Below are 143810 nucleotides of genomic sequence, written 5' to 3'. Positions count from 1 at the left end.
CTTCAGACCAGAGGTTAGCAAACTACAGCCCCCAGGCCAAATCCAACCTGTGGTTTGTTTTTTATGGCTATTGAGCTAAGAACAGCTTTTACAGACAAACAGTTGCTATCAATTTGAGGAAAGGGAGTTCTACCTGGGCAGGAAGTATCTATCTCCTTCACTGCTGTGACCTAAGCCTGGTTTATAGTAGGTGAGCAACAAATATTAGCTGAATGGATGAAAGAACTCATATACTTTTTTTTCTTTTTGTGGCCACGCTGCGCAGCTTGCAGGATCTTAGCTCCCTGACCAGTAATTGAACCTGGGCCCCTGCAGTGGAAGCGCCTAGTCCTAACCACTGGACTGCCAGGGAATTCCCACTTTTATGTGAAAAAAATTCAGGTGAACAGAATATCTCAGAGGCTGCCTGTAGTGCAGAACTTAATAAATTATAAGTTTAGGCCCAGACTGTACAGTTAGACCCAAGACTCTGGTTACTTCTGAGGAGGGAAGCAGACAGGGGTGGGAAGGAGATTTTTCTCCAAACCGTTTCTGAAGGGTATGAATGTTTTATTTCAGATGCATGTGTCACCATTTCAAATAAAATACTTTTTCATGAAAAAAAACCCAACCACAAAACCCAGGCAAATACTTCCTGCCTGCCGCTGAGACCCAGTTTCTTCATCTAGTAAATAGGAGTAAATAAGTAGGGTGACCAACCATCCTGGCTTGTCCAGGACTGAGGGAGTCCTGGGATGGTCCCAGGCAGCTGGGAAGAGGGGGTCTCCCGGGGTAAAAGGCAGTTGTCCAAGGCCTTGAGGGTGGTGGGTGGATGTGTGGGTGCTGAGTGGCACCCTGAAGCTAGACCTCTCCACACCTGCTGGGCCGGCATCCCACCTGGAGGTCCACTGATGTTCTAGACCTGACGCAGGTCCCTGGATCTCACTAAGGTGCAGAGCGCATCTTGCCTGGCTAATCGTGCGTCTGCCACCGGGGCTGACATCCGTTATCTATCTCGTGCGCACTAATTTGCCTTGGCAGCCTCACCCCGCCCCTAGTACTGCACTGATATCGCCCTGTTATCTCCACTTCCTGGCAGAAGGCTGAGCCTGTTTCCAGGTAAGGCCCCAGGGCCTCCTCTGTCCCCACCTGTGCCCACCTTTCGCACCTGGAGACCTTTGTGCATCTCTGGACCACTGAGTGTGGCAGATATTGCCAAGGAGGGGAAAGTGAGAACAAACTATTTCCTTAGGTCAAAGCTATCTTAAGTCTCGGACTCAAAATAAAATCCAAACCCTGCTCTTGGCTCACAAGATGCTACCTAAGCTGGGGCTCAGCTCCTCCTCTGTCCCCGCTGTTCACCTGCTCCAGCCTCAGTGACCTTCCTGCTTCCTCTTCATACAGGTTCTTTCCCATAGCAGGGCCGTTGCCCTTGCCGTGCCCTCTGCCCACAACGGCCTTCCCCAGATCTTCCCAGAGCTGTTCTCAGTTCATACATCACCTCCCAGATGCTAATGTCATCTCTCTTTCCCACTGCCGCCACATTGGTCCATGACCTCCACAGCAAGCCCTGAGTGGTAGGCAAGACTATCAGCCTCTTTTTATAGATAAGGAAACTGAGGCTCAGAGAGGTGACATGTAACAGGCTCAAGTCACAGCGAGCAAGCAATGGAATGTCCCTGGCCTAGTAGGCTAGGATACTGTAATAAATCAGCAAGACACAAACAAGCCCCTATGCTCGAGGAGCTCACAGGTGAGGAAGAGTGGTAGCAGGCAATTCGCCAACCCTGAGGGACCCAGGTGAGTCAGAGGAGTGAGACTCCAGGCTGAGGTCACAAGGATGGGCAGGTGAGAAAGGGAAGTGAGAAGACATTCCAGGCGGCAGTGACCGCTGACAACCATGATTAAGAAGCCCAGGGGCAGACGAGTGTTCCAGGATGAGAAATTAGTTCAGATGGCAGAGGCTCTGGGGCCGAGAGAGCCCCAGGCCCCTTGAGCCCACCTCCCCCATGAGGCTCCAGCCACAACAGACCACACCAGGCATGCTCCGGTCTCAGCGACTTGGCATGTGGTGTTCCCATTCTGTAGAATATCTTCCCCACAGATGGCCCTTGCAGTTTTTGAGATTGCCAGTCTTTTTTAAAATTAGAAATGTTCAACTGGAGTTTAGAAAACTATGGTTTGTTTTTAATATTTTTAGTTAACACATTAACACTTTTAAGACATATACACGCACATTACTGCAAAGCACAAAGGTGGGGTCCCGCCTAGCCCTACCACCTGTGGTTGTGTGACCCTGGATAGGTCCCTTCCCTTGAACTACAACTACTACGTAGATTGGGACCTAGAACCTGGATAAGCCAGCCCAGAAGCCCTCCTCGCAGGCACGTGTACACAGACACACACACACAGGCACACACAGACACAGACACACACACACACACTCTCACCCTCTATCTTGATCTCACCTGGCTGTTCTCACTGATCTTGGAGATAGGGTTGCCAAATAAAATACAGATACCCTATTAAACTAGAATTTCATATAAACAACAAATAAGCTTTTAGTATCAGACTGCAAGGAACAGGATTCTTTACCTGAAATTCAAAATTAACTGGATCTCTTGTATTTTTATTTGCTAAGTCTGGCAGCCCTACTTGGAGACTGGCTCCGACCAGCACTTAGAACACAATCTATATAACGAGTCCCCTGCTGCTGATGGGCAATGAGGTTGCTTCTCATCTTCTGCTTACCGCGAACAATAGTCCCATGATAATCCTTGCACGAAGGACAGTGACCTCATCTACAATCGTATCTGGAGGGTGTGTTCCTAAAAGTCGCTTTGTCATTCTCTGCCTGAATTCCTGTGGCCAGGCTGTCAGGGCCTCCATGCCTCAGACCAGCTCCCTCTCAGTCTCCCGGGACAGCAGCAACCCTTCTCTATCCCAGTCTCTCCCTGCACCTTGTTCTTTCTCCTTGTCTCTCTCCATCTCTGTCTCTTTCCCTCTCTGTCTCTCTGGGAGTCTCTTTCTGACTCTCTCTCTCTCTCTCTCTCTCTCACTGTCTCACCTTGGGCATGTCTCTCTCTGTCTCCCTGGACTCTGCCTGCCTCTGTCTCTCTCAGTCTTTCTCCCTATTTCTGCCTCTCTCAACCTGTCTCCATTTGACCCGGCAGCTCTGTATATAAAATGCTTAGATGAGCAGGCAAGACATATTTGGAAGGATGCTCACTCTAGCACAGTCCATAACAGTTGTGAAAATTAATAAAGGGAAACCTCACTAAAATGGAGTTGGGAGGCCAGAAGGGGAAGCTCTCATGCATATGCCACTAGAAGCCAATACAAATCCCAACAGGGGATGTACCTTGCATCTCCGGCAGGAAGTGACACTATTTTACTAGTACTAGCAGGAGGAAGAAAGATTTTCTCCTTGCTTGACAATAGCTCGGCCATTGAGAGACTTTCACAATGCAGCCAATGACAAGGCACTATACTCTGAACTCCCAGTTTCCTCCAATGGACTTTTTGTTTATAACAGCCCCTCCCAACTTCCCCTTCTCCTCTATAAAAGAGTTTCCTCTCCTTTGTTCTACCAGACCCGCACGTGGTTTGCCATAGCTGCATGCCCTGAGTTGCAATTCTTTGCTGCTCCTGGATAAACTCATTTTGTTGCTAAAATAACTGGCTGTATTATTGTTTTAGGTTGACACAGTCAAACTGCAAACAACCTAAATACCCACTGATAAATAAAGTATGGTCCATCCTCACCAGAAGCATCATGCAGTCATTAAAAATGACACCACAATGACAGGAAGGATGTTGAGAGATATATTACGGAGTGAAAAATGCAGGTTATAGACCAGAAGCAAAGCATTTGCCCATTTTAAGTTTCAATCAAAAATATGGTGATCCAAGGACATGTAAGTATTTCATCGAAGAAATGATCCCTGGCTGTCTGGGGTGGGATGAGGAGTGGTTTCCACTTTCTTTTTCAGATTTTTCTGCTTTACCTGTCTTCTGTTATTTTTTAAAACAATAAGCGTTATCATTTTTAAGGTTGTGCATATTTGCTTTATCGTTTTATTTATGTATTTATACACAGGCATGTATTATTTTCTTCTGAACCGTTTGAGAGTAATTTGATATGCTCTTCTATGCACATCTCCTAAGAATAAGGACATTTCTCTATGTGACTGTGGTGTAATTATCAAAATCAGGAAATCTAACACTGATAAAATACTATTACTTGTTCCACAATCCATATTCAAATGTCAGCAACTGGCCCATTAACATCCTTTAGGGCAACCCCTATCCCATCAAGAATCCAACCCGGGATCATGCAGGGATCATGCAGCATTGCAGTCGGTTGCTTGCCTCTTTAGTCTTCTTTAATCTGACCTTGACATTTTTCAAGAGTTTCGAAAAATGTCCCTCAGTTTGGATGACTTGCCTGATGTTTCCTTATAATTAGACTCAGGTTAAACGTTTTTCTGCCAGGAACCTCGGAAGTGCTGCGTCCTCGAGTGCATCCCATCATGTCACCCACGGTTTGTCCCATTATCGGGGATACTAAGTCTGATCCCTTGGTAAAGAAGGTGTCTGCTAGGTTTCTCCACTACAAAGTTACTAATTTTCCCTTTGTAAATAATTTGTGGGGTCATCGTGTGAGACCAAACAGACAGTCTAGATGATTTTTATAAGCAGAAGAGTTATCCCTAAAGTCTTGTAAGAACTGAGCTTGTCCGTCTGGTTCTAACCATCAACTGAGCGGCTGTCCCACCCCAGCTGCAAAAGACGTGTTGTAACACTAGCCTGTGTACAGAATAGAATTTCCTATGCTAGCCTAAGGATGCGTTTTACCTGAGGCTCTTTTTAAAAGATACAGATTCCCAGGCCCCACCCACATCTGCCAATCAGAATCTCTAAGAGAAGAGCCTGAGAACCTATTTTGGAGCAACTGCCTCCCAGGTAATTCATGTCTTCAGGGCAAGTTTGGGAAACACTTCACTTAATAGTAGTACTTAGTCATCAAACATTTACAGCTGCTAGCTGCTTGGGTGAGGCTGAGCACTGCTGGGTGGTCTCAAGAATGGAGAAAAACAGTAGTGGCACAGGGAGCTCACATTTATTAAGCACTTATTTTGTGCCAGGCCCCGTTCTAAGGCTTGATGTGGACTGTTTCACTAGATTTCCCACAACTCTGTGAGGAAGACACGTTTATTAACCCCATGTTACGGATGAGGAAACCAAGGCACAAAGAGATTAGAGTAAGTTGTTCAAGGAAATTCCCTGGCGGTCCAGTGGTTAGGGCTCTGCGCTTTCACTGCCCAGGGCCCGAGTCTGACCCCCTGGTCGGGGGACTAAGATCCCACAAGCTGCACGGCACGGCCAAACCAAAAAAAAATTGTCCAAGGTCACACAACTAGTAGTGTAGATGCTGGGGACTATGCAGTGTGCCTAAGACCATGCGTCTATTCACACCTCTATGCTGTACCACCGAGTTGTTCCTGTTCCGCTCGGGAAAATTACTCACCCTTTCCCTCCTCCACTCCATCATGTGTGTAATGGCGGGGCTGGTTAAGAGGATTTGATCAGACTGACTTTTCTGGAGTATCCTGAATGCCTGGTTTTGGTCACCTTTCAGGAGAGAGGGTTAAATAAAAATTATTTGAGGGCAGGCGCTGTGTCAGGAACCCAGGATGAGAATGGTTATCTATTGTCGTTATTCCCGTACTCATTAACGCCCAGCTGAGCCTCATATGGGACATTCAGCAGATACTGCGGAAGGCCAGGGGATATTGAGAGAGGGAAAAAGGCAAGAGAGCGTCCAGGGATCACGTCGAGGGCCTGGGCAGGTCAGGGCCCCACCAGGCAGCAGCCATCTTACCTGCCCCCAGTCTCGCCCCCTCTGCCCGGCAAGTCCTGGCTCCTGCGCTTCCGGTTTGAGGGCCCGCCTCCCCGCGCTGGACAGCGGGGCCAGCTTCTTTCAGGATCTTTTTGCCACCGTACCGGCCCCTAATTCTGGGCTGGAAGAGTCGCCACGGAAAGGAAGTATCATTGTAAAAGGGCTCCCTTTAGTTCCATTTCAATTCTAGGAATATTTACTGAGTATACTCGGGGTCAAGTATGGAGGAGAGTGGTGCATGAGACAGGTATGGTCCTTGCCCTCAAGAGCTTGTTAGTGTGCGAGGCAGCCATTAAAACAAGTAACTGCACAAATGATTTAATGACAAGGTGTGAGCTGCCTGGCATATAGCAGATGTTCAGGACATTTATTCGGCTAATATACATTGACTAGGGTTTCCAGACAATGGATAAAAATACAGGACACCCAGTTAAATATGAATTTCAAACAAACAACAAATAATTTTTTAGTATGAATATTCCTGGTGTTCACTTCCTAACTTGGGCAAATTACACTCCCATGCAATATTATAGGAAAGGGAGAAGGCACAGGTAGAGAAGGGATAAAAGGTCTAGATGCTTCTGTAAGCCTTTGGACTTCTGGCTTCTAGTTTCTTTATAAAGTAGGAGGTATTTACTGTTTATGAAATAGTTCTAGTTTCTTTATAAAGTAGGAGGTATTTACTATTTATGAAATAGCTACCATTTATTAATCCCCTACCACGAGGACTTAACAGCCTGTAATTATACATTTGATTAGTGTATAAATCCCCAGTGGCTAGCACAATCCTGGCTCATAATGGGTGCTGAGTAAACACCATATATATGCCTGAATATAAGGAAATCAAAAAAGTTTTTTGGCCAAATTGAATGTGAGAGCTTTTAGCACTGAAGATGAAATACTTCTAATGCCTACTTATTTTTAATTATACTATATTTAAAACAAGTGTAGAAATATAGTCTAGTCATACATTTTAAGAAATAGTTTGATCCACATCCATCTTTGACATCAGGGTAACTGACAATATCAGAGTAACTTTTAGAGTTATTGAAGTGCCCCAGGCACATCCTAGTCCTATTTGAGTTGCTTGAGGGCTGGCACTTCCTGTATCTTGTGCATGATGCTAGAACTTGAAGTCTTATCCCAAGGCCTAGGTACCCATTCCTAAAACATCTGATTCCCCCACAGCTGCTCCTCTTGGAGTCTTCCCTTCAATTCAGAAAGATGACTCCACCCCCCAGTCATTCAAGTCCCAAACCTTGGTGTCATTCTCTCATGGCAACTCCTCTCTTGCTTTCACACCTTACCCTCAAAAAATATCTGACGGAATCAGACTTCAGCACCCCTATGGCTACAGGGCCCCAAGCAGCCGCTGTCTCCTGCCCGGAACTGCCAACAGCAGCCTCCCTGGTCTCTGCTTCCCCTCTTTCCCCGCTGTTGTCCCTTCTCCACATGTAGGAGATAGATCCTATTAAAACCTATTTAAATCGGGAGGGCGAAGTATTTTCCAGACATCCTACAGCCAGCGGCAGAGTGCAGAACAGAAACACGCCCATGACCTCAGATGTTCACGTGTGGAACCCTCTGCTATGATGTTTCAGGGCTGCCGCTAAGGCACCTGAAGTCGTTTCATGGAACACAGCCACTTCTTGCCTCATGGGACCTCCCAACATGGGGGGCGAGGGGGGGATTCGGCGGGGAAGGGGGTTCGTTCTCCAGACAACACAGGCCCGGTGAAGCCAGCCGGCGAAGTGTCAGAGCCGAGATCAGACCCAGATGGGACTCACTCATGACAGACAAGAACTTCCCCTTAAAAAGAGCAACAATCTTCTGGGAGCCCCCCAGACCCAGACTTCAGCAAATGGTGGTTAATGAAAACAGGCATTACAGCTTACCAGTTGGATAAATTATGAAATTTATTTATATTTCACCTTTTAAAAGCCAGAACATAACAAATGTCACTTTCTGGAAAGTCGTCTTATTAGAAATACGTGAAGTGCACTTAATACAAGGAACTCAGTTTCTTGGTGTCACCAGTGAGACCACCATCATCAGGTCCCGCAAATGAAGGTTTTGTCAAATTTCCCTCTAAACTTAGACTGAGATGAACTTCTTCCAGAAATTACAGTGAAGAATCTGGCCATAACATCGGGGCCCTCCCAAGCAACAGCACATTAGAAGAAGTTACTTTGCCCCCAGAGGGCCCGTCTTTGCTGGGCCCTGGGCACGTGCAGCTCTCGCTGGCAGGGAGCGCGAGGCCCACAGCTCAGTGCACGGGCCCAGAGCCCCTTGTCATCTGAAACCTCAGCCACTGACCAGAAACAATGTCCATATTCAGACAAGAGATCTAACAAGGAAAAATGAACCTAGACCCAGATGCCTTCTGGTGGATCAGAAGCTCTGCTCCTACAGATTAGACAGCCCTTAGTCTCGTATTTATTAATATTCGTGAAACAGTCGAACTTCAGGCTTCCGAAGGTATTAGCAAAGCAAGTTTCCAGTGGACAGCTTCCATTACCAACTGCTCCCAGGAAGTGTGCTGTGCCTTCTGAACAGCGTGTCTTGTCAGAGACAGCAGCGGCAATACCAGATCTCCCCAACCCCTCCGCTTTAGAAGGCAGGTCTTCACACACCGACTTACGTGTTGAAACCAGTTTTATAAGGAAACCATTCGTGATAGAAAAGCAACACACAGTTTAATCTAAATTACCAAATAAAAGAACTAGTATCCACTGGAGCCCCCAAACTTCTTATTCATTTGAGGACTCCTTTTTGTGCTTCAAGGACAGGAACATAAGCAGGCTCCTCAGTAGAGAAGCAAACATAACCAAGTCACCGGAAAATACTTCATTAGTTTGAAAATCAGAACCAAAAAGCTATGGCCCTCCCACCTCACTTAGCTGACCCTCCTCCCCACTTATGGATAAATGGAGTTTAACTTTCCTAAGCCAGGAACACTTACTTTCACTAAAAATATGTGGTTACACCTTTATCCTAAAAAGGCACCATGCAGGCATTTAAGATTGAACCAGTTAATCCTAAGGGTGTGCAGGAATGGTAGGAAAATATCACTAAGCAAAACTTCCAGCACCAGACCATGTTAAGTCCAGAACATTCACGCCAACAGGACGTGTGAAATGTTTCCCATGAGGTAACTCCAGCTTCTGGCAGCTGCTGCCAAGGACCAACTGACAGGAACTTGCACAGCACAGAAGGAGCTCCATCACTGATCAGATGCATTATTGCCAGAGCTCACACACCCCGGAGACAAGGAGAGGAGACGCTTGTCTCATCTGCGCTATTCATGACTCAGAAAAGGTCCTGGCTGGCTCAGAGGACCTGAGAGGTCAACATCGAACATGAGGCTCAAATGTGAAACAAGGACAGGTGGAGAAGCTGGGTTCCCTTCCAAAAAGGAGGCAGAAGCTGCAGGACGTGGCTGAGGAGCAAGACCAGACATGTGACAAGCAGGGTAAACAGTAGGGGAAAAGACCAAAGGAAAGGAGGGCTCTGATCTGGGGACCTGTTCCCCGTCGGAAGTGACCCTGTCCTAATACCACGGCTCACTTCCAGGTCTGCTGTACATTTAGGTGGAGGAGTCACACGTTTCCCGTGGAACATGTAATGGAAGCTCTGGAACACGAGCCCCAGCAGAGCCTGCTCACTGGTCGATGATGGAGCGCTGCAGCACCTGGTTCATCATGTCCTCCTCATCCACGTCGTAATCCTACGGGCAAAAAAGACGCTCGGCCTCAGCCAACTGTGCGCAGCTGCAAGAGCTCCCTTTCAGCTGGAGAAGCAGGGCATGTGAGCGGTGGCTCTGGAGGGGCCAGCTCCACAGTCCGCGATGCCGGCTGCATGACTCCGGGAAAGTGCTTGATCTCTCTGTGCCTTGGCTGCCTCATCCTGACGATGACCATGATGACGGCTCCCTCAGACGGAAGGGTGGGGACCAGAGAGCACCTGAGTGAAGCCTGGCACAGACCAAGCATTCAGACCTGGAGCGTTCTGAAGTAAAAGCAGCCTTTTTGATTCAATGAGGCAAAGCTATCTATTTGGGAATTGCAGCTGGCGTTGCTGGCTGCATTACCTGAGTCACACACCGCCCAGCTTGCAATTCCTTAGCAGAATCACTTCCATTACTTGCCTGGTTCCCGTGGGCACCTGAGCTTAAGCATCCTAAACCAGGTTCCATAACAGGTAGAAACCACACACTGAAGTGGACAAAAGTTTTGGAAAACATAAAATAAAAGCAAGCTTACTATATCTCAGTCTAGATGACTGGCCAGTTCATCTCCTTAAATACCACACAGCTGTCATTCCAGGAAGCCCATCACATCAGTGACAAAACTCACCAAGGGGGCCCACAGTTCTCCAGGTAAGAGAAGGGAGGGAGCTGTGCCACCCCCCGGGGGAAGGAGTTAAGAGCACAGGCTCCAGACTCACCACGAAAGTGTCGTAAGAAAACTGGTGCCGGCGCTGGATGTGCTCTATGAAGTTGGCGCTGCGGTAGTTAGGGTCTCCCCAGGGCATCGAGGCACATATCGGGCAAACCTTTCAATAAAGAAGCATGGTATCAGGTGCTGGATGTCTGAGCTGACATTAGCCCTCTGTGGCCTGTGTCCGGCCACCTTTCTTCCAGGACAGCTTTCCTGACCACCAGTCCAGGGCCTGGTCACATCTTCAAGTGCACATTCACATCCCAGAAGACACTGTCAGTCTCCCACTCGACTCAAAAGGCTTAGGCCATGATACCACCCATTTCTGATCCCCTGCTGAGGTGAGAACACTGTGTCAGCCTAGAAGGAGCCTAGACTACGACCTTCGAACCCAGCACACAAAATGATCTAAAAGCACAAAGAAAACCAAGGAAATGACAGATGAGCGACATCCCAAGGAAGTAAAACACAGCCTTAAGTGCTATTTTTATAAAGTAAATGCTCAGATGAGGGGGCTCAGGCTAAAGAGCCTTCATACAAGAGGTTGATTTGGGCTTTGAAGAGCGGGAGGTATTTGGAAAGACAAAGAGTACATGGCAACAAGCCAATCAGTCTGGCTAGAATGGAAAATTCACCGCGAGGGGCAGAAAGGAGTTGGAGGGGGGGATAAGCAGGCATAAGTGGTCTGGCTTGCCAACGGAAACCCACCATCTACAAGGAAGATATGTGACAAAGGGGGCTGACATAAGATAAATATGAAATGGTGAAGGAGCTAGGCAGGCGGCTGGCGCTGTGGAGGAGAGCATGATCAGAACCAGAGTCTGGGGAGGAGGAGGCTTCCAAAGGGGAGGGCTGAAACACTGACATTTAAGGAGTTCTGCAGAAGGAGAGGGGCAGAACAGAGGACCAAGGGCTGAAGGACGTGAGGCTTCAACAGAGACAAAATAATCAGAGGGATTTCAAGAAGCCAAAGGAGGGGGAAAAAAAGGACAAAAAATTAGGCTGCAGTACCAGATACCACAGAGTAGTTTAGCAATATCTATCAAAATTATGAGTGTACTTAACCTTTGACCAAATTAATCCATATCTAAGACTTTATTACTATTCTTTTTTTGTTAGGAAGTGGGATTCACTGATGGGCCTCAGTGAGGAAGGGACAGGGCCAAGGTCTCATGAGTGTCTCTGTCCAGGAGCCACGATTAGTGATGTATTTGACCCCAGAGCTATCTGGGATGAGCCACTTCTCAGCCACCATGTCTTCAGATTCATCCGCATTAAACTTAGTAAATCCCCACTCCTTGGAGATGCAGATTTCCTGGTGGCCAGGGCGCCTGAACTTGGCCCTGCACAGGGCCTCAATCACATGCTCCTCGTTCTGCAGCTTGGTGTGGATGGGCATGATGACTTCGCCAAGGGAAGACTCTGGCTACTGTGCCCAAGGGCCTTCCCAAGGCACCCTGTATACCTGTCTGGAGCCTAGACTGGGGACGGCCTGAGGCCAGACACGGATGTCCACTGGAAAGGGCTGTCTCCAAGGTCCCTTAGGGCAACCCGTACAGGCAACAGGCTGCATACACTACCAAGGAGGCTGCTCTCTGCAGCCATTGCACACCGGGCCCCCATGGAGAAAAGAGCACGGTCGGCTTAACTGGCTGCAGGCTAAGACTTTATTTTTCAGACATACGTAAATACAGGCAAAGGTATGTTAAAATCTATGACAGCCTTTACAAATGTACTATGAAAAACTTCAGAACTATAGGAAAGTAGATAATAGTTTGATAAACCATCCCTTATCCCCAACACCTAGATTTAAGTTTGGCATACTTACTTCAGCAAAAAATGAAGCATTTAAAAATAGGACACAACAATTCACCCTTAACTGTTTCAGAACAGTCCTAAAAATATGTGTTTCCCTTTACAAGTACAGTACTATTTATAACCTCACCCAACGATCAATTTTTTTTAGTAGCATTTAATATCCAGTCTTTAATCAAATTTTCTGATACCGTCTGGAAGTAACCTTGACGTTTATCAATAAGGGACCAGTTAAATCATGGTACAGACAAGTAATGGAAAACTGAGAAGCTCATTAAAAAAGAATCAGATCTACATGTACTGATGTGGACAGATGTCAACAACACTGGTTACAGTGTGTAGAAATGCGCTGTCACTTGCATCCAAAGGGGGACAAAAAAGGAGAACGCACATGAATCATACATTTGAAAGCTAGAAATGTCACTGGATGACATAACTGTATTTTCCACACACACAGTTGAGCACTACTCAGAGGCCAATGAGCACCCGACAGAGGTGTCTCTGATGCTGTTAAGAGAGAACTGGTTTAGGAGCCAGGACACTGGGTTCCAGTACTGGTTCTGCACTAACCAGCTTCACAATGTGGGCAATCCACTTAGCGTGGGTGGTACGCTGGTTTCTTATTCACTTCCAGAAATGAGTGCAGGGGAGACAGTGGTAGGAAATGAATTTGAGTAGCTCTATCATTTGATTTAACATCCGTTTTAGTTTTCATAATTACTAAAATAGTTGAGCTTATCTGGCTAACTTTAAAATGGAAAATGGGTAGTGGGAGCAGGTGGTGGTGTTTGTGTGTCTGTGTCTAAGCTCATTTGCTCTTGCAATTAGTAATTAGTTATTAAGAACCATAACTGAAACATCTTGAAGCAGCAGCTGAAAACCTGGCTTTGGGGTGTTTTTCATAGAACATATCATGCTTAGTGCAGACAAAGAATGTGTACTGAGCAGCTATTCTGGAATCATAGGGAAAGAAAGTGTCTGGCCTCAGGCCGTCCTCAGTCTAGGCTCCAGACAGGTATACAGGGTGCCTTGGGAAGGCCCTCGGGCACAGTAGCCAGAGTCTTCCCTTGGCGAAGTCATCATGCCCATCCACACCAAGCTGCAGAACGAGGAGCATGTGATTGAGGCCCTGTGCAGGGCCAAGTTCAGGCGCCCTGGCCGCCAGGAAATCTGCATCTCCAAGGAGTGGGGATTTACTAAGTTTAATGCAGATGAATCTGAAGACATGGCGGCTGAGAAGTGGCTCATCCCAGATGGCTCTGGGGTGTGATGACCATTCCAGATTGGCATCTGCCTCAGAAACCTCAACACTCATCTATGTAATAAAGATACAGATCTCAGAAGGATGGGTATTAGTATCAAATGATGAGGCTGTTTATTTCTGAGAGAAAATAATCAGTTCTTTGTGACTGATCTCATGCAAGGTCGGCAGGCATGGTGTGGTGTTCTACTTTTACACTGAGTTTACTTCTATTATACAAAAATGACAAGTGGTAATATAATGCATTTCTCACATCCGAACATAAACTAAACTGCAAGAATATAAAAAATACTTGAATAACTGATGATACAGAGGGAACCAGGAGTCTAGGGGAAGGGGCCACAGTCCACTTCTTATTACAAGGAACTGACTACATACAAAGAAACAAATTTTAAAAATTGCAGCGAGGTGAGAGAAAACAAGGACTTAAGAAGACCAGCTGGGTCCATGGAGAATGTGATGCCAGCAGTGGACGCTGGACTCTAAAGGTATAAAGGAGAATACGGAAGAGACAGCAGCAGCTGACAAACCAAAGCCTGAAGGAAAAGAGAAACTGCAGGCTATATAGAGAAAACAGTGGATCAAATATTCCTCCCACCAATTAGACAGGGAAGATTGGGCATGTCTGAAGGAAAGCAAGTGTTAGGAGCGGGTAGAGAGAAAAGCTGAAGGTGACAGGAGAGACATGGTGGGGAGAGGAAGCCTCAGGGGCAGGGCAAGGCCCTAGTCTCAGTCCTCTGCCTGGATCTGAGGATGTGGGCAGAGAAGAGGCAGACTTGCAAAGGAGCATTTTCCTCAGCACGAGGGAATGATAAGGACACAGAAGGGGGGGTGCACACTCAAGTGTTCACAGGAACCTGGCGGGAAAGGCAAACAAGCAAAGCAGGATGTCTGTGAGCCATCCCATCTAGAGGGGCCAGCACTACTCAGAGCCAGGCAACTCTTGCCGGAACTTCTCATTTCTCAAATGTGGAGTATCAAGATTGAGAAATCTGCTAATTTTTAAAGTTTGGGGAAATGAAAATGGGTATGGGTCAGACACGCTGCCAGTCTGTGACCTCAGAGATAGATCAGAGAGCTCCTGAGACAGAACAAACAGAGAAGAAAGGAACACACACCTGGTACTTGGAACTTAGTGAAAAGAAGGACTCACCATTATCTGTGGAAAAGATGGGGATAGTTCATGCCAGGAACTTAATGAAAAGAGAGTGCCCAGAACAGCCACCAGACAGTGTGTATGTGTGCCTAGCGGCAATAGGGCCTGGCTGAAAACAGGGTGCTCGCTGGGCCAAGCCAGCCCAGTTCCCTAGTTTGGGGAGTTGGGAAAAGCAGAGAGAGAGGGGGTTCATCTGTGGAATCTGTCACAGCACAACATTAAGAGTCCAGGGAGCCCAGTGTAAAAAGTAGCTGTACTGACCAGAATTTGGACTTGGCAAGGAGTTCAATAGAGAAGATTCAAGGTATTCTCAAACAGACCAGCTGAATCTTAAGATTTAAGACAGAAAAACACCGAGTGCCATCAGGCCTAATTCTACTAGCAAAAACTCATGCAAATTCTCAAGTCTGTACACCATCTTTTACAGCAGTGGAGCTGAAGATCTGCTCATAAAACTAGCTACATAGTTCAACAGAAGCAGCGTGAGATAAATTGGAAAACAAAACTATAGAGAAAGTTGTATTAAGACCTAGTCTGTCAATCACATTAAGAGGGAAGGGTAACACTGCTGAGATGGACCAAATTCAAACTTTTTTTTTTTAAAGAAAACTACATGTCAGCCTTGATATATAAATTAAATATCAAAGGACTGATAAGCACTTTCCTAATAATTTCATCTACATTCTCTTTCCCCACAACTATGAAGAAGCTACTCAAATGGCAGCTTTATGCAGACACCAGGGGATCCAAGTTAACATTACCAACAATGGGAACAACAAACATCACACGACCCGCCTGATGTATACCCGGAAGATGTAGCATCCCTGCTCGTGATCATGAAGAAACAGACAAACCCAAATTGAAGGACATTCTACAAAACAACTGGCCTGTCCTCTTTAAAAATGTCAAGGTCATGAAAGACAAAGAAAAACTGAGGACTAAAGAGACATGACACCTAAATATAACACACAGATCCAGGATTTTGGGGCCAGGGGAGATTGCTATTAAGGACACTACAATTGTTAAAATTTAAACATGAATCCCAAAGTAGGTATTAGATTGTATCAATGTTACAATTCCTGAATGTGAAAATCAAACTCACAAAAAAATGTGGTTTTCCAAGAAGACATTTACTTCTTCTTAGGAGATATGTGCTGAAGTATTTAGGGACAAAGGGTCATGATATCTGTAACTTACTCTCAAATGGTTAGCATAAAATATGTATATAGAGTATAGTTAAGCAAATATGGTAAAATCTTATTAATCTGTGACTCTAGGTAAAGGGTACATAGAGTTCATTTAACTAACCCTGTAATTTTTCTGTTAAGTTTGACTTTTTTTCCTCATAAAAATTCAAAAAACAACAAAAACCCACATAACAAAACAAAAAACTCAAAGAGTTACTCTTACCACAGATTTGGTGTCCGTGCTATGCAACAACCTGCAGTGTTCTACAAGTCCTTCTTGATCAAAATTCTTCTCGGGACAGTAAGGACAAGGGAAAGTATAACGGTTTGGGACATTTCTGGAAGATGAAAGGCAGGAAAAAAGAAGAAACCTCTCTGTGAGTAACTTTCCACATAATTTCAATCACTGTTCCCTCCCAAAAGGAGCAAAGTTCACTCAATGTGTCATGACAGAGGTTCTGATGATCACTTATGCATCAGGTCAAATGACTGAAAATAACAGATCAGCTAATATTTGAAGCGAACATGAGAGTCCTTCTCCACACCCATCCCTAAACAAAACCTTACATCAGCTTTAGCCAGCATAACAATTATACCGCCACTTTCCAAAACTCATGAAGAAAGACGTCCACCTAAGAGAGTGACAGAGTCATTTACCTTGGCTGAAGGGACACATCCTTGGTGGTGGCCTTCACACCTTCCATGATGTAATTCTGGTATTTGGAACAGGTAGCCACATGTGCACGGATCTTGGATAGGAAGAACTTAAGTAGGAAGAATCAGAGCCCACAAGTTAGTCAGGAACTTGTACCCAGTCCAACACAGTCCCAAAGTGAAGGCAAGATGAAAACTAGACCTATATCGCCCTGGAAAACAATCTCACCAGACTTCTGGCTATGCTGATGGGACTGAAACTCTGACTGTTGCAGGGTTTCTGTTAATACCAAGGCTGATGTTTTACGTGACCAAACGAGGCTATCTGCCTCCACTCTAAAATCACTCGCAGAGAGGTCTGCTTTATTCATGATATGCTCTCTGCTCACAGAGGCACTCCAAACCCAGTGAAGTTTTTAAAGTTTTCCACACTAGCACTTAAACTAATCTCCTTACGCAAGCCAAGAACCACATTCCATTATAAGTGCGGCAAAGAAAAGTGATGATTTACGTAAAAGGGATAAAGGCTAGTAATCCTAGTTAAACAATTATATCCTATCACCAGATTGTGATAAATGATCTTACAAAAAAAACCCAGAATCTGAATTCTATTTCTCTAATAAAATCTAGTCTTTGCAAGATGGAAAGAGAAAAGAAAACCCACAGAAGAGTGCTTCATCGCAGGTGATCTAAAAAGAAAGAAAAAGTGTAAGGAATGAAGAAAGAGGAGGTAAAGGGAAGATAAACATTTCTGGAGATATAATACAATACAATCACTAATCTTTAAAATGAAGAAAATCAAAAGCATACAGAAATTTTAAAAAACTCATCATGCATACATAAAGAAAGATGAAGGTAACAGGAAACTTTATTTCAGTATCTTGAGTTTCTAAATCAAAAGAAACTACAAGGAAAAATATGTTTCAGTATTTGAGCTCTGGCTTACCATGATACTTCTTTCTGTCTTACCTCCAGCTAAAGAACTTGACCTCAAGCTGTCTATCAAAGAGCTCCCAATTAAAAGGGACGGGAAAGAGCCCTACTCAGAACTGCAGCCACTGTGTACCCCTAGTGCTAAATCACTCTGAAAGGAAAGAAATGGTAAGGTATATCCATTTTATGGCTATCCATATTAAGGTGTTAAAGTAATGAAACTAAAATGCGAGGATGTCAAATAAGTCATTAAGTAAAAAAAAGTTTTCAAAAGTGAAAAGAACTTGTAGAAATATATATTATAGTATGATCCTATTTTGTAGAAATCTCACACTTGTGTTTGTCAATGGGCAGAAAAATATCTTGCAGCCTTCTAAATTGAAGCATTTTTAAAGAGGTCATCTCTGGAGTGGGGAACAAGCCTACATTAGTTTATATTTTTGTGTTGTCTGGAATTAATAAAATCATAATGATTTAAAAACCAATAATGCTGTGTATATCTCTTTGAAAATAAAATGTTGTAACCTGTGCAGTTACAACAGATGTTAAGATAAATATTCTTGACTCTAATATGGTCACACAAAAGAGTATGGATGCATTTCAAATGTTAGATATTGCTATTATAATCAAATGACTTCATATGACTTCAAATGACCTTTGCACTACAATTCCTCCTTGCCAAGTGCTAAAAAGTTGAACAAGTTTTATATCTTTAGTAATATACATTATAAAATTTCCCCTCAGGACTTCCCTGGTGTTCCAGTGGTTAAGACTCCGTGCTTCCACTGCAGGGGGCGCGGGTTCCATCCCCGGGGTTGGGAAACTAAGATCCTGCATGCCAGGTGTTATGGCCCAAAAAAAAAAAAAAAAAAAAAAAAAAATTTTCCCCTCAAACTCATTGCAGCAGGTAACTTTGAGTCACTGACTTTATTTTATATTTTAAAAAATTAAGAAATATCATTCATTATATTCTAATTAAAACTGTGTATGCTGCTTTGGGAAAATGGGTCTTTTGCAGGAAAAAACTGGGACAACTGATTTCTATGGCTTTCAAAGCTAAACTATGTAATATACTAAACCAATTCTTAAAGGAAAAAAACCCCCACCACAACCAATTAAGGTTACCAAAATGCAAACAGCACAGCCACTGCCACAGATAACCAGCATGCACACGTGCTGTTAGTCACTTAGTCACGCTCTAACTTCAGAAACGACGTGGCAACAGATCTACATTTTACCCATCTTATAGAAAGACACTGACTCTTCCGTTTTACTTCCACATACATTTTTACGGCAGCCATGGCAAGAAGTCTCTGTGCTCTCAATCTGCCGCTCGAGCTCCACGGCTCGGACGCCAGGTGCCAGAGTGCTGCGACACACCCCACAGACAGGCTTCTTCGGCTTCAGACATTCCTGCAGGCATGCAGAGCAAAAGCTAGAACAAGACATACAGAGAACCTGCGTCATGCATCGTGGAGACAAGACAACAAAAATGGATAAACTTTTAAAATGACATCAATGAATAAAAAACAACTTGCTCCCTGCTCTTGATTCAAATACTGAGTCCTTCTGGGCAAGAAAAAGCGGGGGAGGGTGTTCCTTGCAACGAACACACAGGTCCAGCAACAGAAATAAATGCAAACTCGCATGACATGGCAGAAGGTGCTACGGCACAGTCTTCAGACCTTAGCCCCTGCCGCTGAGGGATCTTGGCGGGATCTCCTGAATTTCAGTTTCTCCTCTGTGAAGTGGAGATTGTAGTACCTACTTCTAGGATTGCTGGGAGGATGGATTATGCATAGCAGACTCTTACTACAGTGTCTAGCACATATGAAATGCACCACAAACAGACGCGGCTATCATTAGAGGTGAATGCAAAGCACTATGGAAACACAAAGTCAAGAGCAACAGTTGTGACCCAAGAAGGACAGAGCTGGTAAAACTTCAGAGGCAGCATCCACGAAAGAGCCTTAAAAGAAAGAGTTCAGTGGTACAGGAGGGGAAGAATATTCCAGGCCCTTAGACTTTTATTTCCTCAGATGCATCGTGAGTGTTTAACACCTTTCCTCATAAGCAGTAGGGAGCCAGGTGTTTAAAACAAGGTAGCAACCAGACCAAATTCAAGTTTTAGAAAAATAACTCTGGCGTTATCATGGACAATAGAGTTGCCGGTTTAAAAAATTTTTTAGATGAGGAAAGGCAGAAAAGACTTGATGTAGAAGCCAAACAGATGGCCAAAGGCAAGAAACCATGAGGCAATAAAGAATTCAGGAAATGATTCAGGGGTAGAATCAGTAGGACTTGGTAATTTACTGAATTTGGAAAAGAAAAGAAGTCAAAGATGACCAACTTTCTGTCTGAAGCCTAGACAGGCGGTGATACTCAGATATGGTACAGAGAAGGAAGGAATAATAAAGCATGAAAATACCCTGGCTACATACTCAACCTGACAGACAAGATAACAAAATCTGCCAGGAAGAACTCAGGACATATAATCAAAGGTAATCTGTGCATCTGACCATTTTTTACTGTCTCTAAAAATTTCTTCCTTTTTGTTATTTAGCTAGATGTTAAATGCTGCTAGACAAAATTCTAAACCAGGATGGGAGAAAGTGAGGGGGTCTAATGATTCACAACCGAGGGCACAGTGGTGAACTAAACAAAATCCCTGTCATCATGATGCTTATATTCCAGAGTAGGGGAAAACACAAGTGTTAACTCCAGATAGTGATTAAATCTATGAAGGAAATAAAACAAGGCAAAGAGATCAGCTGCGGGGGAAGGGGGTCATAGAAAGCTTCTTTAAAGGGGTAACAGTTGAGCTGAGACCTAAAATTATGAGGAGAGCCGCAAAGACGTGGATGAAAAGAGTTCCACAGAGACGACACCAAGTGCAAAGCGGGAACCAAAAGGTAGAAAGGAAGGTCTCTGAGGCCATGACGTGGTAGACCATGGGGAGAGGATAAGCGATGAGGTTAAAGAGGCAGATGGGGGCTTATGGCCATCACTTGTTTTTACCTCTTCTCAAAGGCAGATCAATAGAGTACCCAAGAGAGCACAGAAGATCCCAGAGAGCATAATGAAATCAAACCCAGCTTGTAGATAAAAGCGGCTCAAAGCCTCCCTTCAAGCATACACCAAGATTCAGCTCAGAGATCAATATTCACAAGCCACTCTGTGCCCGAGTCATACCCGATGAACAAGCCTGCTTTTAAATGGCCCCTGTACCTTGGACTGGCTTTTAGTTTCCATTTCCTATTTATGGGCCTTTTTCTAGTTCAGCCTTCTAGATGCTCCACTTCCTGTTATAAGGCTACTTAGAAAATCCTTCTCTTGGGCACCTAGCCACCTGCCATTCTCCAGCTGTATTCCACTAAGTTGGAGGGGGATGTAAAATTCAAGGCTTGAAATAAAGTTTTATAAAGATCAATGCCCCACGCAGCCGGAGCTGCAGTGCTGCTCACTTCCAAGCACAAAAGTTAGCAAAAATCAACCAGGCAGAGCAAAAAGCACTTGGCTGGAGCTAAGGGAGACTTGGCTACCCTCACAGAGGTGTAGCCATCTGTCTTTAATCAGCATTGAGCTGATGAACACACGGAGCTAGTATGGTGAGTACAGAAAAGAGCCAAGGTTTGAATCCCAGTACTGCCCCCTGACCTCTGACCTAGGAAAGGTCCATCTGGCTCAAGGAAAACTCAAATTTTGCTTCTCTTCAGGTGGCAAATTGTGCTGGGTCAATCCTCTTTATAAATGTTAATTGTAAATGAAATCCACTGAATTAATCCAAAATTGGGTAAACATAATAATGAGGACTGATCCAAGGAAAAGAGGACTCAACCAGAAAGCTACCCAGGCTCCACTTCAACTTTCACAAAGTTTGCTTCCACCACTAATTTCTTAGTTCATTCGTTCCTTACTTGATCACTCCCCGTCCCCACCCCAGGTTTGATCTCTATAATACCTTCCCACTGCACAATGAGTTTTGACAAAAGTTTGAGCATTATTAGTACTTATTTATTATCAATTCACTGGACTGTGAACTCCGAGGGCAGAATCACCTTGTTTCCTACTGTGCCCCCAAATCTGGCACACAGTGAGCACACAAATATTTTAGCCAGCTGAACATAAGATTGGAAGATGGTTGCTCAGACACTACGCTGGGCACTTGGGACAGAAAGAGGCACAAAACAGACATGATCACTACCCTCGTGATCCCTAAGTTTTGCTCTGTGCAAGGATGGAGAAAGAAGCCCCAGGAAACAAGCAGGGAGGTAATTTAAATGGGGATGGTGACAAGGGAGGTAACTTAAACTGGGACTTGAAGTCTGGAAAGGATCTGGGATAGAGACAGGGGAGGTGCAAATGGGGCAAGAAGAGTTCCAGGCTAATTGAACTGCAAACAGGAACAGCCTGAAGCTAGAAAGAGCTTGGTGCACTTGAAGAAGCAAAAAGCAGTCAGTGTGCCTCAAGAGCCCTTGCCAGGTGCCAACTGTTCTCTGAACTGGCAAACAGACACCTGCAGTCCATCTGGGGAGAGTAGACAATGGTGAACCTGCCCTAAGTGAGCCTCAGTGCCCTCACCTGCAAGATGGCCTCCAACCTTCTTCCCCTGCTGTAGTGCTGCAGAAATAAGAATGCCCATGAGGTCCAGTAGGTGCCTATTGTGCCTACTGACCAACAGAGGGGTCCTAAGACCAATAGCAAGATGATGCCCGTGACGAGCACTGGGGAAGGCCACAGAGGAAACTCCAACTCCCAGTAGCAAGAGGAAGGTAGCCACATTCTCTACAGTTCTTTCAACTTAAGCGTCTGATGTGTGTCTGATGGAGCAAGGCTTAGATTCAAACCCAGCCAACCTCAAAGCACCTACCCCAGAGCCTATACTGGACATTTTCACACACATCTCCTTCAGTCGTCATAAGCAGTCTATTAGCAATATGGAGGCTTTATAATTTCAAATACAATGAAACAAACCTCGTACCCAAGTAGGAATGCTAACAATCCCTATCTGCCAACTCCCCACCTCTTTCACAGTGAAGGGCAGACTGGTCAGATCTACATCAAGACTTCCCTTTTGTTCTTTTGGTCTAGTCCGGCGTTTCCCCAACTGTAGTGAACATTAGCATTACTTGGCACAGCTAGACACATGACGCCATACACAGTGTACTTCAGGGGCCACGTACAGACTATTTAAGGGAAACTGACTCCCCAAGAGCCGACTTTAGACCCTACCAAACCCCCAGCAGGGTGCGACTCCACCATCGCGCGTGGGAAGGAGCCTGGTAGGCTGCCTGTAACACAACAGGCACTCAACAGAAGAGCGGGATACTTGGGAGTAAGCAGGGCGGAAGAGAAGACTACCCCGCCAACTTCCACGGGCCTCCAGGAACTCCATGTCCTCCCGCTCCCTCCTCGAGACCCTCCCTGCCAAGGCCTAGCTCCTCGGCTCCATTTTCCTCCCAGTCAGGCGCCCCCACGACCGGCCCCTGACCCTCCACTTACACGTGTCCACAGGGCACCTGCACCGGCTTCTCGTACACCTCTAGGCACACGGGACATGTGAAGCGGCCCAGGGGGTCGGCCTCCGCCGCCGGCCCTGCCAGCTGCGAACCACCATCACGGTCCGGCAGTTGCGCCGCCATCTTGCCGCCGCTGAGCGCAGAGCAACGGCGGCCGAGAAGCAGGAGCGCGCGGGGGAGGGGCTAGGGCGGGGCTAGGGCGGGGCTTATGAAACGGGCGACGGGCTGGGGGCGTGACTCACGGAACGTGCGTCGGGCTGGGGGCGTGACTTATGGAACACGCGTCGGGCTGGGGGCGGGGCTAGTGGGTGGGCAGCACTTCCTGGCCTCTCTGACGGGAGGGAGGGAGGGAAATCTGGAAAATGTGGAGCCAGATCCAGAGACTGGCTTTGTGGAACAGGCTTTGTGCTCCAGCCACTGCTTCCCAAATTTAAATCGTTATTACTATTACTTAAAATTTACTTATGCACTATTACTGAATCTTTCTCTTCAATCGAGTTGTTCTTTTTTTAAACTTCAGCAAACAAATTTTAAAGGGAGATCTGTTATCACTCCCAAGCTACAAATAGAAAATCAGTACCACATTTCTACAGGACACTGGAAAAATACAATGGAAACAATACAATCTTATAAATTCATGCTGGATACTGTTGCCGCTGAAAAGGGAGATTAAGCATGAGTAGAGAGGTGCTGAAGACAGACTACCACCACACTGAGACTTCCTAGTGAAAGCAGAAGTAATCTCTATCTCCCTTAGAGTCAAACTATTTAAAATTGTGTCCACATGCCTCCTGGCCATGGGGTCCAGCTCCAGCTCTGTATAAGATGGGGAGCCTCGGGTTTGAAGAGAGAGACTAAACCTCAGTCCTGAAAGGAGCAGGCCTAAAACCCAGATGTTTTGAATCTCAACTTTCTCCACTTTTCACTGCACCAAATTGGCTCTTGTATATAGCCCACTTAACAAAAGCTACATCTTTTTAAAAGGCAGGTTCTGCTAACAAGTCTGTTTTCTTAACCAGGAAAGTCAATGATCAATTAAACTCCACCCCGAAAGGCCACAAAGCCCTCACAGTAAGGAGTCTGCACAAGACAAATAAACCACGTTTGCTAAGCCAGATTAATTGAATGCAAATTTGCGCCTCATTTGTCCCATTCTCAGTCCTCTGGGTTGATTTTGCTTGACCTGCTGGCAGCAGGAGGATTATTTTTAGCTTGCCATGTGGGCATCTTTTCACAAACGAATAACCTGGCAGGTAGGCAGCAACCCTAGAGGGCCAATGCTTATGTTTTACCATTTCTTTTTCTTGTTCCTATGCCAGGCACCTGTGCATCTGACCTCTTCCCAGCCAAAAGTGCCCTTTCTCCTCTCCAGGGATGGGGGTGCTTTAGTGGGGGCAGAGGTGTGTTGTGGGTATTTATAAGCCTTTGTGTTGGCTTTGTAGCTGCCACCAGACCCTGTGCTGAGAGCGGGGAGGACGATGAGGGCAGGGGAGTCCCAGACCCGGGCTTCAAATCAACTGAGTGCCTCCAGTTTGGGCTCTTGAAATGAACTTTCCATGAGCTCGTACACTTAGTCACAGAGACAGGAGGACAGGATTGAAATAATACTATATTAATAGTGAACTCTTTGTGTGCTTATTATTCTAAGCACTTTCCATGAATGAATCCTCAGAGCAAGCTGTGACTTAGATTCTACCACTCACATTTTACAACTATGCAAATCGAATCACAGAGAGATTAAATTACCTTTTAACACAGATGGAAAACTGGAGTGAGGATTTGAACACATGCAGTCTGGCTTTGGTACCTGTGCATTTAAGAGTGCCAGTCGTTCTCAAACTCTTACGTGCATCAGAGTCACCTGGAGGGCTTCTGAAAACAAGATTTGCTGGGGCAGATCCCCAGAGTTCCTGATTCGGCAGGTCAGTAAATCTAGGGTGTGGCCTGAGGATTTGCATTTCTAACATTTTTTCCAGGTGATGCAGCCACTGCTGGACAGGACTGTACTTTGAGAACCACTAACCTACATTATACGCCCCCACACCCCACCCCCGGCCCCCAACCCCAGCCCCGGTCAATGCTGAGACTAGACTAAATGTGCAGTATCCCTTCCTGTTTTTTCTGGGCATTCTCCGTGAAAATGTCCCCACTCTCCCTTTCTTAGCTTGCAAATGTATTGCCAGCCCTCCCTCATTCCCCACAATCACACTGGCTGTTTTTCAAAAACAATCAACCTAATAATGTGTGTCAAATGAATGGATCTTTCTCCTCCCATTTTCCCTTAACGTTCTTGAGGAAAATGTTTCCCACAATCATCTCTTCCTCTTTAGTTTTTGGCAGCCTCTCTCAGATGGCCTACATCATCTAAGACCCTCTTGGGGTTCTGATGAGAGCCTGGAGTGGGGAAGGGGTCCTGCTCAAAGGCTTCGCAAACTTGATTTCTACTGCCAAGGGAGACTCATTCATTCAGGCAACAAAGAGTCCCTGTGGGCCTACTGTGTGCTGGGCCCTCCAGTGCCGGGGATATGGTGTGAGGGAGAAAGACATGGTCTCTAATAGGCAGTGAGGTAGGCGGGTGGCGATAGATGGTTTAAAAAATTATTCAACTAAATAGTGATCCTAAGGAAAATCAATGGGAAATCTGCTCCTGTAATCTTTTGTTATGCCATGATCCAGTCCCACCATGCCCACACTTCTTGCCCACACTTCTTGCCCACAGAAACTGTGACATAATGTGTGTTGCTTAAGCTGCTAAGCTTGTGGTCTTTTGTTATACAGCAACGAATAACTAATACAACCTCTTCGTGGGCGATTTGCCTATAATTATCCAATTTACAAGAGCACACATCTTTTGATTTATCTTTTCTATTTTTAGGACTTTCTCCCACAGACTCACATCATCCAGTACTGTGGCTATTTACATTTAAAAATTTAAATTAAAAAACAAAATTAAAAATTCAATTCTTCAGGCTCACTAGTCATATTTTTAGAGCTCAATAGCCCACATAGCTAGTGGTTATATACTGGACACAGCAGATAGAGGACATTTCCGTCATCACAGAAAGTTCTGTGGACGGTGCTGCTATAGACCAACTCACACTGGCATGTAGGAAAGATACATACACACAAATGTCCAGGACAGCATTGGTCATAATAGCAAAGTGATTAATACAACAGATATCATTACTGGTATGTTAACTCCATGAGGAAAGGGATTTTTGCCCATTTTGTTTACTACTGTATATTCAGCTTCTAAAACAGTACCTAGAGCATGGTAGGTAACTCCATAAGTGTTCGTTAAATGAATATACAGCTGATAAGGAATGATGTTTGAAATATAGTTTTGATTAAAATAACACCAGGATGCTGAGTAATGCAAATAATATGTGTATATGTTTGTGTACGATGAACAGATGTCTCTGGGAGGTAGGGTGACCAACTATCCCAATTTGCCTGGGGCTGAGGGGTTTCCCAGGATGTGAGGCTTTCAGTGCTAAAGCTGGGAAAGTCCCAGGCAGAGCAGGATGAGTTGATTACCCTACTGGAAGGATTCCAGAGAATCTAGTACAAGTGGCTATTATCAGGAAGTGAAACTGAGGGCCTGGGGCCTAGGTTCTGGGCCTGGAGCAAGACTTATTTGTCATTCTCTTCCCTATTGTATTGTCTAAACTTTTCTCTCAAGTTCATGCGTTACTTTTTGTTTTGTTTTGTTTTTGTTTTTGTTTTGCGGTACGCGGGCCTCTCACTGTGTGGCCTCTCCCGTTGCGGAGCACAGGCTCAGGACACACAGGCTCAGCGGCCATGGCTCACAGGCCCAGCCGCTCCGCGGCATGTGGGATCTTCCCGGACCGGGGCACAGAACCCGTGTCCCCTGCATCGGCAGGCGGACTCTCAACCACTGCGCCACTAGGGAAACCCTAAAATAAAACCTTAAAAAAAAAAAAAAAGATTACCAAACTGGTAAGAGAGCCAGGAGGAATTCCCATCGGAACCACTAGGGGGCGTAGGAGTATCTCACAGGCTCACCTGGCCTGGCTCAACTAGGTGATCATGGCTTCCCTTGTTCTTTACAGTTCCTTAAATGTTTACTGCCCCTACCTGTATGGCTTACTGTACTTAGCATGGAAGTAAAAACCAAAAAGAAAAAAAAAAAAAAAAGACTGGGGAAAAAAAGGACATAGTCTCGGATTGCAAGGAGTTTTATCATGAGTGACACTGGCATGTAAATGTCTATTTAGGGACTTCCCTGGTAGCACGGTGGTTAAGAATCCACCTGCCAATGCAGGGGACACGGGTTCGAGCCTTGGTCTGGGAAGATCCCACATGCTGCGGAGCAACTAAGCCCGCGTGCCACAACTACTGAAGCCTGTGCGCCTAGAACCTGTGCTCTGCAACAAAAGAAACCACTGCAATGAGAATCCCGCGCACCACAACGAAGAGTAGCCCCCGCTCGCTGCAACTAGAGAAAGCCCGTGCACAGCAACGAAGACCCAATGCAGCCAAAAACAAATAAATAATAAACAAATGTCTATTTAACCAATAACTTCTAGGTGTCAGGTATCCTGATAGGTGTTGGAATTATGGCAGAGAATGATTTGGATATAAACAGGAAAGACACGGGGGATGACCACCTAAAAAGGCTGCTTCCAGAAAATTGCAGTTCATCAGTCACTCCACCAGCTGATTGCTTTTGCACAGCATTTTACAATTTGTATTATATCAAGGGTCAGCAAGATCTGGTAAGAACTAAAACTGAAAAATGGATATTATGGTTGCTCCTGGTAATGTCTAATCTACTTTCTGTCCTTTGGTTGTTTTTTTTTTTTTTGGCTGCGTTGGGTCTTCGCTGCTGTGCGCTGGCTTTCTCTAATTGCGGCGAGCAGGGGCTACTCTTCATTGTGGTGCACAGGCTTATTGCGGTGGCCTCTCTTGTTGCGGAGCATGGGCTATAGGCGCACGGGCTTCAGTAATTGCAGCACATGGGCTCTGTAGTTGCGGCATGCAGACTCTAGAGCATGGGCTCAGTAGCTGTGGTGCATGGGCTTTGTTGCTCTGCAGCATGTGGGATCTTCCCAGACCAGGGATTGAACCCACGTCCCCTGCAATGTCAGGCAGACTCTCAACCACTGTGCCACCAGGGAAGTCCCTGTCTCTTTGAATTTGCCTACAATAGGCATTTCATGTAAGTGCAATCACATGATATTTGTCCTTCTGTGACTGGCTTCTTTCACTTAGCATAATGTTTTCAAGGTTAATCCATGGTGTAGCGTGCGTCTAAACTTCATTCCTTTTTATGGCTGAATAATATTCCATTGTATGGATATACCATATTTTGTATATCCACTCATCTGTTGATGGACACTTGGGTTGTTTTCACCTTTTGGCTATTGTGAATAATACTGCTATGAATATTAGTGTACAATATTCTGCTCAAGTCCATGTTTTCAATTATTTTGGGTATATACCTAGGACTAGAATTGCTAGGTCACATGGTAATTCTTTTTAACTTTTCAAGAACTACCAAACTGTTTTCCACAGCAGCTGCACCATTTTTCATTCCAACCAGCAAGGTACAAGTTTTCCAGTTTCTCCACATCCTTGCCAACGCTTGTTATTTTTCTTTTCTTTTTTTTTTAATTATAGCCATCCTAGTAGGTGTGAAGTTGTATCTCATTGTGGTTTTGATTTGCATTCCCTAATGGCTAATGATGTTGAGTGTCTTTTCATGTGCTTATTAGCCATTTGTCTGTATTCTTTGGAGAAATATCTATTCCAAATATCTATTCCAGTCTTTTGTCCATTTTTAAATTGGGTTGTCTTTTTTTTTTGTCCACGCCCTGCATCATGTGGGATCTTAGTTCCCCAACCAGGGATCAAACCTGTGCCCCCTGCAGTGGAAGCTCGGAGTCTTAACCACTGGACCACCAGGGAAGTCCCTAAATTGAATTGTCTTTTTGTTGTTGAATTGTAGGAGTTCTTTATTTTTTGGGGAGTTCTTTATATATTTTGGATATTATAAATTCTACTCTTCTGAACAGCATAAATGCAAGGTGACCAGGATTGAGCAGAATGACATCAAGCACAACCACGTTGCCCAAACATCTGAGGCCTACTGTACACCCCAGCCTAGCAAGCCCCACGAGTCTGAGTCAAAAATAATCCTAGCTAGCTTGTGTTGAACTATCACTCCACACTGGCACCTGTATTAGCTCATCCAATCCTTGGGGGTAGTTAGTTCTATTAACCCCATTTTGCTGATAAGGAAACTGAGGCCCAGTGAGGTAACTAGCTTGTCCAAAGTCACATATAGTTGGAAATTGGCAGAACTGGGATCTGAACTCAGGCCTTTTGGCTTCTTTTCACAAGTCCCATTATTCTTTTGGCACTTCCTTACTTTCCGGCTCAATAAGATGTGCCAGCCCCACATTGTAATTTCCCTGCCCCAGCTCTGACAATCAGTTGTTTCTCCAAGGCTTGGTTCATTTTAGTGGAGAATGGTATTTAGAAAGCAAGATATGGGTGGTCAGTGCTTATTGCTACAGTGGTGTCATTTCTTTCTTTCTTTCTTTCCTTTTTTTTTTTTTTTTTGCCATATCGCATGGCTTGTGGGATCTTAGCTCCCCAACCAGGGATGGAACCTGTGCCCCTGCAGTGGGACCAGGGAGTCCTAATCACTGGACCGCCAGGGAATTCCCCCCCCCCGCCTTTTTTTTTTCTAACAGTGGTGTCATTTCTCATAGGCTCACTCAGTAGACAGAACTAGGAAGTATATCTACATATAGTGTTTATAATTGCAAAATTTCACTTAAAAATTCAGAAACCTGAATATCTGATCATGATCAGCTGGGAAATTGGCAACAATCAGCTGGAGGATGGTAGGGGTTCAATAATTTTCGTTTTCTCACTGAAGTATTTATTGAATGCCTACTGTGAGCCAGGTACTATGTTGTATTACATTACTACTAATTTCTGGTACTATATAGTATGAGATGATAGTACTCTAGTACTAGTTACGCCTACCTTATATGCTTGCAGGCAGTTGAGTTTCAATTTCCAGTCCTTACTTTTTATTGCTTTCTTCCCTCCAGCTGGAAGGAAAGCTGGACATGCTTACATGTTCAAGTCACTCAAAGCCCAGTGCAAATGCCACCTCCTCCTTAAGGCTGTCCCCAGTTTGCCATCTCAGATGTCACTTCTCCATTCTCTAAGCTCTCTATTCCTCTCATAACATTCGCCACCTTCTATCCTGAATCACTGGTTTTTAGTTCATCCTACTCCTAATTTATTAATATTCTCTCATTTTAAAAATAGTTATTTATTTTATTTATTTGGCTGTGCCAGGTCTTAGTTGTGGCAGGCGAGCTCCTTAGTTGTGGCATGCAAACTCTTAGTTGTGGCATGCATGTGGGATCTAGTTCCCTGACCAGGGATTGAACCCGGGCCCCCTGCATTGGGAGTGTGGAGTCTTAACCACTGTGCCAGCAGGGAAGTCCCTTAATATTCTCTTTCTGATAAGGAGGCTGTATGCTCCTTGAGGGCAAGGGCTGTATCTGTCTCTGTCCCTTAAATCGAACATCAATCCTGGCACATTGTAGGTATTCAATGAAAATTTCAGTTGGAAACAAATGCTCTCTAATGGGTGTGCTACTAGTAGTAGTGTAGTATGGCAGGTAGTAGTAATATAATTGTGAGCAAAACAGGTATACTAGTTTTGTCCTCACAGAGCTAACTGACTTCTAGGGGAGAAAGATATTAATAAAAATCATATAATATGTATTTGTAGAGTGATATAAAAAACATGATCTGTATTTGCATTATTGTCCACAGTTGGCTTCATACATACGCATACATAAATACGCACCCTTAGAAAATATATAGTATCAGTTGATGTTTTGTTTTCCATTTCAGGGTATGTCTCTCTTTTTTCCTTCCAAAATATGTCTTGCAGAGTTATGTAGGTTTACATTATCCTTTTTAAGTGATACATAGTAGTCATTAGTATGGCTACACCATTCCCTTGATGGACATTTAGAATGTTTCTGGGTTTTGTTTTTGCATTACAAACAATGATGCAACAGGTCTCCTTGTGCACTTATGCTTTTTCTCTGGTAGATTACAATAAATCAAATTGATGGGTCATAGGCTTGCTTTTATTTATATATTTATTTATTTATTTTGCGGTACGCGGGCCTCTCACTGTTGTGGCCTCTCCCGTTGCGGGACACAGGCTCCGGACGCGCAGGCTCAGCGGCCATGGCTCACGGGCCCAGCTGCTCCACGGCATGTGGGATCTTCCCGGACCGGGGCACGAACCCGCGTCCCCTGCATCGGCAGGCGGACTCTCAACCACTGCACCACCAGGGAAGCCCCATTGCTTTTTTTTTTTTTCATTTTTTGCTCTACACGTCTGTGTCATTAGAATTCATGCATTACTTTTGTGATTTAAAAAAAAAAACACTAAAAAATAGAAAGAAGTAGGTAGATGGTTCATGTTGTTGGCTTTTAGAAAGTAGAGGTGCCTAATCATTGTTACATGACTGTTACATAATCTGCTAATCATTATGTAATAAAATCTGAAAAGGATGCTCCCGTGATTCCATGTCACCAAGCAGAGAACTCGCAGACCTCCAGCCCTGTCTAAAAGATGAGAAACATGGCTCCCTTCAGAGACTTTGGTATTTTTCTGATACAAAATGTCACCGAGAATCAATGGCCAGGGTTTCCTACTGGTAAAGCCTTCTTAAAAATCTGTTTTCTTTTTTGCTGTCACAGAACCACAGAGCTGGAAGGGACTTATTAGCAGCCTCATGCAGTCTTATAACAGTTTCCAAAGGACAGTTTTGAGTTGTTGCAAAGGCAGAGGATTTGGGTAGGACAGTTCTTCTCAGCTGGAATTCCTGTAAACACCATCACCTTACAGGTGATTAAGAGAGAAGCTTAAACATGAGCTGATAATAGCTGAAGTATACGAAGACCTTAAGTGATGCTCAGACAGCAACAACTAAATACAGTAATTATTGCTGTTTGAATAGCTGGTTGCTGGTTCTCCAAATGCTCTCCCATGTATTATGTCATTGACTCCTGAGACAAGACCCACTGACTTTAGCTGGGGACCCCAAGGCTGAGAGAGAATCCTGCAATCAAGCAACATCTGTTGGGCACCTTCTGATCATGTGCAGAGCTCACAGGAAACACAGATAAATAAGAAGCTCCAGGTCTGGTGGGGGGTGTCAGGTTTAAGCATATATATATATATATATATATACATATATATATATATATGTATATATATATGTATATATATATACATACATATATATATGTATATATACTTATTTATAGTAAGAGCTGAGAAAAAATATTGAAAGACAGTGTTATGGGGTGGGAAACAAGAGGAAGGTGGGTCTTTGCCTGGAGAAATCAGAGAAAGCTTCAGAAAGGATGTGCGGACTGAGCTGGGGCTGGAAGCCAAGAAAACAAGGAAGGGAAGAGGCGAAAGGAAGAACATTCAAACCCAGGAAACAGCATATAGAGGCATAGAGGCTAGAGGGGAGGAAGAGTATGGTAGGTACAGACAGCCAAGACCATGTTGGAGAAAGAGAACTTGGCATGGAGTGGGCTCTGAGTCTGGGGTAAGTTAGAGAGATAGAATGAGTGGTTCAATGGTAAATATGTTCAACAAAGTCTTGAGTATGTGCTAGGCACTTTGCAAGCACTAGGGATTCAGTGAGTGGTGAACCACAATAGCAGAGTTCACGGTCAATGTGGTGGGTGGGAGGCAAATCTATGAAGTGAAGTGACAAGCCACCAGAATCTATGCCAGTGTAGTTTACATTGCAGGTGTCTGGTGAGGTCACAAAGCAAGGAGGCAATATTTGGTTTGGTCTTCCCCAACCCTGGTTTCCATTCAAGGAAGTTGAGGGCTGAGAGAAGTCATTTCCTTTAACTTAACCAGATTCTATTATTTTATTTATTTATTTATTTCTGGCCCCACGGCAGGGCTTGCGGGATCTTAGTTCCCCCACCAGGGATTGAACCCTTGCCGACGGCAGTGAAAGCGCCGAGTCCTAACCACTAGGCCGCCAGGGAATTCCCAACTTAACCAGATTTTAAAAACAAAGTGTATTTAGATTATTACTATATGCCCACTACTGTAATAAGCTGTTTCCATACTCACTTCATTCTCACATGAATCTCAGGAGGCGGTATATTATTATTGCATCTTACAGGTGAAAAAGCTGAGGCTCAGAGAAGTTAAGTAACTAGCCTAAGGTCCTGCAGCTGGTAAGTTGCAAAGGCAAAGCTGGAACCCTCACTAAACAGCCTGTAACATCAACAGTTCTCTCAAGTCTGGATTCAGGCTCACGTGATACTGGGCACTTCACTTGCTCTTTTTAAGTCTCTGGTATTTCCACCTGTAAAATGGGGGTGAGGGATCCAATTGTCAGCTTCTGGTCAGGCGCGATCGGGAGCCCAGCTCGCAGATCATCTCGACAAGGGGAGGAGGAGGCCGCGGGTCGCTCAGTCTGAGATCGCAGCTCCGAGCTACCATCTCCAGACTACAGACCGGTTCCCATGACAACCCGGCCAGCCGCCATCCTGTGACCGAGGGCGTGCGTCACTTCCGGCATGTTTATTTCCGGGTCACAGCCCCAGCAGAGGCAGTGGGCCTTTAGGCCTCAAAGCGGGATTCCGCGGCCTCTCTGCTCACTCTTCTGCCTCCCGCTTCTTCCTCCACCGCCAGCGAGCAACGGCCTCACCCCAGCCCAGGGCGTAGCCGCGGCCGGGCCTCCCTTTGGACCCGCCTCCGAGAGACGTCACTTCCTGGTTGAGTGTTTCCGGGTTGCCGTGGCCCCGGGCTACTGGTCTCTGTCCCCTGCAGCCGGCCGGAGCTGCGAGAGCCCAGCCGGGCCTGGCTCCGGCGGCGGCCGAGGCTCCTTCTTGCTCCCCTCGGCCGGGGCGTCCTCGGTGGCAGTGCCGGGGTGAGTGCGGGGCGGCCGTGGGCGGAAAAGGCCTCTGGGGCTTTCCCCGGCGGAGGGGGCCCCCCGGTTAGGCGGGGCTCTGCCGGCCTGGGAGCGGGGTCCCTTCGCGGCCTGCGGGGGCGACGGGCGGGCCCGTCTTTTCGGCGCTCCGGGGGCCCATTTAATTCTCAGGATCCCCACTCCCCCAGGATGGCTAAGGGCAGCTCAGGAGGAATACCCCCTCTACAGCGACTAACACGGCAGGAGGACACCCCGATTCCACCGTCAGGCAGTTACCGCGCAGTGGTCCCCAGCTCACGCTCTGGCGGCATACTGGGGTTTGTACTCACTGTGTGACCTTGGGCAAGTCACTTCGTCTCTGAGCCTCAGTTGCCTGATCGGTTAAATGTGGAGTGAACCTGCCTACTAGGGCCGTGGTGGGGATGAAGTAAGATGCATGCGAAGCACAGTCTCAGGCATACAGCAGGCGTCCAGTAAATGATAGCTGCTGTTAATTAATTCACAGACCCGTGGGGAGAGCCCGAGTTTGGGACTAGGGTGTTTTTCACAACTGATGTCGCACTCAGAGGTTGTTGGAATTATCAGGCTGGGAATAGCAGTCGCCAGCTTCTGTCCCCTGCAGGGAGGGGAACCTCCTTGCTTCAGAGCCCCTCTGCGAGTCGCAGCTGCCACTGGGGAAGCCCAATTTCAGCATCGCTGAGATTATTTTCAGAGGTTTGGAAACCCTTTCTCTGAATCTCTCTGGAACTGGGTTGGGGTGTGGGGACCCTCTGGCGCTTCACAGCCAGTGGAAGGTTGCCTAGGATGTGTCTCAGGGGCCTCGGGCTGGGGATGAATGCAGAGGATTGGGGTGCGGAGGTGGAGGGGGTTGTTCTGCGCTCCCCTTGCTGCTGTTTGGAGGCCAGGGAAACTCTGAGCCTCTTGAAGCTAGACCAGGGATACATAAACCTGTGGACTGGGGCGATGCCGGGCCCAAAATAGCTTCTGTCTGTGCAGGGAGGGGGCGCCTTCAAATGCTGCTTGGAGAATGTTTCTGCTTGAATGGGCCAGCTGAGGTAAAGCCAAGCTCATGCTTTGCTATCCAGAATCATTTCAATTCCGTTTAGTGAGGTTTTAAAGAGATATAGCTTTCCTTTGAGATGTTTAAAAAATAATAATTAAAATCCACCACTTCCCTGACTGCAATATCTCTCTCTTCATTGCTTGGGGACCCGGATTATGGGTGCAGGAAGTGCTGACCAGGCCTGTTGGCTCTGGGCACCCGTCTGATTCTGTTAGGGACGTTCACGGTGCCATTTTTTTTTTTCTTTCCGCCCCACTGGCACGTCTTGGCGTTCCAATCCTTGGGTTGCTTGGAGAAATTAATGGCTTCTGTCACCGGGCTGTCTTGGTCTCCTGTAACCACGCTGTTTTTGCAGAGAGCGTGTTTTTTGTTGTTTTTGCAGAGTGCTAGGAATAAATTGCTGGCTCTATGCTCAGAAGAGACACCAGCTACAATGCAGCCTGTATTCTCAGGAATGAATTCAGGAGGGATGATGTCAGCTGCTCTACCACTGGCCCGGCTCTGGTCGCCTCTCCTCTTGGCCCTTGAGCTTACGTCATAAATAGATTTGTGGCTCTTCCAGCCCGTGTGAGAAGATGTGAATTTTGCTACTACAGGAATTTTTAGAACTCAACTCTGCTGGCCCTGCCATAGGGCGTTCTGACTTAGTTGAGCCCTTTCAAGAAGAGCTGTCCAGCAGCAGGACAGCTTTGCCTAAAAGCAGCACAGCTCAGAGCTTGAGGCAGGGTTTTGGCCTCAGACCTAGGTTCAGATCTCAGAGCCACTTCTTCCTAGCCTTGTGACTTAGGGCAAGCGACTTGGCCCCTCTGAGCCTCAGTTTTTTCTTTTTTAACCCTGGGGTTGTTGTGTGGATTTCGTTGATTTTCACAGAGCACTTAGCAAAGGGCCCTATGTACTAATCCCTTGGTGAATGGTACTAATGGTAACAATAAATGAGTGAGATAAATGAGAAAAAGCACAGGCTGCAGGGCCGGTCAACCCAAGTTCAGATTTCAGCTCTGACCCATTCAAGCTGTGTTGGGCAGGTTGTTTAATGGCTGAGCCTTGGTCTGTTTCCTCGTAGAATTGTGAGGATTAAACTGGGTGATGCAGTTAAAGTGGAAAGCCCAATGCTTAGCACATAGTAGGACTTCAATAATTGTTAGTTTCCTTCTCTCCTTGCCTTAATTATCTTTTAGCATTCATTTTCTTTCACCTGTTTCCTCACCTACCTAGGTTGGTTCAAGATTTTTCTTAGATGGGTTTCCTATCCTTGACTTTGGGACTTTGAATACCAACTGGGCTATTTGGATCCCTTTTCCTTGTTTATCTGCCAGCCATAAACAAGGGTGTGGACTGTGGTGTGATTACAGAGCAGCAGACGCTGAGCTTGAGGGCAGCTGACTTTGTTTAAAAAAAAAAATCAGTCTCTATTGGCTGAAGGCTGACTTCCTTGGAGAAAAATCACAGCAGTGTTTAGGAGACTTGATGTCCCTGTTTAAATTGTTCTCAGGTGTACTAAAAAACAGTCCCTGGGGCCAGAGGCTGGATGAAAGCTTCTTTTGGATAAATAAAAAATGGTATATGTATATGGGTTTTTTTTAGCAAGGACAGTGATGTCTTCTCTCAGGTTGTAATACAATTTTATTTTTTAAGAGAACATACATACTTTGATACTGGGCAGTAAGCCCTTTCAAGTAGAATTCAGGGCAGAGCTTTTTCTTCTCAGCTTCTGTTCCCTACTGTCCCCTACCCACCCCACATTCCCCCCACTGCACCCAGCCTAGGGCCCGGCACAGGGTAGGTGCTGCGTGCTTGTAGAGCTCGGGAATCATGGGGTGGTGGGAGGTCCACAGGTTTCATGTCATAAGGCCAGTGGAATCTGGGGTCCACCTTTTCCTAACACTGAGCTATAGACAGCACGTCATGTCATGGAGCCTCGGTTTCTTCTCGCTCTTGCTGGTCTCCCAGAATTCTGGGGAGAGCTAAATGAGAAAGTGAAGCATCATTTCGCCTGTTTTATCAAACACCTACTGTGTGCCAGGAGCTGTGTTAGGCACCATGGTGAGCCAAACAGACACCATCCTTGCCTTCGTGGAGCTTGCTGGGTATTGGCGGGAGACAGAGAGGAAGCTAGTAAATGAATAAAGTTGGTAATTTCAAATGGTGATTACCCCAGAGTAACGCAATAACGAGGGACAGGGCAAGTGGGATTTACTGAGCTGAGGTTGTCAGGGAGAGCCTCGGAGGGATGACATTTGAGCTGAGACCTGAATGATGAGAGTGAGCCAGCGACGGGAGGAATCAAAGGAAGAACATGCAGAAGGAACAACCTGTGCAGAGCCCTGAGGTAGGGACTTCCCTGGTAGTGGAGAATCCACCTGCCAATGCAGGGGACATGGGTTCGAGCCCTGGTCTGGGAAGACCCCACATGCCGTGGAGCAACTAAGCCCGTGTGCCACAACTACTGAGTTTGCTCTCTAGGGCCCACGAGCCACAACTACTGAAGCCTGCATGCCTAGAGCCCGAGCTCTGCAACGAGAGAAGCCACCGCGATGAGAAACCCGCGCAACGCAACGAAGAGTAGCCCCCGCTCGCTGCAACTAGAGGAAGCTCGCGCGCAGAAACGAAGACCCAACAACGAAGATCCAATGCAGCCAAAAACACATAAATGAATTAAAAACAAAACAAAACAAAAAGGTTACCTGGCCTTTTAAAAAAAAAAAAAGGTCTTGAGGTAGAAATGGGCTTGATGTGTTTGAGGAGCAGACAGAAGGGTCTTTGTGGGTGGACCTTAAGAGGGAAGGGAAAGACTGCTCTGAGGACCACAGAGACGTTGGTCAGGAGGTAGAATTTGATCCCAAATGGATTTGTTTGCCTTGTGTGCTCCTCAGGCCTATTTGTTCTATTTGTTCCTGAAGCCTTGGGCTTCCTTGGCAGGGCAGTGGGTGGGAGAAGGTGACCTCTCTGTGTCCCTAATTCTCCTGCATGTCTTACCCCTCACCCCACAGTTAAGACCCCTGGGTGTCTCCCCAAAACTGTGGAGAAGCCAGAGGAGTGGCTCATTGAGACATGGGTGATTTTATTGACTTCCTGATAGTTGCCAGGCTCGTAGGCCCTTAGAACTTCTGAGCTGAACTCAGATCTGCTAAAGGACTCCACAGGTCCGTCCCATCCCACCATGGCTTCTTTTTGGTCCCTCAACATTTCCCACAGCCTGCAGGACCCCACCCTTCACTCAGGCAGCAGGTGTTTATGAAGCATGTAACCTGCTCTGGCACTGTGACCCTTACTGAGTCATTTGGTCGCAATCCCTGCACCCATGAGCTTGTGGTCAGGAAAGGTAGGACGGGCGAGTGGGAAAATGCATGTCCACCCCCCAGTCGGAGATATTTGCATCACTCTGATCTTACAAGCATCCTTGAGGATGCTTGGAGGGTCTAGCACCTTCAGACACCAGAAATGTCTGCTTGTGTGTATCAAGGGCTTACTTTGAGCTGGCATTCTGAAGAGCTTTCTATAATGATTGCATATAATCCTTCCACCAACTCTGGACTATAAGTGCTATTATTAACCCCCTTTTTCAGATGAGAAAACTGAGGCCCAGGTTGAGTAGTTTGCCCAAGTAACCTAGAAAAGCAGATCCAGGGTTCACACCCAGGTGGTCCAGCTTTGCAATCTGTTTGTAACCCTGATGCTGTGTTGCCTCCCCTGGCCTGGCAGGTCCCTTCATGAATCCAGATTTGCTCCCAGCATCGTAACACCAAGAATTCTGATGGATCTGTACATGTTCTACTAACAGGTGGCCAAGGAGACAGCAAGAGTGTATAAATCCTGTGTCTCCCAGCTCAGAATGTCCTTTCCTCTCCCAACAGCGGACTGTAAAAGTCGGATATGGAATTCCCTGGCGGTCCATGGTTAGGATTCCACGCTTCCACTGCAGGGGGCATGGGTTTGATCCCTGGTCTGAGAATTAAGATCCCACATGTGGCGTGGCCCAAAAAAACAAACAAAAAAACCAAAGATGGATAAAGGCACTCTCCAGGACTCAGCAGCCAAAGTGGTCTTTTTTTTTTTTCTTCTTCTCGCAGTACGTGGGCCTCTCACTGCTGTGGCCTCTCCCGTTGCGGAGCACAGGCTCCGGACGCGCAGGCTCAGCGGCCATGGCTCACGGGCCCAGCCGCTCTGCGGCAAGTGGGATCTTCCCAGACCGGGGCACGAACCGGTGTCCCCTGCATCGGCAGGCAGACTCTCAACCACTGCGCCACCAGGGAAGCCCCAAAGTGGTCTTTTTTTAAAAAATTGCAGATATGATCGTGTCCCTCTTCCCCTTGCTTTGAACTGTTCAGGGGCTTCACTTGGCTCTTTGAATAAAATGTACAACTCTTTGAGACCTTGGGGATCAGGATCCTGCTTCTGCCAGCAGCTTCATCTCCTGTGACTCCCCTCCTCTCTCTGCTTCAGCCACACTAGCCTTCTTTGTGTTCACATGCCAGGCTCCTTCCCGCCTCAGGAAAGCGGAGTGTGGTGGTTAAGGGGACAGACTTGGGAGCCAGCCTGCCTGGCCTCTGATCTCAGCTCTGCTTCTTAATAGTCCTGTAACTTTGGGCAAGTTTCTTGATGTCTTCATGTCTCAGTTTTCACATTTGTAAAATGGGGATAACAGCAGTGCCTATCTCCTCGAGTTGTTTAAGAAGACGGAATGAGTTACTCCATGTAGGCACCTGGCAGGTAGTAAGTGCTGATAGTGTTAGCTCAGGGCCTTCCTCCCTGCCGACGCTTCATCCTTTGGGTCTAACCGTCACTTTCTCAGGGGCTTTTTAACCATCCCCCATCCCCATGAAACCAGGTTAGGTGCCCCAATCATATTTTTCATTTGTGAGCTCAGCAAAGTCAAGGACCTTATCTGTCTTGTTTCCACTACAACATGGTGTACCTATTCACTAAATGTGTTGAGGGCCAGGGGTTGGTGGTGCCCGGTGTAGCTAAGGACAGCTGTTTTTTGTTTGGCCTCAGCTGCTACAAGCTGGGACGTGGACCATTTCAAGGAATGATGTGCTGCTTATTCTTCCTGTTGCAGAGCACTCTGCTGGTCCAGGCAGGCGACATGTCAATTCTTTTAGCAATGTCCCTGCCTCTAACTCAGAAGCCATGGAGGAAATAAGGTAGCCCCTGTCCCTGGATCGGATCGGATGGGGAAGCCCAGTTCAATGGATGCAAAATATAAGGATGACTTATTTCGGAAGTACGTGCAGTTCCATGAAGGCAAAGTGGACACCACCCCCAGCAAGCAGCGGCCTGGCAGTGATGAGTCCCTGCGGGTGGCAGCCTCGACCCTGCTCAGCCTGCACAAGGTGGATCCCTTTTATCGATTCCGGCTGATCCAGTTCTATGAGGTGGTGGAGAGCTCTCTGCGCTCACTGAGCTCCTCCAGTCTGCGGGCTCTGCACTGTGCCTTCAGTGTGCTCGAAACGGTGGGTGTCAACCTTTTTCTCTACCCGTGGAAGAAGGAATTCAGAAGCATCAAGGTAAGGTCTAGGGACGGGCTCTCCACACTGGTCTCCCTTCTCCCTTCTTGCCCCTTCCAGTCCATCTTGAGAGGGTCTGTGCCCATCTAATCACATCCTTCCTCTGCTCGCGGGCCCCCCCAGGTTCCCCACTGCCTTTGAGATAACAACCAGAACTGCTCCTATGGCTCCCCACCTGGCCCCTCTGCCTGGTGTCATCTCTTAACTGGCTGCCCACCCCTGGCAGCTCACATCTGAAACTGAGGTTGGAAAGGTGGGCAGTACCCGGTTGTGCAGGGCCTTGGAGCCCAGGGCAGAGGGCTGGAATTTATTCTAAGTGGCAGCTCACATCTGAAACTGAGGTTGGAAAGGTGGGCAGTACCCGGTTGTGCAGGGCCTTGGAGCCCAGGGCAGAGGGCTGGAATTTATTCTAAGTGGGCAGGGAAGCAGGCAGTGCCAGGATCAGGTTTACATTGGAAAAGAATCCTGGTTGCTGTACGGGAGAGAGATTGTAGAGGGGCAAGAGTCGGCCGGGGAGACCGTTAGGAGGCTGCTGCAGGTGTCCGCGCAAGCGGAGGAAAGCAGAGAGCAGGGAGGAGGATGAACTCGAGACAGAATTCTGAATCATTCCAAAGGCAGTGATGGCTCAGGAGAGTTTCCACCAAGTCAGGCTAAGCCTAACGTATGCTTCAAACCTTTGTAGAAATGCCAGAAAGGAATATTCTCATTGCTCATGGGTGTTGTGCCTGCTCTTCCTCAAGGAGCAGAGCCGCTGCACCCCACATAGAGAGCTAGTGGCTTTGTTCCCTACGCTGGAAAAAGGAGCGCTGCGTCATTTCCCTCAGACCCGTGCGCCGAGCTGTTGGGAAGCATTAGCCTCTGCCTTCCGCAGTGAGACACTGCCGTGGAGATCACTCCCCCTTCCTCTCCCTGCGTGTTCCGGTTCAGACTTGATGGGATACGCTCTGATGCAGTCTCCGTTCGTTGTGTGCCTCAGAGAGAAACACCCACCTCTCTTTTTCTACCCCCCTTCCTTCCCCTAGACCTACACGGGCCCCTTTGTCTATTACGTCAAGTCCACATTACTGGAAGAGGACATCCGAGCCATCCTGAATTACATGGGCTACGTGCCCGAGTTGGGGACTGCGTACAAGCTCAAAGAGCTGGTGGAGACCCTCCAAGTGAAGATGGTCTCCTTTGAACTCTTTCTGGCCAAGGTGGAGTGTGAACAGATGCTGGAAATCCACTCCCAAGTCAAGGACAAAGGCTACTCTGAGCTGGACGTGGTGAGCGAGCGCAAGAGCAGTGCGGAGGACGTGCGAGGCTGCTCAGATGCCCTGCGGCGGCGGGCCGAGGGCCGGGAGCACCTGACAACTTCCATGGCCCGCGTGGTGCTCCAGAAGTCGGCCAGCGAGCGGGCAGCCAAGGACTACTACAAGCCCCGTGTGACCAAGCCCTCAAGGTCGGTGGACACCTATGACAATTACTGGGAGAGCCGGAAGCCGCCCCTGAAGACCTCGTTGAGCCTGCGGAAGGAGCCTGTGGCAGCAGACTTGGGGGACGACCTCAAGGACGAGATCATCCGCCCGTCCCCCTCGCTCCTGACCATGTCCAGCTCCCCCCACGGCAGCGCGGATGACCTGCCATCCCCCTCCCCCAACAACGGCCTTGGCTTGCTGCGCGGCACGTACTTCTCCGCTCAGGAGGATGTGGATCTGTACACAGACTCGGAGCCCAGGGCCACGTACCGGAGGCAGGATGCCCTGCGGCCAGATGTCTGGCTGGTCAGAAATGACGCCCACTCCATCTACCACAAGCGCTCGCCCCCCGCCAAAGAGTCCGCCCTCTCCAAGTGCCAAAACTGCGGTCTGTCCTGCAGCTCCTCCCTCTGCCAGCGCTGCGACAGCCTGCTCGCCTGCTCCCCGGCCTCCAAGCCCGGCGGCTTCCCCAGCAAGGCCTCCGCCCACGACAGCCTGGCCCACGGGTCATCTCTGCGGGAGAAGTATGCAGGCCAGACGCAGGGCCTCGACCGGCCGCCGCACCTCCACTCGAAATCCAAGCCCTCCTCTGCAGCCACCTCCCGCTGTGGCTTCTGTGACCGCCCAGGGGCTGCCAACACCTGCACCCAATGTTCGAAAGCCTCCTGCGACGCCTGCCTCAGCACCTACCATTACGACCCCTGCTGCAAAAAGAGCGAGCTGCACAAGTTCATGCCCAACAACCAGCTGAACTACAAGTCCGCCCAGTTCTCCCATCTCGTGTACAGATAGACTCGACCTTGCGCCTCCCTGCTACAAGGGCTACACCACTGACCTTTCTGGTTTCATGGGGAAGAAACGTTAACACGTTGATCTCAGAAGCAGAGGCCTGCACTTGACCACGTGGTTGTGGGGGGGGGATTGTGTGGCCTGCTGCCCCACGTGGGAGTTCCCGTATCGACTCAGATATGTCAGCTGATGGCTGCTTTGCCACCTGGCAAGAGAGACGGGTGGCACTTGCATTCAGATTCATTTTTGCTATCACTCCCTGTTCCATTCTTTTGTTTTTGTCTCTCAAAGAGGATTTCTATCTCTGGGACTCTTGCCATGCCGACTGCTCCCACGGCAAAGCCAACTTGGACTGGGAAGGGCCCTCCAGGTCCCCTCCGAACGCCCACCTGGAGTGGTGAGCTAGAGGCCTGTTGGCTTGTGAAATGAGCCCTCCTGCCACACCGGGCCTCATCCACTGGCTCATCCCTCCACCACCCTTTCCCAAACACGAGGATCCCCGGCGGCAGCCCCCCACCCAACTTCACTGCCTCTCCACGTATCGAAGGTGACCCGAGTCCAGGGTTCGCTTAATGTCATCCTGTTGCCTCCACAGCTCAGTTCAGCCTTGGGGTTTGTGAAGTTGGCTCTAGCTCTCTGAAGGGTGGACCTTCCACACTGGGACTGACTTTTCCCCCCTTCCTGTTGTTTGCACATGCCTCTCTTACTCTACTGTAAATAGATATTTTTGAGATTTATTTTTAAATAAATATTCAACTTGCTGTGTGTTTCAAAGTGGTTAAAACATTAATAATGTAGCTATTTATAAAAATGCCCCGGGTTCTTTAGTCTTCCAAGGGAGGGGCTCGTGCCCTTCCATCTTGTATCCTCCACTTGCCACAGCCCGAGGGTAGAGTGGAGATTGTAGGGGCAGAGGAGGAACAGAGACAATGTCCCCTGAGTTGGTGGAGAGCCACTGTCTTCCCTACAATAAATTTCTAACACCTACCTCCAGTGTGCACTTAGGGGGTTAGTCCGGGCCGAGAGGTCTGTGCGCCTGCAGACTGTGACAACCTAGTGACCATTCAGGAACCTCACCCTGTGGATCTCCGGCCTGGTCTTTGCCGCTTGCTGAGTGTGAACCTTGCACTCCAAACTTCTTGAGTCTCAATTCAGAAGGAAAATCGTTTGGGATTCCCACCACCCCTGTATCTCAGTCCTCTTCTCTTCACCTGTTTCCAGGATTCCTCTGCAACATTTGTGACCTTTTTGCACTAAAAGTGGGCAGGAGCCGGCGTGTGCCCATCAGACAGATGTGTCCTGAGGTTCTTAGCCGAGCCTCAGCGCTCCTAAACCCGAAGGCCTCTTAAACTCCTCATGTGAATTGCTGACCCTGGATTTCCTTTTGGGGTGCAGAGCAGGAGTGGGGCAAGAATTTGAAAATAAAACTGCTTCCTTGTGAACTAACAGTATATTTTAGCCATAAGTATTTGTGATGTACAGAACGTTGTAGGAATTTACATGCAGTGGGTCTTCTGATAGAAGGAGGTATTCAGCTCTTGAGCAGATTTAAATCTGGCTGAATCCTGAGGCCACTGAATTTGCTGATGTTCTTCCAACTCAGTTGCGTGATTTTAAGGTTTTCAAAATCTTCTATGGCTCTTTTTCTATATATCTAGTAGATCACGTGTAGATATTCAATGTGTATATAAAGCTGAATTTCAACCAACTTTATTACTAAGACCCACCCATTCTGGGGCATTCATCTCTGATGTTCTTCCTTTTCACGTTTCAGAAGTGTCCGTGCCAGTCCCAGTCCTGAGTTTTCTAGTTTTCCATTTCCAGACTGCTCTAGCACTACGCTAACTCTTTTAATCAACCGTGATGCCACGTAACTTACACAGCAGACGAAAGTAGGAATAACTAACTTGTCCTGGAAGAGAAAGGCCAGTGTGTGTATCATCACGGAAATACTGTGTTCGTGGACTGGAATAGGAAATGCTGTGACCATGCTCCTCGTTGTGTATCTTATTGTATGAGGTTGCTGTGACTGAGATAATACACGCTAACTTAACAAAGCAGATGTTTTGCATTTGATTTCTACCAAGAGTTGAAATGTTGAGAGATGATTTAAAAAAATAAATAAAGTGTCTTCCATTGTTAAATGAAGTGTTTGGGGTTTTATGTCCCTCCTCCCTGCTGCTTTGAAGTTTGGGTTGCTTGGTGTTTTTTGTTTTCAAATTTAACTTCAAGAATATTTATTTATTTATTTATTTATGCTCTTCGTTGCTGTGCATGGGCTTTCTTTAGTTGCGGTGAGTGAGGGCTACTCTTCGTTGCAGCGCGCAGGCTTCTTGTTGCGGTGGCTTTTTTTGTTGCAGAGCGCGGGCTCTAGAGCGCAGGCTCAGTAGTTGTGGCACACGGGCCTAGCTGCTCCGTGGCATGTGGGGTCTTCCTGGACCAAGGCTTGAACCCGTGTGCCCTGCATTCTTAACCAGGCAGGTGGATTCTTAACCACTGCGCCACCAGGGAAGTCCGGTTGCTTGGGTTTTTTGGTGTTTTTTTGTTTTTGTTTTTTTTGCTCAAGCCATGTTTAGTTCTTTAGTGACAGGACTCACATTTTTTCCTCCATTAAACTGACAAATAATAACAGCCAGCATTTGAGTGCTTATACTGTGAGCCAGGCATTTTATACGCTGAGACTTTACGTTCGTGATCTCATATAATTGTCTCAATCCTCCTAGAAGATAACGTAAATCCTGTTCTGATCCCCATCTTACCAACGAGGAAACCAAGGTGTTCAGAGTTCAGCCGTGTTTCCTAGGAGTGAGACTGCAGACTCCAGGAGAAGTGATTGTTGGTGGTGACCTGACAGGAATTAAATAACATTGAAGGGCGTTGTGAAAAAAATTAATCCCGTTTAAAATTTTTTTGATCCATTTAAATGCCCTAAGGAGGATTCTGGTCAGTGTAATGCGAGTTTGTCTTTAACAAAGAGAAAGCAGGAGTCAGGCTGAGAACCTGTGGCAGAATTTTAGGTTTTCAGTTACCTTCTATTTAGGGCAGGCCATAAAGGGGGATTACTTTAAAAATCAATTTAAGGTGTTTTTAAAAATGAAGTTTCCTGAAACTAATATAACATTGTAAATCAACTCTACTTCAATAAAAATAAATAAAAAATAAATCATGGTTGACTTAAAAGCAAAATGTATTGCAAAAATCTTAAGAGTGGTATGAGCGCAGCTGTGGTTTGGGACATCCTGTCTTTATGCACTGGTGGGTGTCTGTGCCACCATGCTGACCACTCTGCAGGGTTGGACCCCACAAAGCCACTCAGCTGACTGAACGGTTTTCTCCATCTCATTCACTGGCTGAGCAAATATCCAGGCCTTGGACCAGACCAAGGCCCAGGTACTGGGTTTGGTTTTAGTGACAGCATAGGAAATGGCACTGCCATCCTGGCTACCAGGAACAGCAGCTTCCTAGAGATGAACACCCAGCCTGGGAGAGCAAAGGAAGCCAGACGCTCACTCCTGTATCTAAAGCGGAGCAGAGACTCTGAGCAGATTGCTTAATTTGTATATGTAAATGACAAGCATATTTAAACATCCTCAGGCCCACCAGTTGTACAAGATTAACATTAGCCTTGCTGCCAGCTCTGTACCCCACACGACATTGCCAATTGGACCCCAGTCTCTGCTCACCCTTTCTCCCTTGGTAATAGAAGCCTTAAATTTTAGACATCTAGCCATCCAGAATAAAGACTGCCTTTCCCAGCCTCTCCTGCAGCTAGGCATGGTCATACAGTTATGTCTGGTCCCTAGGATGGAAAGATAACTGTGCGTGGCTTCTGAGACATGTCCTTCAAAGAAAGAAGCTTGTTCTTCCCACCCTGGCTGCGCTGGCTGGAATGGAGCAGCCATGTGAGACTCTGAGGCAGAGGCCAAGTGAAGGGGGCTGCAGTGAGTAGCTGGAAGAGGCTGGGTCCCTGATGCTTAGGAAGCCACCATCATACCTGGCCTGCCCCACCTACCTTCAGAGTTTTATATGTGAGAAGTAAACTTCTGTCTTGCTTAAACCACATTTTTTCCATTTGCTCATCTTGGAAAGCTTTTTATTTACAAAAGAAGTGAGACTACTCTAATGATGCCTCATGTAGCAGGACTTCAACAGCTCAACGGTTAACAACTTCTGGCCAATCTGACTTTTTTCTGTGCCTGTCCATCCACTTTCCCCACTCCTAAGTTTCTTAGAAGCAAATTCCAGACATCTGTTTCACTTGTGAACATTTCAGTACCTGTATCTAAAAGACAAGGACTTTTAAAACAATACCATGATCACATCTAAATTTTTATGTTTCTTAATTGTAACAAATACCCAGTCACTGTTTGCAGGTCCAGTTGTCTTATAAGTGCATACTTTTAAAACTGTGTGTTTGCTTTGGGGCCCAAATAAGGTCTCACGTTGTTGCAATGGATAGATCTTTAAATCACATTTATCCTAAAGGCTGTCCCTATAGAAGGGCATTTTCCTCTTTCTCTTCTTTTCCCTTGAAATGTATTTGTTGAAGAAATCGGATAGTTTGTCTTTTAGTTTGCCAGAGTCTACATTTTGCTGATTGCATCCCCTGCTGTTGTTTATCACGTTCCTCTGTTCTCTCAACCTCCTGAAAATTGGCAGCTGGCTCTTCTTTTTTTTACAGTTTCTTACTGTTTGTTTGAACATGTTGTACAAAAGTAGAAAAATAAACATTTCTTCTGCAGCTCCATAAATAAAGCGTTAGAGGAAATAAGGCAGGGTTGGGGTTTAGTGCATAAGTAAGGTCTGGGTCCAGGTTTTCAGATATGCAGGTCTCCACTGGCAACAATTCTCAGGTCCCTTATGAGGAGGCGGAAGAGGTTGAATGTGACAGAGGCCTTGAGACATCCTTGGGACTCCTCCTTTGTGGCCTCCTGGAGCCGGCACAGCCAGTGGTGGAGGCAGCCCGGGGCTGGGATTCTGCTGTGGGCCGAGCCGGGATGCAAGCCTGAAGCTCGGAGTGGATGTGGCGCAGCGTGTGCAGCGGCTGGTCCAGGATGACCCCCGAGGACGAGTCTGCCACAGCACCCAGGACCTTCAGCGTCCGGTCTAACTCTGCCTCCAAGGCCACAGGGTGCTCCCACACCTGCCGCTGCCTCAGGTCCCGGGTCCTGGGGAAGCGGTGAGAGCTGCAGCTCCAGTTCTTCAGTGAGAGCGACTCTTCTAAGGCATCCTTGGCTTTCTTGAAGCCCTCCAGCTCCCTTGGCAACAGAGATTGGAACCGGCCCATATGGCAGCCCTTCCCGGTTGTGGTGGGCTTGGACGTGGGGACTGGGCCTGCTCTGGCCAAGTCCAGCATCACAGTCACCAACACCAGGACCCAAGCTGCAGCCATGGCTAAATCCCAACTGCTTGTTTGGCCCCATGGCTCTGCTTTTAGCCAGGTTCACTGGGCAATCCCAGCTGATGTGTGTAAAGTGAAAAGGCACATGGAAATAGGAATCTCCACTTTGATGGCAAAGGCACGAGTGGGGGGATCCGGTCGCCGAACCAGGTGAGCCCGGACCTGTGCCAGGAAGGAAAGAGATACTGAAATTCAGTCACAGGAGAGAACTTTGCTTCTGAGAAGTCCCTGTGCCTGGAGAATCTCAAGGTTAGGACTCCCAGGGGCAGCCTTTAGCTCGCTGACTTTGGGGAGCCTCCGAATGAGGCTGAGGCAGGTGGAGGGATGGGAAAGTGGCTCGAGGACTCTCACAGTGGGGTACGGACCTGGCGGGTGTGGGTGAGGCTGCCTGAGTGGCCGAGAAGGGGCATCCCTTGAATGTGCAGAAGTTTTAAAGTTTGCTGTGGTCCCCTTTTCTACTTTTGCTTTTGTTACCTATGCTTTTGGTGTTATATCCAAGAAATTGTTGCCAAATCCAACGTCATGAAACTTCTCTCTGTTTTCTTCTAGGAGCTTTTTAGTTTTAGGTCTTACATTTGAACCTTTAATCCGTTTTCAGTTTTGTGTATGGTGTAAGGTAAGGGTCTAACTTCGTTCTTTTGCATTTGGATATCCAGTTTTCCCAGTACCATTTGAGGAGACTGACCTTTCCCCATTGAGTGATCTTGGCATCCCTGTTGAAGATCTTTTGACTACATACATGAGGGTTTATTTCTGGCCTCTCTATTCTGTTCCATTGGACCATATGTCTATCTTTATGCCAGTACCACACTATTTTGATTACTGTAGCTTTGTATGTAATGTGTTTTTATTTTTATTTATTTATTTATTTATTTATTTATTTATTTATTTATGGCTGTGTTGGGTCTTCGTTTCTGTGCGAGGGCTTTCTCTAGTTGTGGCGAGCGGGGGCCCCTCTTCATCGCAGTGCGCAGGCCTCTCACTGTCGCGGCCTCTCTTGTTGCGGAGCACAGGCTCCAGACGCGCAGGCTCAGTAGTTGTGGCTCACGGGCCTAGTTGTTCTGCGGCATGTGGGATCTTCCCAGACCAGGGCTCGAACCCCTGTCCCCTGCATTGGCAGGCAGATTCTCAACCGTTGCGCCACCAGGGAAGCCCTGTATGTAATGTGTTTTGAAATCAGGAAGTGTGAGGCATCCAACGTCGTTCTTCTTTTTCAAGATTGTTCTGGCTATTTGGGGTCCCTTGAGATCCCATATAAATTTTAGGATATTTTCCCCATCTGTGCAAATATGCCATTGGGATTTTGATAGGGATTACATTGAGTCAGTAGATTGCTTTGGGTAGTGTGGACATTTTAATGATATTCAGTCTTCTAACTCATGAGTAGAGGATGTCTTTCCATTAATTTGTCTCTTCTTTAATTTCTTTCAGCATTATTTTGTAGTTTTTGGTGTACAAGTCCTTCACCTCCTTGGTTAAGTTTACTCCTAAATATTTTATTCTTTTTGATGCTATTGTAAGTGGAATTGTTTTTGTAATTTTCTCTTCAGATTGTTCAGTATTCGTGTATAGAAATGCAACTGATTTTTGTGTGTTGATTTTGTATCCTGCAGCTTGGCTGAATTCATTTCTTAGTTCTAACAGGTGTGTGTATGTGTGTAATCTTTAGGGTTTTCTACATAAGATCATGTCATCTGAGAACAGATATAATTTCACTTCTTTCCAGTTTGGATGCTATTGATTGATTGATTGATTTATGCTTAATTGCTCTGGCTAAGACTACCAGTACTATGTTTAATAGAAGAGGCAAGAGTGGGCATCGTGGCCTCTTCTAAAGGAAAAACTCCGTCTTTCATCACTGAGTATGAAGTTAGCTGTGGGGTTTGTGTTTTCATATGTGGTTTTTATTATGTTGAGATAGTTTCCTTCTATTCCTAGTTTGTTGAGTGTTTTTTATCATGAAAGTATGTTGAATTTTGTCAAATGCGTTTCATGCATTAATTGAGATGATCTTGTAGTCTTTGTTCTTCATCCCGTTAATGTGCTCTATCACATGGTAGTTGACTTTTGAGGCTTGCTCAGATGTGGGTATGATTTTTTTTGTTGTAAGAATACTTCATAGATGTTATTTTCTTTCATCAGGAGGCACATGATGTCGAGTTCTCTCCCTTTGGGATATTCATAGCTGTTAAGGCTGTTACTCAGGACTTAGATCCATTATTTCATCAGAGCATGCAAAATGGAGATATTCCAATTCTAGTCTTGTTTGGCAACTGGAATACTTCTATAAAAAGAAACTTTTCTGTGGTGGTGTGACTCTGTACCTGGGACAAAACTGCATGGAGCTAAACACACACACACACACACACACACACACACACACAGGACAGCACATAAAACTGGTGTAATCTGAACAAGGTCTATGCCAATGTCAGTTTCCTGGTTGTGATACTGCTTTATAGTTGTGCAAGATGTTACCCCTGGGAGAAACATGGGTACATGAGACCTTTCTGTACTATTTTTGCAACTTCCTATAAATCTATGAATTAAAAAAAAAGTTAAAGACAAAGAAACTTCCCTCATCTACTATTTGACTACCAGTGATATAGTTTAAGAAAAGCAGGATAGGGACTTCCCTGGTGGTCTGGTGGTTAAGACTCCATGCTTCCACTGCAGGAGGCACAGGTCCAATCCTTGATCGGGGAACTAAGATCCCGCATGCTGCATGGCCAAAAAAAAGGTGGGATAGATGCGTACCTCTTTGCCTTTATTTATTTATTTATTTATGGCTGTGCTGGGTCTTCGCTGCTGCGCGCACGGGCTTTCTCTAGTTGTGGTGAGCAGGGTCTACTCTTCGCTGCAGTGCGTGGGCTTCTCGTTGTGGTGGCTTCTCTTGTTGTAGAGCACAGGCTCTAGGCACACGGGCTCAGTAGTTGTGGCTCGCAGGCTGTAGAGTGCAGGCTCAGTAGTTGCGGCGCACGGGCTTATTTGCTCTGCAGCATGTTGGATCTTCCCGGACCAGGGCTCGAACCCGTGTCCCCTGCGTTGGCAGGCGCATTCTTAACCACTGTGCCACCAGGGAAGCCCTCTTTGCCTTTATTTTTACTTAGAATAATGAATTGATGCCTTAGAATTCCCCAGCAGTGACTGAGTTTTTAAAAGTATATTATTATGAACTCATTGATCTCCATATATTTTAAGTATTTCAATCCATTATGTGATTACTGTTATTGATGCTCAAATTCCTGTCTTTGTTCAGTCAGAACCTCTTCAAGCTGGCTCCTGAGTCCTGACCTGACCCTGAAACCTCTGATTGCTTCCTCTCTGTTTGGTATGACAAGGGGCTCCATGCTCATCTTTGTACATTTCCTGCCCAACTCCTGGGCTCAGATGTTTCTCCAAAGAGCCCTGGGTCCTTTTGCTGTGAAATGACATTTGGATACCAAAGTCCGAGAGCTAAGGGTGCTCACTGCCTCTGGGTTGGTCATTGTTTCCAGGTCTTTTCAGTGAGCAGAGCTAGCAACAGGTTTATATCTCTAAAAACACAAAGTACGTTGTAAGTTCATACTTAAATTAAAATTCAGGACCACAGGATTTTTGCTCAACCTCATTTCTCTTTTATTCCCATGCTGAGGATCCTGGTTCTCAAGGGGTCCAGGGAAGCCACTACTAGTTTTGATTTTGTCACCATAGCTAGACCTGATCCTGAAAGGAGGGAGTCACCTGGGACAACCCTTGGAGAGCATCTCAGTTACTCACCACAGAGCAGGGAGAAGGACTAAGGCTCAGAGAGTGTGAGGAGCCTTTGCAAGTTTGCACATATGATTAACTCCTGGTTGCCCATGGCTCTGTTAGGAAATGAAATATCAGGGATACAAGTGAAGCCAGGGTAGGTGTCATGTGGTTCAAATGCAGTTCCTCGCCTTCCTTCCCCTACCCCAGAGGAGCCCTGGATCCTGGGGTTGACTTTTCCAGCCTTTCTTCACACTCTGCTACACTTGGCTGCATCCCTAAGCACTACTGTTTCACAGCATCATCTTGCCTGGTTTTATATGTACTTATTCATCTGCAGCTTTCTTTCTCCCCTCCTTTCAGTATTTTGAGATTTATCCATGTTGATATGTTATTCTAGTTTCATTCATTCATCCATCCATCCGTTCTTGCTGCTGTATACTGTTCCTTATATTACTGCGCCACTGTTTAATCCATTCTCCTAGTGGGAAACAGCTCGTTTCCAATAATTTGCTATTACACATATTCTTGTAGGTGTCTCCTGAGTATGCATGACTGTGTAAGAATTTCTATAGGGCGGCGTGGGCAAACTTTTTCTGTAAATGGTGATAGTGAATATTTTTGGCTTCGGGAGACAAGAGGCAAATATATATATATATATTTATATTTATATATTATTATATAGATAATATACAACAAAGAAAACAAATTTCCACGAATTTTTTATTAAAACATTCAAAACTTTATGGACATTAAACTTTGAATTTCATATAATTTTCACGTCGTGAAATACTGTTCTTTTCAATTTTTTTTTTCAACCATTTGAACACGTTAAAATCCCAGGCTCAGCTCGCTGGTGGTACAGAACAGGAGACAGGCTGGGCTTGGGCCTCAGGCAGTGTTTGCCTCTCCTTGCTCTCTAGGGCTTAAAGAGAGGAGAGGACTCGCTGGATTGAAGGGTGCCAGGCGTCTTTAACTTTACTAGGCACTGCCAGGTGCTCTTCAAAGTGAATTCTATCAATTTAGACCCTCACCAGAGCATGATGAGACTTCCTATTTCCCTAGTGCTTTTTTTTCTTCACTTTAAAAAACTCTTTTTAAAATTTATTTTTAAATTCTTAAAAATTTTATTGAAATATAGTTGATTTACAATGTTGTGTTAGTTTGAGGTGTCCAGCAAAGTGATTCAGTTGTGTGTGTGTATATATATATTTATTTATTTATTTTTAGACTCTTTTCCATTATAGGTGTACTGAAGATATTGAGTATAGTTCTGTGTGCTATACAGTAGGTTTTTGTTGCTTATCTATTTTATATATAGTAGCGTGTATATTTTACTCCCAAACTCCTAATTTATCACCCCCTTTTCCCTTTTTGGTAACCATAAGTTTGTTTTCTGTCTGTGAGTCTATTTGTTTTGTAAATAAGTTCATTTGTATCATCCCTAGCCCTCTTGAAATCACATCAGATCTCTCCATTTAATGCATTGCTCCTCTAGTAATAGTTTCATTTATAATCACATTTTGAAAAGTGAAGATAGCACACTGTATGTTCCTTATTATTGAATGAAAGTTCTTTTTGAATTTTATTTACTTTTTATACAGCGGGTTCTTATTAGTTATCCATTTTACACATATTAGTATATATATGTCAATCCCAATCTCCCAATTCATCCCACCACCATGAGCCCCCTGCCACTTTCCCCCCTTGGTGTCCATACGTTTGTTCTCTACATCTGTGTTTCTATTTCTGCCTTGCAAACCAGTTCATCTGTACCATTTTTCTGGATTCCACATATCTGTGTTAATATACGATGTTTGTTTTTCTGACTTACTTCACTCTATATGACAGTCTCTAGATCCATCCACGTCTCTACAAATGACCCAGTTTCATTCCTTTTTATGGCCGATATTCCATTGTATATATGTACCACATCTTCTTTATCCATTCGTCTGTCGATGGGCATTTAGGTTGCTTCCATGATTTGGCTATTGTAAATAGCGCTGCAGTGAACATTGGGGTGCATGTGTCTTTTTGAATTATGGCTTTCTTTCGGTATATGCCCAGTAGTGGGATTGCTGGGTCATATGGTAATTCTATTTTTAGTTTTTTAAGGAATCTCCATACTGTTCTCCATAATGGCTGTATCAATTTACATTCCCACCAACAGTGCAAGAGGGTGCCCTTTTCTCCACACCCTCTCCAGCATCTGTTGTTTGTAGATTTTCTGATGATGCCCATTCTAACAGGTGTGAGGTGATACCTCATTGTAGCTTTGATTTGTATTTCTCTAATAATTAGTGATGTTGAGCAGCTTTTCACGTGCTTCTTGGCCATCTGTATGTCTTCTTTGGAGAAATGTCTATTTAGGTCTTCTGCCCATTTTTGGATTGGGTTGTTTGTTTTTCTAATATTGAGCTGCATGAGCTGTTTATATATTTTGGAGATTAATCCTTTGCCATTGATTCATTTGCAAATATTTTCTCCCATTCTGAGGGTTGCCTTTTCGTCTTGTTTGTAGTTTCCTTTGCTGTGCAAAAGCTTTTAAGTTTCATTAGGTCCCATTTGTTTATTTTTATTTCCATTACTCTAGGAGGTGGATCAAAAAAGATCTTGCTGTGATTTATGTCAAAGAGTGTTCTTCCTATGTTTTCCTCTAAGAGTTTTATAGTGTCTGGTCTTATATTTAGGTCTTTAATCCATTTTGAATTTATTTTTGTGTGTGGTGTTAGGGAGTGCTCTAATTTCATTCTTTTACCTGTAGCTGTCCAGTTTTCCAGCACCACTTACTGAAGAGACTTGTCTTTTCTCTATTGTATATCCTTAACCCCTTTGTCATAGATTAGTTGACCACAGGTGCGTGGGTTTATCTCTGGGCTTTCTATCCTGTTCCATTGATCTATATTTCTGTTTTTGTGCCAGTACCATACTGTCTTGATTACTGTAGCTTTGTAGTATAGTCTGAAGTCAGGGAGTCTTGATTCCTCCAGCTCCGTTTTTTCCCCTAAGATCGCTTTGGCTATTCGGGGTCTTTTGTCTCCATACAAATTTTAAGATTTTTTTGTTCTAGTTCTGTAAAAAATGCCATTGGTAATTTGATAGGGATTGCAATGAATCTGTAGATTGCTTTGGGTAGTATAATCATTTTCACAATATTGATTCTTCCAATCCAACAACATGGTGTATCTCTCCATCTGTTTGTGTCATCTTTGATTTCTTTCATCAGTGTCTTATAGTTTTCTGAGTACAGGTCTTTTACCTCCTTAGGTAGGTTTATTTCTAGGTATTTTATTCTTTTTGTTGCAATGGTGAATGGGATTGTTCCCTTAATTTCTCTTTCTGGTCTTTCGTCATTAATGTATAGGAATGCAAGAGATTTCTGTGCATTAATTTTGTATCCTGCAACTTTACCAAATTCATTGATTAGCTCTAGTAGTTTTCTGGTGGCATCTTTAGGATTCTCTATGTATAGTATCATGTCATCTGTAAACAATGACAGTTTTACTTCTTCTTTTCCAATTTGTATTCCTTTTATTTTTCTTCTCTGATTGCCGTGGCTAGGACTTTCAAAACTATGTTGAATAATAGTGGCGAGAGTGGACATCCTTGTCTTGTTCCTGATCTTAGAGGAAATGGTTTGTTTTTCACCGTTGAGAATGATGTTTGCTGTGGGTTTGTCATATATGGCCTTTATTATGTTGAGGTAGTTTCCCTCTATGCCCACTTTCTGGAGAGTTTTTATCATAAATGGGTGTTGAATTTTGTCAAAAGCTTTTTCTGCATCTATTGAGATGATCATATGGTTTTTATCTTTCAATTTGTTAATGTGGTGTATCACATTGATTGATTTGCATATATTGAAGAATCCTTGCATCCCTGGGATAAATCCCACTTGATCATGGTGTATGATCCTTTTAATATGTTGTTGGATTCTGTTGCTAGTATTTTGTTGAGGATTTTTTCATCTATATTCATCAGTGATATTGGTCTGTAATTTTCTCTTTTTGTAGTATCTCTGTCTGGTTTTGGTATCAGGGTAATGGTGGCCTCGTAGAATGAGTTTGGGAGTGTTACTTCCTCTGCAATAATTTGGAAGAGTTTGAGAAGGATTGGTGTTAGCTCTTCTGTAAATGTTTGATAGAGTTCACCTGTGAAGCCATCTGGTCCTGGACTTTTGTTTGTTGGAAGATTTTTAATCACAGTTTCAATTTCATTACTTGTGATTGGTCTGTTCATATTTTCTGTTTCTTCCTGGTTCAGTCTTGGAAGGTTATACCTTCCTAAGAATTTGTCCATTTCTTCCAGGTTGTCCATTTTATTGGCATAGAATTGCTTGTAGTAGTCTCTTAGGATGCTTTGTATTTCTGTGGTGTCCATTGTAATTTCTCCTTTTTCATTTCAAATTTTATTGATTTGAGTCCTCTCCCTCTTTTTCCTGATGAGTCTGGCTAAAGCTTTATCAATTTGTTTATCTTCTCAAAGAACCAGCTTTTAGTTTTATTGATCTTTGCTATTGTTTTCTTCGTTTCTATTCCATTTATTTCTGCTCTGATCTTTATGATTTCTTTCCTTCTACTAACTTTGGGTTTTGTTTGTTCTTCTTTCTCTAGTTCCTTTAGGTGTAAGTTTAGTTGTTTATTTGAGATTTTTCTTGTTTCTTAAGGTAGGATTGTATTGCTATAAACTTCCCTCATAGAACTGCTTTTGCTGCATCCCATAGGTTATAGATTGTCATGTTTTCGTTGTAATTTGTCTCTAGGTATTTTTCGATTTCCTCTTTGATTTCTTCAGTGATCTCTTGGTTATTTAGTAACGTATTGTTTAGCTTCCATGTGTTTGTGTTTTTTATGGTTTTTTTCCCTGTGATTGATTTCTAATCTCATAGCGTTGTGGTCAGAAAAGATGCTTGATATGATTTCAATTTTTCTTAAATTTACCGAGGCTTGATTTATGACCCAAGATGTGATCTATCCTGGAGAATGTTCCATGTGCACTTGAGAAGAAAGTGTAATCTGCTGTTTTTGGATGGAACATCCTGTAAATATCAATTAAATCTATCTGGTCTATTGTGTCATTTAAAGCTTGTGTTTCCTTAGTAATTTTCTGTTTGGATGATGTGTCCATTGGTGTAAGTGAGGTGTTAAAGTCCCCCACAATTATTGTGTTACTGTCGATTTCCTCTTTTATAGCTGTTAGCAGTTGCCTTATGTGTTGAGGTGCTCCTATGTTGGGTGCATATATATTTATAATTGTTATATCTTCTTGGATTGATCCCTTGATCATTATGTGGTGTCCTTGTCTCTTGTAACATTCTTTATTTTAAAGTCTATTTTATCTGATATGAGTATTGCTACTCCAGCTTTCTTTTGATTTCCGTTTGCATGGAATATCTTTTTCCATCCCCTCACTTTCAGTCTGTAAGTGTCCCTAGGTCTGAAGTGGGTCTCTTGTAAACAGCGTATATATGGGTCTTCTTTTTGTATCCATTCAGCGAGCCTGTGTCTTTTGGTTGGAGCATTTAATCCATTCATGTTTAAGGTAATTATCGATATGTATGTTCCTATTACCATTTTCTTAGTTGTTATGGGTTTGTTTTCGTAGGTCCTTTTCTTTTGCGTTTCCCACTTACAGAAGTTCCTTTAGCATTTGTTGTAGGGCTGGTTTTGTGGTGCTGAATTCTCTTAGCTTTTGCTTGTCTGTAAAGCTTTTGATTTCTCTGTCGAATCTGAATGAGATCCTTGCTAGGTAGAATAATCTTGGTTGTAGTTTCTTCCCTTTCATCACTTTAAATATAGCGTGCCACTCCCTTCTGGCTTGTAGCGTTTCTGCTGAGAAATCAGCTGTTAACCTTATGGGAGTTCCCTTGTATGTTACTTGTCATTTTTCCCTTGTTGCTCTCAATAATATTTTGTCTTTAATTTTTGTCAGTTTGATTACTGTGTGTCTCAGCATGTTTCTCCTTTGGTTTATCCTGCCTGGGATTCTCTGTGCTTCCTGGATTTGGGTGGCTATTTCCTTTCCCATGTTAGTGAAGTTTTCAACTATAATCTCTTCAAATATTTTCTCAGGTCCTTCTTCTCTCTCTTCTCCTTCTGGGACCCCTAAAATGCAGATGTTGTGTTTAATGTTGTCCCAGAGGTCTCTTAGGCTGTCTTCATTTCCTTTCATTCTTGTTTCTTTATTCTGTTCCATGGCAGTGAATTCCACTATTCTGTGTTCCAGGTCACTTATCTGTTCTTCTGCTTCATTTATTCTGCTGTTGATTCCTTCTAGTGTATTTTTCATTTCAGTTATTGTATTGTTCATCTCTGTTTGTTGTTCTTTAATTCTTCTAGGTGTTTGTTTTTTAATTCTTCTAGGTCTTTGTTAAACATTTCTTGCATCTTCTCGATCTTTGCCTCCATTCTTTTTCCAAGGCCCTGGATCATCTTCACTATCATTATTCTGAATTATTTTTCTGGAAGCTTGCCTATCTCCACTTCATTTAGTTGTTTTCTGGGGTTTTATCTTGTTCCTTCATCTGGTACACAGTCCTCTGCCTTTACATTTTGTCTACTTTTCTGTGAATGTGGTTTTCGTTCCACAGGCTGCAGAATTGTAGTTCTTCTTGCTTCTGCTGTCGGCCCTCTGGTCTGAATAAAAGTTCTTTGTGAAAGAAATAGAAAATATCTTCAGACGAGATCTTAAAAGTTACCCATCATCCTTCCACTCAGAGAGGACCAAAGTTCTCTCAAACCTCATACCTATCCTTCCAGATTTTTTCCTGTATACACACACATCAATTTAATTTTTGGAGGCTGATGCTATATATGTTGTTTTGGAATCTGCTCGTCTGACTTCATGAAGTTCTTTCAGTTAGGATTATTTTTGTTGTAACATAAAACCCAACCCAAATGGCATCAGCAGCAAGAACACGTATTGTCTCCCGCAGTGAGCTCTGGTGGAGGTCGGTTCCAGGACTGCTTAATTCACTGGTCCGACAGTGTTAACAACGCAGGGCCTCTGTCTTTCTGCGCAGCAGGTTGGTGAGGCCTTCCCTTGTCTCAGAATTGCTGCAGCACGTCCGAGCACTGCATCCTCACATAATGGGAGGCAAAGGCCAGACCATGGGAGGAGGGTGCTTCCCTTCTTTGAGTGACTGTTTGAGTGTGAGGAAACAGTCCTGGAAATTCCCTAAGATGTTGCTTCATTCTTCTGCCGGAATTGGCTCAGAGGCCCATTCCTCAGCATTCTCAGGCGAGGGGAGTGGAATGACCATAAATGGCTTCATCTCCCCTCAGCTCCCCTGGGAGTCGAGTGGAGGTCATGGGGCCCTCAACTTTGTGTGTGACCCTCCCCTGCAGCTTTCTGGCCTCCAAGGAAAATACTTCCTCCCTGGTTTGCTCCCCTTCACCCTGAGTGCTTTTTCTAGACATTGAGAAGGTTGAAATGTGAATGAAAATACCCAGTCCCACTCAGGCTCTGCTCACCTTTACTACCAGGGTTCCATTTTGTCCAGGCTGACAATCTGCTCATTTCCTCGCCTCCTCTGCAGCCATCGGTGGCCTGGGGAGATTCTGCTTTATATTTGCCAGAGGCCCATCACTCCAGTGCCACCTGTCATCCTACCTGCACGGTTTCATTAGGGTGGAGGAATCCTTCTCTGAACCCAGGTCTCCGTCACAGGGGGAAGGGAGCTGAGGGCCACGTGCGCCTCCTACCAGCGCTGCTCCCTGGCCAGGTTCCCTGCCTGACGCCAGCAGGCATTGGTTTGGGTGTGCAGTTAGCAGTCCAGGTAGAGGAAGGGTCCAGGATGTGATTTATTCTCCCCCCACCCTTCCTCCTTTGGCCTGGGGGTGGGGATGCATTGCAGGGTGGAGAGGAACTAAGAGCCCTGGTTCTGGCCTCCCTGTCAGGAGGCTCGTGCCTGGGGTCAGGACAGGTTCTTCTGCCTGGTTTCATTTATATCACATGTATTTTTTGTTTGCACCTGTTACCGTAAGTAGCTTCAGATGCCTTCTGGAAGCATGAGAGAGTATAAACAAATGGAGCCTCCAGACTCCCCACAGATACTGCCACCAGCTTCCACGGCAGTGTGGGTTCAGAGCCTGGTTTCAGTCAAAGGCCTACCAGGGGCCAGTCTGCAACCCCAGCAGGGAGGAGGGCGGCTAGCCCAGAGAACCCCAGGGAAGACAAGTCCCTTGCACCTGTGAGGAAGCAGCTGTGGCTGGAGGCTGGGCCCGAGCTGAGCCCTCCTGCTTGGCCTCACGTCCTCCTCACTGAGGGACTGTGTGCTCAGGCCATTCAAGATGGCTGTCTCCTGCTCTCTGCATATCCCCTGCTCGATCAGCCCCTGCTTCCCTCACGTGACTATCCAATCCTCTTAATCATAGGGCTCAATTAGTTCCTGGTAACCGAGCCCACCTGACATCAATCTCCCTGATGTGGTGAGGACTGCTGCCATGCCCTGGTGTCCTGTCCGGACGGCTGCTGCACGCCGTGGGGTTTCGCTCCAGGACCGTTTGTTAAGATCCCTCTATCCAACAAACCGTTCATGTCTCTGTTGCTGTCTCTAGGCTCTTCCTCTGGTCTCAAGGCTGGGCAACTACAAAGCTTGTGGGCCCGCGGGGTCCAGCCCAACAGGGACAGAGGCAGGAACTGGGGCCCAAAGCCCGCACTCCTGCCCACTAACCACTACGTTCTGCCAGGCTTCTGGCCGCGAGAGCCGGGCAGGCGTGGACAGAGCCGAGTCTAGGGGGGCGTGACCCAGGCCTCTGCAAAGCCACGGAACACAAACACAGAAAGTGGGTCTGGCTCAGCAGCATTCATTTTTATTTCTAAATAAGAATCCAGTGACATTACTGTTTTTCATCCATTTCTGAATTCTTTAAAGAGTCCAGTGAGACGAGGTAGAGGCTCCAGCAGAGCAGCTGCAGGTCCCTCCACCTCCGACCCACCTTCGCCTCCGCAACCCGCAGCCCCACCAAGAAGAGCAGCATATTTCTCAGGAACCAGGACTAACGGCTGCCTCTCACATCTTACTTGGGGGAGGACAAAAGAACAAGCCTGACCTTCCCAATAGTCCTTATATCAAAAAGCTGTACTTAAAAAAATCCTTCATTTTTAAAAAGAAAATTACTCAAAAGAATACAAGATTCTGATTAATCTTGAGAACAAATCAAGCTTTGCAGGAGCTGTACTGGAGAAAATGCTAACGCCTTTGGTAGCCACGAACCCTGAGTCAGCCGAGCGAGCGAGGAGCCTTCCCCGGCCCATGGGCCTCCGCGGCTCCTCCGAGCAGCGCTGGGGCCTGGAGAAGTGGCTCTTCCGCGTGGCTGACCAGCTCCTTGGACAGGGCCCATAGCGCTGACAGGTGACCTTTCTCTTGACCACCGAACCGCACAATCCCCATGGATCCCATGGCCACGGGCCCGCGGCTGCACTCAGCTCTCTCGCCCTGAAGCCAGGACGCTCACGCAGAGAGCAGCTGGGAAAAGACCAGCTCCCGGGTAGGAAAGCCACACATTGTTTTTCCCTCTGGGATTAGGGACTGTGTCGGCTGGGGTGAGAAAGGGTGAAACGGGGTGGGGGAAATTAGAAAGTCTTCTTTCGTAACATGGGCAATGATGGTGGAAGTCCCTGAACACCTAACTCCGTTTGTGTGAGAAATGACAGGAGACTAAGTGGAAGGGAGTGTGGCTGATTATCCAAAGCCGTCACTCTGACTGTGGTGTTTTCATTTAAAACATATTGCCTGGGGCTTTGGAGACCGGGTTCCTGGTAGAACAACTTCTTAATGATTCTGGCTGCTCTACCGGGAACGTTTCAGATAATTTCCTACCCACCACCCAGCAGGAGAATCACATGTCTGCATTCTGCAGGGAATGAGGAAGGAGGAAAGGATCTTTCCTCTTTTTTTGGCATTTGAAGTCCTAACTGACAGTCAATCATTGCTGTTGAGAGATTCCTCCTCCCACCAGAATCAGGGGTCAGTTCTAAGGCCACCCTAAGCCACGCCTACACCTTGCCGTACCTTCGATGGCCCGGACTTGGCTGAGGAGAAGCCGGTCACCGCCAGGCCCCACCCTCACTCTCCCCACTGAAGCAGAAGAGGGATTCTGGCTGTGGCCTCCCCGCTTGGGACTTTGCCACGTGTGTGGACCCCCATGGGAGTGTGGACCTGAGACCCCGGAAGGCCACCTTAGGTGAGGGCTTGAAGGAGAAGGCTCCCCACTCACCAGCCTTTCCACACTCCACTGCACACAGAGGAGTCTGCAGGCAAATCAGGGCCTCCCTAGGCTGACTTGGGGCACTCGGGGGCTGCCAACATTCTGGGCCCCTGGCCTCATGTCAGCCGGGGCCCAGCAAGCATTCCCAGTGTGTGAAAAGAGGCAGCTGGCCAGGGGGACAGGGTCTGCCCCTGGGCTGCATGAGCACCAGATGATGGAACTGAGCCACCTTCTGCCTGGCTCTGTTCCAGCTCAGCCTGAACTTGGTCTCTGGGGACCTAGGAAAAGCCAGCTTCTTTTCCTTTGAGGCCTCACACTCCAAGCCTCTAAGCATGGTTAGTCCCAGAGGTCCTACAACCACAGGGCTGCAGAACACGTGGTGAATTCCAAGTCCAAAATCGTAGGGCCTGCTGCGGAGGGGCTGCTGGGGGAGCCTTGGGGTGGGGCCTTAGTGCTACAGGACGCCCCAGCTCCCCAAGACGGCGTGTCTTCAGAGTTCACTGACTAGCCAACCAGCTTCCCCAAAGGCACGCACTGACCCTACAGCCTTCACCTCCTCCTAAAGTATTACCTTCTCTTTGTGCTATACTTCTCCTGTCCCGTGGCCTAGGCCTAAAAGAAAACATGTGTGAAGTCATAGTTATGCTGGATATTTTTAATCTTCTAGGCATTTATTCCCCCAACAATAGAATTATTAGGAATGCTAAAGGTAGACAGCAGCAATTTTTGATTCTCAGGCAAAGACATCTGAAAAAAGTCCACCAGAAAAATCTCTCTTGATGGGCTTTGGCCTGTTCAAAGGTGAGCAGACAGATGGCTGAGGCACACGGGGCGCCCTCCTCGGCGGGGGAATGCCCTCCCACGCTGCTAAGCCACTACTTGGCCAGAAGAGGGCAGGAGCAGCTCACGGGACGCCCAGGCTGGCGCTGCTCCAGGCCAGGCAAGACTCTCCCCCAGCCACCTCCACACAGCCAAGCCTTGGGGACCTCGCCCCGACCCCGCGTGCTTCTCTACTTACTGTCACTCTCAGGTCTCAGCTAAAAGTGGGAGGACAGGTGGGACCTGGTGACAAAGGGCAGTCTGAACTGAGAAGATCCTGTTTTCATTATTTAATCTATGAACTCACAGCCCCCCAAAATTTTTTTCCGGCAAGCTATTGAGTTTACAATGCAACTTACACCTCGGAGATCAGACTCTGAATTTCAGGGGGAAAGTCAGTTACTTATGAATTGGAGAATGAGAGAACAATCTGGCCTCTGATCCCTGCCCCCTCCCTTATGGACAAAGGTCCTCTCCCTTTGACCTCTTCTCTCTTCCACTAAAAAGAAATAGGAAATGACGGAGACTGGAATTATGCATGGCATTAATCTTCCAGTGGGGATATTAGGTGAAGTAAAGTAATACTATTTGGCTCAAATTATGGGGTTACGGTGGGAGATTACAAAAAGAAATCATATTTTAGCTCTATCAAGTACCAATTGACTTTTCATGCATAAAAAGGAAGCCATGTGCCCTCCTGCCTGACTGGCTTTACGCTTATATTTCTGGGGCAAGGGAAGGGGTTAGGGCAGGGGTCTGGCCTCGTGGGCTGGGTACATGGGTCCTGGAGGGTCCCGAGGTCAGTCCTTCCTCACATCCAGAGCCACGCTGCCTGAGGCTGAGAAGATGGAAACATATTTGCTGCCAGCCCAAGGTCCCTGCTGGCCCACTGTGTCCGAAACAGAACCGACGACGTGCACATGATGAATTAAACCACGCCAGGGGGTGCTGAGTCCCAACGCTCCAGCCGAGACCGAGCCACATATGGAAACTGCCAGAGGCCTGTAGATGGGCACAAGCAAGCAGGTAAAGACTTGTTAAAGGGCCGGAGAAGGGGATGGATGCGGGGAAGTCAGAAGCTCCATGTCCTCTGGACGTGATTGGCAGCTCCTCACCTTGAGGTGGCCCAGGGGCCCGGACCATGGGGCCGGGGCAGGGGTGTGTGCGTGTGGTGTGTGTGTGTGTGCGTGTGTGTGTGCGCGCGTGGCCGGGGCAGGGGTGTGTGCGTGTGGTGTGTGTGTGTGTGCGCGCGTGGCCGGGGCAGGGGTGTGTGTGTGGTGTGTGCGCGCACACGGGCAAGCGCTCTGTGAGCGAGTCCTGAGGGAGCAGTGGCTGCTCAGGGATTGCAGGTGAGACTCAGATGCATCTGGCTGCAGGCCACTGGAGTCCTGGGGAGCGGTGGCAGAGGAGGAGCACGGGGACAAATGGGACCCAAGATGGTAGAGAACTGGGAGGGAAAAAAAAGATGCCGATGAGCAGTGAAGGTGCAGCAGGTAAACGGTGGGCAGAGCCCAGGAGAAGGGGCCTCTGAACAAACAAGGTCCACTGAGTAAGGAATCGAGGTCAGGGAAGGGACTGCTAGGCTCTCAGCACTTTGTAAAAGTGCATGAATTTAAACTGAATTCAAAGACAGCAGCTGCCGGCCAGCATAAACCCTGAAGACTTTCCCTCTAGAGGGTGCTCTGACCCCACAGAATAGGGTCACTCACCCCCAAAAAACCCAGGGGTACGGCTTCCAATGGGGCTCTAGAGAGGTGCCTGTGCCCTCGTGCTCGGTTCCAGTGTAAACATTCACAGTATTCCCAGAGAAGGGCAGTAGCTGCGTGCTGCCCAGGGAGACAGCCTGTGAGGTGCCAATCAGAGGTAAAGAGAAAAAGGTCACTCAGTTTCTCTTTCTCAGGGAGTGCAAGCGACATCACGAAGGGGAGTGTGAGGTTTCCAAGGCCTCTGAGCCTGCTGCTTAAGTGAGAACCGCCGCTGCTGAGGGCGGAGGCGCCTTGATGACGCACAGGCAAGCGGCGGCTGGCCTCTCGTCCTGCTGTTACCGACACCCGTCCGGCAGGGAAGGGCCCCTGTAATGAAGGCAGTGGCCAGGGATGGCGGCAATGGCGCACCACGCTCCCGGGACGCCCTGCACAGTGGGTCCATGGCAGGATTTCTCCTCTCAGGCACCTCGGCGTGACAGATGACTATTCCCCGGCTACAGAAGCAGAAGGAAACATGTACCTGCAAAGGTGGTCCCTCCAATCCGCGGGCTGGGAAGCCACCCTGAGGGGAGAGGTCCAGCCCAGTGAGGAGCGGGGAAAGGGTGCTTCAGGGCAGCCGGCTGGCTCCAAAGGCCTGGGAGGTCCTGGGTTAAGACGACAGTAGCCTGTGCGTCACCCTGCTTCCATCCGCCCCAAAGAAGTGCCAAATGCACACGCCTCGGGGGCGCTTGCTGGGTGGCCGTCCTGGGAGCCGCGGGGAGGCTGGATGGCAGTGCTGCGGCCCGGCTGCCCGGAAGCCACGCGTCCCGCTCGGTCACAGCAGCTCCTGCTCGTCGTCCTCGGAGCCGGAGGGGCCTTGGCGCACCTCTTCGTACCACTTGTTGGTGAGGGTTTTCATCTGGATGCGCCCGTGGTGGAGGTCCTGGGGCGGGAGACATAGCAAGCCCTTGTCAGTGGTCTGGCTCAGGGTCAGGGCTGAGGAAGGGAGGAGACGGGAGGCAGGGGGCGCGGCCACAAGCAATTTCAAAGTGTTAACTGACTAACCACAAGCTGGGATCATTCTCTGTTGGGGAGGAGATAACGGGAGGTGTCACCCTGGAACAGGAGTAGGAGGCAGGATGGCATGATGTTAAAAAACCTGGCCTCTGGAATCAGACACACTTGGGCTCTGCTTCCAGCTTTGCCATGTACTGGCTGTGTGACCTCGGGGGGTTACTTCACCTCTCTGGGCCTCAGTCTCCCCGGCTATCAACTGAGACAACCCGCTGCATCTACTGCATGGGTTGCTGGGAGAATGAAACGAAGCAATCATGAAAAACGTCTGGCGTAGCGCCTGGCTCACAGTAAGAACTCACGTGCTGACAGCGATCCTGACTGCTGAGGGAGGGAAAACGGGGCTCAGGACCAAAGCGGGGCAGCAGCCAGGAGAACCCCTCCCCCACCCTGCACGGTGCAGGATGACGGTTTCAGCAAAGCAGGCCCAAGCTGGTCCCTGAGTGTGTCACTCACTGTCAGGCCAGTGGTGCCTGAAGGGATGGAGCGAGAGCCCTGAGCCTTGGGCCACTGTCCGAGGCCCTGGCAGGTCTGAAATTCCTCAGCTCAGATTCAGTAGCCGATCAATGTCCCAAGTCTATCATCCAGGAAATCCAAACGGGGTTAACAAGTCTGTTATTAAACTAGCACTAGAGACTTCCCTGGTGTCACAGTGGTTAAGAATCTGCCTGTCAATGCAGGGGACACGGTTCGAGCCCTGGTCCGGGAAGATCCCACATGCCGTGGAGGAACTAAGCCCGTGCACCACAACTACCGAGCCTGCGCTCTAGAGCCCGCGAGCCACAACTACTGAGCCCACGTGTCACAACTACTGAAGCCCACGCACCTAGAGCCCATGCTCTGCAACAAGAGAAACCACGACAATAAGAAGCCCACGCACCGCAACGCAGAGTAGCCCCCGCTCGCTGCAACTAGAGAAAGCCCACGCACAGCAACGAAGACCCAGTGCAGCCAAAAATAAATGAATTCAATAAATAAATAAACAAACCAGCATTAAATATGGCAGCGAAGGAAAAACAGCAGATGCAGAGTGCTGCAAGCATATCCAGCCCGTGAGGCTGGGAAGGAGAGAACGCTGAGTGGGGAGAGGCCCCCACCCAACCCGGCACGTGGGTCTTCCCTGCCCACCCTGCTCTTGGCCACTGCAGGCCCTGAGGGAGGAAGGCGAGGGACCCCTGGCCTGCGTCCCACCTCCTGGGTCAGCCGCCGCGTGAAGAAAGGGTTCAGGTACTTGGCATCCAGCCACAGGAAGCCTTTGAGGTCCTGCCGCCTGACGTAGTGGGCTTCGTACTCCTCCTCGGTGAGCTCCGACAGGTGCTCCGACTCGACGGTGTTGCCCTGCGGCGGGGTGGGTGGGGTGGGGGAGAAGGCAGCCGAAGGCTCGTCAGCTGACACCTGCCTGGAAGCCCTCACACCACCCAGCCTACCTCCTCGCAGCTCTTCATCCCGGACCCTGTGTCCCCAACCCTAACGGTGGCAGCAAAGAGGCCTCCTGGGAGCCTGTAGTGAGGCTGGAAGGTGTGTAAGAAAACGATGGACATCCAGGAAAATCAGAATTGTGAAGAAGTTGGAAGCTCAGGGCTGGGGCTTGGTCTACCGTAAGCTCTCCAGGTGGCTGTCTGTGCAGCCAGGACTGGGAGCTCTTCTAGGCTGTCTCTTTACCAGTGAACTGAACGAGGGAGGCAGCTTTTGTCGTTTTTTGCCTGCAGAGGCCCACTCTGGGTACATTTGCTGGTCATGTGGATGCAGCAGGGAGGGATGTGGAGAGGGAGAGAGGGAGGGAGGGAAGGACCACCCACCCTCTGCAGGGGCGACCATAGGCAGTTTTGCACCGTCGCCCCCAAGCGCAGGTGTACCCTGGGTGTAGGAGGTGGGAGAGAGGGAGGGGCAGGGAGGGCATTTCCCTGCCGTGGAGCAGTGCTTCTCAAACTCTGGCCGGCATCGGAATCACCTGGAGCTGGGGGAGCCACAAAATGCTGGGCCCACTAGGCCCACCTGCAGTTCCTGATTTAGCAGGTCTGGGAGGGGGCCCAAGAATGTGCATTTCTAACAAGCGCCCACCGATGCTGCTGGACCAGGAACCCCACCTTGACGACCAGTGATGGAAAGTGGGGTGGTTAAGAGTCTGTGTGACCAGGGCTGTGTGATTTGGTCTCTGTGCCTCAGTGCTCTCATCTGCAGAATGGGGATCATGAGACCATCTGCTTCCTGCAGGTTTCAGGGACAGTCCAAGGACAGCGCAGGCACCACAGAAAACATGCCCTAAACAGCAGCTGCTCCCCGCTGAGCACACATCCTGGTTCTACCAGAGCTGTGCTTGGCCAAGTGTGGCTGCACCTCCCGGCAACTCATCAGAAATGCAAATTCTTTGGGCGCCCACCCCAGACCTGTAAGACCCTGGAGCCCTCCACCAATCCTGACACCCACTAAAAGCTTCGAGAACCTATACTTGAGCTTTGGTTAAAAACAGACAAGAAGGCTGGTGGATGGGGGTTGGGGGAGAAGGGCTACGGAGAGTGAGGAAAGTTCTGTGAGCCAGCCCTGTATGACGTCATCTGAAGGTTCTCCCAGTAGCACAACTCTGGCTGGAGAGGCCGCGGGCAGAGACTGGAGGCCAAGATCCACCCAGACTGGACTTTCCAGAGTGAGAGGTGGGCCACATCCCCTCTCCCCACCTCTGGTTGAGGATTTCTGTGCCTTCCAGGGCTGAGTAAAGTTACTGATGGCCTTGAACAAGGGAACTAGAAAAAGATGCACTTCTGCAAAAGCATGTGCGTGGAGCAGGGGGTGGTGCAGGAAGGCAGGACCAGAGGCTAGGGCCCGAGGGAACACAGGGCAGGAAAGGCACAATCACTGTGACTCAGGGGAGGAGGGTGGCTTGGAGGAGGCAGAGGTGGGCAGGGGTCCAGGAGCCTCAGGCTCGCTGCAGATGGCCTTGGGCACCTCCACCCCCAAATCATGCCTTGCCTGTCCTCAGTGGAGGGCCGTCTCCTGTAACTCTCCAAGCCTCTGTGAGCACTTTCCCCTTATCTAGCCCCAACAGGAGGCTTTTTAGTAGATGCTAGGTAATGATACAATTTTGTCATTTTGTGATTTTGAAACCCTCCTTCCAGTCCCGGCCTGATGGGGCGGTGTGGTTACTGGCAGGGGAGGAGCATTCCTGGAAGAGTCTGGAAGGTTCACGTTCCCACGCCACTGCCTCCGTGGCTTCACGAGGCCGGCAGACAACCCACCCCAAAGAGTCACGCTTCAGACCCTGAGTCCAACCTCCTTGTCACTTTGGGAAGCTGGTGAGTGCGTACGTGCCCAGGGACGGATCATCCTCAGATCGTGTCTCGTTCCCCCATTTTCTGGCGGCGAGTGGGGACCCACCCTCTGCCCCTGCCCGCCCGGCCGGCACTCACCATCTTCTCGGTCTTGCTGAGGTTGACGTCCTTCTTGTTCCTGCGGCGCGCCCTGGCGTCCCTGATGTCCGCGAAGCGGATGAGGGGCATGGTGCTGCCGCCCAGCAGCAGAATGGTGAAGAGCACGATGCTGATGGTGGTGGTGCCGATGAGCTGCCGCTTCTCCATGGGCTCCAGGTCCAGGTGCAGGCTCAGGGCGTAGGGGATGGCCCCCCGCAGGCCTGGGCGACAGTGAAGGGAGTAAGAGGGACGGAGGCAGGCGGGAGGGGCAGCAGTTCTCGGGGGATCTGGGCCCAGCCCGGCACCACGGCCGCTCGACATCCTAATGCACCCGCTGGAGAGTGCGAACTCAGCCTGTGAGGCTCTGGGGTGTGAGAGAAGCAGGCGCAAGGAACGCAGGCTCACCTCCGCTCCCACTTCTCAGGGCGGCAGAGCGGAGCGGGTGAAGTGACCTGTCCAGGCTGTGAAGCGCCGGGCGTGTGCGTGTTGAGGATTTATCAAGCCCAGCGCTTATGTTTTAGAAACACGACAGCTGGTGCAGACGAGCCCTCCCTGTGCTACGTGCTCCGCGGACACGACCTCATCCGATCGTCACAGCTGTAGAGCTGGTCCTGTTATTCTCACAGCGCACAGATGAGGCGCCGAGACTGAGAATGAGGTGTCCTCCCAGGGCCACACGCTTTACTGGCAACGGCACAGAATGCCTTTTGCCCAATGCCCACTGTAGTGGAGGATGCCACCCCCGTGGTGGCCAGCGGCTCAGGGGACTGCATCACGGCCTCTCCCTTACTTCCTGTTTTGGTTCCCTGGGAGGGTGCTGGCTGGACTGAGGGGTATGGACTGAGCTGGGAAATGGCACGTTCTCTCTCAAAAACTTCCTGGCTTGTCTGGTGCCATACAGGGGGGACAGGAGCTCCCAGAGCAGCAGGGAGGAGAGATGTCAAACGAGGACTTGTGTGAGGGTGAGGGCCTGAAGAAGAAGGGAGGGCGGGCCGGGCACACAGTGACAGGATCTGACCCAGACGTGGAGGCCGGCGCATCACAGCATGATGGGGGGCTGGCTGCTGCAGCCCAGACCCTATATGGGGACACAGCGGGGTGGAGGGAAGGGGGTGGAATTAAAAGAGACACGGGGAGCAGAAGCAACAGGTCACAGGAGCGAGGGGAAGGTGGGGTGACCAGGGAAGGGAAGGGCCTGGAGGATGCCTGGGTCCTAGGAGGCTTGCTGCGTGATGGTCTGGGCACGGGGTCAGGAGTCTGGCTCCTGGGTCCACCCCCTGGCCTCCTGCTTTCCCTGGGGCCTCCCAGGCTGGCACGAGGAACTAGACACAGGGCCTGCCATGACGGTGGCCCGAGGATGAAACGCCTTGGCATAGGACAGCATGTGCACACAGTAAACACTTCCTAAGAGGGAGCTGCATGTTACTGTTTCCTGTGGAAGGAAGGGGGATGCTGGCAAACAAGCAGCTTGGGCAGGAAGGTAAGTTCCGTCCTAGACAATGAGATCGCGATAGCTCCACAACATCCAAGGAGGATTCAGACACTGGAGTCTGGATCCCAGAGGGAAGGCCTGGTTGGAGGAAACAGCTTTGGGAGGGTGGGAACCAGATGGAAGTTGAGGCCACAGGACAGGTGAGCTTGTGAGAGCGTAAGAGATGAAGCAGGTCTGAGGCTGAGTCCTGAGGAAGCCAATATTTGCTGAGGTGCCGGTAAAGGCAGATGGGGACCTGGACGGGAGCCTGAGGAGATCCCAAGGGAAAGGAGGGGAACCAGAGCATGGCCTGGAGGCCAAGGGAAGAGGAGAAGAGGGTATCCTCCCAGTCAGAGGGCAGGTCGGTGGGAGGAAGGAGCCCCAAGCCGAGGAGGCGGGTGGGATGAGGGCTAACCGGTGCCCACCAGGTCTGCCTGGGGGAGGCTGCTGGTGACCCGGGCGAGGCCAAGTCCAGCCCTGAGGACAGGAGGGGAGGAAGTGGAGAAAATGGGCAAGAAAACTCACTCAAGAGTCTGGCCACGATAGGAAGAGATGGGGAAGCAGCTGGAGGGGACGAGGAGCAGGGGTTTTGGCTGAAGTTGTTGGTTTTTTGCGGGGAAAAGGAGAATCTTCAACTGTTGAATGATGGCGGAGCCAGTGGGACAGGGTGAGGATCCAGGAAAGAGGGAGGGAATCAATGGAGAGAGGCCTGGACAGCCTGAGGACACCCGGAACCAAGAGCCCTCCCTGTTTAAAACCACCGCCCACTTCCCTGTAGAGGTCTCTCACCACACCCCCCAACCCCAAAGAGCTCACATACTTTGTAAAATGCCTGATACATTTCTTAGATTTTCTTTCAGATTTTCAAGACCTTGGATCGACTACTTTACGATTTTTTTCCCTCACTGGCAAAAAAGATTAAGAAAAAAGTTTCTCTCACTGTACACACATATATACACACCTACCTACCTAGATCTGTCACACACACACCTATGAATATATTTTAAACAAGGTCTTTTGAAAAGGAAATCTGCGAGACATTTACAGATATGCTGTTGGACAGAAAACAGCTTACAAAGCATGTTGCTATACCCTGACCCACACAGAAATATTTTAATTATAATATTTAAACAAGAAAGCACAAAGAACTGCATGTATTTGCTCCTAAGTAAATTTAAAGATGTCTACGGATCCGGTTCTTTAGGAGTCAAAGTTTTATGAAATCATTTCGATCCTTTAAAAAGTAGAGGAATATGGGATTGAACAGCAACTGAAATGGTCAAATAAACTATCAGAACTTAGTGACTGAATGAAAAAAAAATCCAAATCTAACCTGTAGTACAAAAAAGTTTAAACTTTAACCTTTTTATTCTGAGCCCCTTGTTACTTCAGCCTAGAAAGCGCTCAGGTGGGAGGGGCGCCGTGCACACCTTGCCCTGGGCTACCCCGTCTGTCCAGGAAAGAGTGGAGGGAAGGAGGGCAAATCCTGGCTCTGCCTCCTGGGGCCCCTCGTCCCAAGCAAGTCCTTTACCCTTGAGCCTGAGCTTCCTCATCTGTAGAGCAGACACGCACCACCCACTTCCTGTGCTGTGGGGAGGGGTGCCGCCCGCAAAGGGCCTCGCGCAGGGCCTGTGTTACAGCGGGCGCCCTTAAGTGGGAGCACGTGCAACTCGGGGCTGGTGAGGCATGCTCGTCTCGCAAGGGCTCCGGGGACAGGCACGGGCATTCTCCGCAGGGCCTGTGCCTTTATAACACATACGTCCCCTCCACCGTTCGTTCAGGATTGGGCTTACCGCTGAACCACATGATGAACATCATCTTTGGTGTGATTTTATGATCACGGAAGAAATTCAGGAGGTAGGAGAGAGGGAAAATGTTCACCGCTCTGCCAAACAGCACAAGCACCTGTTAACAGCAACAAACCAAGTCTTAACATGGAAACCTCTGGTTCTTCAAGTTGAAGCTTGTTGAGGCTAACACAGACCCGGTAACACACCCATCGTAGAGGCAGCATCCCCTTGTCATCAAAGACATGAACTCAGGGCTAAGCAGAGACCCAGGAGATGCCAGTTTCTATGTGTCTAGGAAAGGATTAAAGCTTTGTATGTTACGTTTCCATTGTCAGAAAGACAGGACTAACAAGGTATCAATGACAGCTTCAGTAATGCCAAGAGGCTGTGCAGAAGTACCCAGAGATTAATTTAAGGGTAATCTGGCTCCTCCAAATGTGCTCCGCTGTGGGACGGGCCTGCACTAATCATTCCCAATGGGCTAGCTCTGGGGGAACAGACAAGGTATTCCTGCCTCTCCCATGGGGGCCCCACTCCTCAGGGAAAGGAGCGAAGACTGAAAAGCGCCTACCTATGTCCGTAAATGCTGCTCCCTGCGCAAGAGGAATGCACAGGTGGGTTCTAACAGGAGGTCACATACACCATGTCTAGCCAGTTGCTTGCCATGGCTTTTGGTTCCTTGCCATCTCCAAAGGCATGTCGATTTTAACAAAATATAGCTTTATGTAAAGTCTAAATCTTATCTAAGTGGCTTCTTAGAACTACTTATTAATTTACTTCCAGTTTCTTCATCTTGGTTCTCACCATAACTAACTTGAACAGAATAATATATATATACATTCTAAGGCTCTAAGTTTATTCTTATGACCAGCATGAATTGAGCGTGCTTTGGACTGTTGTGCCTTGGAAGGTCAAGTTAATAATTACCCACAATCATCTAACATTTATATGCCAGACAATGCTCTAATGATTTTATATGCATTATCTTGTTCAATTTACATCCTTCCAGAGGTCTCATGAGGTAGGTATTACTGTCTCTATTTTAGAGACAAGTAAACTGAGACAGCGAGAGGTTAAGTATTAAGTAACTGGTCCAAGCTGACGCAGGCAGGAAGTGGTGGAGCCAAGTCCCAAACCTGGCTCGGTCCCCAGAGCCCATGCCCTTGACCACCGAGTGAGTCTAAGGTAATCCATCTGAGCGGCACAGGCCGTCTCTAGGAGTGCCAGGGCCAGACTGACCAGTTGCTCAGGGGAAACTGAGTCACCACCCCAGGCATCGCCTCATTTTTCTTTCCCTCCCAGCTCATGGCTGAGATCGCCACCTCCCTGTTTCACCCACTGAAATCTAATCCTCCATTCCCACATGTGTGTTTCAGGGTTGACCAAATGTGGCCCCTTTCACCCAGTGACCACATTAAAGGCTACTATACTTTCTATAAAAGACTTTTGCTGCTGTTTTCTTGTCCTAAAACCTGAGTTTGGAGGACACATAACAGTGACAAAAGCAATGAGCTTGTGCCAACTAAGGTAGAAGCACCCAGATTGCAAGGAGAAACATCTTTTTCTTTAGGGTTCCTTATCTTCTGCCTCAGGTTCCCCATATGCCAAATAGGTAGGCCTCACTGGTTTGCACGTGGTAGGTGACAGTGATTTAAAAGAAAAAGCCTGCCTCTCAATAGCTGTGTTTTGTTACGTGGAGCTGGTAATAAAAGTTAAGATGAATTATGGTAACTCAACAAGCTGTGCTTTGCAAGTGCCTTAAATTAACAGAGGATCTAAAAAGACAACAAACAGATCAAATTAGGGACAGGAGTATAAATCAGCAGGAGGACCTATGGGAGATGAGTTCACACTGACGGGACAGAGACACAGGAGGGACACAGACGAGGGACCTGGGAACACCAGGCTAATGCCCAAATGTTAGCCATTCCCGTCACTTTGATCAGATGCCTGAGGGAGCTGGACCTTTCTTTTAAATGCTTAAACATTTATTTTTCTTCCATTCCATTCCCAAGATCTGATTTGAATGCAAATGATTAAACTTCTATTTTTCTTTTTTAAAGGTACATTTTAACTTGTCTCCTACTGCCACCACCCCTCTCTCGTCCAATTACAACAGTTTCCCAAATCTTCTCAATGATAAGAATCACCTGGGATGATGATTCCTCCAGATGAATCTCCAAAGGAGGTAAGGGCCTCGTAATCTTTACCTTGAACAAGTGTCCAAGGTCATGCTTATAAATGGACACATTTGAAGGAAACCACAGCAAGAATTAGGTATATTCATTATAATCATCCAGAAAAAGTAGAAAAGAAAAAGAAATCTTCCCCAGTTCTACAACCACTGTGAACATCTGGCTGCATTTTCTTACACATTTTCTCTTTTCTGTGCATGCCGTTTTTACATGGTTATGATCAATTACACATTTCAATTCTGAAATCTGCTTTTACTACCTAACGTTAAAAACTGGTAAATTTTTTTTTTTTTTTTTATGGCTGCGCCTTGCAGCCTGCAGGATCTTAGTTCCCTGCTGACCAGGGATCAAACCTGTGCTCCCTGCAGTGGAAGCTCGGAAGTCTTAACCACTGGACTGCCAGGGAAGTCCTGAAAAAAATGGTAATTTTTAAAGAAGACTATAACAGTTCAAGGCCACTTAAAATTAAAACCAAGCAAGAATTCTTTTCTAGGGATATTTATTTACTTAATTCCATCCCTTCCCATTTATTGTATGTTCATGAATTTTTAACAAAAAGAAACTTCAAACAGAAGGTTGTCTATGTAGCTGTTGACTTTGACCAGTTAACAGTTACATAAATGAATCCAGAATATGTGGTTATCGATCTACAAATAAGTAGTTAAATAAAAAACAAGGAAAATACTTACTATGCACCAGATGACAAAGGAAATTTCAAACTTGTGAGGGAAACTAAAAATGGACAGGCCAAGAAATGCAAACACACATGTTTCTGAAACAAACCAAAGAATGGATTATTCAGCCTCAACTATTTTCTTCCAGTACAGCACGGGATTGTTATGCAAGCAAACATTCAGAAGTTAATCAGAATCCAGTATACCACTTGGCTTATTTTCTGGAAAATCCTGCAACCAGTACCTTGGCAAACTTGTCCTTTGATTCTCTCATTCTTTTCTATCACATAAGCAACAAGTGCTTGCTATTCAGAATCTCCTAATTTAATAAGCCAGCTGTCAAATACCCATGCAAATAAATACTCTCCCACCCGGGGACGGTGATAAATATATGAATCTGTCCATTTGCTGAACACTGTGATCAGCAAGGATCCCAACTGCGGCAAAGTGGCAAAAATTCAGAGCAAATGACTGCAGACGCCATGTGACTAGTGTGAAAGGGCCCTTTGTTAACTTCCTTGTCAGAGTGGACAAAGCCAAATGACTGACTTCACATATTTAATGTTGCCACAAAGTTTAGAAGAAGGCTTACATCCTGCAGGATTTGCAGGAAGAAATACATTTCAACTCTTGGCTCCACGCCACAAGTCAAAGAGAGTCTGACATTTACTCTTGCTGTACAAGCAGTCACTTGTGTATCCTAAGAAAAAGCACCTTAGAAATTCCTAGCACCAGGCTCCCCGCTTAGACTGTGACATCCTCCAGAATAAACGTAGAGCCTGGGAGACAAAGACACTATTTTAAAAGTTGAGCATCATAAAACATCAAGGCTGTTTTGAAACATTTCAGCAATGTTTTTTTCTTCAAATGTGTATCCTCTTAGAACAAGTCCACAAGCTGGACAGTATACTTACCCTTCTCCTCCTTGAACGTTTTTATCAAATATTTTTGTCATCTTTTGCAATCAGCTTATTTAGAACACATTCAGATCTATGTGATGCTTTTCCCTGGCAGCATGAATACTATTATGTGGATACGTCATGGTTAATTTAATGAATCCTTGATGGATATTTAGACTGTTTCTATTTCTGATATTGAAAAAGCAACAACATACATCCCTGTGCACAGACTAAATCCCTGATGGTAGAATCGCTGGGTCAAAGAGTATGTGCCTTTTAAATTCAGACTGATGCTGCAAATGACTCTCCAAAAAAGATGGCATCAATGTATATGCCCATCGACAGGGCCTATTTTCTATACGTTTGTGCCGGAAGTGGGGAATCACCAAACTGAAAATATGATGGGTACAAAATAGAATTTGATGGATGTTTTGCTTTACATTTCCTTATGGTGAGAGAGTCTTTCGCCATGACTTTCTGAGAAGGGTGCTGTGGAAACAATACCCACTGGGCCAGGAAGAGACAGACCGCTTCCAGACTCACTTCTTAGCCATGAGACAGTGCTCAGATCATGTGACCTGAGACTCCCTGTTTGTGGAATGAAGTCTCTGCACAGCGTGCCCCCGACTCCCAGCATGTGACAGTGTGGAACTGGTGCTTCGAAATGAGACAGCCCACAGAAATGCCAGGGGAGGTGCTGATGGTGACAGGCAGAGCACAGCCACTTGGGGGCTGGTGTAAAGGGACAGTGTAAGAGTGGTTCCTTCACTCCCAGGCGTAAACTAGGGGCAGGTACCTGATGGGTTCATCAGACTGCGATGTATAACTGAAACTGCTTAAGAGAAACAGTCATCACGGTATGGCCCGGGCCAACGATGACACCTCTAACTCAGGGTTTGCCTGAGACACATCCTTCAGGATGCTCTTGTGAACAAAGGATCCTGTGGACAAGTTTGGGAAATGCTGTCACTCTGTCTCTCTCTTAGAAATTCACAATGCACGTTGGCGGAAAAGTCTCACAAGTTCAGAAACTTGTTAAACTTTATTTACCCCAGGATTTCCCAAACTGTTTTTTGACTATGGAGTCTTTTTTCACTTAATGCTCATCAATATCAGTTCCAAGGAACGCATTTTTTAGAAACATCACTTTCATATATTGTAAATACATGATGAGTCTCAAATGTTCATTATTCGCAGTTCTCATTATTTTTTGGTCTTAAAATTATAGGCATCGAAAGTTCCATTTGTTAGGTATTAGGCTTACTTTATGGAATGTGAAAGCCAGAGTAACAAACAAAAGATAAGGGAGTGCAGTATCTGGCTCTGAGGAATTCTGCTGCCTCTTCTGTCAGGGAAAATCTCAATGGACTCCTGGAACAGGCTGAGGAAGAACAAGTAGCTCTGGGTAGGCCCACGTGGGACCACACAGAGGCAGAACTCACCGCACAAGAAGGCCACAGTCCGGAGGGTTTGCTGCATGAGGATCTGGGTGACTGGGGACAGGTTATGGTGTGTGTAGTGAGACATCACGATGCCTGAGAACAGGATGGCCATAATGCCTAGAGAGGGACAAAGGGGCAAAGTGCACAGACATGAACAGAACAGAAAAGCACCTTCCATGTGATAGGCAATAATGCCTCACACTTCCTACAAGTCCCTGGAGCCTACAGTATCAGGTGTTTTAAGAAAAAGAATGGGAAAATAATACCTGAGGCCTCCCGGAGGCTGCAGAGAACTGCTAAGGGCCCGTCTCTCTGGCAGCTTCATTACCGGCTGGGTGACCTTGGGCCAAGTTTCTTCCCCTCACCAAGCCTCAGTTTTCTCAACTGTACAGTGGGACTAACAGTACCCACGCTCATGGACATGTTAGGAGGGTAATGCAGAGAAGCCATGTAAAGTGCCCTTCACAAGACCAGGGCAGAACAGGTGTGAGCCGTCACTGTCATTCATGGATATAATAGGGGCAGGTGAACCACTCTTGGGGCAGAAAGGGAACATAAGAATCTGGGTATGGAGAATGGGTGGATTTTTATTTACTTTGTCATACTTTAATTTTCCCATAATCGCCATGAATTAACCTTATAATATGAAAAGAGAGATGTGTTATTTAAAAAAAAGTGATGTCTTTTCTTTAAAGGTCACCATGAGAGAGTCTACAACTTTTGTTGTGTACTCAGGATTTGAGTTTCAACTTTTGTCCACTGCCCCTAATCACTGCTGAAGCCACTTCCATGGGTTTCCTCTCAGTGTCTCCCTGGCAAGGCAGCAGCAAAGAGGTCTTTATTTCATGTAAGGAAGCTGAGATTTTTACAAAGCCATTAAACAAGCTGCCAAGATACATGAATTCCAAGTCAAACTTTATAAGCAAATATTTAACTCACTTATGCCATTTTGTAGAAACAGATTACTGGCTAACTTCCCATTTAAAAATGAGTGAAGCAAAGGAGAATGTCCTACTTGGGAGGGCAGGAAGCAAAGGAACTGGACAGGAAGTGTGCTTGGGGGACAGAAGTTTAGCTTTGATACCTGAAGGCTGGGTCTCTTCACAAGAAGACTCAAAAAGGGGCCCTGCTTCCAATTTCCCTCTTCCATTCCCAGAGCTAGTACAAGGCTTGGAAGAATGCCCTTGGTCTGTTGGTCCAGTGTTACCTGTCATCCATTTAAGTGTGCCCACTTTCAAGTGACAATCCTCTCCTCGGTCCTGCCATGGGCAGAGCATGTCTGGCATACTAGCCTGACTTTTACACCCTAATCTTGAGTTGAGGAAATATATGCACAGGAGTCAAAGAGATGTCTTTATATCTGACTGTACATAAATGAAGTTTTGTTTTTTCTTTTTGGTGCAATAAAGTTTGTTTTGGCAGAAAACAAAATGATTGAAAAACACAGAATTGCGTTGGAGACATTTCAACTGCCAAGCTTGCTGCATAAACAAGACCTTACAAAACAGAGGAAAACCCTGCTCTTCGCGGTGCCCAACAGGTATTTGCTGGCCGGAGAGATAGCAGTAGCTGGAACGTGTTATCTCCTAGCCATCTTGGGAAACAGCAAATTCCTTTGCTCTTTCATTTTTCCCAAAAAGGAGGCCAGACAGGGAAATTCCAGCAACGCTGCCCAAGAGCCACACCTGATGAGCCTGGAGAAAGGAAAGGAGAGGGCAGGAGACTTCTTTACTTGCTACTTCAGAGCAGTGAGAAGACTCTGGAAGTCACGAGTCGTTCCGAGCCTCTGCTCCGCTAGATAAAACACACAATAACAACACCTCCGGCTGTCCCCTCAGTTCATCAACTCTTCTCAGTAAGTTCCTGCAGGTGACCACCCGAGAGCTTCTCCTTCCTGACTCTGCATCTAGACCACAGACGCCACAGGCAACGTGAGGTGAAACAGAGGGAGAGACCAGAACCGTTGAGGTTGGGGGAGTAGCACGTGGCACAGCACACTTCAGTGCCTATGGACTTGCTCCTAAGCCTCTCTCTTCCTTCCGTGCAGTCCAATGCTAGAGACGGCTCTGGCTTCTGGGCTCTCAGAGGGCTTTGTTTCGCCAGCCTGCTTCAAGAAGGGTTATCAATTCACTGCAGAGCTGAGGCTTTGGAGTTCTTACCCTGAAGGGAAAGTTAACCCCAGAGGAGCCTGAACCACTTAAGCTGTGAATCACAACCGCTTAAGTTGTGACAGGAGCGGCCTTCCGCCCACGTCGTCATTCTGCCTACAGAACGAGGTCATCATAGCCCACGGGAGTCCCGGTATTAAACAGCCACTGCAGAAAGCCAAAGGTTCTGGAAAGTCAGCTCTGACAGTGAAACGTGGAACTTCCCGTGGGACTAGCATCAGGAGAGGCCACTGCCAGAGGCCCAGCAAGCTTTCCTCCACAGAAAACAAGGAGACAGGCTCAACGCAGCAGGCGTCTGGCTGGCTGCTTTAGTCTGGTGCACTGTAGGCTAGGGGTTGGAAACCCAAACTCCTCAGGGGCCAGACAATAAAAATAAAGATAAAAACAATAAGTGGGTGAGTGGCACATGGGCAGAGAAGGCACAAGCCCATCTATAAAGGGCTGATGGCAGCCCTGTGGATGGAGGCCTAGTGCTGACCAGTCTTCCTTCCGGTTTTTGAGAAACTCCAGAAATCTGTTTCTTATGGGAAATCTTCCAACTTTTTTTTTTTTTTTGGCCGCACCACACAGCTCGCTGGATCTTAGTTCGCTGACCAGGGATTGAACCCCGGGCCCCCGGCAGTGAAAGCAGCGAGTCCTAACCACTGAACCGCCAGGGAATTCCCAGAAATCTTCTGACTTTTAACGACAGCAACTAACTGAAGTGTTTAAACATTTTCTGTAGAGGTAAACAAATCCCATTTGGGGGCTGAATTTGGACCATACAGAAATGGGCCCTCTGGACAACAAAAGAGTGACCAGCCAGCCACGACCTTCATGCCAGTCCAGTCTGGGGTCGGGGGAACTCCCAAATCCCGGGGGCTAAAGGAAAGAGTCAGGGTCAGCAGTGGGTACAAAAGCTGCAGGGACAGCTCAAGTGTCTGCCCTACGTGCCCTCCCTAAGCCCAGGTGACTTTACCACTTAGACGACCCTCACCCACTGCAGCTGCCCCCAGCACAGGCTGCAAAGACACTGAAGGGGAAAACAGTCCAGCAGGCTCACTCCTGGAGATAAAAGGCCTGGGGATTTAAAACATGCCCTGGAATGAAGAATCCTGATACATTTACTTCTTTCAGAAGGCAAGTTCATTTAAGGAAGTAGATAGCAGTGCAGCAAGCGGTCAGCCTCTGAAGGAAGGCAGGAAAAGAAGAGAGGGAGGGAGGAGGGAGGAAATCCACTTCTAGTCTCAGTTAAATCCATTGTTTCAAATGTAATTAAGGAATAAAGGGATTCAAATCCAAAGGGCAGGAGTTGAAAGGGTATTGTGTACAATTTCTATTGCACTTAACTTTACTGCCGGTAAAACATGATGTACTGCTTGAAGGCTGAGTCAGGCCATAGTCAGTTTTGTTTGTTAATTACCCAATAAGGAACATATTTTGCTATAAAAATTCTGAACTCAGAGGTAAAGAGTAAAACAAGACTCTCCATTCACACCACCTGCCCAGAGGTAACTACTATACAGTTCAACATGCAGATTGCCAGCTCTTTTACTATGCCATTATAAAGTTTATCTGTCTTTAAAAAAAGTAATAAATAGGGTCTTCCCTGGTGGCGCAGTGCAGGGGACACAGGTTCGGGCCCCGGTCCGGGATGCCTCAGAGCAACTGGGCCCGTGCGCCACAACTACGGAGCCTGTGCTCTAGAGCCCGTGAGCCACAACTGCTGAGGCCCGCGCGCCTAGAGCCCGTGCTCCGCAGCAAGGGAGGCCACCGCAATGAGGGGCCTGCACCCTGCGGCGAAGGGTAGCTCCCGCTTGCCGCTAGTAGAGAAAGCCGCACGCAGCAGCGAAGACCCAATGCAGCCAAAAAAAGAAATAATAAATATATTTTTAAAAAGTAATAAACAGTATCATATTACAGATATGACACGTATTACTGGCACAGTGATTTTTTAAAAAGCCCTCCAACACTTGGCTTTGCGTGTGTAACAGAATGCCAACTCCTTCCCAGGCCTACAGGACCCTGCGGGATGGGGTCCTTGCCCTTCTGTTTCAGCCACGCTATCCTCCTGCTCTTCCTGGAGCAAGCCAAGCTCCCTCAGATCTACCTGGGACTCTCAGCACCTGCCGCTCACGCCGCCAATCACTCCCTCCCCAGAGCCTCCAATGCTGGCTCCTTTTCACCACACAGGTCTTAGCCCCAGTGCCACCCCTCTGAGGACACCTTCCTGACCCCCTACCTCATAATGTTCTTGCCCCCGTGACACTCCATCACATTATTCTGACTTCTTTTTTTCACATCACTTCTTACTACCTGAAATTACCCTATGTGTTTGCTTACTTGCTTATTATCTTCCTTCTCCAGGCAGAAACCTGATCTTGTCTTGTTTATTACTGTACCTCTGAAACCAAGGAGTGTTCTCCGCACAGGGTAGGCATTAAATAAATATTTACTGAATGGATGAGTGAAAGGTTTTTCTTTTTCTTTTTTAAATTTAATTAATTAATTAATTTTTGGCTGCGTTGGGTCTTCGTTGCTGCGCGCGGGCTTCCTCTAGTTGCGGCGAGCGGGGGCTAGTCTTCGTTGCGGTGCACAGGTTTCTCATTGCGGTGGATTCTCTTGTTGCGGAGCACGGGCTCTAGGTGCGTGGGCTTCAGTAGTTGTGGCACGTGGGCTCAGTAGTTGTGGCTCACGGGCTCTAGAGCACAGGCTCAGCAGTTGTGGCGCACGGGCTTAGTTGCTCCGTGGCATGTGGGATCTTCCCGGATCAGGGATCGAACCCGTGTCCCCTGCATTGGCAGGCAGATTCTCAACCACTGTGCCACCAGGGAAGCCCCAGAGTGGCACTTTTATTATGTCTACTTCATGTGAGGAAGTGGAAGCTCAGAGTGGTTAAGTCTGCTCTCTGCAGTTACACAGCTAATGAGAGGTGGAGGTGGGATTCAAACCGAGTCTGTCCGGTGCCCTTAACCGCTGTGTTCTAGACACACAGATTTAGGTAAATGATTCTTAGGGAGAACGTCCTGTTTGGTGGCCATGGTAACCACTTCGTCCTTTGCGACAGTCAGGAAAAGCAGAGCACAAAGAGGAAGGAGGGGACAGCACCAAAGCCACCTTTCCTGTTTGTACCCTTACATTAACAGGGTGAGCCTCCCCTTCTCTGAAAACCCGGTGTGACAAACATCCCACCGGCAGAGTGTGGGCAGAGCCAGCCCGTCACCCAGAGGCGGACAAGTGTGTCCTTGGCTTGCATGTGCTCTTTTCGGCCCCATTAGCGTGCACGGCAGAGGTCCCCAAGGAAACGAAACCCCTACAAATAGAAAACACTGCCTCTCTGAAGAAAAGGCAAGAAAAACACTCCCTGGTCTTAATCACACATTTCAAATGGATGCATGAAATATATCTTTGCCAACAGGTACTCAGTGTTCATCTCAAAGGGGTGGGGAATGATCTAGAAAAACAGAGGTAAAAATAGCTAGGCTAGAGCCAAATGACTCACAGGTGGTGTTTATGTAAGTGCCAAAATTCAGGAAAGATAAGAGAGGGAACAGGACGGCAGATACCGGGATGAAATTATCCAAGAGAGCCGGCTTGGGATTAAAAACAAACGAGACCCTGAGCTTTACAAAGTTCTCCAGGGAAAATGGCCAGAGTCCTCTCTGCCTCCTCCTTGGCAAGACCTGCTCACAGAGGACCCATGTGTGATGCCAGACAGTGACCTGAGGGAAGGAGAATTCTGCTCAGCAGCAGGGGAGGAACAGAAAAAAACATTTCAAGAAACTGATAAAAACGTACTACACTTGATAAAAGCCATAAACTTACACAAACCATAAACCCATGAAGTTCAACAAATCCCGAGAGGAAGATAAAGAGAAGCACACCAAGGCACATCAAAATCAAACTGCCACATGCCCGTCAGAATGGCTAGTTTTTAAAATTAAAATAAGTGTTGACGAGGATGTGAAGCCGCTGACACTCTCTCGTACATTCTGGTGGGGATGCAAATGGCCCAGTCACTCTGTAAAACACTGGGCAGTTTCTGACAAAGCAAAATATACACCTACCATAAGACCCGGCAACCTTACTTACTCCTCGGTATTTATCCAAGATAAATGAAGATACGCACATTAACAGCCAAAATCTGGAAAAGTCCAAATGTCCTTCAAAGGGTGAATGGAAAAACCGGCTCAATAAGAATGTAAAACTACTGATACAGCAAAAACGTGGTGTCTCTCAAGAACATTATGAAAACTGAAAGAAACAAGTCACAAAAGACTAAAAACTACATGATTCCCTTTATATGACATTTATATTCTGGAAAAGGCAAAACTATAGTGGAAGAATGCAGGTCAGTGGGTGCCAGGGCCCAGGGACGGGCTAAGGGATTGACTGCCCTCGGCAGTCTGACCCCATCCTTTGACTGAAGGCCCTTCAGAGGGCTTGTTTTGAGAGAGAGGCAACATTGGAAGAGATGTTTTGATCTCTGCTACAGGATGGCGGGTAAAGAGAAAGGTGACCGTGACAACACTGAGTTCCTGGATCCAGCCAGGTCTAAATCCAGACGTATCCCTAGAGAGCCAGCTAGTCCCCTTTACTGCTTAAGCTCTGAGTCGTGACTGTCTCTTATGATTGAAAGTGACCCAATCGACATAACCTTTCACCAGGCAGGACCACGGACCATCAACCCCAGCATTTCAACACTCTCCGTCACTTACCTGAGAGTGAGATTCCTTCTGCGAGCCCATATGGAAGATAAGCAAAGATGATCATCATGCCAAACTCCAAGGAAGGCGTCTTCCTCAAGTCAATATGCTTTAGCACGTAAATGACAATTGTCAAGGAAAAAGAATCAAAGGACACTTACGGCTGATCTAGAGAAGTCACAAAACAGCTGCCTTCCAAATAGAGAAGGTACACAATGGATACAAAGATTTGGGAACATCTCAAGGTAACAGGTGAAAATTTGTCATTATGGGTTTTTTTCTTTGCAGGGAGACTCTTGTTTTAAGGAAGGGCATCTGACAAAATACTAAGAGATGTAAATTCCTGAGACAAACGGTAGGGGAAAACTAAAGTCACCCTAAGTCATTTCATTTGGAAATGCTGACTTGGAGGGCTGGGAGCCACCGCGGGATGGGTGGGGGGCGGGCTGTGGGGAGCTGGGGCTGCAGACAGACTGAGGACACCCCACACTGCCAGGCCCCTTCCAGGACCGTGTCCCTCTTCCACTCCACTGACCACATCAGCTGAGGTCACTAATGGGGCTTCCAGAATCCTGGGGATCAATGCCCCATTGAAGGACCTTCTCTCCTATTCCTGGACATTTATAAACTCATGTTCCTGTGAAAGGAGAATCTTCCACGTATTCAGATGTTGTGCACATGCCTGTGCTGGAGCCCACAGCACCCATTTACTGGGGCTTCATTAAAGAAGATGCTCTCCCCGCCCGCCCCTCCGCTCTTTTAAATAAACAGATAAATACAGAGGAAAATACTGAACTAGAAAAAGTTTTCTTTTCCATTCCGTTTATTGATGCAATATAAGAAGCTGTCAGCTGACTCAACAGCACCTTGAGACTTCTGGACATAGGAACTGAAGGGAAAATTCAACAGGATGGCAGACAAACACGCCTGTCTCAGGCAGAAGAGGCTTTCCTGGCCGGCCATCTGTGAAACAAACTGCTGGTGGAGGAGGGCCAGGTGGCCATCTCCCCAAGATGCATGCAGGCTTACGCTCACACAGAAAAGGTCTGGTGCCTGTTCCTGTTTTAAATGTGACAAATTTTCTACAGCAATAAAGGTGTCAGCGGCCTTAACAAGTCTCTTGGCTTTTATGGCTGGAAAAGCATTATGGGTTGTTAAGCCACAAAATCAGTGTGAATAACTTAGATGGAGCTCACTTTGAAAGTCTCTTTTCTGGTTCTTCCAGATAAATACTTTCAGTGGTGTAGAGATTTTCTCAATTTGACATTTTCAAAGGAAATTAATTTCCGATTTCCTTAATATGAAAAGTGAGACAGCAGAAAATGAAATTCATCTGAATGCAGTTATCACACTCTGGGAACTGAGAAGACCCCAAAGTCAGATCTGATATTCAACAGTGTACATGTTTTTTAAGCTTTGAAAAGTGATATCCTAAATTTCTAATGTTAAATTTTAAAATCCTTGAGTTTAAATTAAAGTGTTCTTCAAACCAGAACTAAGCATAAAAATCCTCCTTAAATACAACTTTAGACTAAAATTGGTCCCCTTAAGGAACTGGAGAAAATGACGAGAGACGGATGTAATTAGGAATAATCTTCTCAGCCACATGTGTTCATCATAGTAAAAGGATATTAATGCAGAGATTAAGCCAGTGAGAGTGCCGAGTGCTGCTGAGCCAAAGAACATTTTGAGGAAGTAGCCAAGGGCTTGTAAAAATGTTTGCCACCCACTGACATCTGACATATTTTTTCTTGTTAAACCTTCAGCTGTGCTAGGAAATAAAAGAAAAAAAAGAAAGAAGTTAAAATGTTATAGACAAAGTTATTAGAAATTAACTTAGAACTCAAAACTTATTTCTGGCTTATTCTCTCATTCATTCATCATTCAACCCGTTAGTCAAACACTTATTTGTTCACCTACTTTGTTCCAGGCACTGTGTTAGTTTCTGGGGGTTCAGAGATGAGAGCAGGTGCCTGCCCTTAGGGAACTCTATAGTCTAATGAGGGAGAAAAACAAGATGGAGGGCTTCCCTGGTGGTGCAGTGGTTAAGAATCCACCTGCCAATGCAGGGGACACGGGTTTGAGCCCCAGTCCGGGAAGATCCCACATGCCACGGAGCAACTAAGCCCGTGCACCACAACTACTGAGCCTGTGCTCTAGAGCCCGTGAGTCACAACTACTGAGCCCACGTGCCGCAACTACTGAAGCCCACGCGCCTAGAGCCCGTGCTCTGCAACGAGAGAAGCCACCGCAATGAGAAGCCCGCGCACCGCAACGAAGAGTAGCCCCTGCTCGCGGCAACTAGAGAAAGCCCACGCGCAGCAACGAAGACCCAATACAGCCAAAAAGAAAATAAAAAACTAACAAGATGGAAACTAGGACCATCTCAGGAAAGAGCAGAGAGCTGTAGGAAATACACGGTGGGCATCGAACTCAGACTGGTGGGGGTCTAGGAAGGTTCTTTATGACACATGGGCTGGGTTTCAATTTAGGATAAAGAAGAGCTAACCAGGTGAAGAAATGAGGGAATGCACCCAAGGCAGAGGGGAGAGCATGTGTAGAGGTAGGGAGCCCCAAAATACTAGCAGTGTATCTAGGAGCAGGAAGTTACACAGACGACTGTGGATAGAACACAGGAACTGGCTGCTGGGGGAGGGGCTGGCGGGGAGGACAGTGGCAAGAGTAAGGCAAGAGCAGCAGGCGGGGCCAGGCCCTGTGAAAGGCTTCCGATGAACCAAGCTAAGGAGTTGGTGTTTCATCCTGAAGGTCCTGGGGAGTCACAGGAAGTGTTTTCAGTGTGGGGTGGGCGTGGGGGAGTGGGGATCCTGTGGGATAAAACCCGAAACTGAGGCTGTGGCATGAAGTCAGACTAGAATGGAGCCTCCTGAAGAAGAAATATCAGTGGGTAAGGCCCAGAGTGGGGATTTGGGAGGAGACATCAAGAGGAAGAATTGAAAGCGCTTTCCTTTCACTGCCACAGAGCAAAGAAAAATGTCAGCAGCCATTAAATTCAACTGTTGGTTTTATCCCCAAGGGTAAAACCACTGTACTATTAAAAGAGTTATTCTCATTAAATATCCTCCTCCTGCTGAGTCCACCTTCTCTCAAATCCATCCACTTCTCTCCCTCCCTCCCCTACTATCCTCCAGCTCAGGGCTTCTGCCTCACGGATCTCTCTCTCTATACATCCTGCTCTTCCTAGGAGAACCCATTCTCTACTCAGGGGCCTGAACGATCCCTTGAAAATGCACATCTGATGGAGTTACTGGCCTGTTCAAAACCCCTCGTCAGTCTCCTGCTGCTTTCAGGGGGAAGCTTAGGCCTCTGAGCCTGACGGACTCTTCCCCACCACACCTCCCATCCCATCTCCTCCTCATTCGGGCTGGGCTCCACTGTCACTGACACCTCCCGGTAGTTCGTAGGTCGTATGTCACTCTTCCTGGGCTCCAGCTGACTCTGGCTTGTTCTCAGCACACAGGGTCAGTGACACTCCTTCAGGGACACCTGCCTTCACATAGGCCAGCCCATTTACAGGCTCTCCTGGTGCCTGACTTCTCCACAGCAGTGGAACTAGTGAATCATTCCATGAGGACCATGCCTGTGTCCACCTTGTTCACTGCCATATGTCCAGGGCCTAAGCAGAGCCCAGCACACAGAAGATACTCAACAAATTTTTGCTGAATCAGTAAACAAAACAAAGAATCGTCAATAGTAATGTTCAGCTTCATTAATTAGCGTTGCATGAACTGGTATAATTTTAAAGCAGGATAATTTGTGATAAAAGGGTGGCTCGGTCAGATAACCTCAGCCTTTTGTGGTGATTTGCAGCATAATATAACATAATAAAGGTTCTGAGAAGTCCTGCAAAAAAGAAAACCAACTTTTTTCACATAAAAGTTTTCTAAACTCACCCCAATAGCCCCATTCCCTTTCTTTGCCAGCAGATCCCATGTTAACATCTCACCTTGGGGAAAGCTGGGAACCAATAAGTTTCTAATTGGGAAAGTACTTTTGAAGGCTAAGATCACCTCTAGGTCCCAAATGGATCCGTGGGCCGCGAGCATAGCATCCAGCGCCCTCATTTCATTACCACAGCTGGGACACTGGCTGGTGTCACTGCTTTCTTTTCATGCAAAGGAGACTGAGGCCTAAAGAAAGTGGCTAACTGGGTGAGGTCACACCAATGGTTAACAGCAGACCCAGGGCCGAGGCCAATGGTTTCTGAACTCAAGATAAATGAAGGTAGAATTCAGACTCTTTCTAGCCTGGAAATGTCATGCATTTTATTTTTTCAGGTCATGTTCCTCACACCTTAAAGAATAAAAGACAATGTTGCTTCAGGATCCACTTCATGAGCTTTAGCTGCAGCTGCAGAGAACTAAAGGTTTCCTCTACCACAATTATTGTAAGAATAGATTGTCATAGTAACAAATCAAAGCTAAAAATAATTTAATTAAGGTTAATGAAGAAACAGAAGATACTCAGCTTTCTGGCACTTATGAAAGTGAAAACATTAAAACAGGGGTAATTCATTCACATATTCAGTTACAAAGATAAATGTATCATCATCAGATCACTTTGAAAAACAAGATGTGATTCTTCCTTGTAACCAACGAAAGCTGACAACACCTCCCCCCTACACTGCAAAAACAAGGCAGTCCCACCACATCCCCTTTCTCCCCCATCTGCTGCTTTCACCGGAAAATGCCTACGGACTCACAGGACAACCCATCTGAGTCAGAGACTTAGGTCAGTGACTCCTACCCCAGCCTGTGTACCGGTAAGTAGTGGAGGTGAAGGCTGGAAACCATATATGCATGTGGCCCCCTGATTCAATTTTGGAAACTGTCATCATAGGTGAACTTGGCCTTCAAAAGCACTTTTCCAGGAAGAATGTATGGCTAGTTACAATGACTCCATCCTTTCTCATTTTAAAAACAAAGTATCTCCTAACCTTTGGCCTTTCTGTGGCAAAGGAGACCTGGGAAAGCTCAGAAAAGATCCTACTTCTGCCAGATTTAAGAAAAAAATAAATTAGAGACAAGGCAGTTGAGTTTAGCTCCTCATGTATAAGAATAACTCATGATGTCACCTCCAATTTAGGCACAATTCCTTACCACAAATGTTCAAATGCACATCCAGGACACAAGATAAAGGTAAAAACCAGAAAACTAAGACACTTTCAAAGTAGATCTTAAGAAAAAATATCAGATTTTTTTTAAAAGCTCTTACAGCATGATATATAATTTCCTAATAAAGGTACAGAAATTTTTGCCAAGAGAAACATGAAAAAGCCAACAATAGGGAACTGGTCAAATAGATCACAGTAAATCCATAAATAGATTACAGTAAACCCATAGAAAGAATACTATGCAACTAGTTAAATGATGTTATAAATATAAATGATGTTTATCAACTCCATTCAATGGAAAAGTTACAATACAGTATATACCCATCTAAATAAATTACATGTACCTTCTACCAAATTGTTAACTGTAATTATGTCTTGGGAGTTACAATGCTTGCATTTTTTTTCTTTTCTTTCTTTCTTTGTGAGTTTTCTAAATTTTATATACAGAATATATGTATTATTTTAGAATATATACATGTTTTTGTTTTGTTTAAGGGTCTGCTGAGCACCTCTTTCAATTAAGCAACATTTGGTAAGTTCTTCCTGCAAAAGCAGGACAAAAACAGGACAAACAATAGCTAGGGGACAGGAGCAGAAGAGGAAAGGATCTCACATTAACCGATGGCAGGTGCTTTTCACATAGTAGATTTAACTACTCAATCCTCAAATCCAATTCCAGGCTGAGGCATTATCACCCTCACTTTACTGTTGAGACACCTGTGGCTCAGAGAGGTTAAGGAGCTGACCCAGGGTGTCACACAGCTGAGTGGCCATCACTGGAACTTGAACCCAGGTCAGCCTGACCCCAAGACCTGGGCTCTTTCCACGATAAAATGTTCTTTTATTCCAACATAAGAATGCTGAATATAGTCTATAGTAAGGCTTTTAAGAAAACCACGGAGTGGTTATGCTTTGCAAGGAATCCCACAACAAAGGAAACAAGTTCAAAATCAAAATGGAAAAACTATTCTTTAACAGAACACATAATGGCCCCCCCAAATTCTTTTAGCTCATCTCTGATACATTGTCCAGGGCTCTTTTCTCCAACTGCTTTGACTGTCTGTACCTTCTTGTTTTTTGGTAAAACTGTCTGGGTCTCCTGTCCATACATGAACACCACAAACCTAGGAGTGCAAGGAAACAGCCCCGCATCCGACAAATGGATTTGAGATGAACTTAGACTCATTTGCTTTTCCCAATGACTTCTTGACATGTTATGGCTCATCTTTAATTTCTCAGTTCCTATCAACAAGGGCAGTATACCAATGAACAACTGAAAAAGATCTGCAATTTCCAAAGTAGCTTTCACATAATAGCATCTTAAGGCAGGATGCCCGTGAATATCACTACCGTACCTTACAGCTGCGAAAAGGAAGGTGACGTGCACCAGCTCACAAGTGGGAGAACAGGGCCTCTGTCACATGCTTTCATCTGGAACAATGCTGCCCAAATACTGATCCCTCAGCTGGCTGCTCCGTCATCATCTGGGGACTCACCCCAGACCTACTGAATCGGAAGCTCTCAGGGTGGCACCTGGGAACGCTATATTTAATAAGCACCCCCCGTGATGCTGATGAGAAGCTGGGCTTTATTTATTTATTTAGGCCACACCCCATGGCATGTGGGATTGTAGTTCCCTGACCAGGGATCGAACCCACACCCCCTGCATTGGAAGCGTGGAGTCTTAACCACTGGACCTCCAGTGAAGTCCAAGCTGGGTTTAATTTAAAAGCACTGCTAAAAGGTAGATCCTAAAAGGCAGATTCTCCTCTAATCACCCTGGGCCTTGACAAGATTCCTGGGGCACATCAAGGCTTGTCAGGCCAGAAAGATGGAGAAGCAGTGAACCAATCACCCAGAGGATAAGCAACGGTACACGCAGCTGCACGGAAATATCTGCCCCTCTGATACAAGGCCCTTTAGTTCTGTCACGTGAAGAAAGCACACTTACTTGGTCAGGACAATGGAGACCGCATCGTTGAGAATGCTCTCTCCAAAAACCAGCATGTTGAGCACTGGGTCCACATGAAGTGCATTGAAAATAGCAATAGTAGCCACTGGATCAACAGCAGATATTAGGGAGCCAAATGCAAAACTGTCAAAGAGAAAAGCAAGGGGTAGTTCTGTAACGCTTAACCCCTGGTCCACATAGTAAAACATTAAACTCAGAGATGGTATTTAGTATAACAACAGTACACGCTGTAGCTGAAGGAACTACAGAAGATGGTGGCTTTTTCTCCACTTAAAATACCTGCTAATTGACACTGTGGGTGGAGAAGTGAAAGTCCCACTCTACAAGCTGTTGTTATGAATGGCCTGGTTTTCCACTGAGAATACCAAGATTTTATTTTGACCAATGACAGAGGGAAGACTTTTGCTTAAATACACGACAGCCATCCCAGCCTTCTTGGTCAGAGCAGCTGGAACCATGGTGGCCCAGAGGGCCTCCCCTAAACGGCCCATGTGCTCCTGGGTCTGACCTCTGCTTTGCCCCTTGCCACCAGGCCACCGGAGTGCCATCTGTGACCGACGCCAGCCTCCACTCAGATCTGCAACATCTAGGAAAGTGCCAAAAGCCAGCAGCTACTGCAGCCTGCTTCAGGAGCTGCGCAGCCTGGGAGGCAGACAGCGACACCAGTGCTGCCTACCACCAGGCCAGCAGCTCTCACCCCAGTACCCACGAGGGTCTAACTACCTCCAACAAATGGGCATTAACCGCCTAATATGTTTCAAGCACTAAGGCTTTTTTTAAAAAAAACATTTATTTATTTGTTTATTTATTTGGCTGCATCGGGTCTTAGTTGTGGCATGCAGGCTCTTTTGTTGCAGCACGCGGGCTCCAGAGCATGCGGGCTCAGTAGTTGCGTTGAGGGCTTAGTTGCCCCACGGTGTGTGGGATCTTCGTTCCCTGACCAGGGATTGAACCTGTGTCCCCTGCATTGGAAGGTAAATTCTTAACCACTGGACCACCAGGGAAGTCCCAAGGCTTATAATAATAGCAAATATTTATGTGGCACTTACCACGTGCCAGGCAATGTTCTGAGCACTTTACATATAGTAACTCAATAATCCACAAAGCAACCGTATGAAATGGTACTAGTATTGCTCTGATTACATAGGAGAAAAATGAGGGACAATGAGGTGAAGGAACTTGCCCAAGGTCAGACAGCTAGGAGGTGGCAAAGCCCGGATCCAAACACAGGCCATCTGGCTCAGAGTGGGTGCTCTTAGCCACTACGCTAGATACAGCAATACCCGGAGGCCAAGGTCAACTTAGAAAAGGCGAGTGTTACACAGGAAGTCAGGGTGATGAGAGAAAGAGTAATATGGCGGGGTGGTGTGGAGGCATGGGGGTGGGGCCCACTTAGATCGGGGGGTCAGGAAAGGCCTCTCTGAAGAAATGATGCTTATTTAAATGAGGGTCTACCTGACAAGAAGCAGATGGACAGGTCAAGACCTGGGGGCAGTGACCAGAGCAAGCTACCTCTGAGGTGGAGCAAGCTTGGTTGCCTGAGAAACAAAACAGTGAGCCTGGCAGCAGCGCAGTGAGGGCAAGTGGCTGGAAATGTTGGAGTCTGGGAGGGAGGCAGGGCTGGGTCACCCCGCGGGGCCTTGGGGGCCGCCTGAGGAGTCAGGACGATTATTCTCGCAGCCCATTTGTCTTCTTCCCCTTAGAGTTCTTGCAAGCCCTTGTCGCTTCCCTCAAAAGGCCTTGCCTGGCACTGCTTTCCTTCCAGCTCAGCAGAATGGTGAGGTCTGCCCCCTTCCGCAACACAAGGAGCCACGAGGGGACAGCCTCGGGTAGAGACGTGAGCCAGAGCCCATCCACCTGTTTCCTGCCCGCACCAAGCTTGCGGTCTGGGAGGGATGAGGAACTACCTGGCCTGGGGACTGGAGCGTGCTCTGTCCACCGTATGTCACCAGCACGATCATCTGGCTCCGGGCTCAGGGAGAGGAGTGCTGGTGGGAAGGGACGTGTGGCTGCCCTGCCCCACACAGTTCTCTTCATAAACCGATAATCTGGCGTACCGGTTTCCGTGGTGGCGCCCCGAGTTCGGTTAATGTGAATTCACGCAGGAGGGCCTGCTCACTTCAAAGATGGCCTCAGCTCCGACTTCAGTTCCCAGACTTGCCCTGTCCTCACAGAGCTTGTGGCGTGCATTATGAGCTGTGACTTCACCTGCCTCTCACCTCACTGTGAGCGCCCAGAGATATTTGGGGAAGGCAGGCAGGAGGGAGGGATCCGGGAGGGAAGAAAAGGTAACTCCACCGAACAGCTGCCAACCCGGGAGGCCATGATTTGTTGGCAGCTGGCCTTGAGGCCCTTGCTCTGCAACCCACAGAGATTCTTCTCTCCCCTCTCCTTCTTTTATTCCCACTCTCATCACCCACAGCGACATAACAGAGGCCTCGAAGGAAGAAGAACGTCTAAAAAGTACATCTTGGGGACTTCCCTGGTGGTCCATTGATTAGGACTCTGCTCTTTCACTGCCAAGGCCTTGGTTCGATCCCTGGTCAGGGAACTGAGATCCTGCAAGCTGTGCGGCGAGGCCTAAATAAGTTAAAAAAAAAAAAAAAAAAAAAAAGTGCATCCCAAAGTGGGGTGGGAGCCTGGGAGTGTGCCGCAGGTTGTGTGCTGGGCGACGACTCCGTGCGGCTCGCGGGCCCCTCCCTCCATCCCTCAGCAAGCGCACAGTGGACAGCACCCACAGCCCCACTGGGCTCCAATTTCCCTTTGTGGAGCCAGGCCTCCTCCACTCTCCATCCCTGTATTGCGTGGGGCTCTAGGAGTAAGCAAGGGACCCAAGCCTGGTCAGAGGTCCATCGCCAGGCATTTTACCAGGTCATCAGATATTAGGTTGGCCCTTTTGGTGGGGACGGCGAGGGTGATCGCGAGGCGAAAGCCATTGGTGCTGCCACGTGGGGTGAGCGCACCTGAGGATGACGTCGACCAGGGAACAGCTAAGACAGAGAGAGGAGAGGTTCCTGACATCACAGACCCCCAGAGGCTGTCATGCAGGAAGCCATCACTCCGGGGACACTTCTGTTCTACGAGTCAACAAACTTCTTTTTTGCTAAAATGAGTTCGTGTTGGGTTTCAGTTGCACTGAAAGAGGCCTGACTGATGTTCTTTGTCATAGTTCCTGTGGCATCCTGAACTGAAAACCAAATAGCAGGAACTAGAAGACGGATTGATGAGTGGACAGAGGGATGGAGAGATGGAAAGATCTGTGGTTAAAGCAAATCCAGTGAAGACAGTGACTGTAGAATCTAGGCGTCATGTGCGTGTCCACTGCACAGTGCTTCACCTTTTCTGTGCGTTTGAAATTTCCATAATAAAATGTTGGGGGAGAAGTGCTTTGCATAAATTATGGAACACATTTAGCTTTGGCTGAGACTCTAAATTGGGCCACAGTGTTTCTGACAGTGAACATGGAAAGTCGGAAATACGAACTGCCTGAATCATGGAGAGGTCTGAATAGAAGCAGGCATTGAATCTTGCCCGCAGCTGTTCCACGTCACAGCTTATGACCCAGGCTTTTAAAAGGCCAGAAGCCAGAAGTTCAACTGAACAATGTGTTTTCTTTATTCCATCATCTCGAAAGACAGCAACGCCAACAAAACAAAAAGAAAATGGACTGGGGGACTTCCCTGGTGGCACAGTGGTTAAGAATCTGCCTGCCAATGCAGGGGACACAGGTTTGAGCCCTGATCTGGGAAGATCCCACACGCCGTGGAGCAACTAAGCCCCTGCACCACAACTACTGAGCCTGCGCCCTAGAGCCCATGAGCCACAACTACTGAGCCTGCGTGCCACAACTACTGAAGCCCGCACACCTGGAGCCCGTGCTCTGCAAAAAGAGAAGCCACTGCAATGAGAAGCCCCACTCGCCGCAACTAGAGAAAGCCTGTGCGCAGCAACGAAGACCCAATGCAGCCAAAGATAAATTAAAAAAAAAAAAAGAAAATGGACTGGGATGGTGAAATAATTTAGGGTGTATCTATGAGTGAATTAGCTCTCCAGAGGAAACACCAGTGAAGTAAAACCTTCTGTGCAAAAAAGTTATTTTTATGTTTCCTACCGTGCAGAGGTCCATGGGCCTCATGTTTGACCTGCATGGTGTTCTGAAAAATGGATCAAGTTGGCAACATTTAAAACAGGAAAATTCCCTATTAAAATCCAGAAACTTGGCCTCTTTTGGAAAAAAAACAATTAAGTATCTGGCAATTCTGGGCCCATGTTCCCACGTGGTAATTAGCAGGTGGAGCTAAGAGGTGGCTGTCCCCTTCAGACGATGGGCTCTCCGGCTCACCACTGTCACCACCTCCAGACACACACCTGGCCAGCTCCCCTCTGTGAAGGGTTCTGCCAGGCCCTGCAGCTGTGTGGGTTTGCGACTGCTGGCTAATTTCCCCCAGAGCAGCCCCCATCTGTGGGACAGTCACTTTCTAACAGGAAAGGAAGTGTGTGCCCACACACAGAGAAACTCCACCTGGTTCTTACTCTGCCTGTCTAAGGGCCAATTCTTTTATTCCTCTCTTCCTGAACATCCCAACCTCCGGTTCAATTCAACTTCACAAGGATTTATCAAGTGTTTTTTGTATCTCTAAGCAGTTGCCCCCAAACAGGTTGAAGGACTGAATGCTGTGACATCTTCCTTTACATCCACTGGGTTTTGAACACTTCTTTTCAGTTGCAAAATACCTACAAAATGCAGGGCAACAGTTCTGCTCGGCTTCACGCTCCCGCTCCCTATGGAACAGGGTTGTGACTTTCGCTACTTGTTTGTATAGCAAGACTATCTTAACAACAAAGGCTTTGAAATTTATGTCCCTGGAGAGAAAATGAGGTTGGGCTTGATGCTATCAAAGGCACATTTCTCACGAAAAGGGCTCCAAGATTCTAATCTCCAAGTTGCTGCTGAAGGCTGTAAGCTCTGGCTGGCCCAGTGAAAGGGACCCCGGGGCTGAGCACTGGGTCCCACTTCCGAGCTCCCCAGCCAAGCACAAGACAGAATCCAGTGCTCCCGGGAGAGAAACACAGAGCAAGGCTGCATATTCACTGCACTTCTCAGAGACGGGAAACCAGGTCACGCTGTGTGTGTGCACTTTTTTAGCACTAGATCTGGTAACTTCGGCTTCCTAGGTTGCTTCTTGCTAAGCCAATTATGGAAATTTCTGGATTGGGCTCCTAGACAGCAGCTCTGAGTGCCCAATGGAGTAGCTGCAGCCTGAGAAGGGCGCCCACAACAGAGCACCTCCTTCCCCCTCCCCATCCCCACTGCCTTGAGGGGAATCCCAGAGTAAAGATTCACACCTCACCCCCGACTCCATCCCCAATCTCTCAAGAAGACAACTTTTCATTATGGCCGTCGCAAAGCCTTAGAAATGAGCTGAAGATGAATCTTAATAATAAAAGGACAATGGTGCAGCGTGTGGCGTGTGTGAGGTGGCAGTCAACCTAACTAACCAAGAGTTATTCCCTTCAAAGCTGAAACTAAATCATTTCCATCAGCAACCCTCTGACTGGAGATCTTCAACATTCCTCAATATAGTTTTGATTCATTTCAGAGACACAAATTAATTCAGAATAGATTCTACAGCAGAAATAGTCAGCAAAACGAAAAGACAGAATAGAGAAGTACCACAGCCAGGAATCAATGTGGAGAAAACTTGGCCCCAGTCTGAAAAGTAGCCACATGGGTGTTACAGTATGAAAGGTTTACCTGTCTGTCATGTTGAGTTTAGAGATTACATCAGCCTGTAAAATAAAAAACACAAACACACAGACACAAAAAAAAACCCCCTGGAGAACAGCCAAGAAGATTAAAATGTCCATTAGTGCTTTATTACAAACTAATGAGGACATTAATCTTCAGTCCCCAAATCACTTGAAAAATACAGAAAACTCCTAAGTTTTAGTTCAGGCATGCATTCAATCATCATACACAGGAGGTATGAAAATGAACACTAATATGTGCAGCCAGATTAACTAGTTTTCTTCTCTAAAGCTTATTCCCATTTGAGGCTGGAAGCTGAGCAATGAAGAAGGTTGCATGACAGACAGATTTATTCTGGTGCCATCGAGGCAGCAGTAAAGGTGAAAATCAGATGGAATGGGCTTTTACCGGTAGCCATCAAAAGCAGCAGACACATGTAAGAGAAATCTGCCAGTTACCCCAAGGCCTGAATCTCAAACTGCGTTTGCAGAACTAGGACGGAGAAACTTTCTGCAACTGACCATACGGGAAGAGAACTGTGACATGCACAGACGTGCATAATGCAAAGCTACAGATACTACCTTCCTAGGTAGGTCTGGTTTAAATTAATTCAAATTAATTTGAATTCAAAGTACAAAACACTCAGTTGATGACACCGGGAATTGGTTTAGCAATGGTGGAAAATCCAGGGAAAATAATTCTACAGGACAGCTTAGAATTGAGTGAAGACATACAGAATCATCTTTGATTTTTAAAATGCAAATTTTTATTAAAGAAACAGTGTTTAACCTTGATTCAGTCTGACAACAGAATTGACAATGTTATAATTTGAAGATCTTGATGGTATATATTCTGCTTTATTTTTAGGTATTCCAACTTAAGACAATATTGGTTTGCAAATAATATCAAATACTTTTGGGGATTACGGAAAAGATTCACTCAATTCCAGACACCAAAGCTTCTCGAGGACACTGAGAGACAACTTCAGCATGCCTTTACTGTGCCTTGTTTGAGTCCGGATTTCTTTGCAGGAGAGCATTTACCTTGACTGTAAAACCCCCATGAGATGTCACTACCCCACTTCCCTGCATGAGCTCTAAGAATGTAAGGTTTTCAAAGATGTTTTCCTTACCTGACCCAGAAAGTAAATTCCTCCACCTACTACAAAAGCGGAAATTGCCGTACCAAAAACAGCAAATAGGGTGATGGAACCAATATTTTGAAAGAAGTTACCCTGTTTGAGAGAACAGAAATGAGAGGAATGATTAGAAAGGCTGGTCTGCTCAGTCAAGTCATGGACCCCACAGCTGGCCCTCCTCACATGCTTGATTCTCTGTAAAGGGCACCATCACCCACCTTGGTTGGCAAGCTCTAGAAACCTGGGCATCTTCCCTCACCCCCACATGCAATGCAGAGCCAAGTCCTGTGGCTTTTGCGTTCCCCACGTCACTCACATCTCCCTGCTTCTCTCCATCACCATCCCCACCGCCCTTGCCCAACTGCCATCATCTCTCCCCTGGATCACTGCAATAGCTTCTAACAAGTCTCAACCAGCCCTGGCCCTTGCCCTCTTGCTCTCCAAGTGCTTCCAGAATGATCTCTGCAAAAGATAAGTCTGACTGTGCTGCCTACATTCTGACCCCCACTTCCACTCAAAACGCAGTTAAAACCCAACCAAAGCCTGGATGGTTTGACCCCTCAAAGGCCTCTAACCTCCCCTTTGTTCTCTGGGTTCCAGTCACACTAGTAGCTTTTTGTTTTTCAAACACATCATGCTCCCTGGGCTTGGAGCACTCTTCCTTCCCCTTCGCTTAGTGAACTTTAATCGTCCCAAGATCTCAGGACATTTTGACTCTTCCTGAGGGAAGCCTTCTCTGATCCCTTACCCAAGTCAGATCCCAGTCTATGCTCTCAATGCACAGTGACTCTCTCCTGGTAGCACTTGACATAGCTGAAACGTTACATTTATTTATGTAATTATTTGGTATCTGTCTTTCCCACTAGGTTGCAGGCTCAATGGGGGCAATGACCACATCTGCTTTTGTACAACAGTCACTGGCATACAGCCTGTCAGATGCAAGATGCCCCATGAATAGGTACTAAAGGAATTAACTGCGTTTCATGTCTGATTAAAGTCCAAAGTTTATATAATTATAATTTTTCAATTAATTAAGAAAAGGTACATTGCTACAAAGAATGTCAAGATAATAGATTATACTATCAGAAGCTCCTTTTTGTAGTCCACATCTTTTAAGCAATTTTATTTCACTCTATTAGTATCATCAAATAGAATAGATAAAATATATTCCCACCTATACAGCATTTAAGAGAAAATATTGGAGTCCAAGCAGTATGGTAACATCTTTCAAATTTCCATAAAATTTTAAAAATTAAGCTATTTATTAGAATCCTGTGGACTCTGTTTAGGAATAAGGCCAGGGTAACTTGATGGTCCGTGATTGTGGGTCTGGACAAGGAAAACCATTTTTTCGCTCAGAAATTGTCAAGCCATGGACAACAGGAACTGATACTTTTTTTTTTTGGCCACGTCATGCAGCTTGTGGGATCTTAGTTCCCTGACCAGGGATTGAAACCCGGGCCCTCGGCAGTGAAAGTGCTGAGTCCTAACCACTGGACCATGAGGGAATTCCCAGGAACTGATACTTTAAAGCTCACTTCAGAAGACTGTCCTCAGCTCAGCACTGACAACCCACTAAGCCTATCTCCTTCAGGAAGTTTCTTTGCTTCATTTTTTGCAATTTTGATTTGGCTGACCATAATCAGACATTCAATTACTTTGTTTGGCATATCAATCTTTAGCACACAAAGAACTTTAAAATAGCTCAAGGCAAACACAATGATTTGGTTTTTTCCTAAACAAAAGGCTTTCATCTATGAGTTTTTCTTTGCAGAGAGCTGCTTAATTTTGTGATTTAAAAATAGATTACACTAAGCCTTGGTCTGTTTATAGGGATCTAATTCTGATATAACTTATGTCGTTGGCTAATATTAATCTGGATGTTGGAAAGTTACCCAAATTCAAGTTGCCCCACTATAAGAACTTCCCTTTGCTACATAAAGCAAATTTATTTGCTTCTCTCAGACATAATTTTAAAAATGTTCTATTCTTGGGCTTCCCTGGTGGTGCAGCAGTTAAGAATCCGCCTGCCAATACAGGAAACATGGGTTTGAGCCCTGGTCCAGGAAGATCCCACATGCCGCAGAGCAACTAAGCCTGTGCACCACAATTACTGAGCCTGCGCTCTAGAGCCCGTGAGCCACAGCTACTGAGGCCCACGTGCCTAGAGCCCGTGCTCCGCAACAAGAGAAGCCACCGCAATGAGGAGCCCGCGCACTTCAAAGAAGAGTAGCCCCCGCTCGCTCCAACTAGAGAAAGCCCGCACGCAGCAACGAAGACCCAATGCAGCCAAAAGTAAATAAATAAATAAATTTATTTTTTAAAAAGTTCTATTCTTATATTAATAATTTAAAGAACCAAATAGCTGCCTACCTAATACATACCAACTGATAATAATTGTACTGAAATTTTTATTCCAAGTCCAAATTTACATCAGCAAATATAGCAATATTAAAATAAAGTCAACTTCCTATCTTCTTTGGGGGTGGGTAGGCAGTGGACAGAAGTCTCTGAATTCCCATTCCAACTCACACTAGTCCCTTTCACATAAATTGTCACAGTTTCTGCTGTAAAGCCATCTTCAAAAATTTCTTCTCTTAAGAAAATACTATTTTCCTCAAATTTTAAATAACTATTTCCCCTCCCTCCAAAAAATTAGAAAATAAAAACTTTACATGTGCTAATATAATAACCAGTCTTATGTTTTTAAGTCAAAATCGAATCATTTTTCGGGAGTTCCCTGGCAGTCCAGTGGTTAGGATGCTTGCTCTCACTGCCGAGGGCACAGGTTCAATCCCTGGTCGAGGAACTAAGATCCCACACGCCGAGTGGCAGCCAAAGGGGAAAAAAAAAAAAAATCAACCCATTTTCTTCAGCACTGTTTTGAAATATTTTCATAATCTGCTCAGTTCTTTCAAGATTTGTTCACAAAATTAAAGAGTGAGAGATACTGACCTTCAATCCTTCTTGCTTGTTTTCTTTTTAACAATTATCTGATGTCAGTAATAGTTTATAAGATATGGGATTTTTTTTTTTTTTTTTGTGGTACGCGGGCCTCTCACCGCTGTGGCCTCTCCGGTTGTGGAGCACAGGCTCCGGATGCGCAGGCCCAGCGGCCATGGCTCACGGGCCCAGCCGCTCTGCGGCATGTGGGATCCTCCCGGACCGGGGCACGAACCCGTGTCCCCTGCATGGGCAGGCGGACTCTCAACCACTGTGCCACTAGGGAAGCCCAGGATATGGGATTTTTTTTATATTAAACTTCCTTTTCACTTTTTATTTTAATGCACAATAAAATAATAACTTAAAAAAAATCTGGCCTGAACATCTTAGAATAATTTTGCTTTAATATCCAGGAGGAAAATTAAAAATTTAATTTGTATGTTTTTACCAAAACTCTCATAACAAATTTAACTCAAGTTTATTACATTATTATTAATAATAACACTAGTCATGTTATAACAGATAATAACAAGAAGCACTACCAATTATTTAATGTGGTGAGTGGTGCTTTGCATACATTCTTTCATCTAATGTAAATCTCAAAGCAACCTAGGAGGTAGGGTTTTGGGGATCTTTTTGTCCTCTGTTTTTAATTTCTACTCTACTCAAAAGGAACCTATAGGGGGCAGCGCATGATTAGGCCTAGGTCTCTCTGGCTCTAAAGTCCAGGCTCTTTCCTCTCTCCAAAGATATGCCGATCCTTAGTCTTTCCAACCTTCACAGTTTTTTTAAATCATATTTACAAAATAACTGTTGTATTACTAGTATTTTAAGTTGAATCACCTTTTTATTTTAAAACTTAAATACACTTATATTTAAAAAGAACTCATACGGACTTCCCTAGTGACGCAGTGGTTTAGAATCCGCTTGCCAATGCAGGGGACACGGGTTTGAGCCCTGGTCCGGGAAGATCCCACATGCCACGGAACAACTAAGCCTGTGCGCTACAACTACTGAGCCTGTGCTCTAGAGCCTGTGAGCCACAACTACTGAGCCCGCATGCCACAACTACTGAAGCTCACACACCTAGAGCCCACGCTCCGCAACAAGAGAAGCCACCACAATGAGAAGCCTGTGCACCGCAACGAAGAGTAGCCCCACTCGCTGCAACTAGAGAAAGCCCGCAGGCAGCAATGAAGACCCAATGCAGCCATAAATAAATAAATAAATAAATAAATATATTAAAAAAAAACAAGTTTGCTATACAAATTAAAAAAAAAAAAGGAACTCATAGACAAGGAAAAGACTCAGGTACACACACAAACTGGCTTAAAAGTGAGAAGCTCCTGCCCAGGCAGAAAGAGCCCCACTGGAAGCTGGAAGACAGAGACCAGAAATGCCAGAGCAAAGCAGAGAACTGAGCAGGGGCCAGTGATGCTGCTCTCCAGGGTCAGGAAGCCAAGAATGAGCGGAGCAACTGTGGGAGTAGGTGGCTGGGCCAGAAGGAGGTGGAAGACTAGGGGGAAGGATGGGGCTCCAGTCTGGTGAGGAAAAGCAGGGCCAGGGAGAGGGTGGGAAGGAATGGAGACTGGGGCTTAAAGGGCATAATGGCTGGGAGCTGAGGCCCAAGGCAGTGCCCTGAGAGGGGAGACACTGAAGGATGGATGGGCCCAAGGCAGGAGAAAGGCCCGATGTGGTGACGTGAGAGAACCAGTAGGCCTGGGGCACCTGTCCCTGTCATCCCAGGACGCAGTCTGTCCTCTTAACATGGGTCAGTCTGTGTCCAAGAGGAGTCAATGTAACACCTGTGTACCATCAAAATCACTTTGGCTATTTCTTTCTAGGCAAAGTACCCCTCTATGGAAAACACTAGTAAGCCACACTGCCTCAAACCATGAAAGCAGCCCACTGACCATGTTTGCTCCCTCTACAAGTCAGGCATGACAGTCTAGCTTCTACCACACACGCCAGGGTGTTCACACAGAGCCACCACTGCTAAATTAACACCTGAGCTTTTAAGGAACTTGCCTTACAAACACACGGAGCCACCCGGACCAAAAGCACTAATGTGTGCCTGAGTCTTACCTTGTGTAATGAATATCCTGACTCAAATATAATAGGTGGAAGCAAAAGGAGGAAAAACATATTTGGACGAAACATTTCTTCCTCCTGTAAATATAAAATGGATATTTTCAGAGGCATGAAATCTGTGTAATTAAGAAATAAATCCATCAATGAAAAGCCAAAGTAACTGTTCTTTTAGAACCTGGCCCAGTGGAAAAATACAATGCTTAAACCACCACCTGATAATAAAACCAAACAAAAGGAGAGACAAAAACAAACAAATATACAAAAACCTCAAAACATGCATTTAAAAATGTAGGACAAATGATTTTAAAAGGTGACCAGCAAAATAAATAGCAGAATGAACCACTTCCAAACATACAGCGGTACGCTTTTTATTCTTTACTAAGGAAAGAAAACGAATTTTAATATAGAAAACATTTCAATTCAAATAGAACACTTTCAAAAACAAGTCCACAAATTGGATTCCTCCAGGAAAAAGGTTAACAGTAAGCCCTAAAACAATCCACTTAGAGGAAGAGTAAACCCTACTCATGTTTAAAATAGCCCTGCCTTTTCTCTGCATGTCATAGACAACTATGTCATTTTCCTAAATCTGATGTGATGAAACAGTCCTCACCTGATGCCCTTGCAACCTGGGACATGGCTATAAAGCGAGCCCCTTGCCATGCTTTCAGATTCAAATATTAAGTACCATTATGAAAGGTATTTTTAGAATATGGCCACCTTTGGGGGGAATGGAATAATAATTTCATCTTCTATAGTAATACAGTTCTCTAGTTGTTGGTGGATTGGGGGAAAATACATACTGGTTCTCAAGCCCAAAATGACTACAGGTAATACGCAGTCTATTTAATACTGCAAAATCAGGCCCTTTTCATATGAAAACTTCTATGTCACAATCTTGACAGTCTGACTTCTTGTCAAAATCCCTATTCAAAAGAATGATAAATGTATCCTTACAAATGTACGGCTGTTACCATAAAGACTAAATAACATTCAAAAAAGGCTCAAAATAGAAGCAAATGATGACTTCTGAAAATGCCTTATTAAGTCTTAAAATAACCGCCTGTATCACAAGCTCATGACTCAGACTGGGGCCATGTGAAAAGAAATGGGCCGATCTCTGTGCTTTGTGGGGCAAGATATTCGCAGGATCTGTGCAGTTGGGCCACTGCAGAGACTCTGCGAGTTTCAGAAACAAAACACCCCCTGGGAAAAAGGAGAACCCACCTGCAGTGGGTTCACAGTGTCCTCTCCTCCCAATTCATGTGACCTGAAACCTCAAAATGCGACCTGATTTGAAAATAGGGACTTTGCAGATGGAATTAAGAGAAGAATCACAGCTGAGATCATACTGGATTAGGGTGGGCCCTAAACCCAATGACAGTGTCCTTTTAGAGACAGAAAGGGACACACAGACACAGAGGTGAAGGCACATGAGGACAGACTGAAGCAGAGACAGGAGTTAGGCTGCCATCACCAAGGAATGCCTGGGACCACCTGAAGCCGGAAGAGGCAGCGAAGGACTCTCCCCTAGGGCCTGGATTCGCTCCCTTGAGGGAGTGTGGCCCTGCCAACACCTTGATTTCAGACTTCTGGCCTCTAGAACTATGAGAGAACAAATCTCTGCTGTTTTAAGCCACCCAATTTGTGGTAATTCGTTACAGAAGCCACAGGAAACGCACACACCACCTTACAGTGAACAGTGTTACAGAAAGATCCCAGGTTCCTTTGGGCAGTATCTCCCCTAAAGTGAGCTGATGTGGTTTTAGGTGGTACTTGAGCAATGTGTGTCGAATACCACTGACCCCACGGATTGAGAAAGTCAGCCCTTTTTGATTCTTTCTCAATCCCAATTAAGTCAGACGCGTCAGTTTGGTGCTACCGTGTTAAGCCTCTCTCCAATACGCTGATCCCCCTTTTTGACAGAGGACAGGTTTGTCCTCAGAGGCTTCAGCAAGCAAATGTACCACTTTGTTTTTATCGTATTTATTTATAAAAACAATATTGGTTTCCCACTTAAAACAGTATTATAATGTTTCCTTTAAAATAAATGTATATAGTACACCAACGTTCATAGCAGCATTATTCACGACAGTCAAAAGGTGGAAACAACCCCAGGGCCCATCAACAGATGAATGGATAAACAAAGTGTCGTATATACTGACCATGGAATATTATTCAGCCATAAAAAGGAAACAAGTTATGACACAGGCTACAAAGTGGATGAACCTTAAAAACATCATGCTAGGGCTTCCCTGGTGGCGCAGTGGTTAAGAGTCCGCCTGCCGATGCAGGGGACATGGGTTCGTGCCCTGGTCTGGGAAGATCCCACATGCCGCAGAGCAGCTAGGCCCGTGAGCCATGGCCGCTGAGCCTGTGCGTCCGGAGCCTGTGCTCCGCAACGGGAGAGGCCACACCAGTGAGAGGCCCACGTACCGCAAAAACAAAACAAAACAGAAAAAAACACATCATGCTAAGTATTGATAAAATAAGCCAGATAAAAAAGGACAAATATTATATGATTCCACCCATTTGAGGTACCTAGAATAGGTAAATTCATAAACACAGAAAGTAGAATAGGGGCTACTAAAAAAATAGAAAATACTAAGAAAAATAGAAAGTAGAAAACAAAGTAGGGAGAGAGGAATAGGGAATTGTTTAATGGGTAGAGTTTCCATCTGGGATGATGAAAAAATTCTGGAAATAGATGTGATGATTAAACAACATTGTAAATGTATTTAATGCCACTGAATTGTACACTTAAAAATGGCTAAAATGCTAAATTTTATGTTATGTATATTTTACCACAATAAAAGCTTTTAAAAAACTGTTGTAAAGACTTATATACATAAAAAAGCAAGTTGACTTAAAGAAACATATTAAGCATATGACAATATAGGTAGAAGGCAGGCCCAGCAGGACAGTCTGGAAAGAAAACACCCAGCAACTTCACTGTTTTTCTTACCTCCCCTGTTCCCTGCAGCACCCAGTTTCCAAACAGATCCTACTTCCTGCTTTGGCTTCCACAAACACCTGCTCCTCCAGAAAGCCTGCCCAATGGTTTTACCCTAAAAACCTCACCCGTTTCTGAGGTCAAGCACTGGTTGTCTAGATGGCTCTTCAGGGCACTTAATTACATTCACCACCCAACTCTGGTTCACTCATCTATACTATTCAATATATTATTTAACTTGAAAACTAACATCTGTTGAAAAATAAATTTAATAATACTGAAGCATATAAAACTAAAAGTAAAAGATAACCTTTCCTCCTCCTGCTCGGAGAAGGGATCATACAGCATTCCCCAGGGCTGCAGCTGCACTCAGTGCCTTGGATCTCTGCTGTGGGGAATGTGGGCCTGGTGTTGAGAGAGCTTCTGCTTCTTTGAGAGAAGCTAGAAGTTCAAATTTTTATGTGAGGACTTCCCTGGTGGCGCAGTGGTTAAGAATCCGCCTGCCAATGCAGGGGACACAGGCTTGAGCCCTGGTCTGGGAAGATCCCACATGCCTTGGGGCAACTAAGCCCGTGAGCCACAACTACTGAGCCCGCATGCCATAACTACTGAAGCCTGCGTGACTAGAGCCCGTGCTCCACAACAAGAGAAGCCTGCTCATGACATTGAAGAGTAGCCCCCACTCACTACAACTAGAGAAAGCCCGCGCACAGCAACGAAGACCCAATGCAGCCAAAAATAAAAACTTTAATTAATTTTTTAAAAAGATTACAAATTAAGCAGTTTAAAATATTTTTTAAAAATCCATGTGAAATTTCTAGAATTTTGTATAGATTAATAACATTTAAAATAAAACTGGGGGCACAGTTCTTGAGGCGCTAACCTACTGTGTTCCCCCTTTGCCTGGCAAAGAAATAAAGCCACTCTTTCTTTCTCCTCCATGAAAAACAAAATAAAACAAAACAAAAAACTTAATGATTTTTTAATTGTTTTAAAATCGATTCCAATTTTGATCAATTGATTTTAAATCAAACAAAATGTGTTAGCAGGTGGTATTTACACATCAGGCTCTATCTAGTCTAAGAGTTGAGAAAGAGTGTACAGTCAGTTGCTCCTGCCCTAGAATGAGCCACTGTGAGGGGGGTTAAACTGAACCAGTTGCAGAAGCTACTGTGAGGGGGGTTAAACTGAACCAGTTGAGCTTCATATACAGCATGCTCCAGTGGGGCCCGCTTAGCTCCTTCCCCAGCTGAGGGTAGCTCTAGAAATATTCCAAGCTCAATGTACATTTTGAGAATTCATTTAATAAAATATATCCTGAATATTATTTATAACAGCTTCAAATTGTGTTTTGCGTCAGACCATGAGGCTTGTTTTGCAAATTTTTTTTTTTTTTAATTTACTTATTTCTTTATGTTTGGCTGCATTGGGTCTTCGTTGCCGTGTGTGGGCTTTGGGCTTTCTCTAGTTGTGGTGAGCGGGGGCTACTCTTCGTTGCGGTGCGTGGGCTTCTCATTGTGGTGGGCTTCTCTTGTTGCGGAGCACAGGCTCTAGGTGCACAGGCTTCAGTAATTGTGGCTCGCAGGCCCTAGAGCATAGGCTCAGTAGTTGTGGCGCATGGGCTTAGTTGCTCCACGGCATGTGGGATCTTCCCGGACCAGAGCTCAAACCGGTGTCCCCTGCACTGGCAGGCGGATTCTTAACCACTGCGTCACCAGGGAAGCCCTTTTTTGCAAATTTATACTCTACAGTTCCACGGATAAATTAACCCTCACACCTAGGAGCTCAAATGTGACACATTTTAACCATACAATTCTTTTAATATTTTGAAATGGACCTTATTTCCCTCCACAAAATCAGTTTTGTTACACACTTGTTAAACTCCCTACTTGACACAGATGCTCAAAGTTTAAGCTGAAACTTGAGTTTCAATTAGTCCTTGGACCTCACGCTCTAATGACCATTGTGTGAACGTAAGGGTGGGAACATCCACAAGTGAGGACAAGTGGCAGAGAAAATACAGAACACATAGGACCAGAGGGTCTGGACACAAGAGCCAACCCAACCGCTCTCTAGCTCTGTGATGTTAGACATGTCCCAACCTCTCAGAGGTCACTTTCTTCATCTGTAAAAACGGGGATAATACGTGGTCAATCTGCCTCCATGGTTGTCATGAGGATGACAAAAGCTACAGTATATAAAGCATTCTGTAAGGTCTACAGTGCTGGGCAGATATGTCTTATTGGGCTCAGCTGTCAGAATGGAATTAGGAGCAATAAACATTGTTTAATGTTAAATGCTAATTAGAGCCCTGTATACAGCAAGTTAGTCTAAGATTATAAAAATGCAAGTAAATAACAAAACATGGCATTGAATGCTCCTATGTTAATTTGAAACAGTATGAGATTTATGCTTTTTCAAAAAACTCAGATGTAAAGATATCAACCCTAATCTACCAGAATGTTAAAAAATTAATGGGACAATATAAACTTCACTGACAGTCAAGGAATGATAAGAAAGCCACCATAATCAGTGTTACTAAAGAACCAATAAAAATTGTAAATATGTTAAAAAAAAGAACAATTGGGTAAACCTACCTTCCAATTTGCCAGTTTTTTAAACTCTATAACTTTTATAACTGCTCCCATGAGAATACCTAGAAGAGAAAATGTAAAGTTTAACAAAAATTTAAGACATAAGAAAGATTACTTAGGTTTATTATTCTAAAGAAACTGATTATTATTACGTCTCTAAATGGCATCTATGAATTTCTGCGTTTTACGTCTGAAAACATTAAGAATGGAAATTAGTGTGGAGTTTTATGAATCACGTGAGTTTCTCACTTGCATCTCAGGCAAACATACTATAAAGAAGTCTAGGGCTTCCCTGGTGGCGCACTGGTTGAGAGTCCGTCTGCCAATGCAGGGCACACGGGTTCGTGCCCTGGTCTGGGAAGATCCCACATGCCGCGGAGTGGCTGGGCCCGTAAGCCATGGCCGCTAAGTCTGCGCGTCTGGAGCCTGTGCTCCGCAACGGGAGAGGCCACAACAGTGACAGGCCCGCGTACCGCAAAAAAAAAAAAAAAAAAAAAAAAAAGTCTACAAAAATCTGGGGGTGGGGGTGGGGGGAGGGGTGAAAAAACTTTACAAAACAAGACCTAGGGATAGTTTGCCTGGCATGGAAGATTTAAGCATCTGTCATTCTTGCTATATCCACTCATTTTCGATTTGAAATGGCAGAAAGCTAAGTTTGCCCTGTACTACTTATTCCTACCATTTTCAAAAAGGAATCCAAGATCACTTTCTCAGGCTCAGATGGTAGCTCTATGTAGAGTATTTAGTTAAGAGTTAAAGCCCCAATGCTGAAAATAACCTAAAGTGAAAATTCTGTGAAATTCCTGGAACACAACAGACCATCTTAGTTCAGGCATGTTTCCACAGAGCTGACAGGCTCATTACTCTCTCATAAAGAACCTACCAAAAATAATTCTCGAAGAAGCATCATGGGTACAATTTATGATTGCTCTGTTACTCACTAGATTAATGATTCTTAACCCTGTGGCCTCATCAGAATCATCATGGGAGCTTTTTATGAAATAAAGACACCTGAGCAGAACTTGGGATCTGCAAAATAGCAATCTCTGGTAGGGGCTGATACAAAGCAAGGCTGAAGACCACTATCATAGATGCTTAAAGACAGACTTCCCTTTTGGACTTCCCTGGTGGCGCAGTGGTTAAGAATCCGCCTGCCAATGCAGGGGACACGGGTTCGATCCCTGGTCCGGGAAGATCCCACATGCCACGGAGCAACTAAGCCCATGTAGCATAACTACTGAGCCTGTGATCTAGAGCCCACAAGCCACAACTACTGAAGCCCACGTGTCTAGAGCCCGTGCTCCGCAACAAGAGAAGCCACTGCAATGACAAGTCCGCTCACCGCAACCAAGAGTAGCCCCCGCTTGCTGCAACAAGAGAAAAGCCCGCATACAGCAATGAAGACCCAATGCAGCCAAAAAAACAGACTTCCCTTACCCCTAGAGGGGAAGGAGCTTCTTCCCATCAACAACAGAAAGCTGATGAAACACACCTTATTGGGTGGGGTGAAAAGAAAATACAAAAACACAGAGGTTTATTAGGAAAAGAAGCTGCACTAACACTAATTGTCATGGGGAAGGAGGGGTTTGAGGTGAAGAGAGGATCAGTTAATTTTAACTTTATAAACCTCTCTACTATTTGTATTGTTATATATTAGTAAAAGACCAACAAAACTGGTTTTTTTTTTTTGCAGTACACGGGCCTCTCACTGTTGTGGCCTCTCCCATTGCGGAGCACAGGCTCCGGACGTGCAGGCTCAGCGGCCATGGCTCACGGGCCTACCCACTCCGCGGCATGTGGGATCTTCCCGGACTGGGGCACGAACCCGTGTCCCCTGCATCGGCAGGCAGACTCTCAACCACTGCACCACCAGGGAAGCCCAACAAAACTGTTTTGATAAAAAGGATATAAGACGAAATAGGTCTGAGCTATAAAGGGAATCAATGATCAATGACATTTTCAGAACAGTAATTGTACATTCACTTCCATGTGACATGAAAGCACTGATTCTAACCCCTCTCTAGAGTTCCCCAGTTGCTACCTTTTTCTTATATTTTTAAACTGTGTATATATTTTAAGGAGTTTTCATACAATTTTTTATTAACCAGATAGTTCATGAATACTTTGTAAAATGTTATAAATAAGACAAAAGTCCCTTTTGATGAAATCCCACCCCCACTAGTTCTCTCTCTCCCTGCCCCAAGGTAACCAAGCATCTTGATAAGTCTGGGGACTATTCTACCAGACCCTTCTCTATGCTCTTACATATCTGTATTTACCATACAGTACTAGGGGGTGTGTGTATGTAACACATGGCACACATGTGTATTTATATAAAACTTATGGTACTATAATGCATCTTTTTTTTTTCTTGTTTTTGGCTGCCCGGCACGTGGGATCTTAGTTCCCAGACCTGGGATCGAACCTGTGCCCCCTGCAATGGAAGCACACGGGACCGCCAGAGAAGTCCTATAGCAGGTAGTGTCTACTACCTGCTATCTTGCTCAGTGTTATGATCAGGGGTGACTACATATAGATCTGTCTCATTCCTTTTTAACAGCTCTACAGCACAGCATAAAGATGCCACAGATTGAATAGACATTTCTCCAAAGATATACAAATGGCCAATAAGCACAAGAAAAGACGCTCCACATCATTAGTCATTAGGGAAATGGAAATCAAAACCACAATGAGACACCAGTTCATACCCACTAGGACAGCTGTAACTTTTTTTAAATGGAAAATAAGTGTTGGCAAGGATATAGAGAAACTGGAACCCTTAATACATCAATGGTGGAAAAGTAAAATGGCAAAACTTCTGTAGAAACGTTTGGCAATTCCTCAAAAAGTAAAACAGAATTACCATATGACCCAGCAATTCTACAAAGGAGAATAGAAAACCTATGCTCGTACAGAAACTTGTATGTGGATGTTCATAACAGCATTATTAGCCCAAAGGTGGAAACAACGCAAATGTCCACCAACTGATGAATGGATCAACAAAATGTGGTATATCCACACAATGGAATGTTATCCGGCAGTAAAAAAGAATGAAGTACTGACACATATTGCAATGTGTGGATGAATCTTGAAAACATGCTAAGTAAAAGAAGCCAGACACAAAAGACATCTTTTATGATCCACTGATATGAAATATTCAGAATTGGCAAATCTATAGATTGCCTTTGTCTCTATAGAGACAGAAATGGTTTCCTGGGGCTGGGGAGGAGAGTTTCAGGGATGATAGCTAGAGGGTATGGGGCTTCTTTTTGGGGTGATGAAATGTTCTAAAATTGTTGTCATGGTTGCACAACTCTGTGAATATACTAAAACCCTGAACTGTACGTTTAAAACGAGTAACTTGCATGGCATGTGAATTATATCACAATAAAACGGTCACCCCACCCTCACCCCCGAAAGGCCAGAGCGTATGGTTCCATTCATATGAAATGTCCAGAACAGACAAATCTAGAGACAGGAGGTAGGTTAGTGGTTGCCAGTGGAAAGGGGAGGGGGAAAATGGGCAGTGACTGCTAATGTGCAGAGAGTATCTTTTTGAGGTGATAAAAACGTTCTGGAATTAAGATAGTGGTGATGGTTGCACAACCCTGTAAATATGCTAAAAAGCACTGAATTCTACACTTTAAATTTATAAAGTTTATGTTATATAAATTCTACTTTACTGTTTAAAAAATTTTATTGAAGTATAGTTGATTTTCGCTGTCATGTTAGTTTCAGGTAAACATATATATATATATTATTTTTTTCAGATTATTTTCCCTTACAGATTATAAAATATTGAGTATAGTTCCCTATGCTATATAGTAGGTCCTTGTTGGTGCGTATGTGTTAATCCCAACCTCCTAATTTATCCCTCCCCTCCATTTTAATTTTTTTAAGTCACTATCTTTTTAATGTTCCCCCAATGATGGCTGTCTCCAACTGTCTGCCATTAACAGCTGCAGTGAACATGCTTGTATGTGCCTCTTTGTGTAAGAGTATCTCCCTAGGGCAGATCCAGAGACAGTGAATGGCATGAGCATTTTTATCTCTGAAAACGTTGCCAAACTGTCCTCCAAAGTGGCTGTGCCGGTTTACACCCCTTGCACCAAAGCATCCTCACCAACCCTGGAAAATCATCAGACTTTAACACTTCTGCCAGTATGAGGGGCAAGAAATTGTACTTTAAGGTTTCGATTTGCATTTACAGTCAACCTGCACTCAGTAATCATTCCTGATTACTAGGGAAGTTGGAACTTTTTTCATGATTTCAGATTTAATTTTTAAAGCTAGTGTTTTTCTGGGCTACTAAACCTCAACTTTCTTTTTCCTTTGTAAATGTACACCAAAAATGTTAATACTATGATCAATGCTTTTGTAATTAATACACATGAAGCAATTACATTTGAGAATCAGTGATTATTCTATTGCCTAAGCTTGTTTCTATATTATTATCAATGAGGCATTGGAAAGCTTTGTAAAATACAATATGATATTACTACTATTACTATTATTACTATTACATGAGTAATCCTTTTGAAATGTCCTAGGACTGAACTATGGTACAACATTAAATTGGCAAACTCCTCCTTTACCTTTTGAGATTAAGGTTCAAAGTTAGGTCAAATCAACCTAGTGTCCAGGAGAAATTAATTTATACCATACAACCAGACACCCTGGGAATAATACCCTAGATACAATTTTGTATATTCCTATCAGTTAAAAGAATATGAGCATGCACCTTCAAGTTACAAATTTTTATTTTATTATTATAAAAAAAGTGCTGCTATATTAATGTATTTTAAAATAACACAGGGAATTGGCTGTCCAGTGGTTAGGATTCCACACTTTCACTGCAAAGGGCCCAGGTTCAATCCCTGGTTGGGGAACTAAGATCCCACAAGCTGTGCGACACAGCCAAAAATTAATAAAATAAATAACACAAAACACAGAGATTGTAAGGGAGATTCAAATTAAATAGAAACGTAAGTTCTAATATTTCCTTTTGCCTCCTATGGATCTTCATACACACACCTCATTATGGATGCCACTGGATTAAGTCAAAGGATCAGGAGTAATTCATAATTATTTGTTGAGACCCTTCTCCCAGGATCTGTCAGGTTAAATTATTCTTACTCCTCAAGAGAATGCTCCAGGCAGGAAGGCTCAAGAGAGCCGCTTCTGACAGCTCAGGGCCAGCAAGTGACAGTGGACTGCTGGCTCCTGAGTGCCTTCTACCACCTCTGGACAATGAGACACAGGGAGACTGCACTACTGCTACGAACTGCTAACACCCTTCCCACTCCCAGGGTGCACTGCTGGTCTACCATTATCGCTGTAAAATACAAGTATTCCTGAATATGAACACTACAGGAAAGTGCCTAAAATGTATCAAGTATAATAATCAGGTTACAAAACAGTATGTAGAACATGATGCTAGTTCCCTTAAAAGTATATGTATATGCACACACATTTATTAATTTGCATTGTGTTAAAAAGAAACACACACACACACACTGTGGTGCTAGGCACTGTGCTACTGTATACAATATACTTTATTTAAGCTCATTCTCACGATTACCCTACAAGGTAATAAACCATAATAATATAAATGATAATAATATTAATAGCAGCAGCTAACAGTTATTGATTACTTAGCAGGTAGGCATTACACTAAGTGATTTCTATGCATTGCCCAGTTTAATATCTGCAGTCCTATGAAGTGAAGGCTTTGTCACCTGCATTTTACAGGTGAGGAAACCGAGGCTAAGGACAAACATCACTGAGCTAGTAAATAGCAGATCCAGAATTGTTTTAAAAATGAATTACTTTATTTTTTACTTGATTATGTAACATGCCTATGGTACAAAATTTGAAAGGTATAAGAGAGTATGCAGTGAAAACTTAAGTCTCTGTTCCATTCTTGTTTTTTTCTCCTTCCCGTAGACCACAAACGTTACCGGTTTCTTGGTTATACTGTACATTTCTGCTGAGAGTGTCTGTATGTTTAAAATTATATACATGCATATGCATGTACATATAAAATAAATTTTAAAACAAATGGTAATACAGTATTTACACTATTCTGAATTTTTTTTTAACTCACCACTACCTCTTAGAAACTATTCCATATCAACACATAAAGAGCTTCCTCAAACTTTTTGTTTTGTTAGTGGCTGCAGTGTATTCCACTGTGCCATCTAATATGTCCCCTTGTAATGAGCGCTCAGGTGTTCTCCAGGCTTCTGCTATCACTGCCATTGCCATCTGAGTAAATACATCATTCCACATGTGTGAGCGTATCCACAGACAAAACTCCTGAAAGAGGGGCTGCTGGGTCAAGGGTACAGGCATTTTTAATTTTGTAAAGAGCTCATCAGCTGCCTTCTGTGGTAGATGCTGTGAGGCTCGCCCACTCCCCTTCACTGGGCCCATCTGTGGGAGCTGCTGTGCGTGTTGGCTGCTAAGTGCTCACGGCTGTCCCCTTCTCCAGAAAACTGCCCTTAGCCGCCGAGAGGCACCTCATCATGGAAGCTGTGCCTGCCCCACACCAGCTCATAGTCAATGACTAACTGATGGGGGGTCCACAAGTCCCACCCCCTTGGTTTAAGGAGAGACAGACTCCGCTGGGTGTTCTTGCCCCAGAGCCCTCCTGCTGAGGCTAGGCCAGGCCTACCTTGAGATCACACCCAACGTTTGGCTTTCTCCTTCCCTGGTCTTGTTGACTCCCTCCCTTACAGATTTGCTCTTGAAGAGCACCCCTCAACACATTACCTATCCCCAAACCCCTGTCTCAGATTCTGCTTTTAGGGAACCAACCTAAGACCACTGGTTCCAGGAGTGGAGTGGTCAAAGGAAGCAAACTCGAGGATGGGGTTCTGGAGTTGGACCACTCAGCAGCTTCCGGGCAAAGAGGATCCCAACACTGCAGGTAAAATACTGCTAGTCCCTCACCGGGGGTAGCAGTGCCATTGCTAAGACCTTCACTTGTGGCAGACTGGATCGGGACACTGGTGGAGGAGGCAAGGGCTCATGCAGTATCTCTGGTGTTAAAGAGGTTATGATGGAAATAATAACTGTAAGAAAAGTGGAATTGTGGTTGTTGCTGAATACCACTGATGCTCTGAAAAAAAGAAAACAAAAGGCCCAAACAATCACCAACTTTAAGCAAACGGTGAGAGTCAGAGGGCCTCCTTGGCAGCATTGAAACAGACCCTCATCTCCTGCAGCTGGAGTGCCTCTAGAGCTGAAGACTGGGCACAGGTCTTAACTGCAAGAGTGGCAGATCTTCAGAGAATGCTGAACTCAAGATGATAAATCTCCTATGCCTTCTCCTAGCAGGTCCCTGATAAGGAAGAAGTGGGGCTCAGACATGGGATAGGGGTGCCTAGGGAGATGCACATGAGCACCTTTAACCCTCCGGTTCCCGTGGACCTTCTAGGCCTGCAGAAGCGGCCCCTACCACCCCACTGGAATACAGAGCTCCCAGGTTATTTCAAGATTACACAGATGCCCCAAATGAGGCAAGGGCCTTAGGTTAACTACTGCTTCCTGCATAATATAGTCCCCAAGGACACAGACCATATGGACGTTCCACAGGACAATACAGTGGTCCACTACTGACATCATGCTAATGTACTGCGACAAGCATGAAGTGGCGAGGAGACGTCTTGGTAAGACACGTATGTTTCAGAGGATAGAGTTTCAGGGGCCTGCACATCTGGGAAGAATTCAGAGGTCAAGTGGTCTGAAGCACACCAAGACATTGCCTCCAAGTAAAGGAAAAGGTCTGCCCCTTCTACTGTAATAAAGAAGCACAGGGCTTCCCTGGTGGCGCAGTGGTTGAGAGTCCGCCTGCCGATGCAGGGGACACGGGTTTGTGCCCCGGTCCGGGAAGATCCCACATGCCGCGGAGCGGGTAGGCCCGTGAGCCATGGCCGCTGAGCCTGCGTGTCCGGAGCCTGTGCTCCGCAACAGGAGAGGCCACAACAGTGAGAGGCCCATGTACCGCAAAAAAAAAAAAAAAAAAAGAAGCACAATGCTTGGTAGGCCTTCTCCAGGTTTTGGAGGCAATATATTCCCCACTTGAGAAAACTATTCAACACTTCAACTCATTTATTGGATTTTGAGAGACTGATGGTTTTGAGTGAGGCCCAAAACAATTAGCTGCAGTTCAAGCAGCTCTGCTGCTTTCGCCATACGATCTGGTGGACCCCATGGAACTGGAAGTATCTGGTAGGAAGGGAGGCCGGCAAGCCCCAATAGGAGGGTCGCTCAGCATAGATCCCTAGGGCTCTGGAGCAAGGTCATGCCATTTGCAGAAGAGACACATATACCACTCAAAAAACTCCCAAGGGAAAAACACGAAAAAGCTCCTGGCATGCTATTGGGCCGTGGTAGAGACAGAGCATCTGAGCATGGGACGTCAAGTGCCCAGGTGGCCAGAATCATCTTTCATAAGTTGGGTTGCCATACCTGCCGTCAGGCTAGGTGGGCCCAGGAGCAATCCATTTTAAGATGGAAGTGTTACATTAGCGATCAGACTTGTGCCGATCTAAAAGGCACAAGTATGCTTTACTTGTGGCCCAGACCTCTATGTCATCTTTAGCTGTTACAGCAACATCTCTCTCAGCTCAGCTCCTACATACGGCCTCATGGGGAGCTCTTTAAGACCAGCTGACAGAGGAGAAAAAAAAAACCCACGCGTGGTTCATGAAACGCTCGGCCAGCCTCTGATGTTGGCCACTTCAGCGTCTGTACAATGGGCTCACGAGCACAGTAGCCATGATGGCAGACATGGAAGCTGCGCAGGGCCCCTACGGCATGAACTCCCTCTCACCAAGGCTGCTCTGTAGCCATTGCCACCGCTGAATGTATGACTAGAGAGCCACAGAGATCAACACTCATCACCTGGTGTGGTACCGTCCCTTGAGAAGACCAGCCAGCTGCATGATAGCACCTCGATTACATCAGACCCCTTCCATCCTGGAAAGGGCAGCAATTCATTCCGACTGAGGCTGACACATATGCTAGCACCACCGTCCCAGGGTCCATAAGTGTCTGAGCCACCAAAGTGGGATACTGCATAACAATATGTCAACAACATGTCAAACCAAGAGACTCACTTTTTGGCAAAGGAGGTGCCGAAGTGGGCTTGAGACATGGACACCACACGGTCCTATCCAGAAACTGCCAGCCAGCCAGAGTGGTAAATGGCCTCTTAAAAAAGAGCTGAGGGGCTTCCCCGGTGGCGCAGTGGTTAAGAATCCGCCTGCCAATTCAGGGGACACAGGTTTGAGCCCTGGTCCAGGAAGATCCCACATGCCGCAGAGCAACTGAGCCCGCGCACCCTAGAGACCGTGCTCTGCGATAAGAGAAGCCACTGCAATGAGAAGTCTGCGCACCGCAATGAAGAGCAGCCCCCGCTCACCACAACTAAAGAAAGCCCGCGCGCGGCAACGAAGACCCAACGCAGCCAAAAATAATTAAATAATAAAAATTAAAAAAAAAAAAAAATGGAGCTGAGGCACCAGCTTGGAGGTGACATATTGTAAGGAATGGCGCACTCCTCCAGGGTGCGGTATACTCCTGAAACCAGTGGCCATTATAGGGTGGTACATCCCCAACAGGCAAGCATGGGTACAGCACACAATGGGTACACCACTCACCATCACTCTCAGCGACTCACTTAAGAGTGGGGATTCCTGCTTGGAGGATTTCTGCTTCCTCAGCCTGAAACTTTAGGCTCGGTGGGTTGAAAGAACCTGGCTCCCAGAAGGGGACATTTCCACCAGAGTTCACATAGTAAGAGTTACAATGGCTGCTGCCTGGTCACTTTGGGCTTTTTGTGCCAACAGACCAGCAGGCCTAGAAACAGGCTACCAAGGCTACCACATTGGCAGAGTGAATAACCCTGAATACCATGAGGAGACAGCCCTGCTACTACAGGATAGGGCAGAAAGGAATATAATTACTTATGTAATATGTTTTTAACCACAAATGATTTTTTGAAAATACTTTAAAATATTGTTAGCACATTTTGTTAGCTATAATCATAGAATCACTTACGCTATAATAAGGTGATTTTGAAATTCCAGTCCTTGATGCTGCTACCTATACTAAAATAGATACTCCAAAGATAGTATTCTGAAAGACAGAAGACCTGCCAGGAGAGAATCAGGACCCCAGAGCTGTCTCTCGGTTTTCTGGGGAAATGCTGTTTATATATTTTGTTTTTAAGGTAGCTTACTTTTTCAGTGGAATGTTATTCCTTTCTGTTCTGTTGAGAACGTTTATGTGGCGAAAGAGGAAATTTATAGAAATCAGCCCAGATGTAGCAAGTTTCCAAATGCAATCCTTTAACAACCTTTCTTCCTTTAAAGTTCAGACTACCTCACTATTCTGACATATCTAAAAGATTTAAGTATAAAATACAACTTTAAGATGAAAAAATGCTGAGCCAAGAGCAGATGACCATAAAACTAAGGAGAATCAGAGCAAGACTCCAGGCAAAAGCATATGCACTATTACACACGGAGCACACGTTTAGCTAACGGCAGCTAACGAGCAACAAGATGTTCCAAGAATAAACTGTCACCTCTGAGCCATGTTTCCGGAAACACAGAGGCTAAAAGTCTGCGCTAGCACTCTTCCTTGGAATGCGACAGCCCGGAAAATCCTTAGAGTCTAATGTGATCATTTTGTCAATGCGACAACCAATTTTGGCCTCTACCTCTGAGACAGCTACTCTAATGCCAACAAATGAATGCCTGTTTCTTCTCTAACAAAAATCAAAGTACCTGAGACTCAGGGAGAGTTACCCATGGGACAGCTCAAGCTGCATCACAATTGGATTCTCACAGTCTAAAAAGTCAGGAAAGCTGTTAGAGTTACAGTCAGGATTCTTGCTTTAAGTTTTCTCTAAAAAAACCGTTTTTAGAACTTAAGTACAATTAGAATACAATCACTATATATATACTTTTTCCCAGAATTACCTTCAGTCAACAACTCAGGAACTGAGTGATTTTTTTTTCGTCTTCCACTCAAAACCCCCATTGACAAAAAGAGCCCTACTCTTAAAAAAAAGGAAAAATTTCAATCCTTTAGTCAAAACAAGGAGTTAATATAACTAAAAGCACAAACATAGTTAAGCAGGTTATGACAAGGAAGCACATTTGTGTACTCCTATTTATTCAATGATTCAATCAAATCCAGTTACAAGTTAAAATACGGTTTTTCTAACTATCAGCAGTATTCAGGCTAAACCCTGGCATTTTGTAGTCAAATTCCATTCTTAACCCCATTCAGGCCTTTCCTCACTCTACGATAAAGTATGACTATGAAAAAAAAAATTATTCCTATTTTTGCTATATACAACAGAGGACAGTAGGCAGTACAACTATTTCATTTTCATTCCTTACCAATTTCAGCCCAAAATATATGAACAGTGGATCAGCACTAGATGGCCAATAAAAATAAATATGTGAACTTTACTAATACATGGAAAGAACAGTAAGAAGTGAAGAACACAAAAAATGATTGAAGCTCAAACCAAGTCAAGTCATCTGATGGGCATGTGTGCGTCTACACGTGGTTTGGAAGAGAAGGAAGCATGATAAAAAGAGCTGGTTGTCAATGAAAAGGATTTTTCTTCTTTATAGCTAAGTGTGAAAAAATATATATATACATTTTTTAAAGGCCCGAACTACAGAATTCCCTAAGTATAGAAAGTATCTGAAAGCTTTGAACAAGGGCCAAGGAAATAGCTTTAGAACTTCATGTTGATACTATGCTTTTATAAAGAATGAAAAAAGTCTCGATTCATTTGAAAATACAATAAAATAGAAGAGCAGAAATGTGCTTTTTGAGTACAGATAGTCCTCTTCTATACCTACGATTTCTTAGGAACTCTGAATGCTTAACACAAAAGGCCAACAGTATCTCTAAATGACTGTGGACTAAAAAGTAACTTCTGGTTAGAAAAAGTAGGCTAGGAAAACTTACCCCTGAAAGAATGAAAACCCCATTTTCTCTGGCAGCTTCATCTAGATTCTTTTTTGGCACAAAAGTTGGAAATTCTTGAAACGGTGGATATCTCAATATTTTGTTACACTTTGCTCCAGTAGGAGAAAGAAGTTTTCCTTCCATTTACATAGCTTTATGAAATACAGAACTACTTTGATAGCTTTGTTAGCATTTCTAAATTTTAACCAAATGTCCTCTAATATAACAAAAAGTCCTTTCTGGACCCCAGTACTCTCCCTAGACGTGCTCTTAGTATTCCAAGCACCTGAGTTAGCAAATAAGTACTGAAAGCAAGACTGACTTTCCATCACCCACTCCCAAGCCCCAGCTATATAGGCTACAGTTATTTGCGCAACATCAGCAAAGAAAGAAACCTTGTGGACGGACAGCCTTTGCTGACCCCCGGCACTGCTCCACTCCATGTCCAGTTCTGGGGTGGCCATTTGGTCAGACTTCATCCTACAACTTCTGGTGGAAGCAGGGGGAAGAGGAGGCCACCTTTCCCAGCGTGACTGCTACTGTAAGGACAGCAAGCCTGAAGCGGTCAAGTCTTACCATGTGGAGAGAGCCCGCCTTAGAGTGAAGCCAAAACAAAGGGAAGCACTGTTGAGAATGGAGAAAAACGGAGTCCGGGAGACTTGATCCAGCGAAGTCTGAAGCTGGCACCGCCTGTAGGTTTTTTGGTGCCATGAGCCAATGGGTGTGCAACTCCACCCACACCAATATCTGTTTTCTTTGAATCATTTTGAATTGATTTTGTCCATTGAATGGAAAGAGTCCTATATCAGTTAAGATGTTCTCCTCTGCAAGTAAAAGAACACCTGACTAAAAATGGCTTAAACAATGGATGTTTATTATCTCATGTAACAGGCAGCTCTGAGATAGGTAGTTTCAGGGCTATCAATTCTACAAAACAACAGTGCGGTCAAGAATCTGGGCTTCCCATCTGTCCCCTTGGCAAGCCTCAGCATTCTGGCTTCGTCTTTGAGCCACAGTGATTGCAAGATGGCTACCAGTGCTCCTGGCATCACATCCTCATACAACAGCATCAAAGGAAGGGGAAATTTCTCTTTTTATCAGAGAGGAAAAATGTTTCCAAAACTCCTCACCCCAGCACACTTCCCCTCAGTCTCACTGGCCAGACCTGGGTTTCACACTGCCTGCTGCCTCCACCCCTTTGAAACAACTACCACGATGGAGAAAACCAATCTTGACCTGGAGGAGGGGCCCACCTTCCTTGGCCACACTGTGGAAAGACACGGGGTCAAAGCGAGGGTTCTGTTTTCATGGAGGGGGAGTGGCCCTTAGGTAGGCACACAACAATGTCGCTGTAAGTCCTTGTACAAGCACTGGTGTTCAGTGACCCGCAGTTACTGAAACATTCAAGAGACAGTGAGGAACCTGACATTCCAAACCAAATTAAAGAACCACCACTTAAATTTCCATGTGCACAATACCTAAATACACACCAACTATAGGTCTTATTCTTAAGAAACTATGTAAACTGACCACAAAACTGTAACTTCCTTGCAGTGGCTTTTTAAGTCTTTACTGAATGCCCCAGAATAATAGGTATTAGCTATATAGGTTATTTTCGAGGTGCCTAATATCAGGAAAGGAATGCTAACAAGTGATCCTCCTCTTCTTAGAGCTCTAAGGCTCTTGTTAACTAAGTTTGTTAGAATCTGCCAGGATGTGTAGCTGAAGAGACTGCTCAGTAGAGAGCAGGAACTCTGAGTAAAATTGATTTCTAACTCTTTACTGAAGATCAAAATTATCCAGTGGTACATCTTCCTTAAAATATGGCATCACCTGGGGGTTACGGGACTTAAATGAGATGGCAATGTGAAAGCTCATAGGCCAGAGCCTGGCACTTCGTAGTACTGTGAAGTCCAGGGAAAATATAGGAGGGGCTGAAACAGAGTAGTAGGGATGCTGGTACTGGTAGGGGAAGGAGAATGAACAGAGTCTGATCATTCATTTCTAAAGTTAACCTAAGCTGCTGCTATATTGCGAAAAATACTAAATACTATACTAAACCAGATCTAAGGCAAAGAAAATTAACTTATAAAGCACCAGTGGTGATAAGGAAAATTAAATATTATCAGTAGGCAAGTGGAAACTAGTAAAAGTAACTACAATATAATAGGCTGGTGAAAGCTTTGGCTGGCCTTAGTGAAACCCGATTTACTATCCCTTAAGCTTCCCCACCTACATCTTCATTTTAATACTTACTGAAAAGTAAGGTCCCTGCTTCATTAACCACTTCAATGAACTTACATGTGAGGTCAACTGTGATTACAGTGATTCATACATTCTAAATAGAGGCTAATTATCTTAACAGTTAATTGCCACAGGAAACAAAAGAGGGAAATATAAGTGAGGTAGAATGGAATGCTCTCTGAAGACCTCAGATCTGACTGACATTAAAGTGAGCCATTCCTCCATCCTAAACCTTAAAGTGAGAGCCTCTTCCGGCTGTAAAATTCAGTGATTCTATGAATTAACTGTCAATTCTTCGCCTTAGTCGAGTGACAGCACAGCCTAGTAGCAGACCTTAGAATAAACAGTGTGAATGTTCATTTCCAAAGCTAACCCAAACCATCGCTATATTGGGAAAGAATTTCTAAATATACTAAACCAGATCTACAAGGCAAAGAAAACTTATAAAGTATATATAATTTTATATATAAAATTAACTTAAAAAGCAGTGGTGATAAGAAAAAAATAAATATCATTGGTAGGCAACTTGAAACTAGAAATAAAGTAACTACAATATAATAAGCGGATAAAAGCCTTGGATGTGCCCTGAGGGTGGTTCTAGAAGTAGAAAGGGCTCTCAAGTTGGATAGAGGGGCTTCTATGTGACCTTTAGGAGGTCATCACCCCTGAGCCCCCAGTGTCCTCATCTGTAAAATGGGATCATAACACCCTCATGGCAGCTTGCAGTGACAATGAAATGAGCTCAGGTATACACCACATCTCTTGTGGTTCCTAGCACTTTGGAGGCACTCAGAAAGTGCTATAGTTAGTGCTTTTATTATAGGATCACCAATAAGCACTTACCTAAAGAGACAACAGCAACGCTCTCTGGCAAGAAATGTAATCTGTATCGGATCAGTAGATGCACCAATATGATGCAGATAGCTGTGGGAAAAAATAAGACTTTTTTTTAAAATTATTTTTTTAACATCTTTATTGGAGTATAATTGCTTAACAATGGTGTGTTAGTTTCTGCTGTATAACAAAGTGAATCAGCTATAGTATACATATATCCCCATATCTCCTCCCTCGTGCGTCTCCCTCCCACCCTCCCTAACCCACCCCTCTAGGTGGTCACAAAGCACTGAGCTGATCTCCCTATGCTATGCGCCTGCTTCCCACTAGCTATCTATTTTATATTTGGTAGTGTATATATGTCCATGCCACTCTCACTTTGCCCCAGCTTACCCTTCCCCCTCCCCATGTCCTCAAGTCCATTCTCTACGTCTTTTCTTCGTCTTTATTCCTGTCCTGCCCCTAGAAAACAGCCCAACTTTGAATGATAAACACCAAGTCCAAGGCAGGGGTTATTTCTAGGAGGCTGCCAGGGAAATGGACAACTGACAATGACACAGTAAACTTCAGCTGTATTTTCAATTTCTTATTTCTTAACCAGGAGGTAGCTGCATGGTGTTCACTACATATTCTCCGTATTTCTTTACATGCCTGAACCAGTTTGTTTTCCAGTTGTTGAAAGAGCAACAGACATCTACCGCTATTCTAAGCTGTAAACCTTATACACCCACTTAAAATTATTCAAATTTCCCTGATTCTGAGAAATGATCCTCAATGGTGAGGAGGAAGTTAATGAAATCAATCACTTTTATGCAACTAGAGCTGCAAAAGAATGTATGTTGACACAAAGTATCTTGCCACCACATGATCTCTTTTAATGCAGAAGGAAGTAAGGGTGTTTTAAAAAACAGAACAAAGTTAATATTGGTTTGGTGATAAGAGCATCAGAGACCTGAAGACGGGGTGTTTGCTCCCCAGATAGGTACTGGGGCTCCCACTGATTGAGGGCTTCCCATGAGCCAGGCACTGTACCGAGCACTTCCCAAACGCTGTCTCATTTGACCCTCAACACCCCTCTCTGAATGAGCTGTTATCACCACTACCTCCTTTGATTCAAGATAAAAGCGGAGGCTTAGAGAGCTCACACCGCTGGTAGACGCCACAGGGTTGAGCTTAATTCCAACCCTGTGCCCTTAACCCTGGGCACCCACCACCTCCCTCCCTGCAGCCTTCATTCCTCAACCAGCAAAATAAGAATAACGTCTGACTTTCCTCACAGGGGTGTTGTCATGAAAGAAAAGAAACAGAAAGATGTAAAACTATTTGAAAGGAATACATATTTCTGAACAACAAAAAAAAAAGCACACTTTTGCATAAATAACTCCTAAATGTAATTTCAAGACCCAAATGTTAGCGTGCATGTCTTTTTCTCTTACTAGGCACCTAGGTGGTATGCCATCTCATCAATCAAAGTATTACCTTGATAGTACTAAAAATAAATGTGTTGCCTTTTTTTTTTTTGTAAAAGGAAATGTTTAAACAATCTGCATGGCTGTGAACTGGCCACCCTCAGAGCCCACACTGACAAATTAGATTATCTTTAGTCCCACCAAGAAGCACCAGGTGGCCAGAGAAAGGAAACAGCTGTAAATACAGAAATTTTGTCCTCCTTTCATTCTGTGCCCTAAACTATCAATCTGTGGTGTTATTTTATTATAAATATTTAGCCTAGTTAGAAAAATCCTACATTAAATACTAACAGCAAGAAAAAAGTTCCAATGCATTAGTACATGTAACCAAGGAGAACGCCTATTGCCTAAAAAGGCAGGCAGGTAAGCACGTAAGTAGACAGAAAATTGATCTAAGGAGTGGGATCAGTTTCTGCTCTTTCTTTGCACCAAGCTGGATGAAAAAAGTTTACAGTTTCTTCTCATAAATCCCACAACTATTTGCAGCTTTAAGAGCAAAAGAGAAAGCTCTCTCAATGGAGAGAGTTACATGTAAGAACGATCAATGCCAGGGAATGGTCTTCAGCTATAAAAAGAAGGAGATCTGCAAAGACAACCCAAAGAATCGGAGAAAATATTTTTAAGTCATATGTCTGATAAAGGTCTAGTGTCCAGAGTATATAAAGAACTCTGACAACTCAACAACAAAAAGACAACACAATTTTAAAATGGGCAAAAGACTTAAACTGACACTTCTCTAAAGAGATGCAAATGGCCAATAAACATATGAAAAGATGCTCATCAGCATTAATCATTAGAAAAATGCAAATCAAAACCACAATGAGGACATCCCTGGTGGCGCAGTGGTTGAGAGTCCACCTGCCGATGCAGGTGACTCGGGTTCGTGCCCCGGTCCAGGAGGATCCCACGTGCCGCGGAGCGGCTGGGCCCGTGAGCCATGGCCGCTGAGCCTGCGCGTCCGTCCGGAGCCTGTGCTCCGCAATGGGAGAGACCACAGCAGTGAGAGGACTGTGTACCGCAAAAAACAAAACAAAACAAAACAAAAAAACCCACAATGAGAAACAAAAAAGAAACAACACAATGAGATAAAACTTCACACCCTAGGCTATAATTAACATAACAAGTGTTGACAAGGATGGAGAGAAACTGGGACCCTTGTGCATTGCTGGTGGGAATGTAAAATGGTGCAGCCTCTGTGGAAAAGTTTGGCAGTTCCTGAGAAAGTTACACGTAGAGTAACCACTTAACCCAGCAATTCCACTCCTGAGTATGTACCCAACAGAAATAAAAACATATGCCCACATAAAAACCCGTACAAAGGGGCTTCCCTGGTGGCGCAGTGGTTGAGAGTCCACCTGCCGATGCAGGGGACACGGGTTCGTGCCCCGTTCCAGGAAGATCCCACATGCCGTGGAGCGGCTGGGCCCATGAGCCATGGCCGCTGGGCCTGTGCATCTGGAGCCTGTGCTCCACAATGGGAGAGGCCATAACAGTGAGAGGCCCGCATACCGCAAAAGAAAAAAAAAAAAAAAGTACAAAAATGTTCATAGCAGCACTATTCACAGTAGCCAAAAGGTGGAAACAATCCAAATGCCCATCAAGTGATGAATGGATAAACATAATGTGGAATATTATTCAGCCATAAAAAGGAAGGGAATTCTGACATGCCACAACATGGATGAAGCTTGAAAACATATGCCAAGTGAAAGAAGCCAGACATAAAAGGTCACATATTGTATGGTTCCAATTGTATGAGATATTCTGAGTAGGCAAATTCCTAGAGACAGCAGAACAGTGTTTACCAGAGACTGAGGGGACGGAATGGGGAGGGACTGCTTTTAATAGGAACTGGGTTTCCTTTTGGGGTGATGAAAATGTTCTAGAACTAGATAATGGTGATGGTTGCCCAGTACTGTGAATGTACTAAATGCCACTAAATTGTGCACTTTGAAATGGTAAATTTTATGTTATGTTTATTTTACCACATACACATCCTTTTTCTTAAAAAAAGGATGAGGTAGATACAAAAAGACTAACATGGAAAAATCTCCAAGACATTCTGTAAGATGAAAAGGCAAGTTATAGGACCCCACTTGTATTAAAACAAACTCCAAACTATATGTGCCTGTTGGTGTGTATGTGCTTACGAATGTACACATGTATATATACACGCACAAGTGCATGTTTTCAAGTACACTTGGGAAAAAACAGAGCAAGAAGGGACAAAAACTTCTGTGCTATATGGAGGGTATGAGTACAAGTTAATGTTTCCAATTTTTCATGCCTGAAGTTTTAATTACAGAAAATATATTGAAACATAGGCATGTCAATTTTAACAACTCCATTAAATTTAATGGCCCATAAAATGTGTCAAATGATGCTAATAGTTAAGTCAATAATAATGACTCACTATTGTCTCTGTGGAGTCAAAGATCAGCAAGGGTTAAGTGTAAGTCAACTGATCTCAAGCTTCTAAAAGTCAAAAGTAACCAGAGTTTTGGCATCCTTTCCACACAAAAGTTACAATTTCATTTGACCTGACTAAAATAGCAAACAAAAGTGGTAAATCCATTCCAGGTTATGAGTTCCTGAAGTCTAGAATAATCTATGGACTATTTCCCGCAATTCACTAGTCTATATATTTAGTGAGCTGGCAAGTTACTTATTAACAGCCATTTTATTTTTATCAGATTTACACTGTTTGGACACATAATCACAAATAAATATACAAGATACTTAATAATTTGTTGATATACAAGAACAGAGGAAAAAAATGCCTTCAAATTTACTTAGAAAGCATTCCACTCTTCTAAGGTATGCTGACCTACACATAAAAAGTGGAGATACCAACTCATCAACTGATTAGGTGAAAACTGAAACCATCTGATATCAGTATGACTCTAAAGTATAGGTTTATGATCTGTTTAAAGAGAAGACAATCCAATTGAAATATTCAGCACTACTAAATACAGTTCAGCCCTTTTTGGCCTCAAAGAGGCCAAAAGTGGGTAGGATTTTGTCTGGATTAAAAAGCACATCATAAAAACCTGTTTTGTGATCTCCGGCACAAGCTAATCCTACACGCTCCACACCCTGAAAGTTACTTTGAAAGCCTTATCTTTTTCACCCTCCGGTGAAAAAAGTGATTACAAAACAGAAGTTTTTTTCCTAAGGCTTGCCTTTTATATTTCCTAACATATCATGCTGACAACAATGTAAATAGACTAATAATACTCTTTCAGGTTTAAGGATTCAGGTACTAAAGACTTCTTGATCAAGGGAAGAACTGCTTTTCTTCTTTGTATTCAACTACTGTAACAAAAGGAAAAAAAAGAAAACAAAACAAGATTCCTTGATTGTTAAAGTAATCCCCTAGAAATAGAATTCAATTACGCTGAAAGAGTAAAAAATTATTTGGGCATATCAAATCTAAATGGACATTGTACACTTGTGGTTTGTGTACTTTTTCAGTGTACAACTTAGACGTTTTTTAAAAACTATGAAAGACAAGGATGAGTCCTGGGATTTTAAATAAAATTAGTATCTTATTAAAATTATTTAATTAACAGAGTCTGAATAGAAATGTGAAAGAAGTTAACACTTTTCCTCAAAAAAAAGTCCTAACAGCCATCTATTATGGCTATGGAAATACTCTGCACTTTTCCATTTTTTTGTACCTTCCTTTCTTATGAAAAGATCTAATCAGAAATATGACTCAGTATCATTAAAGAGAAGCAGAAAATGTAAACATTCCAACTTCACTCTTCAAACAAAAGTTTGGAGGGTCATATTTGAAGCTATTTCTTCTTTAGCTGATCCAAAGTGGTTGTGCAGTTTCAACTGGTCTTCTGGTCTAAAACAGGTGTCTACTGTCCACAGTCTCTGGGGGGGGAGCTAAGTTACTGCCTTTTATCTAAAATTCCTGACCGATGTCTGGCAACCTGGATATTAGCCTCTAGTCTCCCCCAAACCAGGTCTGTCAATAATTTAACCTCTCTGGGCCTAAATTTCTTCACCTGTTAAAGGAGGAAGTCGAATAAAATGAGATTTTCAGTTTGAGAGAGTGAATCTGTTTAAAGAAAAACATTATATAGGTAAATAACATCACAGATGGTACACAGATATGGCAAAAGTCATGACCATGGTTAATGGGAATGACGGACGTTAAGGAAAACAGTGTGCTAGGGCAAGGGTGTGTGATCTTTTACTCACAGCAAACCTCTTAACTAAGTAAAATTTTACGTGGAGGCCTAATGGGTACGAGGGACAAAATGCTGCTCTGGTCAGAAAGCTGGATGCTCTGCCATTTCACGCCCCACCCCACCCCCTGCTCCTACCGCCACCTACACAGAAACACACAGAGACTCTCAGGAGAGGAGTCTGAAATACACTCAACTAGATGTTCAAAGTTCTCTCTAGAGCAAAAATTCTTTAATTCTTCCTTTCATAGGATGTCTAAGATATATAAAGGGCTCTTCAGAATTGCTCAGCTCAATGATTTTATAAAGAAAAAGGAGTACCCTGTTATGATGTTATGAACGGACTGATCACTGACCCTCAGCGTTTGAAGTGAAAACCAAACAGGAGGAAGACTTGACCAAGTCAACAGTGGTTGACACGGGGTTGACCACACAGACAGCACACACAGACACTCTCAATGCCAGATGTTGGCGTCTCCGTACGCACTCACCGCGGCGCACTCACTCACCGCAGGCCGCACTCACCGAGGGCCGCACTCACCCCGGGCCGCACCCACCGCGGGCCGCACTCACCGAGGGCCACACTCACCGCGGCCCGCACTCACCGAGCACCAGGAGGCTGAAGAAAATGGTCATGCCGCTCGACTGCTCCTCCTGCTGAGCCTGCTGCCCCGTCTGCACCGGGAGGATGGGCTTGGCGGGGCTCGGGCGCACCAGTTTCGTAGTGACCGCCAGGGTGGTGTGAAGGGTGACATTGAAACCGTCATGAGTTGTATTGGGGAACCTGTTGGAGAACATAAAAAGCAGCGGAATTAGACAAAGGAAAAAGGGCCCCGAATTACCAACACACACACAAACCAGACAGAGAACTTTGGCACGGAGCCTGATGGGATTCACAACCCTTGCAACCAAGAGGCAGGCCTCGGAGAGAAACTGATTAGGAAGATTCCCTCCTGCTGCAGCACGAGGGTACCAGTGGCCTCAGGTACTCTGAACGCGAACACTAAGAGGACAGGGACAAGGGGGAATCAGGACCGGTGTAGAATCAAAGGCTGTCTGCTCTTTGGCACTTAATGGGGGATTTAAAGGGAGGCAAACTGGAGTCTCATCATATTCCAAGGTCCAACATTATTTACTAAGTGCCTTATCTCTCCAGTTTACATTCTTTTCCTTAGATGGTATCTGCAAGCTGAAGAAGCCACTGAATTTGCCTAGTTGTTGATCTGGGCAGAATGCTCTACCCTACTTTACAAAAACCTTCTCTGAGTTCAAAAAGCCCAAATGTAATCCCCTCTGTAATCTCCTCCTCCACACTACTGCTGTGTTCCTCACACTATCTCCTCACAGTGTTGGGATTGTAAACTAGCACGATATTGACATAATGATCACTGTAACTGTGATTATAACAACTAATGTTTTTTGAGTACCGCTTAATTCCAGGAACCAGGTAACATACCAAGTCTCATTTAATGGGCCTAATAAGCCTGAGGTGGACACTACTCCGTTCTCTTCTTCACCCATGAATAACAAGCTCAGACAGATTGCATAACTTGGCGAGTATCAGTCAGTGGCAGAATCAAGCTTTAAGTCCAAACTTGAAATCACTGAGTCATACCACCTCTTTTGCTTTGTGCTGCTGAGGCCCAGTTTAGTGTCTGGGACAGAGAAGATGCTCAATAAGTAATGTGACTAAATGAAATGACCACCAGGCCAAAAGACATGCATGAAAAGTTGTCAGGTGAGGAAGTCAAAGTTCAACCATGGGGTTGGTTCCTTGTTCATTTTCTCATACTCATTCCACAAATATAGATGGGGCACCTATAACATGCAACAGACTGTGCCTGGCAGGTATGTAGATGGACTGGGAGTGGTCCTTCCCCAGCAGCACCAGGAGGACAGAGGCACCTTCACCCCCTTTATCTCATCTTGTACAGTTAGCTCCCTTGCTCTCCACACTCCAGCCATCCTGCCGTTCTTTCTGTCCCTCAAAAAGGCACTAGGCTCTTTCTTGCTCCTGGCCTTTTGCACCTTTTGTTTCCTCTCCTATCCCTCCTTCTGGTCACTAAGGTTTCATGTGGCACGTCACCTCTTCCCGAGAAGCCTCCCACACACCAACACCACTCCGTTTCCTCCAGAGCACTGAAATCATCTAGTCTATTTATGGTCTTCTTTTTCCACTAGAATGGAAGCTCCCAGAGAGCGGCTCAGGGTCGGCCTCCTTCACTACCATGTGACCAGGGCCTGAAATAGAGTAGATGGCCACCAGTTAACGAATAAATGAAACTCACTGAAGGAAACAGATGTGAAAAATAGTCATTACAATGGAGGAGGTGACTGGCTACGTAAGGGGTGCAGCTGGGGGACTTTCTGGAGGCAGCGAAGCGCTGCGTAATCAGCGGATGCGAAAACTAGGAAAGTGAAATTTGGCTTGCGGTTTCCGCAAGACGGCTTTCGAGACCTATGCTGGGCAGCCGATCCCTAGCCAGAGGGTCCAACCTCTAGGAGGCTGCACGGCCCAGGCCCGTCCCTCCAGCCCTCCTCGCAGGCGCCGGCATGGTCAGTCCTGGCCAACCAGCACAAAGAGCTCCGCCTTCTGGGGCCGGAGGGCGGCCTGAGGTGCTCGCAGTCACCCGATGGGGCCCAGCCCTGCCGCCTCCGCCGCCCGGGAAAAACCCACTCACTCCTCTTCCGCCATCTTCTCCCCAATCCTGCGGAGCCTCCGAGACCACCGAGCCGCGGGGCTAGCAGGGCCCGCTTTTGCTTCCGGCTTCCGCTGGAGGCGCGGAACGGGGGGCGGGGTCTCGGCTGCGCAAGGGCGGCACTTCTGTCTTTTCGTCTCTATGGCCCGAGGGTGGGAGGTCTTCCGGGAATGTTGCTAGCGTCTGTCTGGCCTGAGTGTTTTGACCCTCCGGCCCTACGAGAGTCCAGTTTTTCCCTTCCACAGGGTAGGGACATTTTGGGGGAAACTCCTGTGAGGTCACTGTGACTCACCCTGAAAGCAAGCTCTTTCTTCTCAGTGTCCAGGAATTCGCCATGCTGAAATTGGGAAGGAAGCTTCTAGCGTAAGCTGTGCAGAGGGACCCCAGATATATACTTCCCCAATCTCGGTTTTCCCCAGCTGTGAAGAGACCTAGCCACCTGGGTTTAGCAGAATCGTGCGGTATTCTCTCTGCATTTATTGAGTTCTGACCATATGCCTGTCGTTAAAATAGGTGATGATGATCTAGGAATAGATCGTTCATTAATTTGTTCATTGTCTCAACAAATACTCATTAGACGCCTATATGAGCTTAGCAGTGGTCTATGGGGTTGGGGATACAGGAACAAGGAACAAGGTGAGTTTGGAGGGGTAGGAAGAACCCCATCGGGAGAGCTTGGTACACTGTTATGAGGCCTTTGAGTTTGACACCACCTCTGCTGTTACCTCCCTTCTTGGTCGAAACCATCGTATCTCAGCAGCTGTGATAGCTGCTTAAACCCTCTTTCTGACTCTGCTATTGTTCTTTAAGCTTTTCCACACATCGGCCTCAGTGATCCTTTTGAGCTGCAGTCACGCCGCTGCTCAAAATGTACACTGGCTTCCAATCTCAATCTGAGGGAAAAAACACTTGGAGAATCTCCAAGACTGAACCCTGACCCCTTACCCCCGTGAGGTCAATCCCCTCTTCTCCTCATGCACACTTTCCACGATGGTCACAGTGGCTTCCTCGGGGTACCTAAAACACACCAGGAACACTTCCACCCATGTATTTGCTGAGCCCTTAGTCAAGGATACTCTCGGCTCCTAGGTTGCCCCTTGGCTCCCACCTTTCCCAGTTTTGGGCTTTTTGTTTACCCTTTTTTTGTCCATTATACCTTCTCTGACCACCTTGGGTCTAAAGCCCAAGCCCTCTTCCCTTCCCTCTGTTATTCCCCTACAGAACACTGAACATATTAATAGTACGTTTTACTTATATATTCGTTTATTGTCCTTCTCTCCATGAGAATGTAAACTTCTGAATGCAGAAGTTTTGTTCTCTGTTTTATCTCCAGTGCCTGGAATAGTATCTGGCATATAGTAGGTACTCAAGAAAAAATGATCCTTGAATAAATAATCCATTTTGAGTTTATTTTTGTGTATGGTGTTAGGGAGTGTTCTAATTTCATTCTCAGAATAGGAGAAAATATTTGCAAATGAAGCAACCGACAAGGGATTATCTCATGCAGCTCATGCAGCTCAATACCAAAAAAACAAATAACCCAGATAAAAAATGGACAGAAGGGCTTCCCTGGTGGCGCAGTGGTTGAGAATCTGCCTGCCAATGCAGGGGACACGGGTTTGAGCCCTGGTCTGGGAAGATCCCACATGCCGTGGAGCAACTAAGCCCGTGTGCCACAAACTACTGAAGCCCACGTGCCTAGAGTCCAAGGTCTGCAACAAGAGAAGCCACCGCAATGAGAGCCCCGTGCACCATAACCAAGAGTAGCCCCCGCTCGCGGCAACGGAAGAAAGCCCGTGGGCAGCAACGAAGACCCAATGCAGGCAAAAGTAAACAAATAAAATAAAATAAATTTAAAAATGGGCAGAAGATCTAAATAGACATTTCTCCAAAGAAGACATGCAGATGGCCAAAAAGCACATGAAAATATGCTCAATATCACTAATTATTAGAGAAATGCAAATCAAAACTGCAATGAGGTATCACCTCACATCCGTCAGAATGGCCATCATCAAAAAAATCTACAAACAGTAAATGCTGGAGAGGGTGTGGAAAAAAGGGAACTCTCCTACACTGTTGGTAGGAATGTAAATTAGCACAGCCACTGTGGAGAACAGTATGGAGGTTCCTTAAAAAACTAAAAATAGAACTACCCTATGACCCAGCAATCCCACTACTGGGCATATACCCAGAGAAAACCATAATTCAAAAAGATAATGCACCCCAATGTTCACTGAAGCACTGTTTACAGTGGCCAGGACATGGAAGCAACCTAAATGTCCATCGACAGAGGAATGTATAAAGAAGATGTGGTACATATACACAATGGAATATTACTCAGCCATAAAAAAGAACAAAATAATGCCATTTGCAGAAACATGATGGACCTAGAGATTGTCATACTGAGTGAAGTAAGTCAGACACAGAAAAACAAATATCATACGATATCGCTTATATGTGGAATCTTAAAGGGTACAAATGTACTTATTTACAAAACAGAAGTAGAGTCACAGATGAACAAGACAAACTTATGGTGACCAGGGGATAAGAGGGGGAGGGATAAATTGGGAGACTGGGAGTGACATACACACTACTATATATAAAATAGATAACTAATAAGAACCTGCTGTATAGCACAGGGAACTCTACTCAATACTCTGTAATGGCCTATATGGGAAAAGAATCTTAAAAAAAAAAAAGTGGATATACATATGTGTATAACTGATTCACTTTGCTGTACACCTGAAACTAACACAACATTGTAAATCAACTATACTCCAATAAAAATTAAAAAAAAAAAGTTGTTAGTTAACTCCAGAAGTGTTAGGAAAGAGAAGGGTTTTGAAAAGAGGAGTGCTGTGGAGACCTGGGGGCGGAGGCAAGGATGGAAGATCTCAGACCAGCTAAGAGGCCTTTGCAATAATCTGGGTGAGAGCTGAAGGCACTTTGGATTAAGTTGATACCATGGGTATGGCAGGAATGGTTGGACTGTAAGTGGTTATTGAAGGCAGGATTTGCTGATGGACTGTGGCCCTTAAAAGAAAGAGAGGAGTCAAGGATGATGTCTTCTCCTTGAGGAGAAGAGCTCTGTCTGGCTCAAAGCCAGAGTCCTCTGCCATGCCAAGACCTCTTAAGGCTGTTGTCAAAGCTGAGAGAATGGGCTCTGTGGGTGTGGTGCTGGGCTATTGTTTCCTTAATTCCTTACATTTTTTTCAGGCAGAGATTATCATCAGTGGTAAACTGAAGCACAGAAAAGTCAATCCACTTGCCTGAAGTCACACAGCTGGCAAATACTGAGTCTGGGATTCAGGTACAGAGTCTTTGGTTTTAACCATTACCCCCTGTTGCTCCTCACTGCCTTAATTTCTCTGGCTCTAAAATGGGACTAACAGCCTACTTTCCTCCATTAGCACAGAGCCTGGCAGGAATGAACTGACCCATAAAGGATTGAGAACTGGGTTCTCTCTGAGCCACATTTATTAACTGAGAGCTTGAGACTGTCACTCTTCTTCCAGCCTCAGAAAACCCAACCTGGCTGGAGTCAGGCCCCCCTGGGCTGGAGGTAGGCTTCCTTGCATTGGGCTACAAGCTGTGGGCCAGTCAGGATGAAAGCAGGGCACTGAATTCATCGAGGGCTGCCCCGTTCTCCCTGCCATGCCACAGATCCTGCTATCAGAGCCAGATCTGGGCTTTGTGCCAGTCCTGGACCTGCTGCCAACAGGGGGGCTGTAGAACACCTGCTCTCAGGACCGTAAGCTAATCCCAGCCCTTCTCACCTATTCCTGGGAACGAATCTAAAATCCCCAGTCACTGTCCCCAGGAAGGCAAATAAAGTCTTTCAACATGCAGTTCCTGGGTTCATGTGCCATGCCAGGCTGAGAAGGGGCAGGCTCTTGTGCCAGGCAGTTTTGGCTCTCTACCCCGACTCGGGACCTGTGGGCTCTGACCCTGGGACACCACAGCACCCTCAGAGCCTCAGGGCCCCATCATAGTTTTGACAGAGCCCCTCTTTGGAAGGCTGTTGTAAGATTAGGAAGCTTTTGCCTTGGTTCTCTGTTCTCTGCCCTCTTACCCCTGATCTTCCTCTTTCCTGCCATTCAGGTCTCAGTTTAAATGTCACCTCCTCAGGGAGGCCCTCCCTGACCACTCAGTCTAAAGCAGGTGTCAGCAAACTTTTTTGGTAAAGAGCCAGACAGTAAATATTTTAGGCTCTGTGGGCATTCTGATCTGTGGCAACAGCTCAACTCTGCCATTGCAGTGGGAAAGCAGCCATCAAAGATTTAAATAGGCATGGCTGTGTTCCAGTAAAACTCTATGGATATTGAAGTTTGAATTTCTTATGATTTTCACGTGGCACACAGTGTTCTTTTTATTTATTTTTTCAACCATTTAAAAATGTAGAAGCCATTCTTAGCTCACGGGTCATATGAAAACAGGTGGCAGTCTGGATCTGGCCTGCCGTGGGCTGCCAACCCCTGGTCTAGTCTTAAACGTAAGTGTTTCTGAGACACTTATAACTATCAGATATTTTTTCCCTTCTTCCCTCCCTCCTTCCTTTCCTTCCTTCCTGTGTTTATCATCCGTTTCCCCCTCTAGGATATAATCTCCTTGAAAGCAGGGAGCTTGTCTCCCTCTCTCTCCTTTCTTCTGTCCTTTATCTCTTCCAACATTTTTTGAACACTTTGTACCAGACATTATTCCAAGTGCATTATGCTCAGTAATTTATTTAATCCTTTTAATAACCCTATGAGGTACACTGATTAGCCCAATTTCACACATGTGGAAACTTGAACATCATTCCGTTGTTCCCAGAGTTTAGAAAATGCTGAAGGTGTCAACAAAACAGAGTTACCAATGAAAACTTTTGAACAAATATGATATTTCATATTTTTTTAAAAAGGGAATCAAAGTGGTTACCATCAAGTGGTTATTAGTCAGGGTTCAATCAGAGAAGCAGAACCAACAGGAGATCTTTATTAAGGGATTTATTGCAAGGAATTTTCCTAAAACAACACAGATTTATTATAATTCTATAGGTTAGAAGTGTCATGGGGCTAAACTCAAGGTGTCAGCAGGGCTACATTCTTTTGGAGGCTCTAGGGGAGAATGTGTTTCCTTGCCTTTTCCAGCTTCTAGAGGCTGCCCACATTCCATGGTTTTTGGTCCCATCCTGTATCTTCAAAGCCAGCAATGGCATCACTCCAACCTCTGCTTTGATCATCACTTCATTTCTGACTCCGACTGTCCTGCCTTCTTTCCTTTATAAGGAGCATTGTGATTACTTTGAACCCACCCAGAAGGATCTCCCTGTCTCCAGGTTAACTGATTAACAATCTTAATTGCCCCTTGTCATGTGACATAATATATTTACAGGGTCCAGGGATTAGCATGTGGACACCTTTGGGAGGTATTACTCTGCCTCCCATGCCATGGAAAAATAAGTTCTGTGTTGGCTTTCCCTGTATTTTTTGTTACCATTTAGCATTGTGTCATATTCATTTACACATGGGGGAGAGTTGGGAATAATTTTTTAAAGCCTGTTGACATTAGTGTTTTAATCTGGCCCTGGCCACTTAGCAGGTAATAAGCACTAGAATTACCAGGCACAAATGAAAAAATTGGGCTTGTAGAATTCAGTGGAGTCAGGTGCAGTAGGTACTGCTGAGAGATTTTGTGAAAAAGTACAGATTCCAGTCCTATTACAGACCTGCTGGAGCTTGGGCGTGGTGCCTGGGAATCTGAATTTCTCCTTGGCTCTCCCCTACCTTTACCAGACTCTGCTAGTGCCTGCTCATAACGTCTTGGAGGGTCTTACTGCTGCCTAAGGGCTTCTTCTCAGCACAGTACAAGCCAGCTGTGCTGGGGAGTAGATGCTGTCAGAGCACCCCTCAACCAGTAACTCAAAAGAGTTGGAGGATAAACACCCCCAATCCTTTGCCCCTCGCGTGGGGCAATTCTATGGTCATATTCTAGTTTCCTGGAACCCCTCAGTGGGAGTAAGCTTCAGCTGCCCTCAATGGTGACCCACTTGAACACATACACACACACACACACACACACAAACACACACAGCCAGCCCTTCTTCATATCCTTGGGTTCTGCCTCCTCGGATTCAACCAATTGCAGACCAAAACTATTTGAAAAACAATTCCGGAAAGTTTCAAAAAGCAAAACTTGAATTTGCTGTGCCCTGGCAACTATTTACATTATGTTATGTATTAAAGTAATCTACAGATGATTTAAAGTATACCAGAGGATATGCTTGGTTATATGCAGATGCTACACCATTTTATACAAGGGACTTGAGCCTCTATGGATTTTGGTATCTGTGAGGGGTCCTGGAACCAATCACCCCAAGGATACCAAGGGAGGACAGTGTTTGTGTGTGTGTGTGTGTGTGTGTGTGTGTGTGTGTGTGTGTTATGTATTTATGCTTGGATGATATAAACATTCAGGAGTTTAACTTTGTTTTGAAAACCTGCTTTGAGGATATCTCATGAGTTTTCACCCATGATACTCTCATTGTAGTTTCTTCTTTGAGACAAGATTTACTTAGGGAGTGTTTTAGAATTTCCTACTTATTGAGTGTTAAATGTAACTTTTGTTACTCATTTCCAATTTTATTATATTTTCACTCAGTAGTATATACTAAACATTTTCTGCTTTTTGACTTCACAGAGACTTACTTCACTGTCTAATTCATAAACAACTTTTGTGAAGTACACAGAGAATTGGAAAAGTTTATTTTTTATTTTTAGAGTATAGTGATGTTTAGTAACTCATTATTTAAATTCTATAAACATTTAATTTGTTTTTTAGATTATAGAAGGCTTTGAATACATAGGAAATGAAAGGATATATTTGATAAACATTAACATTCTGTATAATAAACAATGCCAAAAATAACTTTCTTCCTAATTGTATTTTATTTATTTATTTATTTTTGGCTGTGTTGGGTCTTCGTTGCTGCACGCGGGCTTTCTCTAGTAGTGGCAAGCAGGGGGCTACCCTTCGTTGTGGTGCACGGGCTTCTCATTGCGGTGGCTTCTCTTGTTGCAGAGCACGGGCTCTAGGCTCACGAACTTCAGTAGTTGTGGCTCGTGGGCTCAGTAGTTGTGGCTCACGGGCTCTAGAGCTCAGGCTTAGTAGTTGTGGCGCAGGGGCTTAGTTGCTCCGTGGCATGTGGGATCTTCCTGAACCAGGGCTCGAACCTGTGTCCCCTGCATTGGCAGGCGGATTCTTAACCACTGCGCCACCAGGGAAGTCCCCTAATTGTATTTTAATAAAAAATACATACTCTTAAAATACAGTTTATAAATGAAACTTTGAACAAGTTTACAATCATATTTTAATTGATGTGTAGTTGATATACAATGTTGTGTTAGTTTCAGGTGTACAGCAAAGTGATCCAGTTATACATTTTTTTTCAGATTATTCTCCATTATAGGTTATTACAAGATATTGAATATAGTTCCCTGTGCTATACAATAAATCCCTGTCGCTTATCTATTTTATATATAGTGGTGTGTATCTGTTAATGCCACACTCCTAATATATCCCTCCCCCCCTTGTCCCTTTGGTAACCACAAGTCTGTTTTCTGTGTCTGTGAAGTTTACAATCATATTAATTTCAGAGTCCTGAAATTAAGACTGTTTATGTTCTCCCTATAGACTTTAAATATATATATATTGAGATATAATTGACAAACAACATAACCTACACTGACTTCTCTGTCTTCCCTGTCTTAATTCTCCACTTCTGCATCTGGGCAAACTAAGACACTCCCTTCAAGAGTTTTTATGTCAATATCAAAAAAAAAAAAAAAACAGAAAAAAACAAACAACCCAATCCAAAAATGGGCAGAAGACCTAAATAGACATTTCTCCAAAGAAGATATACAGATTGCCAACAAACACATGAAAGAATGCTCAACATCACTAATTATTAGAGAAATGCAAATCAAAACTACAATGAGGTATCACCTCACACCAGTCAGAATGGCCACATCAAAAAATCTACAAACAATAAATGATGGAGAGGGTGTGGAGAAAAGGGAACACTCTTGCACTGCTGGTGGGAATGAAAATTGATACAGCCACTATGGAGAACAGTATGGAGGTTCCTTAAAAAACTAAAAATAGAACTACCATACGACTCAGCAATCCCACTACTGGGCATATAACCTGAGAAAACCATAATTCGAAAAGAGTCATGTACCACGATGTTCATTGCAGCTCTATTTACAATAGCCAGGACATGGAAGCAACCTAAGTGTCCATTGACAGATAAATGGATAAGGAAGATGTGGCACATATATACAATGGAATATTACTCAGCCATAAAAAAACCAGAAATTGAGTTATTTGTAGTGAGGTGGATGGACCTAGAGTCTGTCATACAGAGTGAAGTAAGTCAGAAAGAAAAACAAATACCATATGCTAGCACCTATATATGGAATCTAAAAAAAAAAAAAAAGGTCATGAAGGACGTAGGGGCAGGATTGGAATAAAGACGCAGACCTATTAGAGAATGGACTTGAGGACACGGGGAGGGGGAAGGGTAAGCTGGGACGAAGTGAGAGAGTGAAATGGACTTATATATACTACCAGATGTAAAATAGATAGCTAGTGGGAAGCAGCCACATGGCACAGGGAGATCAGCTCAGTGCTTTGTGACCACCTAGAGGGGTGAGATAGGGAGGGTGGGAGGGAGACACAAGAGGGAGGAGATATGGGGATATGTGTATATGTATAGCTGATTCACTCTGTTATAAAGCAGAAGCTAACACACCGTTGTAAAGCAATTATACTCCAATAAAGATGTTAAAAAAAATTGTTTTTATGGTAGGGACTTCCCTTGCAGTCCAGTGGTTAAGATTCCACACTTCCACTGCAGGAGGCATGGGTTCAATCCCTGGTCAGGGAACTAAGGTCCTGCATGCCACGTGGTGCGCCCAAAAAAAAAAAAAAAGAATTTCTTATGGTAATCACACTTGGTAACAACTGCTGAGGATGATCCTGTTAAAAAAAAATCATCTCCGTGCTTACCATGTGGCAGGCCCCATTCTTGGCACAGGGAATGGAGAGATGAGTTAGGCATGGACCCCTGGGGAAGGAGGAAGTGGGATTTCAGCAGATGTACAGAGCGTCATTTTAAGATTAGCCCATTGAGACTTTTGGGAAAACAGCCAGCTAAGCGCACACTTCTACTTTTGCTTTACCCCTTGGCTCCACTAGGTTGACAGTAAAGGGATTTATTATTTTTTTTAAAGGCATAAACCGTTAAGGACTGGAGAACGGGAGAGGAGACAAGAGTGAGAGCATTTTGGAGAACAGAAAGCAGATGGGTTAATCGGCAGAACTGAGAAAACCCAATCCTCCGGCAGCAGAGGGGAAAGTCAAAGCCAACTTGATTTATCCCCCAAAATCCCTCCCAAAGCCTCGGGAATTGGTACCAATTCCTGAAAGTAAAATTGGGGATAGGAGTGGGCAGCAGAGAGGAGGATGTGAAATAAAGGAAATTCCCTAAAAGTCTGTTTGAGGAGCAGTCAGATTTGCAGATCCTCCTAGCCCCCGCCCTCCTCTAGGTAACTGGCCACCTACCTCTGCAAAAGTCTGGAGGTTTATTCTTTGGAGATGGTAAAACAGAGTATCTGGGCTTGGGGACCCCAGCACATTTTCAGACAGAGGTACTATATTGAAAACAGGAGGATTAAGTGAAATCTTGTGTTTAGTTCCCTGGGACTGCTGTAACAAATTACCACAAACTGTGTGGCTTCAAACAATAGAATCGTATTCTTTCATAGTTCTGGAGGCCAGAAGGCTGAAATCAGAGTGTCAGCAGGGCCATCCTCCTTCCGGAGGCTCTGGGAGAGAATCCATCCCTTGTCTCTTCCAGCTTTTGGTGTCTGTCGGCATTCCTTGGCTTGTGGACATATCTCTTTCTGCTCTGTTTTCACATTGTCTTCTCCTCCAAGCTTCTCATCTCCCACTGCCTCTCTCTTATAAGGACACTTTTGATGGCACTTAGGGCCCACCTGAATAATCCAGATCTCCTCATCTCAAGAGCCTTAACTTAATCACAGCTACAAAGAACCTTTTTCACGAATGAGATACCGTTCACAGGTTCCAGGAATTTAACATGGATATACTTTTGGGGGCTGTTTTGGGGCCTGCACGCTGAGATACCCTATTCCAGTCCTTTGCCACATCTGCAGGGCTGGCCCCATTGCTCACATCCAGGGGCCAGGCAAATTGTATGTAGTGGTCTTTCCCAGGCCATTCCATTCCAGGTAGGAGACTGGAAGAATCTTCTCCAGAAAATCTGGCTAGACTCAGAGGAATCACCTAAAGATATTTTAACATCAGGGGGTTCCCAACAAATGGCCCAGTTCAGTGTCAGCAGCCCACTTCCCAATATATACAATGATCAGCTTCTTGGTCCCCTTACTCTTAATATGAGCAGAAGATCAAGAAATATCAGACATCTGAGCGTGCCCTCTTAAATGAAAAATTGAGAACAAAGCAAATAGAGAAAAGTAACTAAAGAAAACAGACAATGCAGGAAGGAAAAAAAAACTAAGAAAACTAAAAAAATAAAAAACAACTTTTCAGAGAGTTACCCTGAAGCAAGAACAAGATGCTATTAAAAATAGGAATATTTTGAGAACAAAGAGGGCTTCTTGGAAATTAAAAGCAGAGATATTAAAAATTTAATAAAAGAGATGGAAGATAAATGTGAGAGTTTGTCTCAGAAAGTAGGTCAAAAAGACAAAGATAGAAAATAGGAGAGAAAAGATACGTTGTTTCAGGGACCGGTCTAAAAAATCCCACATTTGAAAAATAGGCATTTTATCGAGAAAGAAGAGAAACAGGGTGGGGTGGGGGAATCATCAATAAAATAATTCACAAAAATTCTCCAAAACTAAAGAACATGTGTTTCCAGATTGAAAGTGTTTACTGAGTGCCCAGCATGCTGGAGAAAAATAGGTCCATAGCAAGGCACATCATTGGGAAATTTTGAAATACCAAGAACTAATTTGTGAAGAGAAGGAGAAATAGGTCACTTCAAAGTATCAAGAGCAGAATAACTTTGGACTTCTCCACCAAAATTCAGACATAAGAAGGTAGTGGATTAATGCCTTCAAAATTCTGAGGGAAAATGATTTCCAACATAGAATTCTATACCCAGCCAAACAATCATCAAGGGAGCAGATAGAATAAAACCATTTTCAGATACGGGAAGTTGAAATTTTTCTCCTTCCCACACACCCTTTCTCAGGGAGTTACTGGAGGCTGAACTTTTTGGCTATGCCAAAAAGGGTGTGTGTGTTTGCGGTGAGAGAAGGAAGAACAAGACACAGGAAACAGAAACACAGCACAGGGGAGAAGCAGATGGAATCCCCAGATGATGGTGAACGGACATCCTAGGATGACAGCTGTGCACCAGAGTCGGTAACAGGTTAGATTCCAGCAGGTCTGAAGACTCCAGGGAGATTTCT

General features: G+C 45.6%; 4 protein-coding genes and 1 non-coding gene across 5 annotated transcripts; 1 reads left to right on the top strand and 4 right to left on the bottom strand.

The window, feature by feature from the left end:
* Positions 1 to 9401: 9401 nt before the first annotated feature.
* On the bottom strand, positions 9402 to 22982 carry RNF114 (ring finger protein 114). The gene is made up of 6 exons (XM_065892900.1): positions 22829 to 22982; positions 18611 to 18761; positions 16397 to 16503; positions 15963 to 16077; positions 10328 to 10435; positions 9402 to 9608 (listed from the first exon to the last, which is right to left on the bottom strand). Exons 1-6 carry the CDS (start codon positions 22966 to 22968, stop codon positions 9543 to 9545), a joined length of 687 nt encoding a protein of 228 aa, XP_065748972.1. The 5' UTR covers positions 22969 to 22982; the 3' UTR covers positions 9402 to 9542.
* On the bottom strand, positions 11844 to 11978 carry LOC136135818 (small nucleolar RNA SNORA70). The gene has a single exon (XR_010656652.1). It is a non-coding gene; the product is annotated as a small nucleolar RNA SNORA70 (small nucleolar RNA).
* A 10725-nt stretch (positions 22983 to 33707) lies between the features above and the next one.
* Positions 33708 to 43404, top strand: SPATA2 (spermatogenesis associated 2). Its single transcript, XM_065893138.1, has 3 exons — positions 33708 to 33827; positions 39950 to 40397; positions 41420 to 43404. The coding sequence occupies exons 2-3, from the start codon at positions 40062 to 40064 to the stop codon at positions 42644 to 42646; spliced, it is 1563 nt and encodes a 520-aa protein (XP_065749210.1). The 5' UTR covers positions 33708 to 33827; positions 39950 to 40061; the 3' UTR covers positions 42647 to 43404.
* Positions 43405 to 47460: 4056 nt separating this feature from the next.
* On the bottom strand, positions 47461 to 48035 carry LOC136134710 (interferon lambda-1-like). The gene is given in 2 exon segments (XM_065892387.1): positions 47461 to 47603; positions 47606 to 48035. Coding segments are annotated over 2 exon segments (573 nt in total).
* Positions 48036 to 65323: 17288 nt separating this feature from the next.
* Positions 65324 to 132305, bottom strand: SLC9A8 (solute carrier family 9 member A8). Its single transcript, XM_065892755.1, has 16 exons — positions 132292 to 132305; positions 130216 to 130394; positions 123952 to 124032; positions 108865 to 108923; positions 103309 to 103392; positions 98275 to 98376; positions 97149 to 97183; positions 91373 to 91516; positions 85923 to 86061; positions 84303 to 84408; positions 77438 to 77554; positions 75112 to 75194; positions 72231 to 72342; positions 68967 to 69187; positions 66754 to 66900; positions 65324 to 65431 (listed from the first exon to the last, which is right to left on the bottom strand). The coding sequence occupies exons 1-16, from the start codon at positions 132303 to 132305 to the stop codon at positions 65324 to 65326; spliced, it is 1731 nt and encodes a 576-aa protein (XP_065748827.1).
* Between the last annotated feature and the right edge of the window lie 11505 nt (positions 132306 to 143810).

Source organism: Phocoena phocoena, chromosome 15 (assembly GCF_963924675.1).
Source record: "Phocoena phocoena chromosome 15, mPhoPho1.1, whole genome shotgun sequence".
Taxonomy (NCBI): Eukaryota; Metazoa; Chordata; class Mammalia; order Artiodactyla; family Phocoenidae; genus Phocoena; species Phocoena phocoena.
This window is presented reverse-complemented; position numbering and strand designations above follow the sequence as displayed.

Excerpts from the sequence above, each read along its gene's own strand:
- RNF114 (XM_065892900.1), bottom strand. The coding sequence starts at position 22,968 with ATGGCGGCGCAACTGCCGGACCGTGATGGTGGTTCGCAGCTGGCAGGG. Across the intron at positions 16,504-18,610 it reads GCCATGGCTGCCGTAAAAAT|TTCTTCCTATCCAAGATCCG; the intron begins GTATGTGGAAGT and ends TTCCTACTTAAG. Across the intron at positions 9,609-10,327 it reads TTTCTTACGACACTTTCGTG|GATTACGACGTGGATGAGGA; the intron begins GTGAGTCTGGAG and ends TTTTGCCCGTAG.
- SPATA2 (XM_065893138.1), top strand. The coding sequence starts at position 40,062 with ATGGGGAAGCCCAGTTCAATGGATGCAAAATATAAGGATGACTTATTT. Across the intron at positions 40,398-41,419 it reads AGGAATTCAGAAGCATCAAG|ACCTACACGGGCCCCTTTGT; the intron begins GTAAGGTCTAGG and ends TCCTTCCCCTAG.
- SLC9A8 (XM_065892755.1), bottom strand. Across the intron at positions 124,033-130,215 it reads CTTCAGCCTCCTGGTGCTCG|CTATCTGCATCATATTGGTG; the intron begins GTGAGTGCGGGC and ends TTTTTCCCACAG. Across the intron at positions 108,924-123,951 it reads CGTTGCTGTTGTCTCTTTAG|GTATTCTCATGGGAGCAGTT; the intron begins GTAAGTGCTTAT and ends TTTCTCTTCTAG.